This window comes from Astyanax mexicanus, chromosome 21, assembly GCF_023375975.1.
Source record: "Astyanax mexicanus isolate ESR-SI-001 chromosome 21, AstMex3_surface, whole genome shotgun sequence".
NCBI classification, from domain to species: domain Eukaryota; kingdom Metazoa; phylum Chordata; class Actinopteri; order Characiformes; family Acestrorhamphidae; genus Astyanax; species Astyanax mexicanus.
The window spans coordinates 37,897,747-38,028,403 of record NC_064428.1 but is presented as its reverse complement, the minus strand read 5'-3'; the positions used below and the strand labels follow the sequence as shown (position 1 = coordinate 38,028,403).

General features: G+C 39.3%; 4 protein-coding genes, 1 long non-coding RNA gene and 1 pseudogene across 5 annotated transcripts in view; 1 reads left to right on the top strand and 5 right to left on the bottom strand.

Moving 5' to 3' along the window:
• LOC125785686 (adhesion G protein-coupled receptor E3-like) overlaps positions 1-4,135 on the bottom strand; it is a 6,260-nt gene extending 2,125 nt beyond the window's left edge. Inside the window, exons 1-6 of the mRNA XM_049469738.1 lie at positions 3,954-4,135; positions 2,660-2,773; positions 2,191-2,375; positions 1,843-2,007; positions 564-770; positions 236-468 (exon numbers count right to left, since the gene is read on the bottom strand). Coding sequence (XP_049325695.1) covers positions 236-468; positions 564-770; positions 1,843-2,007; positions 2,191-2,375; positions 2,660-2,773; positions 3,954-4,119 — 1,070 coding nt within the window. The 5' untranslated portion in view covers positions 4,120-4,135. The remainder of the gene's footprint in view (positions 1-235; positions 469-563; positions 771-1,842; positions 2,008-2,190; positions 2,376-2,659; positions 2,774-3,953) is intronic.
• A 5,572-nt stretch (positions 4,136-9,707) lies between these two features.
• LOC125780440 (adhesion G protein-coupled receptor E3-like) lies at positions 9,708-35,578 on the bottom strand (annotated as a pseudogene).
• A 100-nt stretch (positions 35,579-35,678) lies between these two features.
• LOC111190898 (uncharacterized) lies at positions 35,679-41,909 on the bottom strand. Its single transcript, XM_049469514.1, has 6 exons — positions 41,547-41,909; positions 38,055-38,114; positions 36,942-37,328; positions 36,566-36,601; positions 35,880-35,917; positions 35,679-35,768 (listed from the first exon to the last, which is right to left on the bottom strand). Exons 1-6 carry the CDS (start codon positions 41,848-41,850, stop codon positions 35,679-35,681), a joined length of 915 nt encoding a protein of 304 aa, XP_049325471.1. The 5' UTR covers positions 41,851-41,909.
• A 20,244-nt stretch (positions 41,910-62,153) lies between these two features.
• Positions 62,154-69,705, bottom strand: LOC111197080 (adhesion G protein-coupled receptor E3-like). The gene is made up of 11 exons (XM_049469737.1): positions 69,537-69,705; positions 67,763-67,876; positions 67,292-67,476; positions 66,943-67,107; positions 66,567-66,569; positions 65,754-65,960; positions 65,393-65,625; positions 65,087-65,153; positions 64,910-65,001; positions 64,605-64,767; positions 62,154-62,259 (listed from the first exon to the last, which is right to left on the bottom strand). Exons 1-11 carry the CDS (start codon positions 69,700-69,702, stop codon positions 62,212-62,214), a joined length of 1,443 nt encoding a protein of 480 aa, XP_049325694.1. The 5' UTR covers positions 69,703-69,705; the 3' UTR covers positions 62,154-62,211.
• A 107-nt stretch (positions 69,706-69,812) lies between these two features.
• Positions 69,813-82,749, bottom strand: LOC107197226 (uncharacterized). Its single transcript, XM_049469513.1, has 11 exons — positions 82,381-82,749; positions 82,230-82,289; positions 79,796-80,164; positions 79,644-79,703; positions 77,035-77,403; positions 76,889-76,948; positions 76,241-76,606; positions 76,085-76,144; positions 70,567-70,602; positions 70,003-70,040; positions 69,813-69,902 (listed from the first exon to the last, which is right to left on the bottom strand). Exons 1-11 carry the CDS (start codon positions 82,625-82,627, stop codon positions 69,813-69,815), a joined length of 1,755 nt encoding a protein of 584 aa, XP_049325470.1. The 5' UTR covers positions 82,628-82,749.
• A 643-nt stretch (positions 82,750-83,392) lies between these two features.
• Positions 83,393-84,263, top strand: LOC125785691 (uncharacterized). Its single transcript, XR_007428015.1, has 3 exons — positions 83,393-83,649; positions 84,105-84,187; positions 84,228-84,263. It is a non-coding gene; the product is annotated as an uncharacterized LOC125785691 (long non-coding RNA).
• The last annotated feature ends 46,394 nt before the right edge of the window (positions 84,264-130,657 follow it).

Sequence of the window (130,657 nt, the reverse complement as noted above, 5' to 3'; positions counted from 1 at the left end):
TACAGAGGAAATAATGAACTCAAAACTAATTAATAAAAAATATTAAATACAAAAATGTAAGAGTTTGGTCTTTGGAAGATAATTTCCTGCTAAAACAAACTTGAGTTTGGTCAACTAGAATAAAACTATAAATAAAAATGTAACTTCATATGAATGTGTTTGTCAGCCTCTAGCTTTAACAGATCAGCAAATCACTAACTGATAAAACAGACACCCACTCAGGGAGGGAACTTACTGTTTAGTGCCGTATCCACCAGGAAACAGCCCAACAGACACGCCCACCACAACCAGTGGAATAACGTATCCAATTATAATCAAACATTTCCAGCCGAGCACCTCCTTCTGCTTGGATCTGATCTTGGTGAGGTTCTTCACTGAGATGAAGAGCAGCACGGCTTCAATCAACATCCACACAAAAGCAGAGAGGAAGAGGAAGTGCAGAACTCCTGCTAACACTGCACAGAGCATCTGGAAAGAGAGATAGTAACATTAAACAGTGCTGTTGAGTATTCTGATTTTCATCTAGACCTGTAGATCTCAATCAGTTTAAAATAATTGGTTACCTCTAATGGCTGGATGTAGTTTAAGTAGCTCTGAGTGAGGAGGAAGATCAGGTGAGCCAGCAGAAGACTGAAACACAGGTTTATTCTGGGAGTGTTGTTCATCCTCAGGTGTCGACGACAAATGGCAAAGGTCAACAGGGTCAAGCTGAGGAACACAAGTCCCACTGATACCAGAACAGTGTTGAGCAGATCCAGATGAAAGTCACTCTGAAAACCCTAAAGCACGGGACAATGAAGTGAACTTTCACTGAAAAAGATGTTACAACTATTTTCATTTCATTACCAACCATGGTACAATAAATGCCCAGTACCTTCTATAACCCAGTTTCTACTAATCTTTCCACTGGAAAAAAACACAGTTTGGGTAATACCCCAGAATGGATAGAAGGTAAAGTTTAGCTCATTCTGACTCAGAGCTATGGTGGAGTCTATCCCCACTGAGCATCACAATGACGAGAGGCAGTAAGATGAATTTATTGCTGGAACTGTTGAATGCAACCATGCCAAAACAACCACAGACTAGTGAGCTAACTAGCTAACAGGCTAAAACTAGCTTTTGGGATGAACACACACTCACACAAGAGGGGTGTTGGTGGGTAGTATGAGTTTGGGTAACTTAGTTACTTTTCTTAGGCATAATCAAAAAACTGTAATCTGATTACTTTTTAAAAGTAACTCTGTGGCCATGACCAACTTTAAAAGACTATAGGAAGTGTGTTAGCTTAAAGATCCTGTTTTTCAAATTAAAGATTTTTTGAGGTCAAGCCAAAGGTCATCTGCCATCTGGTCAACCACATTAATGCTGTGTGAGGACATGCATACATTTTTACCAAAAAGCAGGATATGGTTCCCCTTTTAGAAACTTGATGTGGAGACCCCAAATCCTAGCATTCTCATGGTCCACATTTTAGAATTTGTCCTTATATAAAAGAGGACAAATCAGAATAAGTACACATATAAAGCAAGAAAAAATATTTTCCCCACCAGATCCTAGTGCTGGGTTGGCCTGAGGTAAGAGCAGTGGCAAGTAGTGATGGTATGACCCATCTTAACTTAACTAAAATTTACCCTCAACCAATGACCTAACTCTAAGCTCCTTAAAATCTTTTCAAAAATCCAAACCTAATGCTTTTCCCTTTAAAATCTAATCTTAGGATGAATTTTTAACAGGAACGTCTTTCCAGAAGAGCTTTGTAGCTTTGATTTTGCTCTTCTTGTCTTTCTATTAGTTTAATCTGAGTCTTTAATTCAGTGTTTTTATTGAATTAGCTGGTCTTACTGTTTCTGCTAAAGGTTTGGTCTGCATGATGAGAGCGAAGGTAGACAGGTGAACACAGGAGCACACGGTGTGAGTACTGTTGGTCTGGACAAGATAACAACCATCTACAACCCATTCAGTGTTCTTCCAGTACACACAGGAGAGAGTACCATTAGGATCAGTTTCCTACAGAAAATAGAAGAAAGGAAATCATCTGTTTGAGAAAAAATGCAGAACAAGGTGGACACCAGTATCAGAAAATATAACCACTGGTTTAATTTTCTTTCTACTTGCATGGGGTTCATTTTACATTGTTATTAAATGTAAAAGATGATGTGTTTAATAACCAGTAATAATCAGTTGACTCACTTTAATGTGCTTCATGGTGAAGTTAACTGGTTTGGTGAGTTGTGTGTCACTGGTTTTGGGCAGTGTAGCTGACACCACAGTGGACATCATGGTGTTCACTGTGTCGTTATCAGTTGTGTTGAAGAAACTGGGCTTCAGCATGTTTTCCATGTTACTGTAACTCATGAAGGCCACAGCAGCAGATCCTGAAACACAACAACAAAAGTAATGTAATATCTACATCATCTAACAAAGAATATTAGTATTTGTCTAAAGAGGAATGTGTAAAATTCACAGGTCTGAACCCAGGAACCACTATTCAAATACGTTCTCTCAGTGTTACAATGTACAATAACTATGTATTCACTTTCTGGAATCCTTGATATAGTCCACAGAAAAATGTGACCATAAAGGGATAGAATGCTGTGAACTGGTGATTCAGATAGAAATTGAATAACTAAATCAAAGCATGAAAAGTATTAAACCATACCTTTATTATTGTTTGAAATCTGGATGAGGTCAATTTCCATCTGAGTGCTATTCACACTGAGCTGAGGAATTTCTTTCATTGAAGCTTCTGGTCCAACTGCAAAGACTTGAAGTTCTGAGAAATTTAAGACATAGATATAGATACAAAGATATAGACAGATATCTTCTGGCTTCCTTTACTTAGAAATTAAGAAGCTGCCTCAAAGGAGAACAAACAAGGAGGCTTGAGATAGCAGGTAAGGGTTAGTTATCTTATTTCTTCACTTTTCTCCCAAAACTAGATAGTAGCTATATCATCTAAATAAACAATGGAATAGAGGCCAAGTTTCATCATTAAGGACCTCAGTCTTTGGAAAATGGACGGAGCATTTATTAAGCCAAATGGCATAACGAGTTATTCAAAAAGGCCAATGGGTGTGATAATCTTCCTGTCCAGCCTGCACAAGGTTTTAGGCATAGTGGAGATGCAAATTAATTAATATTGGTGCTTGCTTTAATGTTTCAAAAGCTGTTTTTAAGAGGTGAAAAAGATAGAGGTCCTTGACAGTGATCTTAAGACCCCTATTGTCAATACAGGGTTGAAGAATTCTGCACCAGCAGGTGAAGTGGATGGCTGTATGAAGCCTTGGTTTGGGTTTCCTTAATGTACCTCTCCATGACCACCTTCTCAGGAACAGAAAGTGAGAACAGGTGACCTTAAGGAGGCAAGCTTGGTGAGGAGGCAGGATTTCAGCTTCCTGTAACACTTTATTGAGGTATGGCTGTCAGTACACAACAACTGACATGGTTCCACCGGCCTTAAACCATAAACAGAAGACCTGGCAGTGTGGGCTACATTGATAGATAGACTGGGATAACCAATCAATGTGGGCATTATGCCTCTGCAGCCAAAGGAACCCTAAATTAACCAGTAGTTTAGGAGTCTTTTTGTCTTTTTGTGTAGGTCATCTAATGACTATAGAGGATTGCGAAAGGCCAGCTCTTCTTTTAGGTCTTCGTTGAGGCCCTGTTGGTAGATCATCTTAAGAACCTTAGGATTCTAGTGTGCAGAAGTTGAAGGTGTAACCATCAATTCTCATGGCAACTGTGAACTCTGTAAAGGAGTTGTCCTAGCTCTCCAGTAAGGAAGTGTGGCTCATGCCAATCCTCGATCTTTCAGGAGAAAGATCATATAAGCTACTGAGCATGCTCAGAGGAAAACCTGGAAGAGGCTTGTTGAAATGCCAGTGAACACTATTACTAGTGGCTGAAGGACCTCGGCGCGAGCAACCCTTTACAATGTGTGCATATTTTACCTAAGCCATTGAGAGAGATGTTTAGACTGTAGCTGGTTTTTGTTGGCGTCACCAGTGTAGACACCAGTTTTTCAGTCTTGTTCAGCACTGCGTTCCCAAATGATACAAGTTTTTCAGGATTCCCTGTTTCAACTTTAAGAAGCTGCTCCTGAGCATTCAGCACCATGCCTAAATATTTTTCTACATCCTGTTTTTAAACAATCAGAGAGAAAAGAACAGATTTTAATGAGACATACAAAACTTAACAGGGGACCTTGTAATGTTTGTATAATTATTTTAATTTCTTACCGCTTGTGGAAGGACCTGAGTGGTGATGTTCTCAATCTGGTCAAACAGATCTGCTCCACACTGTGAGGTAAAGTTGGCCTAAAACAAGAATCCAGTGTGTTGTTATTAAAGCAGATCAGTGTATAAAGCTCAGAGATCAGATAGATCAGTTATTAAATGTAATGAAACTGTTCCAGACCTGGCAACCTTCAGACATTGTGATATTCGGAGGCACTTCTGTAAGAGAATTACACATCAGTAATAACAAAGTTAACCCAGCACCACTGTAAACAGGTGGAGGTGGAGTTACAGTAAATACATTATTAGGAGGTACCATTATCATCAGATATGCAGTTTCATAACAATACATTCTTATAATAATAACAGCTGTAGTAATTGTAATAGTATTAGTAGGTGTGGCAGAAATGGCAGCAGCAGGAGTAGCAGTAGTAGTATTGGTAGCAGTAGTAGGGGAAATATCAGTACTTTGTAGAAATTGGTAAAATAGTAGTATTAATCTACTGTAGTTGTAATGCTGGTAAACGTATTATCAGAAGTTATTGAATAATCTTAGTTTTGTAGCAGTAATAGTTATAGAACAAGTAGTGTGGCACTTGTAATAGTGAAGTAGAATAGTATTAGTTTTAGAAGAAATGGGAACAGAGACAGTACTACCAGCAATAATAATAATAATGGTAACTGTAGTAACATTAATAGTAGAACAATAGTAACTTTGGTATTAATTGCAATACTAAATCTATCTATTGTTATAAAGTTAAATGCACACAGTTTTTTCTGTAATTGAAAAAACATGTGACCCACACTCATTTTTGTGATTAGGAAGTAGTGAAAGATAAAAAACCTGTTGTTGCAGAGATCAGCAGCTGGGGGTTCACATCTGAGAAAAGTACACCAAAACCATTAGTTGTCATACTCCTAATTTGGATGTTGCTGGCATGAAATTAAAAGTTGTAAGTCTGATATTTTTATACTTACACTGACTATCTAATTCCATGTGTAAAGTGCTAAATAACACTGATTAACAACTAAATCAATAATCACTGATCAGCAAATGTAGTGGTTACATTAAAAAGGTAATGTGAGAACACACCCAATTAAGCAACATGATCATAGTTAATTAACACTTAAATTAAGTAATAGTGCTTTTTTATTGAGGTTCTTTGAACATATCATTACGATCTAAACTACATAATTTAAAGCTTATGAAATTAAAATACCTGCACAGTAAGCTGCAGTGCAGAAACTTGTCTTGACAAACTCATAGACATAATAGTTTCCTTTACAGGCTTTGACTCGAATTGGGAATGATCTGTAGTGACAACAGTCACTTCCTGACTTCCCACAGATCCCTCGAGTGACTATTCCATCAGATATCTGAGGATGAGAACCGCTGAGCCACAGAGAAATATTAGTTCCACATCTGGAGACATTGACGCAGCTCTCTGGCATCTGGGTGCTCGTCCCGTTATACAGCAGCCGGTACCATCCATTCCAGTTAGTGGATCTGTCACAGTTGGATCCTCCGGTCTCATTAGTGCCTCTCCATGATTGGTTCAGAGAAGTGTAGTTACTGCAGGGATCATAACTGGGAGTGTTGACAACAACTGTCACAAAAACAGATCAAAGTATTAACAAATTAATAAAAACTAAAGACTAAAGCTTTTAATCTGGAATAAAATATCAGTGACCAACAAGCGAAGTTTAGATTTTTTTAGGTTAGGAGTTGATTCCAAGTTTTAAACCCACATTTATTTGCTGATAAAAGTAAACCCTTGATGTCTAAATAAGTATTGATGGAGGTGAAAAAGGTTGTCCTTAAACAAACAAAAGGAACCTTGGTGTCTAACTTGCTTGGCTTGTTTCTGATACAGAATTCTGTACTTGTAGACCCATAATTATATGTTAGGATTGTTGGACACTTCTTTAGGACATCTTGCAGTCTTGATTGATGATTGATCAGACAGAAGAACAAACAAATAAATGGTACACACCCAAAACAAACAGTCTTTATGTAAACAGTGAAAAATCCACATGTTAAGAGATATAAAGTATGAAACAAACCTGGTGCTGTTGTGCTGTTCATTTTCATTGGGTCAGTAACTGGAGTGATGGAATTCACATCTAAATAAAGGAAATGATAAATCATTGTAAACATCATTAACCTTGACATTCATTTAAAACAATAATTAAAAGCTTTTAGAGTGAATCTGAGTACCTGAACAATAAGCTGCATAGCAAATGTTTGGTTTGATGAACTCATAAACGTAATAATTTCCTGGACACGCTTTAACTTGCATTAACACAGACCATCCACAGCAGTCAGTATTCCACGCTTTCCCACAGGCCTGACGAGTGATAATTCCATCTGATATCTGAGGGTGAGAACCATTCAGCCAAAAGGTGATATAAGTGCCACATCTGTAAAAAGTAGTGCAGATCTCTGGCATCCGGATGTTCATCCCGTAATACATCAGTCGGTACCAGCCTTTCCAGTTGAAGTTGTTGTCACAGATCGACATTTTAGATCCATTAGTGGCTCTCCAGGGCTGGTCCAGAGTGGTATAGAAGTAGCAGGGATCACCTGTAGCTAATTTTGTCGAAAATAAAAACAATTTAAGTTAAACTATTTGACATTTTTCCATAAACATATTTCCACATTGTTGTTCTTTTATAGAGTACAAGCAGAAAGTTTACTCTGATCTATACACAAACCTTTGTGTTTGCTGATGTGAATATGTGTAAGTAATACCAGGATCAGGGTTAACAAATGCTTATTTACAAAGTTAGACAAACAAGGGAAGTCAGAAACAGTCAATACCAGGAAGGCAGTAAAGACAATGGACATACATAGAGAGTGGTCGATACCAGTGGCAGATGCTGGTCTTTCAAGGAGGGGAAGCTCAATTTCGGCCTACATCTCAACATATGTAGTTTTATTTATACAAAAATTCTACTCTCCCTGAGATGTTTTACAAAAGGCATTATTTTCAAGTTTTCACTACACAACAAAAAGGTACCCATTCTTTACATTGAACAATTACATAAAAAAGAGGCTATGACATGAATAAACATAAAATGATCAGTAAAAAAAAAACATTACGCAAAATCTTTAAAGTTGGTAAAGGAAAAAATGCAGGTAAATTTAGTTCCTTTTTGGACAGTTTTAATTTCCTTGAAAAATCCCTTTATTAATTTATTTTTTTATTATTATTTTTTAATGATAACACAAACTTACTACTGGCCCCTGTTCATTTATGTCCTGAGATAATTTCATCAAGAGGAATGGCCATCAGTACATTTTATTTGTTACAGCACTTCCAATCAGCCAGCTCACTTTATCATACCAGAACAGAAATGCTCCCAGAACGCATGTTTACACTAAAAGATCGCTGATTCGCTCATTTAGCTGTCAATCAAAAAGGGACTCTGCCTCAGACAGATCATCCAATCACCATGCAGAAGCTGAGCGTCCGGGCCGGCCGAGGCCAGCCCACTGCCCCATAGACCCCCAGAGACGCTGAGCGTCCGATGGGCGGGACAAAGTCCAGCATTTATCCAATGACTCGTCTCGTTTCGCCGCGCGCTTTGCTCCGCTATTGAAGTCTGTGCACTCTTTAAAGCAGCACTGTGAAGCTGCGGGAATGAGTGAGAGGAAAGCTGTGGCGTTACCAGTGATAAGAAGCTGATTCTGAACTAAGTTCAGCGTGGTGTAGCGCATATTTAATCAGTGACATGTACACACAACAGTATATATTTAATCACTTATTTTTTTTACATTTTAGGGGAAGCTGGGCTTCCCTTGCAGTCTTAGAGCAATCGTCACTGGTCGATACTATGTATCCAACATGTGTTTAACCTGAGTCTGCATCTAGGGAGGGTTCCTGCCACGTGTAAGACAACCTGCCTCATTCCAGTTTCCAAGAAGGCACACCCAGCCTTCTTGACACCCACCCCAGCCTTCAGACATCTCACGTGATGAAGACCATGGAGCGACTGCTGCTGGACCATCTCATACCTCAGGTCTACCATGCTGAGGACCCACTGCAGTTTGCGTACCAGGAAAAGGTGTCAGGATCAGGGACTGCTCCTCTGATACAGTAATCAGCAGCACAGGAGCACCACAGGGGACTGTTCTCTCTCCAGTCCTGTTCACCCTGTACACATCAGACTGCAAATACCACTCTGAGTCATGCTACAGTTTCTCTGACGACACTGAAGTCGTAGGGTGTGTGTGTAATGGTGATGAGAGGGAGTACAGAACCCTGGTTGAGGTTTGTGGTGTGGTGCAGCATCTGCAGCTGAACATCTCCAAAACCAAGGAGATGTGCATAGACTTCAGGAGGTCCAGGCTCTCTGTTCAGCAGTCAATTTCCATCGAGGGGGTCGATGTGGAGGTGGTCAAATCCTACAGATACCTTGGTGTGCACCTGGACTATAGGCTGGACTGGTCAGTGAACATGGACTCCCTCTACAGGAAGGCACAGAGCAGACTGTACTTCCTCAGAAGGCTCGGGTCCTGCCAGAAACTCCTGCTGATGTTCTACCAGTCTGTGGGAACCAGCGTCCTCTTTTACGCTGTAGTGTGTTGGGGAGGCAGCATCAGCAAGAGGGACGCTGGACGACTGGACAGGCTGGTGAGGAAAGCTGGTTCTGTGCTGGGATTAGAGCTGGAGTCCTTAACACCACTGGCAGAGAGGAGAGCCCTCAGCAAGCTGCTGAACATCATGGACAATGTTCACCACCCTATGCACAGCACCATCACCAGGCAGAGGAGCTCATTCAGCGGCAGACTGCTGTCCCAGTCCTGCTCCACAGACAGACTCTGAAAGTCTTTTGTCCCTCAGGCCATAAGACTGTTCAACTCATCTCAGCACAGCAAACTAAAGACTGTGACACTTTTTCATTCTGGTAACTCTGGCCAACTCTGATGCCTATAACACTATTTTTATAGTTCTACCCTATTTTGCACGAGTAGTTAATTCATTATCTACTGTTGACAAATCTTTAGCACTGCTAAATTTAAATTATTATATAACTGTGTACTTTCTGTATGGCTGACATCAGTTATCCTCACTTTATGCACATCAACTGGTGTTCATTGTCTATTGTCTACACACACACTATAGACTGTACTTTTATACTTTTCATTTTGTTTTTTATTTTATTGTATTTATATGTATTGTTATATTTTATCCTTTTGTAACTTTGTGTATTATACAAACCTGATGCTGGATGTCTAGAATTTCCCTTCGGGGATCAATAAAGTATCTATCTATCTATCTATCTATCTATCTATCTATCTATCTATCTATCTATCTATCTATCTATCTATCTATCTATCTATCTATCTATCTATCTATCTATCTATCTAAACTCGCTCTCCGGGTTGGTAGATGGGAGTGTCGCCTCTGTCGGTTTGCATATTCCTTGTATCGTTGTAGAGCTGTGGAGATTTGGCAGTGAGTCTCAGCCCAGACACTCTCGCTGCGTCTCATCCAGTTGCCCACAACGGGGATGCCCGAGGAGCAAGCAGTCCATGGAGCGAGGGGTAGTTGGTATCCCAGGAAACTTTTGGAAGGTGTGCTTCCGGTAGAGCTGCTGGTTAGGGAGTTCTGGGCAGACCAGGACCTGGGATTAGTCTGTGGGATTCTTAAAACAGTACATTTGTAAAAATGTATCTAGTTCCTGGTTAACATGTTTGCATTGTCCATTGCATGTGGGGTGGAAGCCAGAGGTGAGGCTAATGTTGACTCCCAGGTGTTTCAGAAAGGCTTGCCAGATCCTGGAGGTGAACTGGGTATATGTGTAACCATTAGAAACAGGGAGATCTGTGAAAAAATCAAGAGCTATTTGGGACCAGGGATGCTCAGGGACAGGTAGGGGCACTAGTTTGCCTGCTGGTTGAGTTTAGGAGTTTTGCACTGGGTGGAAATACCACAGTAGGTAACAAAATAGTGGACATCCTTTCTCACCAAAAACGTGACCAAATGAGCTGTAAGGTACAAGACTCACCCGGATGCTCAGAGGACAATGCCGAGTGAGCCCACGTAATAAGACAATTGCGAAACTGGAGAGGTACAAACAGTTTACCCGGGGGAGTACCTCTGGGGGAGTCCGGTGAGCAGAAACCTGTCTGATCTGCTCATCGAACCCCCAGTGACTGAAGGTGGCAGGATGCACTCGGGCTTCAAGCTATTCTCCCCCTCAATGGAAAAAACTCAGGACAGAGGGCCGGCTTTAGTGTTGCGTTCACAGGATGGAACAAAATGGAAAAATCAAAGCATGGAAAAAAAAGAGAGTGACTGGAAAGTTTCAGGTAGATTTAAGGTACTCTAGATTTCTGTGATCTTTAACACAACAAACCGTTGCTTGGCACCCTCCAGACAGTGATGCCAGCAGCTGGAATGAATCCGCTTTACTTACCGCTTCCTTGTCATGGTCTCAGTTCTCGGGTCCAGTCTGAGTTAGCATGTCATGATGACGGCCTCACACTGGACCAGTTAATCTCTCTAGCCATCCGTCTAGACCAACTCCTCTTATGTAAATCTTCCTGACAATCCATCTCCTTCACACTCATCACCTCCTTCTTCTTCTACTACCATGTTTGCATCTCCTGTCTCCTCTGCTAAACCTATGTCAAATGACTATGCTAAGCTAAGTCCTGAAGAGGGCCAGCGCCAGATCCAGCTTCACCTTTGCCTATACTGCGGTGGATCCGGTCTCGTCAAGGCTACCTGTTGGCTTCGGTCACAAAAACCCAAGGCGCCAACCCAGGGACGGTCAGTGTCCCTACTAAAGGGTTGGTTTCATGTGCGCTCTCCTTAGAAGTTGTTAACTTCTGTCAACCAGTATCTTTCCATGTTACAGCTCTGATCGACTTCAGGGGGACGAATTGAAAACATGGCGGAACCCGAGCTCCTTTTAAAACTTGTGCTGCTGATCCTCGCCGGACCACTGTTGATTAATTTCCATTCATTTAGCTGCTTCTGCTGCTCTTAGCTGTGAATGGAGATGAGGTTTGTAAACAACTTTGCCCCGCAGACGTTTCAACGCCCAGCCCTTTGACCGCTCACATCACAGGTTCGCTGGTTCCAGAACAGCAAGATTTTGGGGCCAGAACAGAACCGGCTTTTCTGGCCCAGAACCTGTGATTTTGCGGTGGAAACGCTAAGAAACGTTTGGGAACCTGGCACCAGCACCGGCACCATGTCAGTGAAAAAACGCTAGCTGTGGCCCAGTCAAGAGCATTACCAGATAAGCAAAAAACTATGAAAGCTATTTTAGCTTGATCGGTGCTAGGAGGGGAATTGCTAAAGAAAACTGTAGTAAGAAACCAGCGCATTTATCAGGGTGACCATCAAAAGTTGCTGAATTGCAGATGGGAAATGAAGAAGAGGAAACAACAGGGTTAGAAGTAACAGGAGCAGCAGAAGCTAGACTAGCTGTAGCAGGGTTAGCTATAGAAGCAATGGGAGTAATACTAGTAGTAGTGGAAGCAGGAGGACAAGGATAACACGGAGGAGCATAGGTACTGTAAACTAGCACAGATCTGGCTAAGTTGAACACCCTGGGTGTTCCATTGGTGAGTTAGCTCCCTTAGTTTACTCACGTTACTCTGGTTGAGGCCTACCAGCATTTGCTGGTGCTATCCGAGTATCTGGTCGTGATTACACAAACAAAGATAATGGAAATAACTAGAGAGTGGTCAATAAACAAGCAGGATTCGATAGACAGGAAGAACGCTTTGTACAGAGCTAGAAAACTAGGTAATACGCATTTGAGAGTTGCACTGAAAGAGTATGTATACTAGGCAGACCAGGTGGAAATGATTTGCAATCACTCAGTAGCTGGGTGATGTAGAACGCTTGAGAGTCACGTGATCCTTAGAGTCACTGTAGTTCTGAGCCTGAGGCTGCTGGGAAACTCTTTAGGCAGAGAGGCTTCAGAAGCGTGACAATATGTCATTTATTTTCAGTAGTAAATGATAAAATGATCAGGTTGTATCATCAGATATTAAGGAAACATGTTGATTGAAAGCACTGGCAGCTCTTGTAAGCACGGCTTCAGCAGTACGTTCCTATTTTAAGTTTTCACTCCGTCCCGGGTATCTGTGGTAGTTTTGTTCTCTGTCTCCGCCTTCCTGGTTCCCCAACACTAACTCCACCCCCTGAGGTTACCAGTACTTACACTACAGCGAGCAATCAGTGGTACAGCAAGGAAGCTAGCTAGCAGGGCTGGTTCGGTTAAACCTCAGCTGCTACACAGCTTAAAAAGCCTCAGCATGTCTCAAAAAAGCCCAGTGACCAAAGAAAAAATATAACAAGTGAATATTGGCAGCGAGTTGAAAAGTGTAGAAGACTTTAGCTTAAACAGACTACAAGACTGATCCAGAGCTGCTACTTATCTCCTGAACAGGTAAGCTTACTGGCTAGCTAATTCAGTCAGGTAATTTATCACCACCACCAGGTTACCTTACTAGGGACTGGTGTTAAAATTAATTTAAAAAATTTAAATCAGATTTCTCCTGGACGCCCAAGTGACTGTTAATACAGTGCTATGAAACAGTATTTGCCCTATACACTCTAAGAAATATAAGTACAGATTTGTACTTAAAAGAGTACAAAGCTTGTCGCTGGGGCTGTACCTTACATTGAGGCACAAAAAAGTACCTTTCAGTGAAAGTCCTTTTTTGTACCCATGGTTTTTGTGGCAGTAAAGATTATAAAGATTATAAACATTATCATCAACTAAATATGGCTCAAAAACTTGATGATACAAAATTGTCTGGCTTTCAAATAAAAAAATGTGCAATTTAAATATATATAGTTTATTAGTACAGTGATGCAGAATACTGAATGTACCCTTTGGCTGGTTAAATGGTACAAATTTGTACTTATTGCTGTTAGAAATGACTTTGTACTTCAGAGGGAACAAATCTGACCCTGTAAAGACCAATATTGTACCTTTGAGGGTACAATTATAAAGAGTGTACCTTCGAGTACAAAAAAGTACTCATATCGTACCTCTGTTTTTTAGAGTGTACATATACCTATCAATTTTATATCAGACTAAAATAATAACCTAAGTACATATGAAAAGCAGTTTTTTAATGATAATTTATTGTTATAAAATAAATCTATTCAAACCAATCTGGCCCAGTGTGAAAAAGTGTTTGGCCCCTAAACCTAATAACTATGTTTTGCCACCCTTGGCGGCAATATCTGCAAACAACCCACATTGAAGGGTTTTTAATCATGAACGTTTTGTTTAAGATCATGACACAGCATCTCAATCAGACTTTGACTAGTCAAGTCCAAAACTTTCATTTAGTTTTTTGAATCCATTCAAAGGTGGATTATTGTCCTGCTGCAGAACCCAAATACGCCTAAGCGTTAAGGTCACTGATGATTTCGGAACATTCTCCTTTAGGATTCATCTATTACAGCAAGTTATCCAGATCCTGAAGCACCAAAGCAGCTCTAGGCCATCGCACTACCACCACCATGTTTTACCTTGAGTATGATGATCCTTTTCTGAAATTGTGTTAGTTTTATGCCGTTGTGTTTTTTGTCTTGAAACTCTTCAATGGAGACCATTTTACCCAGTCTTTCTATTGAATCATTACCACAGATCTTAACTGAGGTGAGTGAGATCCTGCAGTTCTTTAAATGTTGTTCTGGGTAATCTCTAGTGTTTCTCCATTAGTAAATAATAGCTCTCACTGTGGTTCTCTGGAGTCTCAAAGCTTTAGAAATGACTTTATAATCTTTTCCAGACTAATAGATGATCAATGACTTTGTTTTCTCATCTGTTGTTGAGATTCTTCAGATGGGAATATATTAATGTGTTGCTTTTTGAGATCTTTTATCTGATTCATGTTGTCAGACAGGATCTAGTTAAGTGATTTCTTGATTCTATAGGTCTGGCAGTAATCAGGCCTGGTTGTGGTTAGTAGTGAAATAAAAAAAAATTCAAAAGTTATTCAAAGTTAATTTCTCTTAATAAATTACATCATCACTTAAATACTTTGTAGAGGTACTCAGGTTATATTTGTCTGATATTAAAGCAACAAAAATAGTTCTAATAAAGCAAATACTTTTTCCTGTAAATTGTTTAATTCAGGTTATTATGGTGACCTAAAATGTCTAGTATTTTTATGCATCTAAACTATTGAAATGTGGACATGTCTATACCAGTTATTCATTCATTGATTTACTGCTGCGCTAAAATTAATTTTATTTTTTTTTTACAATTCAAACTTTGAAAATTAAAGTATTTCAAGGCTGTGTATAACAAACAAACTGGTTTATCCATACATCTTTGATGAAGTTTATCTTTATTTGCAAAATTATCAAACATGCAATTCTTAATTTGGACTAGAAATGATTCAAAACTTACCTGGTGCTGTTGTGCTGTTTACTTTCATTGGGTCAGTGACTGGAGTGATGGTACTTACATCTGAATAAATAATAATTAAACTTGGTAAAAAAAATAATTAACCCTAACATTAAAAAGCACTAAGTAAAGCTGAGTACCTGCACAATAAGCTGCATTGCAGAAGTTTGGATTGATGAACTCATAAACGTAGTAATTTCCTGGACACGCTTTAACTTGAATGGATACATAAAATTCACAGCAGCCACGTGTCCAACTCCCACAGGCCTGACGAGAGATAATTCCATCTGATATCTGAGGGTGAGAACCATTCAGCCAAAACGTGATAGAAGTGCTACATCTGTCATAAGTAGTGCAGCTCTCTGGCATCCGGATGTTCATCCCATAATACAGCAGTCTGTACCAGCCATTCCAGTTGAAGTTGCTGTCACAGTTACTCCATGAACCTACAGTGGTGGATCTCCAGGGCTGATCCAGAGCGGTGTAGTTGTAGCAGGGATCACCAGTAGCTGAATTTAAAGAAAATTAAATGTTAATCTATATTGCAACAATCAGACATTTTTCCATGAACATATTTCCACAGTGTAAACTGCACAAGATCATTTCTATAGCTAAGGATGCAGAGTATACACGGATGATTTGTGAAATAAAAAAATAACATGGTAGATCAAATGAGAGACAGATGACAATTAATCTGCAGTGTTGGAGAACTCTCTCAACACAAGATGATGATGCATAAATTTAAAGCCCAGCTAATGCAGTTGTGGTTCATCTGGCAAATGTAGTGTTAAAAAATATATTTTTAGATTTAAATCGATCTTCATTTAAATGATCCAATATCGATTTATATAAACCCAAGATCGATCCTTACAATTAGAACATTTTTCCATTTTATATGGATACATTTTTAACGTCTCACGTTGAATTTCGTGAGAGCCCCATTTTTTCAAGCGCCGCCCTCTGGCTGGGGTGATCAGTTAAGCTGGAGCTGGAGCACGAGTGACGGTGCCCAGGAGTCGACACTGTGGGGGAGTTTCAGTAAAAATGTAAGAAATTTTCTTCTGCATTTCCATTCACTGCTGCCTGTGTTTATCAAATTAGTACATTTTAGTACACTTCAAACTAATACACTGTTTTAAATTGTTTTCCAGTGTTTTTTTTCCAAGTGTGTAGTGATGAACTCTGAAGCTACATGAAGTTTATGAGGTGTGTAAGTCTATCACACCCCAGTACATGTGTTCAATTCCATCAGCAGCTCACCTGATTTATCAATGTTAGACACTGATTTAACAAACTAGTTGCTGGTATGATGAGAACTATAAATAATTCTAGACTTTGGAGATTAAAGTGTTTCACTGTTGTTTGTGCATTTCACAAATAAAATGCATTGTCTGTTTAAGCTTTGAAGAAGTTTCTCTATTCTGTTACATTTTCAAACTAGCAGTTATTAACTTGGACAATAAAAAAGCATGTTTAGATGTAAAATGTTGACTAATTATTTGAAACTGATTAGGGAAACTTACCTGGTGCTGTTGTGTTCATTTTCATTGGGTCAGTGATTGGAGTTATGGAATTCACATCTAAATAAAGTACATATTAAAATTATTGTAACAATAATTTACCGTAACAATTATGCAAATGCACTGAGTACATTTTTTAGAGTGAATCTGAATACCTGCACAATAAGATGCATTGCAGAAGTTTAGATTGACAAACTCATAAACATAGTAATTTCCTGGACACGCTTTAACTCGAATTGATACAGACCATCCACAGCAACCACCATTCATCCCACAGGCCTGACGAGTGACGATTCCATCTGATATCTGAGGGTGAGAACCATTCAGCCAAACTGTAATAGAAGTTCCACATCTGTAATAATTAGTGCAGTTCTCTGGCATCCGGATGTTCATCCCGTTATACAGCATTCGATACCAGGCTTTCCCATTAAAGTAGCTATCACAGGCAGACGATCCACCTGCAGTAGTGGCTCTCCAGGGCTGGTTCAGGGTGGTGTAGGAGAAGCAGGGATCATCAGTAGCTGATTTAGAAAAAAAAAAAAATTAATCAGTAGTGAAATAACTCAAACATTTTCCATCAACATATTTCCACTCTATGATCTGCTCAAGATTATTTCCTTGCCACTGTGTCACAACAATAATTAGCCTCTCTGTGGTGCTGCTTATTAGAGGCGTGGACCTGTTTTTCTCTGTAAAGCTGATTTGTGACATTTTTGTTGTAAAAAGGGGTATATAAATAAAATTGAATTGAATTGCACTGAATTAAATTGGACCTGTACTACTCAACTCTGTGTGTAACTATAGGATCTCCATTGGATTTGGCATTTTAAAGAGTCTCTAAGGCTAGGTCAGTATTTTAAGACGTTCTAACCGCTGTCCGTATTGCTGCCTCACAGTGCTGTTAGCCAATCAGAGGCGATATGTTTGCATGTTTGAATATTCATGAGCAAGAGATGAGATCCTATAGTTTTTCCCTGCCCCCCACTCGTCCACAGGACTAAAGCAGTGTTATACCGGAACACATGACATTCATTCACACTAAAGACACAACTAGACATTTTAAAATGAATAAAAAAATGATGGAATAAGACCTTTAATAATATTAGTGCAGGTTGCCCTCAAAACTGAACTCAATAACAACCTGTACAGCTTAAAGCAGAACATTGTTACTGACACGCCCCCAACAAGGAAACTCTGGACTGTACTGCATGCACTTTATGAATATGCAGATGAGGGGAGTGCTGTTCTTTCCCTGACGCCATTAGGGGGAAAAAGTGTGTGGCTTCTGTGGCGTGTATGGAGCCCGGGAGGGGCAGTGGATTAAAAAATTATTAAATCGAGTGAACAATATAGCAGTTCGTGCTCACGATTTCTGTAATTTGAGTGAACGTTTTTTATGCGCAATAAGACAAGAAGCTCGGAGGGAAAGGAGCATTTTTCTCTCTTGATCTGTTTTAGGGGTGCGGTGATGATAATCAGTTTTCTACATTTATAACCTGCTGATTATTAATGCACTAGTGTTACAGTTAGATGTACAGTGTGCAGATATTGCCGTGGTGGTGGAATCTCCACAGCGCGTGGGGGAGAGCCGACCGTGGCGTCGGTTCCCACGCCGAGAGATGCCTGCCGCGCGCGCAGTTTTTTTACCGAGCTTAATTACCAACAATATAGACAAATACACTCAACTCCAGTCATGAATAAAGGAAACAAACATTTGACTGATGCAGGATGACTGTGTGTTATTAAAACCAGATCAAAACAAATTTATGATGTAATGTGGAACTGTTTATTAATTTCTCAAAACATTCAGCCAGCCTCTAAAGAAATGCATCCCTTCTTAAATCTGGTTACATCATTATTACTATAAATACATCATTATTATAAAAATAAACACATAATTCAGAAAATAAAGCTTTAACAAGTTTATAATTATTATATTTTTTGTTTAAAGCTTGTGGCATGTTTCTGGGCAGGACACTGTGATTTGACCATATGCAGATATTTAGGATATTTTATCAGATATAGAAACAGAATAATTTTAGGAAACATATTGGAATAAATTATCAAATTGATCTAAATTATTATATGAAATGCCTATTAACTAAAGCTATTAGCTATTAACTAAATGCCTATTAACTTAGCTATTTTGATTTTATAGTGTTACATATTTAAAGCAGCTTTAATATGAACCATATAGACAACTGTCACACATTGCATTAATTTTGTATTATCTTTATTAACTTTTGCATGGTACATTTATACTTCTTTATGTTATATAAGTGTTGGAAATAAAAAAATTATAAACAGTTCCACATTACATCATAACTTTGTTTTGATCTGGTTTTAATAACACACAGTCATCCTGAATCAATAAATTGTTTGTTTCCTTTATTCATGACTTGAATTGAGTGTATTTGTCTATATAGTTGGTAAATAAGCTCGGTGAAGAACTGCGTGCGGCAGGTGTCTCGCGGCGGGGGAATCGACGCTACGTCGGCTCTACCCCACGCGCTGTGGAGATTCCACCACCACGGCAAAATCTGCACACGGTCTAACTGTAACACTAGTGCATTAATTATCAGCAGGTTATAAATGTAGATAACTGATTATCTTCACCGCACCCCTAAAACAGATCAAGAGAGAAAAATGCTTCTTTCCCTCCGAGCCTCTTGTCTTATTGCGCATAAAAAACGTTCACTCAAATTACAGAAATCGTGAGCACGAATGAAAGAAATCATGAGCACGAATTGCAAATCGTTCACTCAAATTAAAGAAAACGTGAGCACAAACTGCTATATTGTTCGCTCGATTTAATTATTTTTTATGCACGGACCCTCCCGGGCTCCGTGGGCGTGCTACACTCCAGGAGATTTTATCTGATCTGCAGACATCAGGGAGACGTTATTGCCCCTAATTGATATGCGGTTGACTTCTGGGAGACTTGGCACATCTGGTGTTAGCAGGTGTCTTTTAAACAGGTAACGAGCTCAAACAGGTGTGTTTAATACAGGTAATGAGTGCAGAATAGGAGGAATAGCTTCTTAAAGGAAAACAAACAGGTCTATTAGAGATAAGGTAGTAAATATATATATATATATATATATATATATATATATATATATATATATATATATATATATATATATATACAATGTGATTTTCTGGATTCTTTGTAGTTGAGAAACGTTACAAAATCAAAAGTATATCAAATACTAATTTTCGCCACTTTAAATGTAAATGAAAGACTCATTGTTATAATGGCAATCTATTTACATTAATATAAATAAACTACTCTTCCACATTCTCTGTGCAATTACACATTCTCACCAGAGAGGGCTCTTGCTTTAAACAGTACTTACCTGCAGTGCTGCTGTTCATTACTGCAGTTAGTATGACCACAGGGACCCCTGGTAGAAAAATAAAAAGTTACCGAATATTGAAAAAAACAGCTAAGGGTAAATTGTTTTAACAAGAGATTACTTTAAACATCATTACCAAGTTACATTCAACCTCAGTAGAAATGAAAGTAGAAATAAAAAACATGACAACAACCCTGAAAAAAGTGTTTCCCCTTCATGATTTTTTTTTGTCTCTTGAACGTTTCAGATCATCAAACTAATTTTATTATTAGTCAAAGACAATGCAAGTAAAACAGAAAAAAAGGTTTTGTATTAAGTGAGAAATAAATTGAAAACTGCATGGCCCTGTGTGAAAAAGTATTTACCCCTTAAATATAATAACTGGTTATTCCACACTTAGCAGCAAAAACTGCAATTAAGCGTTTGCGGTAACTTTCTCAGCGCTGTGGAGGAATTTTGTTCCACTCTTCTTTACAGAATGTGTTATTATACCACATTAAAGGGTTTTCCAACATGAACCTCCTTTTGAAGGTCATTTCACAGCATCTCAATAGGATTTAGGTTAAGATTTTGACTAGTCCACTTTAAAGTCTTCAGTTGCTGGGGTGTTTTGGGTCATTGTCCTGCTGCAGAACCCAAGTTCGTTTTAGCTTGAGGTCATGAACATATTCTCCTTCAGAATTTTTTGTTAGACAGGGAACTTCATGTTTCCATTTATCACAAGTCTTTCACGTCCTTAAATGTTTTACTGTAGGTGTTGTTACATTTATACTAGATGTAAAGGGATTTTTTTCCCCAGAAAGTTAAACTTTTGTTTCACCAGTCCATAAAATATTTTCCCAAAACTGTTTGTGCATAATAGTGAATCACTGTGGTTCTCTGGAGTCCCAAAACTTTAGAAATGTCTTTATAACCTTTTCCAGACTGATAGATCTTCATTACTTTATTTCTCTTTTGTTCCTGTATTTCTTTGGATTCTTTGGAGTATCTTTAGGTCTACTTCTCTTTGTCAGGCAGGTCGTATTTAAGTGATTTCCTGATTGAGAACAGGTGTGGCAGTAATCAGGTCTGGGTGTGGATAGAGAAATTGAACTCAGTTGTGATAAACCACTGTTATGTTTTATCTGGGTTTAAATGTTTTTTTCAGACAGGGTCATGTAGATTTAGATTTTTTTCTTTATTTAAAAACTTTGCTTCTGTTGTTTTTCAGATATAAGATCTAAATATATATTTATGTGGAAAAATAAGATACCAGAAAAACAATATTTTTATTTGGAATTTGGGAGACACATCGTCCGTAGTTTATAGAGCTATATATATATATATATATATATATATATATATATATATATATATATATATATATATATATATATATATATATATATATATATTGGATATATAGGAATTGCACAAAACAAACAGTAGGTGGCATTACAACACCGGAATGAACCAACAGAAACATCTTCTGGTGTAGGCCTCAATAATATAAATAATAACAGCAGGAAATACATGCATTAAAGCATATATAAATTATAATTTATGCAAAATACCTTCCTAGTACAGTTTGTAGTAGCACTGCATGAAGGCTGTGCACTTGATTAAAAATAGATATTTCAGCAATAGTCAGCATTTCCTACAAAATGCAAAAATTTGTTTTTGTTTTCCTTTTTTCTCAAAGTGTGATAGAAATGAAAAACTTGAACATTGGATAATGAAAACCCATTTTATACTATAAAAACTAAGAGAGAAAATGATGAGTTTCTTTGATTTTACCAAATTAAAAACCTCTGGAATATAATCAAGAGGAAGATGGAGGATCACAAACCATCAAACCACCAAACTGAACTGCTTGAATTTTTGCACCAGGAGTAAAGCAGCATAAAGTTATCCAAAAGCAGTGTGTAAGACTGGTGGAGGAGAACATGATGCCAAGATGCATGAAAACTGTGATTAAAAACCAACCAGGGTTATTCCACCAAATATTGATTTCTGAACTCTGAAAACTTTCTAAAACTTATGTTAATTTTTCCAGAGATATTTTTATACTTTACTAGACAAGTTTATTAATTTAGGGTCAATCAACCACACAATCTGTATTTCTTCCCCTTTCTTCTTTTTTCCCCTTTTTGCATCTTGTAATGAAAGTAAATTGATAATAACAGCAGACTGATGGAGAACACAAAGCCTGTCTGTGAGTGGTCAGTCACCGCTCACACTATATGTATCTGCAAGCTGATTGGCTCTTTAAGTTGAAGGGCGGGACTTTATTCTTGTTATGAGAGAACTCTCATCCATATTTGCCAGAAAAAGATCCAGTACAGAGAAACTGTCAAAAAACTTTGGGTTTTTACCAGTGTAGGATCTACTTTAGTTCAGGTTTGATGGTTTGGCTGGTTTACCAGTTTAAAAAAAAAACTGACCATCTAGTCAACCAGAATATCCAGAATAAATTAATCAGCATAACCAGTCTGACCAGCCTACAGCATGCAGATTTTGCACTTTCAATCTTAGAATAAAACATGTGAAATCTTTCTTTTTCATACAACACGAGAAATATAAAGTAAAAATTCAAATTCAATTTCATTTCATACAAATCCATCATTTAAAAAAGGGTCAGTTTTTCATTTTCCTTCAAATATTGAAAATGCATAATCAAAGACAGAATCTTTTTTTTTTCATTTTTTGCTTTCTGATATGAACGGAAATTGAGTGTTTGTTACAAACACACACTGTCGCAGTCAAAACATGCAAGATCGGAAAAAAATAAAACCTAAATAAACAGAAAGCCCATATCATCTTTACCACACAAACACAAATGGGAAAATATTAATAATGGATGTTGAAGTCAAGTTAGGTTTAGAAAATAAATCTGAAACTTTAATTAGACTAAATTTTACTGACCAAAGACACTCTGACCAGTAGGTCCTTATTAGTCCTAGAAAACGTTTAATCTAAAGCTCGAGAGTCCATTCAGATAAGATAATATAATTAGATATATACTAAATACACTCATCCTGTTAAAATGATGGACTTAGAGTAAGTTAAAGCCAAAGAAAAAAACATTTTTACATCATGTTATACTTTTTAACAAGAATTTAAACTTTTATTTGTAGGTTTACTTGTTGATCTTGTAATTAAATAAAAGGTGAAAAATACTCACATGTAAAAAGAACAGTGATAATTCTTCTCATTTTGAGTAATTATCCGTGTTAGACTCCGCATCCGTGGGCAGTGTATAAGAATTAAGCCCTGCTATTCCTAACACTGAAATGACATGACAATGAAGGTCAATAATTTACATTTTGCAGTGCAATCAAATATTCCGGTTTTGCCAGTGTGTTCCAACAGCCTGGTTTTGTTTAGATAAAGCCCTGAGATAAAGCCATCAGAAAACAAAGAACACTTTCTTTCTACGAAGCATATTCCATTTTTCTCTGGTTTTCCTCAAAGGTCGATACAAATAACAGTCGCTATAATAGAAGTCATCACCCGTTAGAGTATAAACCCAATCTTATTGAACAAACCTCCCGATGATAACAGTATATCCTTCAAACATTAAAAACTCAAAATGCACTGTTTTAAATGGTCATACACAGCAGAGTTTTATAACATTTTATAGGTTGTAAGGAACTGAAAATGATCATTTGTTAATTTTGCAGCATTTGAAGGATTTCACGTTCACTGAAATCATTTACATTTACATTTACATTTATGGTATTTAGCAGACGCCCTTATCCAGAGCGACTTACAACAGTGCTTCAAAGTTACTTAAGATATCCAAAGCTAGTTTGTAGACTAGGATCAAGAGATACATAGAGCTTAATCATGTTAAGAACCCTAGGAACCTTTTTTTATTTATTTTTTATTTATTATTATTAGTTTAGGAACTCTTTGAAAAGATGTGTCTTCAGTCGACGTTTGAAGACCGTGAGTGACTCTGCTGTTCTGACATCCAGTGGAAGTTCATTCCACCACCTTGGTGCAGCACAGAGAAGAGTCTGGATGTCTGTTTTCTGTGTGTTTTGAGTGATGGAGGTTCGAGCCGAGCCGTACTGGAAGCTCTAAGAGCTCTTGGTGCAGATCTGGCTTTGACCATCGCCATCAGGTATGAAGGTGCTGCTGGTCCGTTTTTTGCCTTGTAGCTTCAAATTTCAATCAAAACATCCTAACAGGCCGAGTTACATGTTAACATAGGAACCCTTCTTTTATATCACCTTCTTTGATACAGTTCTTGCATCTATTGAACTTGTGAGGTTCTGCTTGAACTTCTTTGCATGATGTCAGAACAGCCCCTCCCACCCTCATAGATCTGCAGCTTGAGGAAATTCCAAAGGTTCTCTATAGGGTTCAGGAAGTCAGGGGAGATGGAGCCACACCATGAGTTTCTCTTCTTTTATGCCCATAGCAGCCAGTTTGTACCATGGAAGAATTTGTGGTCAGTCAGAAACTCTATATACTTTACTGTAATTTTCACACCTTCAGGGACCCTAAAGGGGCTACTGGCTCTATGTCCATGATTCTGGCACAAAAAATGACTCCGCCCCTCCCTGCTGATGTCGCAGCCTTGTTGGGACTTGGAGGCCATCCACCAACCATTCACTACTCCATCCATCTGGACCATCCAGGGTTGCAGGACATTTATCAGTAAACAGGACTGTTTGGAAAACCGTTTCTGCTTGGGAGATCTGGTTAGAGGTGGATGAATAGTAGCTTTATGCACCACAGCAAGTCTTAAGGACTCCAAAGCCACAGATCTCTTCACAGTACGATGATCACGCTTCAGTTTTCATGAAATATATAATATTTTCATACCTTATCCAAGGCATTGCACTATGTGATGCTTTTCAGCAGCATTTTGCTTGAAATTTTTGGCCTGCTTAATAATGTGGGACGTCCTTCTAAAGTAGTTTTCCTTTAATTGGGCTCACCTGGCAAACTGATTATTACAGGTGTCTGAGATTGATTTCAGTGGTTCAAAGAGTGGATCCAACACTAAAACTGACTGTCAATAAATGCAACCAAATCCTTACAACAATGTTCTTAAAACAAATATAATATCTTCACTGGACAGGAGAGACATTTACATACATTTTTTGCATGTTCAAATGTTATTTTGTTTTGGTTTATAATTTGCAAACATACTGCTACTGTACTGCTACTAAGAGAGAGAGATAGACATGAATAAAGAGAGAGTGAGATATAGTTCATATATATACATATATGATATTTTTGTATCAGAGAATGACGCACTGTGGAGCACTGTGTGGTTCTGCTTGGCATGACTTATCTCTAATATGTGATCATAACCAGACATAACAAAAACAGCATCCATATTCACATATTCACACAATTTCTTACTTGTTTAGATGCTACATTTTCCCGTCTGGATTTGTTTATGCAAAACTCCTGCTAGTCTGTTTACTAGAAACACATGGATGAATGTTCCGGGTTTGTTCCATATTAACACTGTCATGGAAACAGAACTCTTACTGTGGATTTTTTAATATAATGTTTACTTTGTGTTAAAATAACATATATTGCAATGATTAATGGAAAAAAACAAGCTTCAATTAACTAAGTTTGTTAAACCGAAATTTTTCTCAAATGGTATATCCTTATAAATATGTTTTTAACCTCATTTCAATATACATTTCTGATTAAACATTTTAAATGGTCTGTTTCATATATTAATTTGAAATGGAAAATTTTTTTCAAAAAGGTGTAAACGCAGCCCTAAATCAGAAAAAAGTACAGAATTGATACTGCCCATTTTAAAAAACAGTATTTCTTACATTTATTTTGGACAATTAGAACCCAATATATTTCATGCTTGCTCTGTTAAAATTAATTCAATTTATTAATATGCATCATTTCCTGCATTTCAGCCCTGCTACACATTCCAATCGAAGTTGGGACAGTAAAGCATTTACAAATGAATTAGTAAAGTTTCCATTCATTCTTACAACAATTACAAGATATCACTATTTAAAATTTGGTTAAATCAGATCATGACAAATAGAGATAGAAAATATAGAATTTCTGTGACCCCTATCTTCCCACTGTGGCACCAAGGGCTGAGTTTGAGAAACTATGTTCTGAATTACTAGTGATTTGAATATATATACAGATATGTATATATATTTTCTGAATGATTGGCTACAATATTTTAGGTGAGAGCATATTTTACCCGGGCAGAGAGCAATAGAAGTGATAAGATTGGTTTAAAAAGTCTGTATATGTTATATTTTCCTGAGCCCTTGAATTGAGATTGAAATGGAGAGATTTCAGTATTTAATCCATTGATTTATTTGGTGATTGTGCCGATGCTGATTGTGAGGACTGCAAAAAATTATCAGAATGTATCCATCCATTTTCAATACTATCATCAAAAAATACTAGCAACTATATATACTGGATTTTTCATCTAAAATACACTTTCTGATGGCTGTGAAAACAAGCAGTTGGAAGGGATTGTAAAACAGATTGGCCATGCATTACATAAAGAACTTTATTATTGCACAGTAGGTTACTACATCTTGTCGTACCTAACCTTGGGATAAAATTATATTGTTTAAGCAGCATAACATTTTGAAGCAAAAAGGCAAATATGTCAGACAATGTATTTATTTCCATTTTTTTATCACCCCCACCAAAACAAACATAAAATAAATGTTACATGAATAACTAGTAGTAATATGAATAGATGCATTATAATCTTAGGTCTCAACATACTTTACAATCTGAAATACAAGGTAAATAAAAGTATAAAAAAATGATCCATCACCCCTATTAGTGATACAAGGAACACTAAAAGCTACTTTTATCACCAATCCAACATTTATGGAGCAGGTTGGACTCAGCTTCAGCTTCATCCTATGAGTGTAGAGCTACAGGATCTACAGGCCCAGCTGTAACAACATCTGTGGGTAAATGTTCTGCAGGATCCATACAGAACCTGTAGAACCTCCTCCATACCCAACCATCTCAATCTCATCTTATATCCAGGATAGTTTTGCCCTCATAAATATATCCTGAAACTCTAATATTTACATACTTTTATATACAGATGTTTTCTCTAATTTGTTTAGTGGAAACTTAAAATTCTAACATTTTTTCCTATTGTGCATTCTAATCCAACAAGTAAAACCCTGTTTTAGCTGTTATGTAAAGATGACAATCCTACTTTCACTTTTGGATTTATTTTTGGCTTAACTAGAAGAGAAGAACCTGTTAATAAAACAATAGTACTGCTGTCTGACCTTGAAGAGAGATCAGAGAGAACAACATGTAAATCATAGTCAAATAGAACATAACATCCTGAAAACATCCTGACCTTACTTATTGTCCCCTTTACATTAGCATGCTATCAAATCCTCACAGCAATGCCTTTTCCAAATGTTAATAATAAGCTACTATTTTTTTTACTATTTTTTTTAGCAGTTTAAAAAATCTTCCTGCTTTAGTTTAGCTATTGATTATGTTGAGTTTCTTCAGCATCTTCTGGTTGCCTGTTGTCGCTCATCACTTGGAGACACAGCAGGATGCCCACTTTCTGTATTGCTCTCTGACCTGAAAGTTTATATAAACATTTGTTAATTTTAGAACAAATGGACAGCACTTAAACATATCCAACATTACCTGAAACCTCATTACCATTGATTATTAATATGTGAATATCTACATCTTTCCATCTGGTGTGTGATCCTAACATGGTATTTGATCACGGTATATAAATGTAAACTGGCCTACTTGGTTCTTCTAACTTCTTCTTCTATCTTCTAACATACCAAACTATCTAGTGATCTTGACATTAACTTCAACCAAATCTCCAAAATGATGCTTCAGAATGTAGTACAATACAGTTACTCAAACATATATATATAATGCTACAATTTTTCTATCACCTTTGACCTTTGCCTGTGCCATTGAGTTGGGCACTCCCCCCCAGTAGGGCACTTTTATATCCCTGGTCCTGAAAAATATAGTAAGTAAGCCCTTACTTACTATATTATCCCAAAACAGGAAATCTGTTATATTTGTAGAGAAACAAATGGGTATCTGTGGACTGGAATAGTCTATAAAGTCATCAAGAAAATAGAAAAATATATCCCTTTTCTTTGACCATCATCTTAAAGATGCTTCAATGGGCTTCAGTGTTTCTACAGTTGTAAGGGCTGCTGAGCTTATCAGAATCTATATAATCATTTTCAATACTATTTTTTTTTATTCTGGCAACTATCAATACTATACTTTTATAATCTAAAATACACTTTATGTTGGCTGCAAAATTAAGCAGTTGGCGCAGTCAGCAGGATTGTAAAACAGATTGGCCATTCATTACATAATTAACATTACTATTAGTGCACAGTAGGCTACCACATCTTATACTACCTAACACTGGGGTCATATTATATTGTTTAAGCAAAGGTCAAAATGCATTTTAAAAGCAAATATGTAAGAAAATTTATTCATTTATAGTAAGTTATAATTTTGAAGTTTTTTTCAACTGCATACTTAAATTTGCCAGTTTGGTCACTATGAGTATATAATCATGCCTTTTGGACTAATGAATGCGCCGGTTATCTTTCAAAAACTGTTTTACAAGACATACTAACAATACGTTAGATCTAGAAATAGTCTCTTGTAAATGTCCATTGTCAAATAATTTACACACTGGCGTAGCAGATTTTGGTCTGAATAGACAATAAGGCTTAATTTTTCAGTCATTTTCACATAAAATATTTATTATCTTCAGATTCCTAGAATATTAAGTTTAATAACCTCACTAGGTAGTAAGAAAACCATCCTTGCCACAATCCACTCCTGTTCTTTTCCACGAGTGCATACTAACATGTTTTTTTAGCAAGGAGATAAATAGATTTTGTAGATTCTGTATTTGAACCTGCCTGCAGTGGGTCAAATTGGTTATTATGAGTATATCGTAATGCCTTTCGGGCTAATTAATGCACCGGTTATCCTTTAAAAACTCTTGACAAGATTGTTAGTCTTAATTTACCTGGATTACATACTGATATATAGTTAAATCCATAATTATCCTGTTGTCATTATATTATCCAGGGTACTAGTTTTGTAGTCTGTATTTGAATCTACCTGCAGGTTCAGATGGGTCAAATTGGTCATACCAATACCGTAATACCTTTTGGGCTAAATAATGTGCCAGCTATTTTTCTAAAACTCTTCAACAAGATTGTTTCAATTAATTTACTTGAATTACATACCGATATTTAGTTAGATCCATATATAGCATGTTGTCCCAGTCCAATGTCAAAGAATAGACACTTGCAAGACAGGGGAAGTTTAATTTTAGTTTAATCCTATGTCTGAGCAGCCAAACAGCTGGATTCTAGACAAGGCCATTAGCCTAATTTATCCAGTCATTTCAACATAAAGATGTTTTCTTGTCACAATCCACTACCATTCTTTTCCCTGAATGCATATTTATGGTCCTAAGGAGCATTCATGCATTCCAACAGCCCATATTCATAATTCACTTCACTATGGGGGGTTGTTCTGTAATGGCCTGGTTCAAAGGGAGAACTGGAACTATGTGGTAATGGAGGGGACTATAAATTAGTATAGGCCAATTTAGGATGCTGTACAGTGTATAGGATTCTAGATTTATAGTGAAAAATGTTTGGTGTAAATGAAACAGTAGTTGACTGTTGTGTATACACTATATATTGGGCAATATTAATGACACTAATACAGTGGTATGGCTGACCTCTTGGTTGAGGACGCAGTAGACCAGGAAGATGAAGGTGCCCTGCTGGGAGTTAAGGAAGAGGAAGACCATCTCCAACACCGGACTGCGATCTGTAAAGAAGCCCAGAATCCAGGGGCAGCCGAGGATGGCACTCTGAACCAGGATTTTAAAGACAAGAATCCTGGATAGAGAAAGAAATGAAGAGAAACAGAAATTTACTATAAGTATACTAAATCATATTTGTTAGTACAGTTTTTTAATAAAGTATGGGAACTCTACATCTAAGGATGTTTCAGATGTATTATACACCAAAAAGTGAAGTGTGTGTGTGTGCTGTGTTTTACTTTGTTTGTTTGATATGAGAATGATCGCTGTTCAGTCCTGCCAGGGCAGATCTCAGAGTGAGAATAATCCCAATAAAGATGATCACATTAACCTGTAAATGTGGTGAAAGGTTAGGTAAAAAATATAGGAAATTGACATTGCTGTAGAAAACATCAGTCTCATTTTATGTTTTATTTTTCCTATTAATTGTATATTTCCATTTTATACACATTCAGAAAAAAATCAAATAAAATATAAGTGTATATGTAAATTTTCTAAATCCAAAGCCATTTCTGAACAATATTTCTATTCTAGGATTTCTTTGATTTTCTGATTTTTATTTTAGAATTGCTTCAATCAAATAAATAAAATACTATATCAGAACTTACTGCAAGAATCACACACACAGGGCCCACAAAACTCCATATGAAGTCTCTTTCCATCTTAATCCAGCATCTGAACAAAGGAAATAATGAACACAAAACTAATTGATAAAAATATTAAATACAACAATATAAGAGTTTGGTCTTTGGAAGATAATTTCCTGCTAAAACAGACTAAAACACCCACTCAAAGAACTTACTGTTTACTGCCGTAACCACCAGGAAACAGCCCAACAGACACGCCCACCACAACCAGTGGAATAACGTATCCAATTATAATCAAACATTTCCAGCCGAGTACCTCCTTCTGCTTAGATCTGATCTTGGTGAGGTTCTTAACTGAGATGAAGAGCAGCACGGCTTCAATCAACATCCACACAAAAGCAGAGAGGAAGAAGAAGTGAAGAACTCCTGCTAACACTGCACATATCATCTGAAAAGAGAGATAGAAACATACAAACAGTGCTGTTGGGTATTCTGATTTTCATCAAAACCTGTAGATCTCAATCAGTTTAAAATAACTGGTTACCTCTAAAGGTTGGATGTAGTTTATGTAGTTCTGAGTGAGGAGGAAGATCAGGTGGGCCAGCAGAAGACTGATACACAGGTTTATTCTGGGAGTGTTGTTCATCCTCAGGTGTCGACGACAAATGGCAAAGGTCAACAGAGTCAAGCTGAGGAACACCAGCCCCACTGATACCAGTACAGTGCTGAGCAGATCCAGATGAGGGTCACTCTGGAAACCCTAAAGCACAGTGACAATGAAGTGAAGTATCACTAAAAAAGATGCTACAGCTATTTTCATTTCATGACCAAGCAGGGTACAATAACTGCCCAGTACCTTTCTTTAACCCAGTTTCTGCTCATCTTTCCACTGGAAAAAACTAAGTTTGGGTATTACCCCAGAATGGATGGAAGGTAAAGTTTAGCTCGTTCTGACTCACAGAGCTATGGTGGAATCTATCTCCACTGAGCATCACAACCACGAAGGCAGTAAGATGAATTTATTGCTGGAACTGTTGAACACAACCATGCCAAAATAACCACAGACTAATCAGCTGACTAGCTAACAGGCTAAAACAAGCTTTTGGGATGAACACACACACTCACATGAAAGGGGTGTTGGTGGGGAGTGTGTGTTTGGGTAACTAACTGGTCACCCACATTATTGCTCTGTGAGGACATGCATACATTTTTACCAAAAAGCAGGATATGGTTCCCCTTTTAGAAACTTGATGTGGAGACCCTGAATCCTAGCATTCTCATGGATCCTTTTAGGCCACACTTTAGAATATGTCCTTATATAAAAGAGGAAAAATCTGAATAAGTACACATTTAAAGCAAGAAAAAATATTTTCCCAGACACATCCTAGTAGTGTGTAGTGTATGACCCAAATTAACTTAACTAAAATTTACCCTCAACCAATGACCTAACTCTAAGCTCCTTAAAATCTTTTAAAAAACTTAAACCTAACGCTAATCCCTTTAAAATCTAATATTAAGATGAATTCTAACAGGAAAGTCTTTCCAGAAGAGCTTTGTAGCTTTGACTTTGCTCTTCTTGTCTTTCCATTAGTTTAATCTAAATCTTTGATTCAGTGTTTTTAATGTTTTGGCTGGTCTTACTGTTTCTGCTGAGGGTTTGGTCTGCATGATGAGAGCGAAGGTAGACAGGTGAACACAGGAGCACACGGTGTGACTACTGTTGGTCTGGACAAGATAACACCCATCTACAACCCATTCAGTTTTCTTCCAGTACACACAGGAGAGAGTACCATTAGGATCAGTTTCCTACAGAAAGTAGAAGAAAGGAAATCATCTGTTTATAATTTAATGTAAAAGATGATGTAATAACCAGTAATAATGAGTTGACTCACTTCAATGTGCTTCATGGTGAAGTTAACTGGTTTGGTGAGTCGTGTGTCGTTGGTTTTGGGCAGCGTAGCCGACACCACAGTGGACATCATGGTTTTCACTGTGTCGTTATCAGTTGTGTTGAAAAACTGGGCTTAAGCATGTTGTCCATGTTACTGTAACTCATGAAGGCCACAGCAGCAGATCCTGAAACACAACAACAAAAATAACTAAATAACTACATCATCTAACAAAGAACATTAGTATGTGTCTAAAGAAGTATGGGGTCTTCACTTTCTGGAATCCTTGATAGAATGCTGTGAACTGAAGATGCAGAAAGAAATTAAAATAGCTAAATCAAAGCATGAAAAGTATTTAACCATACCTTTATTATTCTCTGAAATCTGGATGAGGTCAATTTCCATCTGAGTGCTGTTCACACTGAGCTGAGGAATTTCTTTCATTGAAGCTTTTGGTCCAACTGCAAAGACCTGAAGTTCTGAGAGATTTAAACCATAAGAACCAAACAAATCAGAGGCCGTATTATAATGCTTCCAGTATATTGTTGCTGTCACACCAAAACTCTATCTCAACTTTCAGTTTTTATACAGTATATTGTGAATTTGCCATTTGATTGTATTTTTTAATGTTTTACTTAGAAATTAAGAAGTTGCCTTAAAGGAGAACAAAGAAGGAGGCTTGAGATAGAAAGTAAGGGTTAGTTATCTTATTTCTTGACTCTTCTCCTAAACCTAGATAGAAGCTATTTCATCTAAATCAGGGGTGTCAAACTAATTTTGGCCGAGGGCCACATTGGCATATTGGCTGTCCTCTGAGGGCCAGATGTAACTTATAAATGTAATAAAATGTAACCAAATGTAATATAAAATGAATGTAATTACTCCTTAATGTTAAATAACTCTCAATATATTATTTATTCAATCAAACATTACAGTTGCATGGAAAAAAATGTTTGCTTGTTGCTCTATTAACATAAATCCTTTTAATTTGTCATGTTATGAAATCCAAAAACTCCATCAATCAAGAACCAAACTATTCAAGTGAATAGAAATGACATCAAATACAAGTTATATTAACTTTGATCAAAACGTTTGATACTGAAAAGAATATAAAATAGAAAATCAAGAAATATAAAATCAAAAATTGTGAGCTGTTAAGAACATGTGACAGATTTAGCATTTCCTCAGATTTAGCAGTTCCTCATCCAACCACTAGTCGGAGCTGCAGCAGCAGCACAAGCCCGCAGTCTTTACTGAGTCAGAGCTACAGCCCAGCCACGGGCTACAGGGCTCAGCTCAGCCAGTCTGGAGCGTTTTTACAGTTTTTAAAGTTCTTCTGTATAGGAAATAAAGGTTTTAACCCGACTAACCGGATAATACAGCTCTCTACAGTTCCCAACCAGCTAACAGCAGCAGTTTAGAGCAGCCGTCCCGGAGTCACTGCTCGGATTACATTATAAACAGGTCAGTTAGCGCTGCTAACCTCATGATGTTTATAACTGTGGAGTTTAGTGGACACACCACGGCTGCAAGGTTAGACTGTTGAAGGCTATTGGAGGTTATTGAAAGGGTTATTGGGGCAGAAATCAGTACAGGCTGGTTAGATAAGTGATTCACGTCCTCGTCCTTTGCTGCGGTGAAACTGTGACTAGCGCTGTCACAGTTATGTTTATTAACGTCATTAAAACAGATTTTGTCAGGTATTGTCTTCTTAATATTTACACATAACTTATATCTCTCCTAAAAAGCGTTTATTTTGGTCAGTAACACTCTTCGTAACACAAAAGGCATACCGGTCTTTCGCCTTGAAGCACAGCCATCCGTCTGCATCAACTTCTCTTTTTCTGGACATTATGGGATAAACATTTGTATGTCTCAATTCCACCCGCGAAGTTACGCCTTCCCTCCGGCAGGGTTTCCACATCAATGACTACACTGCCGTGTAGTGGCAGTAAGCCGTAACTTCGCGGGTAACACAATCGACAAGCATTGTGGGAAATGTAGTTTTTGGTCAAAGCACGCTTCTGACCTATTTATTATAGACACTAAGATCTTACAAGCTCTCGCGGGCCACATAAAAGGACGTGGCGGGCCACATTTGGCCCGCGGGCCTTGTGTTTGACACATGTGATCTAAATAAACAAAGGAATAGAGGACAAGTGCCTCATTAAGGACCTCAGTCTTTGGAAAACAGACGGAGCATTTATTAAGCCAAATGGCATGACGAGATATTCGAAAAGGCCAATGGGTGTGATGAATGCCGTCTTCCATTCATCTTCCTGTCTAACCTGCACAAGGTTATAAGCACCGTGAAGATGCAAATTAATGAATATTGAGGCTTGCTTTAATGTTTCAATAGATGTTTTTAAGAGGTGAAGAAGAGAGAGGTCCTTGACAGTGATCTTAAGACCTCTATTGTCAATACAGGGTTGTAGGCCCCCCATCCTTCTTTCCCATTAAGAAGAATTCTGCTCTAGCAGGTAAAGTGGATGGCTTTATGAAGCCTTGGGCTAGGGTTTCCTTAATGTACTTCTCCATGACCATCTTCTCAGGACCAGAAAGTGAGAACAGGTGACCTTGAGGAGGCAAAGTACCTGGGAGGAGGTCCGTAGCACAATCCAAGCTCGGTGAGGAGGCTTGACTTCGGCTTTCTTTTTGCTAAAGGTGTCTGGAACACTTTACTGAGGTCTGGCTGTCAGTCCACAACAACTGACATGGTTCCACCGCCCTTAAACCATAAACAGAAGACCTGGCAGTATGGGCCATAATGATGGATAGACTGGTATAACCAATCAATGTGGGAATTATGCCTCTGCAGCCAAAGGAACCATAAAATAACCAGTAGGTCAGGAGCCTTTTTGTGAGGAAGAAAGACAGCTGGTCAGTATGCAGGACAGTCTGAATGAGGTCCATTTTTTGTCTCTCAATTGCCCTTGACCTTAAAAGGGATTGCCCCAGTTTTCTGTGGCCCCAGATTCAATAAAAGCCATACCAAGGAAACGGGAAGATAGACCCCTGTAGCACAGGGGCTTTGTAGAGGGCCTATCCTGGTGCCCTTTACCTGGGGTAAGCCTAGACTATTCCCAGCCTCAAAACATACACCATGACCAATCTGTATTGGTTTAAGGGCCTCTATGGCTCTATGGCTCTATGAACTCATTCTTTTACTGGCCCTGCATTGTTCTTGCATCTTGCAACCAAGCTTGCATACGTCATCTAATGAGTCCGGAGGATTGCGAATGGCCAGCTCTTCTTTTAGGTCTTTGTTGAGGCCCTGTTGGTAGATCATCCTAAGAGCCTTAGGATTTCACCCACTCTCTTCCACCAGTGTGCAGAAGTTGGTGTAATCATCAATGCTCATGGCAGCTGTAAACTCTGTATAGGAGGTGTCCTAGCTCTCCAGTAAGGCAGTGGCTCATGCCAATGCTCAATATTTCAGGAGAAATATCATATAAGCTACTGAGCATGCTCAGAGTAAAACCTGGAAGAGACTTGCTGAAATTCCAGTGAACACTATAACTAGTGATTGAAGGACCACGGTGCGAGCGCCTCTTACAATGTGTGCATATTTTACCTAAGCCATTGAGAGAGATGCTAAGATTGTAGTTGGTTTCGGTTGGCTTCACCAGTGTAGACACCAGTTTTTCAGTCTTGTTCAGCACTGCATTCCCATACGATACAAGTTTTTCAGGATTCGCTGTTTCAACTTTAAAAAGCTGCTCCTGAGTGTTCAGCACCATGCCTAAATATTTTTCTACATCCTGTTTTTAAACAATCAGAGAGAAAATAACAGATTTAAATGAGGCATACAAAACTTAACAAATGACTTGTTTTTATAATGTTTTTATAAATAGTTTAATTTCTTACCGCTTGTGGAAGGACCTGAGCGGTGATGTTCTCAATCTGGTTAAACAGATCTGCTCCACACTGTGAGGTAAAGTTGGCCTAAAACAAGAATCCAGTATGTTTATATTATATAAGTACATCAGTTAGATCTTAGTTAAAGCTCAGCGATCAGATAGATCAGTCATTAAATGTAATGAAACTGTTCCAGACCTGGCAACCTTCAGACATTGTGATATTCGGGGGCACTTCTGTAAGAGAATTACACATCAGTAATAACAAAGTTAACCCAGCACCACTATAAACAGAGGTGGAGTTACAGTAAATACATTATTAGGAGGTACCATTATCATCAAATATGCAGTTTCATAACAATACATTCTTATAATAATAAAAGCTGTAGTAATAGTAATAGTATTAGTAGACATGTCAGAAATGGCAGCAGCAGGAGTAGCAGTATTAGTACTGGTAGCAGTAGTTGAGGAAATATCAGTAGTTGGTAGAAATTGGTAGAATAGTAGTAGATGTAGTAGTAATCTACTGTAGTTGTAATGCTGGTAAAAGTATTATTAGAAGTTATTGAATAGTCTTCGTTTTTGTAGCAGTAATAGTTATAGTACAAGTAGTGTGGTACTTGTAATATTGAAGTAGAATAGTATTAGTTTTAGAAGAAATGGGAACAGAGACAGCACTACCAGCAATAATAATAATAATAATAATAATAATAATAATGGTAACTGTAGTAACAGTAGTAGTAGAACAATAGTAACTTTAGTATTAATTGCAATAGTAAATCTATCTATTGTAATAAGGTAAATGCACACTGTTTTTTCTGTAATTAAAAACATGTGACCCACACTCATTGTTGTGATTAGGAAATAGTAAAAGATAAAAAAAACCTGTTGTTGCAGAGATCGGCAGCTGGGGGTTCACATCTGAGAAAAGTGCAACAAAACCATTAGTTAAAGTAGTTGTCATACGCCTAATTTGTATGTCACTGGTCTGAAAGTCTCATATTGTAAGTCTCATATTTAATCTTACCCTGATTATCTAATTCCACATTTAAAGTGCTAAATAACACTGATTAACAACTAAATCAATAATCACTGATCAGAAAATGCAGTTGTTACATTAAAAATAAGACAGGTTAATGTCAGAACATACCCAATTAAGCAACATGATCATAGTTAATTAACACTTAATTTATGTTATTGTGTTTGTTTATTGAGGTTCTTTAAAAATATCATTAAAATATAAACTATATAATTCAAATACCTGCACAGTAAGCTGCAGTGCAGAAACTTGTTTTGACAAACTCGTAGACGTAATAGTTTTCTTTACAGGCTTTGACTTGAATTGGGAATGATCTGTAGTAACAGCAGTCACTTCCTGAATTCCCACAGATCCCACGAGTGACTATTCCATCAGATATCTGAGGATGAGAACCGCTGAGCCACAGAGGAACATTAGTTCCACATCTGGAGACATTGATGCAGCTCTCTGGCATCTGGGTGCTCATCCCCTTATACAGCAGCCGGTACCATCCATTCCAGTTAGTGGAGCCATCACAGTTGGATCCTCCAGTCTCATTAGTGCCTCTCCATGATTGGTCCAGAGAAATGTAGTTACTGCAGGGATCATAACTGGGAGTGTTGACAACAACTGTCACAAAAACAGATCAAAATATTAACAAATTAATAAAAACGAAAGCTTTTAATCTGGAATAAAATATCAGTGACCGAAAACCAAAGTTTAGATTTTTTTTTAGGTTTTAGGTTTAGGAGTTGATTCCAAGTTTTAAACCTACATTTGTTTGCTGCTAAAAGTAAACGCTTCAAGTCTAAATAGGTATTGATGGAGGTAAAAGAGGCCATCATTAAACAAACAACTGTTTTGGTTTATTTCTGGTTGTCAATTCTGTACGTGTAGACCCATAATTATATTTTAGGATTTTTGTGGACTTCTTTAAGACATCTTGCAATCTTAATTGATAATTGATCAGACAGTAGAACTTTCTTTTTTTTAAAACAGATGTTTAATATGTTTTTAAGGGTCAAACAAATAAATGGTACACACCCAAAACAAACAGACAAAACACTAATAAATGAGTATGTAGGTAATCACAAGCATATTCGTAATATATCAGCTTAGAAGAACCACTTTTTTCACTTTCTCTGGTAATCTCAATGACTTGATTTGCTTTTATACATTCATTCAGTAGAACTGTACATCTAATCATTAGTATTATTATTATTGATTTTTCACAGGTAATTTAAACATAAATAAACATAAATACAGTAAAATGGGTACTATTATTAAACCAGCAGATCTTTATTTAGACAGTATAATATGCACACATTTAGATATAAAATGTTGAGTGAAACTTACCTGGTGCTGTTGTGCTGTTCATTTTCATTGGGTCAGTGACTGGAGTGATGGAATTCACATCTAAATAAAGGAAATATTGTGGCGTGGAAGAGGAAGGAGGACCCGTGAGACTCATTTCAATAGCTCAACAGCTCTTTATTAACTGGCTTGCCACTCACTTACAGCCTTTAACAAGGCTAGGAGAGCGAAACCAAACCACACACAGACACACAGCACAGCCAGGGCACCAAAACCACTACTCATCTACTCTATGGTGAGTGCCCTGACTGGCGCTCATCTGCATGGCCCCTCCCCATAACCTAGGAAACAGGGGAGGGACCAACTACGTAGCCTGGAACACACAGCACACATAACACAACAGAACACGTGGGGCCACACACACACAGAACAGAAACAGGCCTAATGCAGCCACACACACACGCCCCAGAGCCGCCACATAGCCCCCCTCCCAAGGGTCAGCCGTCCCGGGGACCCCACAAACCCAAAAAGAACAAATAAACTTTTTTTTTTTTTTTAACAATTAGTCGCACACAAAGTCATTAAGGCGGGCGGCCTGCGTGCCCGCGGCCGCCGTGAGGGGCCGGGCACAGTGCCACCCGCCAGCAGCTCCGCAGAGCCAGAGTTCGGGTCAGGCTCGGGGGCAGGTTCGGCAGGTTCCGCACCGCCGCCCACCGTGTCCAACAGTTTTGGACGGTAAGGGGCCAACCGATTGCGGTGCACTATCATGGTGCGTCTTCCCCGGGGGATCCTATAGACCACATCCCCCACCCTTCCAACGACAGCACACGGCCCCACCCATGCAGATTGCAGTTTCGGGCACAGTCCCTTCTTCCGCTGCGGGTTGAACAGCCAGACCTCCGCCCCCACGGATAAAGGCTCCCCAAAGCAGCGCATGTCATACGCCCGGTTCATCGGGCTGCCATACACCCGCTCCATCGGGCTGCCAGATTGGTAAGGATGAAGCGGCGCACGGGGCAATCTCGTCGGACCCTTCTTAGCAGCACATGTGTTGCAGCAATGAACAAAGAGCTCAACATCAGCCCGACAGCCGTGCCAGTAGAAACGCTGCCGCAGGCGTCTCAGGGTTTTGGTGATGCCAAAGTGCCCCGCTCCAGGTGACCCATGGACTCCCCGTAGAACCGAGTCCCTAAGCGCACGCGGTACGACAACCTGACTTATTCGCTGCCCAGTTGCCGGGTCCTCCCACCTCCCCCCACGACGGCGTGACATTCGCACCGAGCGCGTGTACGGCCCACGATAAGTCTCAATCCGCCCGCTGCGCATCGCGGAGCCGTTCTACGGACACTTGGGCCGCCCCGACACTGCCAGCCACATCCGCTGAGACAGCAGCGCAATGAGCAGTCTCAGCGGATTTCTCCTCCGCACGAGCACAATGCTTACAGTCAACAGCCACACACGGCCGGCGAGACAAAGCGTCCGCATTACCATGGCTACGGCCCGGTCGGTGCACAACCTCAAAGCTAAACTCTTGGAGTCTAGATATCCAGCGCGCTAGCTGGCCCTCGGGCTCGCGGAAACGCATGAGCCACTGCAGCGAAGCGTGGTCGGTGCGCAGCAGAAATGGGACCCCATACACGTACGGTCGGAAATGTTTAAGGCTTTTGACCACCGCGAGTAGCTCCCGGCGCGTTACGCTCCGCCTTGTCCAGGAGGCGGCTATAGTACGCTATTACGCGCTCTGAGCCATCCTGAACTTGTGACAGGACCGCTCCGAGGCCACGGTCGCTCGCATCAGTATCCACAATGAAACCCTCCAACATCTTCGGATACGCTAAAATCGGAGCATTGCATAGACGGCTTTTTAGCTCTTCGAACGCTCGCTCCGCCTCGTCAGACAAGCAGAATTTCACACTCGGTCTAGTTAGATTATGAAGCGGCGCCGCCACATCCGCGAACCCCCTGATAAACCGCCTGTAATATGATGCGAGCCCCACGAAACTACGAACCATTTTCGCGTTACGTGGGACAGGCCAGTCACGGACAGCCTCCGTCTTTTTAGGGTCGGTTCCCACGCCAGCACCGCTCACTACATGGCCCAGAAAATTCACGCGCTGCCTCAGCAGGTTACACTTCGCCGGGTTGAGCTTTAGGTTAGCCGCCTGAATCGCGCCGAGCACCACCTCGAGGTGAGAGAGCACGGAGTCGAAGTCGGGCCCGTGCGCCATGACGTCATCCAGGTAAACAACGCAGCATGAACGCGGGATCCCGCATAACACGCGCTCCATTCCGGCCGGCCACACTGCGCTCGCTTGTGGCCATGCCCCCTGCAATGCCAGCACTCCAGCTGCGCGTCAGGCCGGCTCCGCCTCCATCTCGGTGTATCATGGGCTCCGGGCGACGCCCCCCACGGTTCCGGATGGCTGGACCGGATGAGTTCGGACTGCTCAGCCACCTCCACCTCCAGGGTCTGCGGGTCGGCTAGTCTCACATGTTTGCGCAGCTCGCCTGGCTCGAGGGCGCGCAGGAAATTATCCAGCGCGAGTCTTCTCTGAGCCGCTCGCGGAAATGCCGGATACGCTTGGCGGGTTAGCAGAGCCATCTCAGATGCCAGCACGCCCAGAGTCTCTCCCCGCTGCCGGCGCCTGTCCGCCACTAGCATTTTGGCGGCCGCCTCTAAAGGTTGGCGGCTGAAGCGGGTTCTCAGCGCCCGCGTCAAGTCAGACAGCACGCAGCGGCACTCCGTGGGGAGCTCGATCAGTACCCTCAGTGCGTCTCCCTGCAGAGCCAGACAAGAGGTTGGCCGCCGTCTCAGCGTCCGTCCAGCCAGCACGGCCCGCCACGATCTCCAGCTGAGCTTCGAAGGCCGTCCAGTCAGCGCTGCCGTCATAGTATGTCAGGCGGGGATGAGCCATTAAGCTCGCCGTCCCCGTCCCCACGCCATCCGCTCCGCGAGCTGGCGCCGCCATCCTCGTGTCCACTCCGCTGGTGAGCCTTGCCCCTCATCCCTTGGTCCGCCGTCATCCTCTTCAGCCGTTCGATTTCCCCTGCCAGCAGCTCCATATCTTCCAGCAGGGCCGCTTCTGACACCAAATGTGGCGTGGAAGAGGAAGGAGGACCCGTGAGACTCATTTCAATAGCTCAACAGCTCTTTATTAACTGGCTTGCCACTCACTTACAGCCTTTAACAAGGCTAGGAGAGCGAAACCAAACCACACACAGACACACAGCACAGCCAGGGCACCAAAACTACTACTCATCTACTCTATGGTGAGTGCCCTGACTGGCGCTCATCTGCATGGCCCCTCCCCATAACCTAGGAAACGGGGGAGGGACCAACTATGTAGCCTGGAACACACAGCACACATACACAACAGAACACATGGGGCCACACACACACAGAACAGAAACAGGCCTAATGCAGCCACACACACACGCCCCAGAGCCGCCACAATATTAAATCAATGCAAAATCATTAACCTTAATATTCATTTTAAAACACAAATTAAAACATTTTGGAGTGAATCTGAGTACCTGTGCAATAAGCTGCATAGCAGATGTTTGGACTGAAGAACTCATAAACGTAGTAATTTGCTGGACACGCTTTAACTTGTATTAACACAGAATATTCACAGCAGCCACCATGAATCCAGCTCCCACAGGCCTGACGAGTGATAATTCCATCTGATATCTGAGGGTGAGCACCATTCAGCCAAAAGGTGACAGAAGTGCCACATCTATAATAACTAGTGCAGCTCTCTGGCATCCGGATATTCATTCCATTATACAGCAGTCGGTACCAGACGTTTCTGTTGAAGTTGTCATCACAATTCCACATTTGAGATCCATTAGTGGCTCTCCAGGGCTGGTCCAGAGCAGTGTAGGAGAAGCAGGGATCACCAGTAACTGATTTTGAAGAAAATAAAATGTTAATCAGTAGTGAAATAACTCAACATTTTCCCATAAACATATACATGAACATAAACAGAGGCAGTTTTCTGATTTTCTGTACTAAACAAGTTTTGGGAAATCAAGTTGCAGGATCATTTTCTTGGTTGCTAGAAAAAAATCTGCTAATAACAATATGGTGTTGCATAAGCCCTGTGTATAATTTTGTTTTTGGAAGTTAAACCAAACTGTATCTCTATTTAAAGAAGAGCCTGCAGTATTCTACCAAAGAGTTATATATAAATGATACTCTTACAATTATCCACAAGCCTTATTCAGTCAGTCAGAGTATGAATTCTAGGTGTACTGCCCCATGGTACTCTATAGGCTCAAAGTGCAGAGTGAACTTGTAAATAGAAAAAGTAAGAAGAGGCTGTAAGATAGAAAAGCATCTGAAGCTCCTGAAATTCTAGCAGGCCACTATTCCCACACCTCACCTATCGTATTTACACCTTGAGAAGACCATAAAAAGTTACAAAAAGGTTTCCCACAATCAAAAACCTAAAGTTATGCCATAAAGGGGTTTGTATATAGGGCTGGTTTGAAACCTTCATAAATTTCCCATTTTAGGGTCTAGTCTATGAGGTTTAACCAAGCCCAATTCAATAGATCTTTTCTAACAAATATTTTCTGTGAAATTAAAATCAGTAGTATTCTTGAATTAGGGAGAGACAAAACTTTCTAAATTATGGTATGGGTGTCCGAGCCAGGCCGAGCACCAAGGAGGTTTAAAAAGGGGCTTTTCCCTTTCAAGAGTGTCCTGCCCCATTTAATATACCTAATAATTCACAATTTACCAATAAATAATTTAACTTTTTGTCTGAAGCAGTTTGTAGTGTTTTGCACAGTTTGACTATTACAGTTAAAGCAGTGTTGGTATCTGTCAGTCAAATTCACGATTCATGCTGTTAAAGATGTTATTCATTGGTCAAACTTTCTAAAAGAGAACTTACAAAGCTCTTCTCTATGCAAAACAATGTGTTATCCTAAGACACAGTGCAGTTTGTTTTGAACAGCATTTATCCAGCGAATTTAGCAAAGAATGGTCAGAAAACAAAAAGAAAATGTCAACTTGATTGTTAGGGTCAGGTGTTGTTAGTCGTGTCTATATGGTAATTCTGGAGTAACACTGAAGTGCACAAAGGTTTGCCACAGAGACTAAAATAAATAAATAAATAAATAAAATGAATAAATGTTCACCTCACCATCATTAGACAAAACAAACAAAAAAAACTTGCTGTGTATCGTGTATGGTTTCTTTCTGATGGTAGATTCTGTATTTCAATTCTGTTGTGGAGCTATCAGTAGACCTGTGATATTATTTTAGAATTGTGGAGACTTTTATGGGTCATCTTGCGGTCTGATCTTGGACGTAATTGCTTGGACATCCTGGTCTAGCCATGTTGGCAGTTGTTTTAAATAGAACGTCTGATTTTTAATAGTTCTGACGTTTTTTTAACCCCTCCGATATATCTTCATCTACCCCTTTCATTCTGAATTCCTAATAGTATACACTCAACACAAACAGTAAATCAAACATCAGACAAAACACTAGTAAATACTGTGTACATATTTTCAAACATATTCCTAATATATAACTTAAAAGGAACCATTATTTCCACTTTCTCTGGTAATCTCAATGAGTTGATTCGTTTTTATAGATTGAGTACTCTGCACCTGATCACACTATTAAGATAATTTTACAGATGCAAGCAAACATACTGTATTTACAATAAAAAAAGACTGTTATCTAGTCACAATATGTAAAAGCCTCCCATTGGATAATTGCTGCATAAGTGATCAGGTTTCAGCTGGCAACTAGCTATTTTACCCTAACTGATGCAGTGAGTAGCTTCTCATTAAGATCATCAACAGCATCTCAATCAGACTTTGACTAGGCCACTCCAAAACCTTCTTTTCGTCTTGCTTCATTTAGCACCCCTAAAAATTGTCTTTATTTACACAATAAAATATTCACATTTTAATATAAAATATTGAGTAATTATTTGAAATGTATAAGTGAAACTTACCTGGTGCTGTTGTGCTGTTCACCTTTCCTGGGTTAGTGACTGGAGGGATGGAATTTACATCTAAAATAAGGACAAATTAAACTTAATGAAACAAATAATTAACCCTAACATTAATTTAAAAGCATGAAGTAAAGCTTTTAAAGTGAATCTGAGTACCTGCACAATAAGCTCCATAGCAGACGTTTGTATTGACGAACTCATAAACGTAGTAATTTTCTGGACACGCTTTAAGTCAAATTGATACAGACCATGTACAGCAGTTACTTATCCAACTCCCACAGGCCTGACGAGTGATAATTCCATCTGATATCTGAGGGTGAGGACCATTCAGCCAAAATGTGGCAGAAGTTCCACATCTGTTATAATTAATGCAGCTTTCTGCCATCCGGATGTTCATCCCGTTATACAGCAGTCTGTACCAGATGTTCCCACTGAAGTTGTCACAGTTCCACATTTGAGATCCATTAGTGGCTCTCCAGGGCTGGTCCAGAGTGGTGTAGGAGAAGCAGGGATCACCAGTAGAGGTCTGCACTCCCGCGGGAGTCCCGCGGGACCCGCGGGACCCGTCAGAATATGTTGCGGCGCGGGACAAAACTGAATTGTTATTGGCGGGAGCGGTAATTTAATCAATACAGGCCATGCGGGAGCGGGACCACATTAACATGTGGTCCCGCTCCCGCAAATTGATAAATAGTTAAGAAAATTATAATAATCACGCTATGATTCCCATGCAAGCAACAAAAAAACACAAGAAAAATCTCTCGGAGGATGGACACACACACACACATTTTCAGCATCTCCAGCAGGCGTGTGCAGAGGAGGGGGGGGGGGGAGGGGGGTGTGTAATTTAAAGGACGACATTTACTATACTGGTGCAAAATAATAATAATAATAATAATAATAATAATAATAACAATAATAATAATAACAATAACAAAAACATTGTTATTATTATTATTGTTATTATTATTATTATTATTATTAATAATAATAATACAAATATTAATTAAACTAATTGAATTTAATTTTTTATATTTTTACATTTATTATTTTATATAATATAGATCCACTTCTAATCCACTTCTAGGATTCTTGATGCACCTGATGGCATGTGTTTGGACTGCGAACTGAATTGCTGTTTTAATAAATACATATGTAAATTTGAAGCACTAAATGTAATTAATTCAATTCATATTAGGACTGCGGGACGGGAGCGGCGGGAATGTGTATGTGGCGGGCGGCAGCGGGATTAAAAGAAGTGATTTTTTTGCGGGAGCGGGCGGGAGCGGGACAAAAAGACGCGGGAGCGGGCGGGAGCGGGTTTAAAAAAACAGTCCCGCGCAGACCTCTAATCACCAGTAACTAATTTCGAAGACAATAAAATTAATCAGTCTTGAAAAGTTTTTTTTTTTTTCTTAGCAGATTTTGAAAACCATGTATAATTTTCATATATTTATATTAGTCTTGTCAGTCGCTTAAATCGTTGCATTATTTACATCAATATTTTGTGAACAATCATGTTCACCGTATTTTTTGGATGGAGAGGAAAATTTAGTGTAGTGTGTTAATTATAATATCTCTGGGAAGTATTGATTAAATGGAAATTTTTAAGCAACAATAGTAGAGTAATTCCATTTACAACATGGAAAGGTGTGTTTACCTCACTACGTAACACCCTAATCACCAGGCTCTAATAAAAAAATACAGTGTCAGTAATTAACGTGTTAAAGTTTTTAGGATTAATCACATGTGATAACGTATTAACATTGACATCCATAGTTGTTTTGTGTTTCTGCTTTATTTAAACATATTGTTGCTTGATATAGGTTTTATAAACAGAGTGGTCGGGTAGGTTTGTTAGATATAACTCTTCTCTACATTTTGACAGCATTTTATAATTGAACAACAACAAAAACCTAAACAATATACTTAAAAACACAGAATTTCAATCAATCTACTTACATTAACCTGCAATTAAACTACTCTTCCAGATTATCTGTGCAATTACACATTCTCACCAAAGAGGGCTCTAAATCCCCAAATCCTTACAGACTGTTGCTTTAAACAGTACTTACCTGCAGTGCTGCTCTTTATTACTGCACTTAGTATGACCACATGGACCCCTGGTGGAAAGATAAAACACTGAATATTTATAAATCCAGATGAGGGTAAATATTTACACACTGTCTACACACAGAAACACTGAAATAACTTAATTAATTAATAACTTAGTTCAAATAATATAATATTTTACAAATATTTTAACAATAGATTTCTTTACACACCATTACCAAGTTAAATTCAACCCCAGTAAAGAATATGTGGAGAGTTTGGAAATGAAAAAAAAATGACTACGACAACCTTGAAAAAAGGTTTTCACTTTACTTTCAGTGCAGCTGAAACTCCCTCAAGAAGTTCAGTGAGGATCTCTGAATGATCCAATGTTGATCTAAATGACTGATGATGATAAATAGAATCCACCTGTGTGTAATCAAGTCTCCTGCTCTGTGATAGTCTTAGAGTTCTGTTTAAAGTGCAGAGAGTATCATGGAGACCAAGGAAAAACACACCAGGCAGCTCAGAGATACTGTTGTGGAGAAGTTGAAAGCCGGATTTAAATACAAAAAGATTTCCCAAGCTTTAAACATCTCAAGGAGCACTGTGTGCAAGAGATCATATTGAAGCGGAAGGACTATCAGACCACTGCAGATCTACCAAAACCCGGCCGTCCCTCTAAACTTTCAGCTCAAACGAGGAGAGGACTGATCAGAGATGCAGCCAAGAGGCCCATGATCACTCTGGATGAACTGCAGAGACTGGATAAACTACAGCTGAGGTGGAAGAATCTGTTGGCAGGACAACAATCAGTCATACACTGCATAAATCTGGCCTTTATGGAAGAGTGGAAAGAAGAAAACCACTGTGCTGTATGTAAAGCAAGCGTGTGGAAGAAAGTGCTGTAGACAGATGAAACCAATATCAAATATAAAGTGCTTTGTGTGGCTGAAAATAACACTGCTAAACACCCTTAACACACCATCCCCCATGGCGGTGGCAGCATCAGGGTTTGGGCCTGCTTTGCTTCAGCAGGGACAGATTTGGGAAGATGGTTAAAATTGATGGGAAGATGGATGGAGATAAATACAGGATCATTCTGGAAAAAAAACTGTTGGAGTCTGTAAAAGACCTGAAACTGGGACGGAGATTTACTGTATCTTCCAACAAGACAATGACCCAAAACATAAAGCTAAATCTACAATTGAATAAAAAAATAAACAGGTGTTAGAATGGCCGAAGTCCAGACCTGAATCTAATGGAGAATCTGTGGAAAGAGCTGAAAACTGCTGTTCATCACAAACCAACGCTCTCCATCCATGTTTTATAAAGAAGAATGGGCTAAAATTTCGGTCTCTCGATTTGCAAAACTGATAGAGACAAAACCCAAGTGACTTGCAGCTGTAATCACAGCAAAAGGTGGTGCTGCAAACTTTTAACACAAGGGGCCCGAATAATATTGCCCCACTTTTCAGTTTTTTATTTAAAAATAAAATGTTTGAAACATCCAATAAATTTTGTTCCACTTCATGATTGTGTCCCACTTGTTGTTGATTCGTCACAAAAAAACAATTTCATATCTTTATGTTTGAAGCCTGAAATGTGGCAAAAGGTTGAAAAGTTCAAGGGGGCTGAATACTTTTGCAAGGCACTGGACATTTATTTCCAAGAAATTGTTAAGGGTGCCAATAATTGTGGAACAGGCCGTTTCATAAAAATGAATTATTTCTTAGGATTTGTACACATTTTAACTGGGGTGCCAATAATTATGGAGGGTGCCGTATGTCTTGTGCATCATTAAGATGTTTTCTGGGAATTTTTGCCTGGACTCTTTCCTGAACACCTGAAGGCCTGCAGTTCTTTGGATGTTGTTGTGGGGTCTTTTGTGACCTCTTGGATGAGTCGTCGCTGTGCTCTTGGGGTAATTTTGGTCGGCCGGTCACTCCTGGGAAGGTTCACCACTGTTCCACATTTTCACCATTTGTGGATAATGGCTCTCACTGTGGTTCACTGGAGTCAAAAAACCTGATCTCTTTTTTCTCATTTGTTCCTGATTTAACATGATGCATGATAAAAACTGTGATTAAAAACCAGGGTTATTCCACCAAATATTGATTTCTGAACTCTTAAAACTTTATGAATATGAACTTGTTTTCTTTGCATTATTTGAGGTCTGAAAGCTCTGCATCTGTGTGTGAATTTAAAATTAAAATTGGTGGCACAGTACAAACAGAAGGTGGCACTAAAACACTGTATTTAAACAACAGGATGTCTTCTGGTGTAGGCCTCAATAATATAAATAAAAACACCAGGAAATACATGCATTAAAACGTATATAAATTATGACATCTATCAATTATGACGCATATCAATTATGATAATCAAGAGGAAGATGGATGATCACAAGCCATCAAACCACCAAACTGAACTCCTTGATTTTTTGCACCAGGAGTAAAGCAGCATAAAGTTATCCAAAAGCAGTGTGTAAGACTGGTGGAGGAGAACATGATGCCAAGATTCATGAAAAAAACTGTGATTAAAAAAACAGAGTTAGTCCACCAAATATTGATTTCTGAACTCTTTCTAAAAAAAATTCTAAAATTTCTGTTATTTTTTCCAGAGCTGTATATATTTTTATACTTTACTATACAAGTTTATACATTTAGCTTCAATCAACCACACAATCTGTATTTCAGGAATCTTACACGATTTTGTGATTTTCTTTTTTTTCATTTTTGCATCTTGTAATGAAAGTAAATGGATAATAACAGCAGACTGATGGAGAACACAAAGCCTCTCTGTGAGTGGTCAGTCACCGCTCACAGTATATCCATCTGCAAGCTGATTGGCTCTTTAAGTTGAAGGGTGGGACTTTATTGGTAAACACTTTTTTACTTGTTAAGAGAGAACTCTCATTCATATTTGCCAGAAAAAGATCCAGTACAGAGAAAAATAAGAAAAATCTAAAAAGTCTTTGGGTTTTTACCAGTGTGTCCAATGAAAAACACTTATCTTCAAAACAGCAACTTTACAGGAGAGAGAAAAAACCTTGTAAACCTAAATGGAAGTCAATGTAAAAAGAGTTTATTTCAGGTCATTTTGAAGAGTTTCTATTGGTCCGTTCTTCAAGAAATTTTGGCACAGTGTAAGGGACAGTTTGTCTGTTCACATTATTTAGTAAACTAAAAAACAACAAAAATGGAGATAAGTGTTTTTCATAGGACAGTGGCGAGTGTAGGATCTACTTTAGTTAAGGTTTGATGTTTTTTGCTGGTTTACCGGTTTAAAAACCTGACCATCTAGTCAACCAAAATAACCAGAATAAATTAATCAGACTAACCAGCATAACCAGTCTGACCAGCCTACAGCATACAGATTTTGCACTTTCAAAGTTTGAATATAAAAAAAAATTATACTTCATACAAGATTAAAAATATATCCAAATACGCTGCAGTGGAATATATTTATATATTTATTATGTTTAAAATTCCGAGTAAAAAAGTGAAAGTATTATTCTTTTATGTTTTCTGCTTGAAGTTACCTTAAAATTGGGTTCAAACTTCACCATTAACAAAAATGAAAATGGGACTGTATACCTCTTTTTTATTTTTCACAGTTTTATGTCTTCTACAAATCCATCATTTAAAAAATTAAATGTAAAAACATTTTTTTTTTTGCTTTCTGATATGAACAAAAATATATTAGTCATTACATAAACACACTGCCACAGTCAAAAGAAGCAAAATAATATAATAAAAAAAAAATAAAAATAATAAATAAACAGAAAGTTGGAAATTACTAATAATATAATAATAATACCTTCTTTACCACACGGAATGCACAGGAAAAATATTAATAATGAAGTTTGAAGTCAAGTTTGTTCACAAATTGGTCAGAAAAAATGAAAATTGAACTGATAAACATAAATTACACAAAAATACACCGACCAAAAACAACTTAAACACCAACATTAGATTCTAATAAATTGTAGAAAAAGCTTTATCTAAAAAAGTAACTTTTTGATGTTGTAATTAAATAAAATGTGAAAAATACTCACATGTAAACAGATCAGTGATAATTCTTCTCATTTTGAGTAATTATCCGTGTTAAACTCCGTGTCCACGGGCAGTGGATCAGAATTAAACACTGGAAGTGCTATAACATGAAGGTCAATAATTTACATTTTTCAGTTTAAACAAATATTCCGGTTTTACCAGTGTGTTCCAACAGGCTGGAAGATTATGCCCTGAGATAAATGCAACAAGGAACAAAGAACATTTTATTTCCTCTGTATCATATTATATCCTACATATCTCTTTTTCCAATAATAAAAATTATATAATGATATAAAAGAAAAAGCACTTGTTCTAAATAAATGCATAAATTCCAAATTAATAGGACTAGAAACAAAGGAGTTAATAAGACACTACAAAGCAGAAAACGTTATATATTAGTGATTTTAGATGTTTTGTTTTACAAATATTTTGAATATATAAAATATATCCAAATTCAATGGAACTGTAGAGTCAAGAATGAGGACCTCCTGTCCTCAGCCAGAACACTGAAGATGGGGCACTACCAGTGGCGTGCACAGACATTTTGGGGGGCAAGTGCTCAGGGGGAAAAGGGGCTCTTTTTGCGCACGTGGAACACTTCATTATAAAAAATGTTGAATGAAATTTGACTTTTATTTGTAACATTCTCTAAACGTGAGTTTTCAATGGAAAAATGTCACACCACCAACTGATAAAATACTTATACAATATAGGGCAAACGGTAGGATTTTACTTGATGTGTATGTTACCTGGCTGGTGGGACACAGGGGAGAAGAAGCCTATCTGTTTCCGTGCGTACTGTGCTGAAGACTCACTGAACTGAACTGAACTGCTGCTGCTGCATCTAGTGTGCCTTGCGCGCAGTGTTGGGAAGGTTACTTTTAAAATGTAATCCCTTACAGATTACTGATTACATCACTCAAAATGTAATTTGTAACGTAATCAGTTACATTAATTCAATTGAGTAACGTAATCTGATTACTTTGGATTACTTACAATATTGTCATTTTTTTGAGCCTGAATGAATGTAGCAACCACATATTGCATATTATCCTTTTATTTTTCTTTCCAGTTAACAAATAGATAAACAAATAAAACAGCCTTTTCCATCACTCTATAAAAATACTTATGAAACCATTTCATCAAACAATTTTATGAAACACTTCAATAAATTGATGATAAAACCATTAAAAACCACTAAAAACCAAACAATGCAACAACAACTGTAAGCTATCTATTTGCAGGTTTGCCACTTTCTGCAGGGGGATTTTTCGCCAGGATTATCTAGGGGTGTAAATCACAAGATTCATTACGATACGATACGATACAATTATTTTAGTCAGCGATACGATAATGCACGATACCTCAAATTATGTCACGATACAATACGATACGATACGATTAAGTTAATACGATTTAATGCGATTACAATCTGTTCCTTTCCTAAGAACTCACAAATGCAAACAAAATATAATTTGAATGTTTCATTATTAAATGTCAAATGCAGTGTAATCATAAACAGTCAACAATAATTCACTTCAACACTTTAATTTCCATTATTTAGGTTCCATTTGAGAACATCAAAATGTAAAAAAAAAAAACTCTACGTTTCCTGATTCAGTAGGGTCTTGACAAACAAATTACAAAATGTATCATTTATAGCACAAAGCATTGAAGAGTTGCACTGCATTATATTATGTGTCCACCAGGCGTCTCCAAAGTGTTCCAGAGCGCCCCTGATCTAATACAAAAATACACAAGTAAATCTGTCTCTATACAACAAGAGTTTTTAATATTTTTGTTTGTTTGTTTGTTTGTTTGTCTATTTCAGAGTAATATTAATATTTGTTTGTTGAAATGACACACAAAATCACACGTATGCGTGCTGTGGGCGCACTTATGTTTAGCAGAGGGATTTTGGTGACAGCGGTTAGGCATGCCCCACCCCCAGCCATTAGGAGACCAATCAGGGCAAATTACGTACCAGTGTGGACAATTGGTTGAAATAGGTGTCAATCACTTTTGTGACCCTGGAGAAAGGCTATGACCGGATTTGATTGGATTGATCCAACGCTCACGTTATTGGTTCAAAAGACGATCACTCAAGAAAAATAGTGGTTTGTGGACCAATAAAAAACACAGAATCTAGAAGAGGACATCCTTAGCTTTGTATTCACGTACAACTTTACATTGTGTGGTCGCTAGGATCCTGAGAATATTACGTTGCGGTTGCGCTGAAACTAAACGCATGTTTGTGAGGAGAAGTGAACAGGAGAATAAAGGACTTTATGGATATTTTATCTGCGGGTCAGTGCTGTACTGTGGATGCTGTGATAGTAAGTGAATTTTCTATAATATAATCTGATGTTATTTTATACACTAATAATACTTATAAGGCTATTTTGTTGGGGAGGCGTGTTCCTCATGTAAATGATGTGAAAAAACAGTCTGTTTTAGTTGGAGATTTCTGGCGACTGGTTTAATGTATATGGTTGTAAATTTGCATGCAGGTAGTTAAAGTAGTATTAATGAATATGAGTTGGTTAGTTGGTCGGTGTGTTTAGAATATCTAACTCTAATTTAAATAGTCAGAAGGGCCCGCCGACGGGCCCGCTAGAGGGCGCTTCTGCAGCAAAAACATTCTGAGCAGGAGGTTGTGAATCATAGAATATTCTGATGTCATGATTTATGTGAATGTTATTTGCATTTTGTCAGTGTTGGATCGGAAGACCAAAAAAAAGGAAAGTACCGCAATGTAATCCTTTTATTTTAGCAGAGTAACGGAAATCTGATTACCACTTACTGAAGCAGTAACGGATTACAGTTACTCATAATTTGTAATCTGATTTCGTTACGTTACATGTAATCCATTACTTCCCAACACTGCTTGCGCGCGACCGAGCAGGGTCACTTAAAAAAAAAAAGTTTCAAAAGGGCACTTTGGTTGATAAATGGCAGAGTTGATGTCTATGTCTGCACGCCTCTGGGCACTACACTGCGTTCCAAATTATTATGCAAAGGATATTTTCCCCTGATTTTCCTCAAAGGTCGATACAAATAACAGTCAGTATAATAAAAGTCATCACCCGTTAGAGTATAAACCCAATCTTACTAAACAAACCTCCCGATGATAACAGTATATTCTTCAAAAATAAAAAACTCAAAATGCATGTTTCAAATGATCATGCACAGCAGAGTTTTAAAACATTTTATAGGTTGTAAAGAACTGAAACTGGTCATATGTTGATTTTCCTAACAAGCCGAGTTACATGTTAACATAGGAACCCTTCATTTATATCACCTTCGTAATTCTTGTATCTATTGAACTTGTGAGTTTTTGGAGAGTTTCTGCTTGAATTTCTTTGCATGATGTCAGAACAGCCCCTCCCATCCTCATGGATCTGCAGCTTGATACTTCAAAGGTTCTCTATAGGGTTCAGGAGGTGGAAGAATTTGTGGTCAGTCAGAAACTCTATATACTTTACTGAGTAATTTTCACACCTTCAGGGACCCTAAAGGGGCTGCCAGCTCTATCTCCATGAATCCGGCACAACACATGACTCCGCCCCTCTCTGGATCCCCTGCGGCCGTTTCTGCTTGTGAGCTCTGGTTAAGGGTGGGTGAATAGTAGCTTTATGCACCACAGCGAGCCTTAAGGACTCCAGAGGAAACAGCAGCTTCAAATACCTGTTTGCTGGTTTGTTACGGCATTTTAGCAGCTGCTCTCTTAATCCGATGGACTTGCCTGGAAGAAACCTTCCTCATTTTATTGCCTTTATCTGCAGGAACCCGTCTGTGCTCTGAATCAGCCATAAATCTCTTCACAGTATGATGATTACAATGAAGATTTCATGAAATATCTAATGTTTTCATACCTTATCCAAGGCATTGCACTATGTGATGCTTTTCAGCAGCATTTTGCTTGAAACCTGTGGCCTGCTTAATAATGTGGAATGTGCTTCTTAAGTAGTTTTCCTTTAATTGGGCTCACCTGGCAAATAAATTTTTACAGGTGTCTGAGATTGATTTCAGTGGTCCAAAGAGCCCTGAGACACAATACCATCCATGAGTTTAATTGAGAAACAAAAAAAAATAATCTTTGACACTTAAATCTGCATCTGTAAAGTTGCATAATAATTTGGAATGCGGTGTAGATGGGTCTTCCAGCATCAAATCAAATCAAATTTATTTGTATAGCGCTTTTTACAACAGGTGTTGGCACAAAGCAGCTTTACAGAAACATGATTACAGGACAAAGAATCAGGCAAAACATTACACATAGAAAATACAGAATACAGAACCCCCAGTGAAAAACTCCCTCAGAGCTGCAGGAGGAGGAAGAAACCTTGAGAGGACCAAGACTCACATTTAAGGGGGGGGGGGGGCATCCTACCACTGGTCAAACGGCTTTTAAATTAAAATTTAAAAAGTCTTTTATACATCCACAAAGGTTTTATATATACAGGAGTGTAATAGCGCGCCATTAATGGCTTGGATGTAATCTGTAGTGGAGAGTGAGATGGATGATGAGCAGCTAATCTGTGGTGGGTGGTGGATGGAGAAGAGCTGACTTCAGAAACTCCATCAGTCTGGCCGAACAGGAGACGCGAGAGCCTGAGGGTCCAACATCAGTATCGGGTCAGACAGGTGGGCAGTCAGTAACTCGGAGGAAGGCAGAGAGATGGAATTAGTTTTGACTGGATTTATGTAAAACAGAGAATATAAAACATTATCAGAGTGTGGCTAATGACTCCGGCAGAACTGAATAAAACAGCCTAACTAAAGGCAGAGAGCCAGAAGGTAACATAGACATGGAAGCTCCCTGAAACACCAGAATCCACCCACTCCACCGTCCACAAACCTGAGTGACCGTGGGAGAACAACAGCACCAGCATCTCAGTTTACCACAATTTCCTCTGTCCATGAACCCCTGAATCTGCAGCCTTATCTAAAGGAAAAAAACATTAATTACCAAAAGCCAACCTAAACTAAACAAGTAAGTTTTCAGTCTAGACTTAAAGATTGAGACTGTGTCTGAGTCCCGAACATATTCGGGGAAATTATTCCAGAGTTGAGGTGCTTTATAAGAGAAAGCTCTTCCTCCTGCAGAGCTCCTCTGAATTTTAGGAACTACTAATAAACCAGCACCCTGAGATCTAAGTTTTCGTGGTGGTTCATAACAGGAGATGAGGTCTTGTAAATACTCCGGAGCGAGCCCGTGTAGGGCTTTATACGTTAACAGGAGAATTTTATAGTCTATGCGGAATTTAACTGGAAACCAGTGCAGTGCTGATAGGACTGGACTAATATGGTCAAATTTTCTAGTTTTAGTAAGGACCCTGGCTGCAGCATTTTGAACTAGCTGAAGTTTATTTAAGTTACTGCAGGAACATCCAGACAGTAGCGCATTACAATAATCTAGCCTTGAGGTAATGAAGGCATGGACTCATTTTTCAGAGGTTTAATTACAGCTGTTTTAAAGGCTTGGGGTACATGGCCCAGGGTGAGCGATGAGTTTACTATCATTAAGAGAGGTTTAATTATATCTGGCAGTACCTGTTTTAGTAATTTTGTGGGGACTGCATCAAGTGTGCAGGTTGTGCTGTTTGAAGAGGAGATAATTTTCTCTAGTTCTAGCTGTGGAAGTGGGTTAAAGACTTCCAACCTAACTTCAGTAACAGGGTTTTGTTCTAGATCAGCCAGACCAGATGACAGAGAGGATGTAATATTTATCTGTTTAATTTTATTCTGAATGTTTTTAATTTTACTATTGAAGAAGTCCATAAAATCGTTGCTGGTGTGAATGGCTGGGATCTGAGGTTCAGTACCTGCCTGGTTTTTAGTCAGTTTGGAAATAACACTAAAGAGAACTCTAGGATTATTTTTATTTATCTCGATCTGTGAGGCCAGATATGCTGAGCGGGCTTTATTTAGTTCTTTTCTATATTTAACAAGACTGTCTTTCCACGCAGAGTGAAACACTTCCAGTTTAGTTGATCGATATTTACGCACTAAATTTGGTACTAACTGCTTTAAGGTACGAGTTTGATCATTGTACCACGGTGCGAGCTTTTTCTGTCTCTCTATTTTGTGTTTAAGGGGTGCTACAACATCTAAGGTAGAGCGAAAGGTATTTTCTAACCCTTCGGTTAGTTTGTCTAGTTCTACTGGGTCTATAGGAGAATATATTAGAGTTGATAAGTCGGGAAGCTTATCTGTAAATTGTTGGGCTGTAAAAGGCGTAATTGAACGTTTCATGGAGTAGCTAGGGGATGTACATATATTATGACTGAGATGTAATTTAAATGAAATAAGGTAATGATCTGAAATTGCGGAGGTTTGAGAACGAATATTCGGGTTATCTATGCTCACACCCAGGGTCAAAACTAAATCCAGAGTATGATTACAGTAATGAGTAGGTCCTGTTATATTTTGAATAATACCAACTGAGTCTAAAATCGATGTGAATGCCTTTTTTAATGGATCATCCAATTTTTCGAATCGAATGTTGAAGTCTCCAACTATAATCACTTTATCATTACTTACTGCTAAGTCTGTGACAAAATCACTAAATTCTTTTAAAAATTCTAAATAGGGCCCTGGTGGTCTGTAGATGTTAATTAAGGAAAATGCATTCTTTTTTTGTAACTGGATTAATTATACTGGTGTAAAGAAGCTCAAAAGAAGTAAAATTATCATAGTGTTTCTGATTGCTAACTAAGGTACTTCGGAAAAGTATGCAGACCCCACCTCCTCTACCGGACAATCTCGGATTGTGTATATAATTATAGCCTGCAGGGGTGGCTTCATTTAATGCTACATATTCATTTGGCCTAATCCAGGTTTCTGTCAGACACAGAACATCGAATTTCTGATCAGTTATCATTTCATTCACTAGAACTGCTTTTGAATTTAGAGATCTAATATTAAGTAAACCAATCTTTAGGTTTGAAGTGTTGTTACTACAGTCTGGATATGATTGTTTAATATAAGTTAAGTTATTTAGATTGACTGTTTTAGTTTTTTGATGTTTTTGTTTGACTCGGGGGACAGACACAGTCTGAATACATTGGTATCTATGTAACGTCTCTTTGCAGCTTGCAGACGGTTGGTTAAGCCTCTCTGTCTGCGGCCTGGTCCCGGCTCTGGATTGTCAGCAGCTTCTAACACTACTCTGCCGACTAGCTAAAAGACTATGAGCTATGCTGCATGAAAGTAAGGCAGCACCCTCCCGCGTGGGGTGGACACCATCCCTACCTAAAAGACCAGGCTTGCCCTCAAACTGTAGCCAGTTATCTATAAAGCCCACATGATTTTCTGCACACCACTTGGACATCCAGCGGTTCAGCGAAGAAAGCCTGCTGTAAGCTTCATCACCACGCCTCATTGGGATGGGGCCAGAGCAGATTACCTCCTTGGACAGCGTCTGGGCCTGTTTAATCACCTCTTTAACATTAGCCTTAGTTACTTCAGACTGCCGCAGACGAATATCATTGGCCCCTACATGAATTACTACCCTCGAATATCTCCTATTCCCTAACAGCCAAAGGTTGCCACTAATGTCCGGTGCTCTGGCTCCCGGTAAACAAGTAACTGTTGCCGCTGGTGCCCCTAAAGGAGTAGCTAATTTCACGTGTCGGACGATAGAGTCTCCTATCACCAGAGTACCTTTAACAGGCTCCTCAGTTGGTGCTTCACTGAGCGGGGCAAACCTGTTTGACACGTGAACTGGGGGAGCGTGGTGTTCAGATGGGCTGGCTGTGGCCTTTGCAGTAGCATTAGCCTTAGCCTTTCGACTATGCCGCCGAGACGTTACCCATTCGCCCCGCTGTGAGGGCTCTAAGGCTCTAAGGCCGGAGTCGAGGGGGTACTAACTCTCCCTGAGACACCCGGGGCTGCTAACAGTGAATCCTGCTGTCTATCCCTTATTAAACCCCGGACGTGCAGCTCTAACTTATTCACCTTATCCACCAAGGTGCTAACTATCTCACACTTAGTACAAATACCACTATTTGCATGACAGTGACTCAAAATGTAAAAAGTAAGTGGCTTAAGAGGTAGCATATTGAGATCCATAAGTGGCTTTATGTGTTGTTCAGAGACCATCAATACATATTGATGATGAAGATCACCACAATGTTCTAAAACCAAATATAATATCTTCACTGGACAGGAGAGACATTTACATACGTTTTTTGCATACTCAAATTTTATTTTGTTTTGGTTTATATTTTGCAAACATACTGCTTGCTACTGTACTGCTACTAAGAGAGAGATAGACATGAATAAAGAGGGAGTGAGATATAGTTCATATATATATACATATATGATATTTTTGTATCAGAGAATGACGCACTGTGGAGCTCTGTGTGGTTCTGCTTGGCATGACTTATCTCTAATATATGATCATAACCAGACCTAACAAAAAACAGCATCCATATTCACATATTCACACAATTTCTTACTTGTTTAGATGCTACACTTTCCCGTCTGGATTTGTTTATGCAAAACTACTGCTAGTCTGTTTACTAGAAACACATGGATGAATGTTCTGGGTTTCTTCTGTATTAACACTGTCATGGAAACAGAACTCTTACTGTGGATTTTTTAATATAATGTTTACTTTGTGTTAAAATGACATACATTGCAATGATTAATGGAAAAAACAAGCTTCAATTAACTAAGTTAGTTAAATTTAGAATCCTGATTGAATATTTGTTTCTTCTTGACAGAAATGGCAGAGTTTTTATTAATTTTTCTCAAATGGTATAACCGTATAAATATACTTTTTCTAAAGTCTAACCTCATTTTAATATACATTTCTGATTAAACATTTTAAAATGGTTTGTTTCATATTTTGATTTGAAATGGAAACATTTTTTCAAAGGTGTAAATGCAGCCCCAAATCAGAAAAAGTACAGAATTGATAATGCACATTTTAAAAACAATATTTCTTACATTTATTTTGGACAATTAGAACCCAATATATTTCATGCTTGCTCTGTTAAAATTAATTCAATTTATTAATATGCATCATTTCCTGCATTTCAGCCCTGCTACACATTCCAATCAAAGTTGGGACAGTAAAGCATTTACAAATTAATTAGTAGAATTAGTAAAATTTCCGTTCATTCTTACAACAATTACAAGATATCACTATTTAAAATTTGGTTAAATCAGATAATGAAAAATATAGATAGAAAATATAACATTTCTGTGACCCCCTATCAGCCCACTGTGGCACCAAGGGCTCCACAGCCCTGAGTTTGAGAAACATAGACCACTGAATTCGTGTCGTCATTTTGTAGTCAGCGCCATGTTGTTTATGCCCATATTTGGGGCTCGTTGGGGTTCCGTGTCTAAGCGGTTCAAGTCAATACAGGATTTGAATGAGCTTTTCAAAAACTGGCCTCTGTCACATTCTGTGGTAAATAAATCTGTTCAGAACCCTGTACGATTTATTCTGTGTACATTTACCTCTTAAATATCACTGGATAATCTGAATTTAGAGATCGTTTAAGGGGAGTAATTAGAAAAATGCCAACTTTAAGCTAATGCTTAATTGACATCACAGCACAGCGTCTGGAAATGACCCCGGACTGGATTCTGCACAACACCAGCAAACTCCTGTCAGACCGCGTTTTGGAATATTATGCTTCACAGAGGATCATTAAAGCATTTAAACAGGTGAAAACTCTTTCAGTAATGTTGAGCAGTGTGGTGTTGAGCAGTGTGATGTTGAGCAGCGTGATGTTGAGCAGTGTGATGTTGAGCAGTGTGATGTTGAGCAGCGTGATGTTGAGCAGCGTGATGTTGAGCAGTGTGATGTTGAGCAGTGTAGTGTTGAGCAGTGTGATGTTGAGCAGTGTAGTGTTGAGCAGTGTGATGTTGAGCAGTGTGATGTTAAGCAGTGTGATGTTGAGCAGTGTGATGTTGAGCAGTGTGGTGTTGAGCAGCGTGATGTTGAGCAGCGTGATGTTGAGCAGTGTGATGTTGAGCAGTGTGATGTTGAGCAGTGTAGTCTGTGTTAGAGCTTTAAAAGGCAGATAATAAGAGAAAGTTCAGCAGCGCTTCCCTGCAGGATTAGTATTTAATTACGGCCATTAGTTTATACTAATTACAACACCTGACCCAAATAATCAACAAGTAACTAATCAACTAATCAACTAACTACCTGCCCTCATTGAGGCGACAACAAACCAGAAACACCAATTTATTTCACTGCATAATAAAGAGGGTAAATGTTAAAACGTGTTACAGCTGGTTCTGGAGTATCACTGTCAGCTCTCTCAGCTCTCCTCAGTAAGCGCAGTAAGTTCATTAGTTGGATCAGCTGTGTGTAAAATGCTCCTAACTTAAAGCCGGAGTTCTCTGGTGTTGCGCCGAAAACAGTCCCCTGCTAATCTCTGCAGTGGCGCCGGGAGGTCAGTTCACTCCACTGTAGCATTAGCTTAAGGTTAGCATTTTTCTCATTACGACTCTTAAACGATCTCGTAATTCAGAGGATCCAGTGATGTTCAGGAGTAAAATGTACACAGAATAAAACATACAGAGATCTGAACAGATTTATTTACCACAGAATGTGACAGAGGCGGGTTTTTGAAAAGCCCATTAATTTTTCTCATAGGGAAAAAATGCTTAGACATGGAAGCCGTACGAGGACTACAGAATGACGCATGACTTCAGTGGTCTATTGTTCTGAGTTCTGAGGGATTTGATATGTATATTGGCTACAATATTTCAGGTAAAGCATATTTTACCTTTCCAGTATGAGGGCAATAGAATTGATAAGACTGTTTTAAAGAGTCTGTATAGGTAGTATTTCCCTCAGCAGGCCTTGACTTGTATTGAGTTTGAAATGGCCAGTTTTCAGTATTTAATCCATTGATTTCTTTGGTGATGATGCTGATTGTAAGGACTGCTGAGATTATCAGAAACTATCTACCAATTTTCTGTCTTTAATACTGTCATACTGACAGTATTAAATACTGACAACTGTCAATACTGGCCTTTATAATCTAAATTATACTTTCTGGGGGCTGTGAAATTAAGCAGTTGGCGTAGTCGGCAGGATTGTAAAACAGATTTGCCATACATTACATAATTAATTAGGTTACTACGTCTTATCGTACCCAATTTCTGGGTCATATTATATTGTTTAAGCAATGGACATAAAACATGTTCAAGGCAAATATTTATTTATGAGAATAAAAAGATTTATTTCTATTTTTTAACACCCCACAAAACATAAAAGGAACATTAATACCCAGTGCTAATTGTAATAGATACATGATAATCCTAGGTCTCAACATACTTTACAATCTGAAATACAAAGTAAATAAAAGTAAAAAAAAAAAGATCTGTCACCTCTAGTAGTGATATAAGGAACCCTAACATCTACAGATTAATCACCAATCCAGCATAGATTATATGAGCAGCTGGAACTCAGCTTCAGATTAACCTAGGAGTGTAGAGCAGGATCTACAGGTCCAGCTGTAGCAATATCTGTGGGTAAATGAGCTGCAGGATCCATACAGAATCTGTAGAACCTCCTCTATACCCAACCATCTCAATCTCATCTTATGTCCAGGAGAGAGGTCATTTTGTATAGTTTTCCCTAATAAACATATCCTTTAATTCTTATATTTACATACTTTTATATACAGACGTTTTTTTTTATTTTTTTCATAAACGTCTGTCTTTAACAAATTCTAACATTTTTTGTTTCCTATAGTGCATTCTAATCCAATAATTAAAACCCTGGTTTTGATCCGACTTTCATGTTTGGATTTATTTTTGGCTTAACTAGAGGAGAAGAACCTATTAATGAAACAATTTTACTGCTGTCTGATCTTGAAGAGAGGTCAATAGTGGAGAAGAACTTGTAAATCATAGTCAAATAGAGCATGACATCCTGATGACATCCTGACCTTATTTATACTATCTTTTATGTTAGCATGCTATCAAATCCTCACAGCTATGCCTTTTCCAAATTTTAATAATAAGCTTCTATTTTTTTTTTTTACTATTTTTAGAAGTTCTTCCTGCTTTAGTTTAGTTATCGATTATGTTGAGTTTCTTCAGGATGTTCTGGTTGCCTGTTGTCGCTCATCACTTGGAGACACAGCAGGATGCCCACTTTCTGTATTGCTCTCTGACCTGAAAGTTCATATAAACATTTGTTATTTATAGAACAAATGGACAGCACCTAAACATATCCAGCATTACCTGAAACCTCATTACTATTGCTCATTAATATGTAAATATCTACATATTTACATCTGGTGTGTGATCCTAACATGGTATTTATAATTATAATATACCAAACTATCTAGTGCTTTTGAAATTGAATTCAACCAAATCTTCACAATGATGCTTCAGAATGTAGTATAATAAATTTACTCCAAAAGAAAATTAGTCTATCACCATTGACCTTTAATTGTGCCATTGAGTTGTTGCCTGACACTTTCCCCCAATGGGGCACTTCTATATCTTTGATCCTGAAAAAGTTTGTAAGCAAGCCCTTACTTAGTATTATACTATCCCAAAACAAGAAATTATTTATATTTGTAGAGAAAATGGGTATCTGTAGACCTGCATAGTCTGAAAATCTTAGTCAAGGACATATATCCCTTTTCTTTGACCATCACCTTTGAAATTCTTCAACAGGCTCAATTGTTTCTAAAGGTGTGAAGACTGCTGTGATTATCAGAATCATTTTTTTTAAATAGTGGCAACTATCAACACAATACTTTTATCATCTACAATATATTTTCTTTTGGCTGCAAAATTAAGCAGTTGGCATAGTCGACAGGATTGTAAAACAGATTGCCCATGCATTACATAATGAACATTACAATTATTGCACAGTAGATTACCACATCTTATCCTGTCTAACACTGGGGTCATATTATATTGTTTATACAAAGGTCAAAATGTATTTTAAAGGCAAATATGTCAGAAAATGAATGTATTTCTAGTTAGTTACAACTTTGTGCCTATTTAAATTGGCCAGTTTGGTCACTATGAGTATATAGTAATGCCTTTTGGACTAATGAATGCACCGTTTATTTTTCAAAAACTTTTGGTCTGGATAGAACACAAGGACCCCTCCTACATCCAAGGTGTCAAACAGCTGGATTTTAAGCAGGGCCATTTGGCCTGATTTTTCAGTCATTTTGACATAAAAACATTTATTACCTCCAGATTCCAAGAATATTAAGTCTCATACCCTCACCAGGCAGTAAGAAAAAACATCCTTACCACAATCCACTCCTATTCTTTTCCAAGAATGCATACTAAAAATTTTAGGAAGGAGAAAAAATTAGTGGCCAATACAGTATTGCCAAATGAATTAGATCTAGTTGAGGGCTGAATGATTTCACTGCAGTTCTGAGTCGGATAAGGCTTTTTAGTGTGATCAGATGGGGAGTCTTTAAACTTCCAGAGACAATTCCTTTATTTGGGGGGGGGGGGGGGTAGGGGCATGTAGGGGACTAGTTTTGTAGTTTCTGTTTTTGAATCTGCCTGAAGGTGGGTGAAATTGGTCATTATGAGTATATCGTAATGCCTTTTGGGATAATTAATGCGCCGGTTATCTTTCAAAAACTCTTGACAAGATTGTTACAGTTAATTTACCTGGATTACACACTGATATATAGTTAGATCCATGAATATCCTGTTGTCATTATATTATCCAGGGTACTAGTTTTGTAGTGTCTGTATTTGAATCTGCCTGCAGGTTCAGGTGGGTCAAATTGGTCATTATGAGTATATTGTAATGCCTTTTGGGCTAATAAATGTGCCAGTTATCTTTCTAAAACTCTTCAGCAAGATTGTTACAGTTAATTTACCTGGATTACATACTAATATTTAGTTAGATCCATAAATAGCATGTTGTCATTATGTTTTCTAGGGTTCTAGTTTTGTAGTGTCTGCATCTGAATCCGCCTGCAGGTTCAGATGGGTCAAATTGGACATTATGAGTATTTGTAATGCCTTTTGGGCTAAATAATGTGCCAGATATCTTTCTAAAACTCTTCAGCAATATTGTTACAGTCAATTGTCCCTGTTCAATGTCAAAGAATAGACACTGGCAAGACAGGAAAAGTTTAATTTTGTTTAATCCTATGTCTGAGCAGCCAAACAGCTGGGATCTAGACAAGGCCTGTAGCCTTATTCATCCAGTCATTTCAACATAAAGATGTTTTCTTGTTATCCAGATTTTTGCCCTAATCCACTACTATTCTTTTCCCTAAATGCATATTTATGGTCCTTAGGAAGGGGGGGTGTACTGTAATGGTCTGGTTCAAAGGGAGAACTGGTACTATGTGGTAATGTAGGGGGCTATAATGTATTATAGGGCACTTTAGGATGCTGTACGGTGTATAGGATTCTAGATTTATAGTGAAAAATATTTGGTGTAAATGAAACAGTAGTTGACTATTGTGTATACACTATATATTGGGCAATATAAATGACACTAATACAGTGGTATGGCTGACCTCTTGGTTGAGGACACAGTAGACCAGGAAGATGAAGGTTCCCTGCTGGGAGTTGAGGAAGAGGAAGACCATTTCCAACACCGGATTGCCCTCAGTGAAGAAACCCAGAATCCAGGGGCAGCCGAGGATGGCACTCTGTACCAGGATTTTAAAAACTAGCTTTCTAGAAAGAGAGATAAAGAGTAACAAAATATTAGTATAAGTATACAAAATTATATATATATATATGTTTTAGAAAATGTAAAGGATGTTTTAGGTGTGTTTTATATAGCAAAATCTTGAAGTGTCTGTGTGCCATGTATTACTTGGTTTGTTTGATGTGGGAATTATCATTGTTCAGTTTTGCCAGGACAGATCTCAGATTAAAAGTAATGATGACAAAGATGATCACATTAACCTGCAAATATGTTAAAATTGTATTGTATTTATTAAACATTAAAAAATATGAAACGTATCAAATAAAATACTATATCAGAACTTACTGCAAGTATTAAAGACACAGGGCCCACAAAACTCCATATGAAGTCTCTGTCCATCTTAATCCAGCATCTGTACAGAGGAAACAGTGAACTCAAAACTAATGACAAGAAAACTCCTTTCTAAGAAATAAAATGACCAGCTCAAACTGGCCAAGCTTAATAAGCTGGTTTACTGTCTTAACTTTAGATTAGTGACCTATCTGGTCAATTACAATTAAAAGGGAAAATATTAAAACTATGCACAAATTAAATGTCTTTGTCAGCCTTTGTCAACATCTGATAATACCAAAACCCACCCAGTGAACTTACTCTTTACTGCCGTAACCACCAGGAAACAGCCCAACAGACACGCCCACCACAACCAGTGGAATAACGTATCCAATTATAATCAAACATTTCCAGCCGAGCACCTCCTTCTGCTTGGATCTGATCTTGGTGAGGTTCTTCACTGAGATGAAGAGCAGCACGGCTTCAATCAACATCCACACAAAAGCAGAGAGGAAGAGGAAGTGCAGAACTCCTGCTAACACTGCACAGAGCATCTGGAAAGAGAGATGGACAAATAGATAGAAAGAGATAGAAAAAATAAGAAAGATGTAAACAGTGCTGTTGGATATTCTGATCTGTATCCAGACCTATAGATATTAATCAGTTTAAAATAACAGGTTACCTCTAAAGGCTGGATGTAGGTTATTAAGTTCTGAGTGAGGAGGAAGATCAGGTGAGCCAACAGAAGACTGATACACAGGTTTATTCTGGGAGTGTTGTTCATCCTCAGGTGTCGACGACAAACAGTGAAGGTCAACAGAGTCAAGCTGAGGAACACCAGCCCCACTGATACCAGTACAGTGCCGAGCATCTCCATAAAAGGGTAAATCTGAAAACCATAAAGCACAGTGACAATGAAGTGAAGTTTCACTGAAAAAGATGCTTTCTTTAACACAGCTTCTGCTCATCTTTCCACTGGAAAAGAACCAAATTTTCTGTATTACCTCAGAACAGGTGAAAAGGAAAGTTTAGCTCATTCTGACTCACAGAGCTATGGTGGAAACTATCTCCCCAGAGTATCACGACCACAGTAATCAGGATAAAGGAAGTAAGTCCTTGCTTTTTTGCTGGAATTGCTGGATGCAACTACACCAAAAAAGGAAAGGCTAGCAAGCTAACAGGCTAAAACTAGCATTCGGGATAAATACACACACTTACGCCGAGAGGATGGGTGAGTTTAAAGTATATCTGTGGCCATGCCCAAGCTAAAAGACCATATGAAGTGTGATAGCTTAAATATTCTAAAGATTCTGTTTTTCAAATTAAAGACTTTTTTAAGGTCAAGCCAGATGTCATCTGCCATGCATACATTTTTACCAAAAAGCAGGATATGGTTCCCCTTTTAGAAACTTGATGTGAAAACCCCAAATCCTAGCATTCTCACGCATCCTTTTCAGGCCACACTTTAGCCCTTTAGGTCCACACTTTAGAATACGTCCTTATATGAAAGAAGACAAATAAGAATAAGGACTTATATAAAGCAAGAAAGAATCATTTTCCTGATACAACCTAGTCTTGGTTGGGTCCGAGGTCAGACAAGTGGCAAGTAGAGACGGTATGACCCAACATATCTTAACAAATATTTACCCTCAACAGATGACCTAACTGTAACCTCCTTAAAATCTTTTCTCAACCCTAACCTTTAAACAGATCTTTACCCAAACTTAATGCTAATCCTTTTAAAATCTAATCTTAAGATAAATTCTAACAGGAAAGTCTTTCCAGAAGAGCTTTGACTTGCTCTTCTTGTCTTTCCATTAGTTTAATCTGAGTATTTAATTCAGTGTTTTTAAAGTTTTGGCTGGTCTTACTGTTTCTGCTAAAGGTTTGGTCTGCATGATGAGAGCGAAGGTAGACAGGTGAACACAGGAGCACACGGTGTGAGTACTGTTGGTCTGGACAAGAGAACAACCATCTACAACCCATTCAGTGTTCTTCCAGTACACACAGGAGAGAGTACCATTAGGATCAGTTTCCTACAGAAAATAGAAGAAAGGAAATCATCTGTTCGAGAAAAAATGCAGAACAAGGTGGATGCCAGTATCAGAAAATATAACCACTGGTTTAATTTTCTTTCTACTTGCATGGTGTTAATTTTACACTGTAAGTAAATGTGTAAAAGATGATGTGTTTAATAACCAGTAAAATCAGATGACTCACTTCAATGTGCTTCATGGTGAAGTTGACTGGTTTGGTGAGTCGTGTGTCGCTGGTTTTGGGCAGCGTAGCCGACACCACAGTGGATATCATGGTTTTCACTGTGTCGTTATCAGTTGTGTTGAAGAAACTGGGCTTCAGCATGTTGTCCATGTTACTGTAACTCATGAAGGCCACAGCAGCAGATCCTGAAACACAGCAACAAAATTAACTAAATATCTACATCATCTAACATAGAATATTAGTTTTAGTCTAAAGAGGAATGTGTAAAGTGTGTAGGTTTGAACCCAGGAACCACTATTCAAATATGTTCTATCAGTGTTACAATGTACAATAACTATGTATTCACTTTCTGGAATCCTTGATATCATCCACGGAAAAAATTTGACCATAAAGGGATAGAATGCTGTGAACTTAAGATGCAGAAAGAAATTAAAATGGCGAAATCAAAGCATGAAAAGTATTTAACCATACCTTTATTATTCAGTGAAATCTGGATGAGGTCAATATCCATCTGGGTGCTGTTCACACTGAGCTGAGGAATTTCTTTCATTGAAGCTTCTGGTCCAACTGCAAAGACCTGAAGTTCTGAGAGATTTAAACCATAACAACCAAACAAATCAGAAGCTGTATTATAATGCTTCCAGTATATTGTTGCTGTCACACCAAATCTCAATGTTCAGTTTTATACAGTATATTGTGAATCTGCCATTTGATTGTATTTCATAATGTATATGATTAAAACTTTTTGTGTAACGGGGCAATAATCCTAGTCTAGGTAGATATAGACAGATATCTTCTGACAGACTTTGCTTCTTTTACTTAGAAATTAAGAAGCTGCCTTAAAGGAGAACAAATAAGGAGGCTTGGGATAGAGGCTTGAGAAAGTAAGGGTTAGTTATCTTATTTGTTTACTTTTTTCCTAAACTATATAGGAGCTATTTCATCTAAATAAACAAAGGAATAGAGGCTAAGTTGCCTCATTAAGGACCTCAGTCTTCGGAAAACGGACGGAGCATTTATTAAGCCAAATGGCCTGTTGAGTTATTCGAAAAGGCCAATGGGTGACAGTGATCTTAAGACCTCTATTGTCAATACAGGGTTAAAGAATTCTGCTCCAGCAGGTGGAGTGGGTAGCTGTATGAAGCCTTGGGTCAGGGTCTCCTTAATGTACCTCTCCATGACCACCTTCTCAGGACCAGAAAATGAGATCAGGTGACCTTGAGGAGGCAAAGTAGCTGGGAGGAGGTCATTAGCACAATCGAGGCTCGGTGAGGAGGCAGGACTTTGGCTTTCTTTTTGCTAAAGGTGTCTGGAACACTTTACTGAGGTATGGCTGTCAGTCCTCAACAACTGACATGATTCCACCAGCTTTAAACTGTAAACAGAAGACCTGGCAGTGTGGGCTACATTGATAGATAGACTGGGATAACCAAACAATGTGGGCATTATGCCTCTGCAGCCAAAGGAACCCTAAATTAACCATTAGGTCAGAAGCCTTTTTGTGAGGAAGAAAGACAGCTGGACAGTATGCATTTTTTTTACTGTCTCTCAATTGCCCTTGACCTCAAAGGGGATTGCCCCAGTGCGTTGGTCACATACATCCATAAAGTTTCCTGTGGCCCCAGAGTCAATAAAAGCCATACCAAGGATCTGGGAAGATAGACCCCTGTAGCACTGGGGATTTGTAGAGGGCCTACCCTGGTGCCCCTTTACCTGGGGTAAGCCTAAACTTTTCCCAGCCTCAAAACATACACCACGGCCAATCTGCATTGGTTCAGGGGCCTCTATGGCTGCTGAGGAACAATGCCATTTTGGGAGGCAGTGAAATTAGCTCCCCAACTCATTCTTTTAATGGCCCTGCATTGTTCTTGCATCTTGCAACCAAGCTTGTATAGGTCATCTAATGAGTCCGGAGGATTGCGAATGGCCAGCTTTTTTTTAGGTCTTTATTGAGGCCCTGTTGGTAGATCATCCTAAGAACCTTAGAATCCCAGTGTGCAGAAGTTAATGTTGTAATCATCAATTCTCATGGCAGCTGTGAACTCTGTAAAGGAGGTGTCCTAGCTCTCCAGTAAGGCAGTGTGGCTCATTCCAATCCTCGATCTTTCAGGAGAAAGATCATATAAGCTACTGGGCATGCTCAGAGGAAAACCTGGAAGAGGCTTGCTGAGATGCCAGTGAACACTATAACTAGTGGCTGAAGGACCTCGGCGCGAGCACCCCTTACAATGTGTGCATATTTTACCTAAGCCTTTGAGAGAGATGCTAAGACTGTAGTTGGTTTCAGTTGGCTTCACCAGTGTAGACACCAGTTTTTCAGTCTTGTTCAGCACTGCGTTCCCATACGATACAAGTTTTTCAGGATTCGCTGTTTCAACTTTAAGAAGCTGCTCCTTAGTGTTCAGCACCATGCCTAAAAAATTTTCTACCATCTGTTTTTAAACAATCAGAGAGAAAAGAACAGATTTTAATGAGGCATACAAAACTTAACAGGAGACTTTTTAACGTTTGTATAATTAGTTTAATTTCTTACCGCTTGTGGAAGGACCTGAGCAGTGATGTTCTCAATCTGGTTAAACAGATCTGCTCCACACTGTGAGGTAAAGTTGGCCTAAAACAAGAATCCAGTGTGTTGTTATTAAAGTAGATCAGTGTATAAAACTCAGAGATCAGATAGATCAGTTATTAAATGTAATGAAACTGTTCCAGACCTGGCAACCTTCAGACATTGTGATATTCGGAGGCACTTCTGTAAGAGAATTACACGTCAGTAATAGCAAAGTTAACCCAGCACCACTGTAAACAGAGATGGAGTTACAGTAATTATCAGGAGATATGATCAACTGTATCATATCGAATCAGTTCTACCTTTATCAATAATCACACTTTCCAACCAATATATTATCGTACTGTTTCACTTTTTTCTGTTTTAAATTAATTATAATAATATAAAAGCTTTGGCAGAAGTAATGGCAGCAGGAATAGTAGTATTAGTAGCAGTAGTAGAGGAAATATCATTAGTTGGTAGTCAGTGGTAGAATAGTAGTAGATGTAGCAGTAATCTTTTGTAGCTGTAGTTCTGGTAAAAGTAGTAGAATAAAAGTAGTTATAAAATAGTCTAAGTCTTTTGTACCAGTAAGAGTTTAGTATGAGTAGTATTAGAGTGGTAGTTGTAGAATAATAGTAACTTTAGTATCAATTGCAAATTAAATGCATAGACTGTCTTTTCTGTAATTAAAAATGTGACCTAAGAAATAGTAATAGATAAAAAAAACCTGTTGTTGTAGAGATTGGCTGGATGGTGCTCACATCTGGGGGAAAAACATTACAAAAAACATCAGCTAAAGTAGTTGCAATGCTCCTGATACTCCTGGTCTGAAATCAAATGTTGATATTTCAAATCAAATCTGATATTTAATCTTACACTAATTATCTAATTCCAAGTGTAAAATACTAAATAACACTGATTACCAATAGAAACAGTCCTTTTGGAGCTCTTTAAACTTATCATTAAAATATAAACACTCTTCAACACTCTTCTTTCTGAAGGCCAATCTTTGAGGACACTGTAGACATTGAAATCATAAGTGCATAAGGGTCAAATGAAATTTGTGAAGTTACTGTAAAGAACACTAAATACAAACACATAAAAATCCTTATAAAAACTACTGGTACACACCCAACACAAATATGGTATTTAGATATTTATAAACATATTCATGATATGCCAGCTTAGAAGCACCACTGTTTTCACGTTCTCTGGTAATCTCTATGACTTGATATGGTTTTATACATTAAATAAAACTGTACAGATAATCACTTTTATTATTATTAATATTATGAGAGTTCAAGCCCCGAAGGTGCGTAGAACCCTATTGTTTTGTTAAGATTTTTCTTCTTATTATTATTATTATTCTTTTTCCTCTGAAAAAGCAGTTGTGCAGCCTAAACCGTAAGTCGTAGAGAAATGAGACTTGGTAGGTAGATGTAGGATCAATGCATCTCGGTGGACAACAAAAATGGCACCGATTGGTCAAGTGGTGGCGCTATAAACAAGGAAATTCATTTTTCACAATTTTCTCAATAACTCAACAACCATAAGACCTACATTCAAAATTCTTTTTTTTGATTGATTCCTTGGGTCAATACCTACAACTTTGCAATTTGGACCATGCACTTCCGTCTATATAGATTTTTTGCTAATTTGCATAATATGCAAAACATACTTTTGCGAACTAGTCCTAGGAATTTTGATCAATCCTGGCATGTTTGGTATCAAAACACTCGTGAGAGCATGGCCTTCAATATTCATTAAGAAAAAGTTGAAATTTGTAAACAATATGGCCACCATATGCAAATTAGTCCTTCCGGATATATGCCCCATTCACTTCAATTTTTAAATTTGGAACATTGTTTCTCAGCAACCGTGCAACCTAGCAAGCTGAAACTTTGCATGCAGAATCTGTCATACAGCCTCTAAAGGATGTTCAAAGGGCAACTTAATCAATCAACATGGCTGAACACCATCAGCCAATCAGCATTCAGCAGACATTTTGGCAGGCTGAATGTTGCCCAATCTGGATGACACTTGGCAGTTATGTTCAGGTGGAGACGCTGTAGTGACCTGCAAATTGCTGAAACAATCCGACCACTGGGGGGCGCTGTTCCAAAAAATCTAATACATGTCAATCATACTGTACTATTTTGACATCTAAATGTTTGTGTCATATTTAGTACAGTGGCTCTGACAAATTTGTCAATACAACTATGTTTAAAAAGTGCTTTGTTTATTCAGAACTGCTAATTGTTTGAAAATAGCAATATTGATACTAGTCTCTGGATATTTGGCCTATCACCGCCATTTTGGACTTGTTGCACACTGTAGAGTCTCTAGGTTAAGATTCAATGAAAACATTTGTGAAAATTTCACATACAATAGTGTCCAGGCATCAAGCAATCTGAGCGTCCTTGAAATTTTCAACCTAAATTGCTGTAACTCTGCAGTATTTGCTCTAATCTCACAATGTTAAACACTTCTGTACAATATCACTCCGATGAAGCGCCATTTAATACAGAACTAGATTAAGAATAACTTGACATTACATGTCATATCAGAACATTCACTCCTTTGTGCCTCTTCTCAACATTAATAACAGGTGAAAGACTTTTGATCATTTCTAAATGTGACAGAATGTCTCCAATTGTGTTACACCTTCTTACACATCACCATCCTATGCTCTAGTTGGCACCATTGTGCTAGTTGGTGCTTGATGAAGCGCCATTTAATTCAGAACTAGATTTAGAATAACTTTGTAATTACATGTCATGTCAGACAATGAACTCATTTGTGTTAATGTAAACTTGTTTGTTCAAACATTTCAGCTTGTTTTGCAAAGGTCAAAAGGTCAATCTGAATACCACTTTGTGAACATTCTGGTTGAAGCCACCTGATCAATACCAATAACATGTAGACACCTTTTGACTAGTTCTAACTCACTTAATGAATATCCTACAAAGTTCACTAGATTTACATGTGAATTTAAGCACTGATCAGGTTGAAAGGCCTCTGCTCAACATTAATAACAGGTGAAAAACTTGATAATTTCTAAATGTGACCGGGCATCTCCAATCATATTAGACCTTCTTACACATCACCATTCAATGCTCTAGTAGGCACCATTGTGCAAGTTGGTGCTTGAACCCGATGATTGCCGCTTGCGGCTATATTAGCAATTATTTTCGCTTCCATTACTTTTCATTATTCTTTTTCTCCTGAAAAAGCATATCTGCAGCCTAGACCGTAAGGCCTACAGACATGAAACTTGGTAGGTAGCTGTAGGATCAGTGCATCTCGGAGGACAACAAAAATGGCACCGATTGGTCAAGTGGTGGCGCTATAAACAAGGAAATTCTTTTTTCACATTTTGCTCAATAACTCCAGAACCATAAGACCTAAAGTCAAAATTCTTTTTTTACTGGATTCCTTGGGTCAATACCTACAACTTTTCAATTTGGACCATGCACTTCCGCCCCGATAGATTTTTTGCTAATTTGCATAATATGCAATACATACTTTTGCGAACTAGTCCTAGGAATTTTGATCAATCCTGGCATGTTTGGTATCAAAATACTCATGAGAGCATGGCCTTCAATATTCATAAAATGTTGAAATTTCTAAAGGATATGGCCGCCATATGCAAATTAGTCCTTCCGGATATATGCCCCATTCACTTCAATTGTTAAATTTGGAACATTGTTTCTCAGCAACCGTGCAACCTAGCAAGCTTAAACTTTGCATGCAGAATCTATCATACAGCCTCTAAAGGATTTTCAAAGTGCAACTTAATCAATCAACATGGCTGAACACCATCAGCCAATCAGCATTCAGCAGACATTTTGGCATGCTGAATGTTGCCCAATCTGGATGACACTTGGCAGTTATGTTCAGGTGAAGACACTGTAGTGACCTGCAATGTGCTGAAACAATCCGGCCACTGGGGGCGCTGTTCCAAAATAACTAGGATATGTCAATCATACTGTACTATTTTGACATCTAAATGTTTGTGCCATATTTAGTACAGTGGCTCTGACAAATTTGTCAATACAACTATGTTTAAAAAGTGCTTTGTTCATTCATGATTGCTAATTGTTTAAAAATAGCTATATTGAAACTAGTCTCTGAATATTTGGCCTATCACCTCCATTTCAGTCTTGTTGCACACTGTAGAGTCTCTAGGTAAATATTCATTAAAAACATTTGTGAAAATTTCACATACAATAGTGTCCAGGCATCAAGCAATCTGTGCATCCTTGGAATTTCTAACCTAAATTGCTGTAACTCTGCAGTATTTGCTGTAATCTCACAATGTTAAAGACCTCTGTACAATATCACTCTGATGAAGCGCCATTTAATTCAGAACTAGATTTAGAATAACTTTGAATTACATGTCATATCAGAACATTCACTCCTTTGTGCCTCTGCTCAACATTAATAACAGGTGAAAGACTTTTGATAATTTCTAAATGTGACCGAGTGTCTCCAATTATGTTAGACCTTCTTACACATCATCATCCTATGCTCTAGTAGGCACCATTGTGCCAGTTGGTGCTCGATGAAGTGCCATTTAATTCAGAACTAGATTTAGAATAACTTTGTGATTACACGTCATGTCAGTCAATGCACTTCTTGGTGTTAATTTAAACTTGTTTGGTCAAACATTTCAGCTTGTTTTGCAAAGGTTAGAAAGTCAATCTGAACACCACTTTGGGAACATTCTGGTTGAAGCCACCTGATCAATACCCATAACATATCCTACAAACTTCAATAGATTTGCATGTGAATTTAAGCACTGATCATGCTTAACATTAATAACAGGTGAAAAACTTTTGATAATCTCTAAATGTGACAGGGCATCTCCAATCAGATTAGCCCTTCTTACACATCACCATCCTATGCACTAGTAGGCACCATTGTGCCAGTTGGCGCTTGAACCCGCAGATTGCCGCTTGCGGCTATATTTATTATTATTATTATTATTCAATTGTTGAATGGTCATTTTGCACTTGATGCTCCACAACCTCCGGCCTGAGGGGGGTGGGACAGGAAGTGAGTGTGCTGGGTGGGTGGGATCCTTCCTGATGCAGGTGGCCCTTTTCCTGCATCTGGAGGTGTAGATGTCTGTGATGACTCCTACAATCCTCTGTGCAGCTTCACCACCCTCTGCAGAGCTTTTCTGTCTGCAGCAGAGCAGCTTCCATGCCACACATTGATGCTGGAGCACACAACGCTCTCCACCACACATCTGTAGAAGGAGGTGAGGACTGCGCTCCCGAGTCCAGCTCGTCTCAGCCTCCTGAGGAAGTAGAGCCGCTGATGTGCCTTCCTGACCAGAGTGGAAGTGTTGTTGCTCCAGGTGAGGTTGCTGCTCAGGTGCACACCCAAGTACCTGTAGGTGTGAATCTGTTGCTGGGGGGGGCTCTCCTGAGTTCATCTGAGTCACCGGACCTGAAGGCAGCATCCCTGACTTTCATCAGAGAACACCTCGGCGTGCAGCCAGGGTGCTATGTAAACAGCAATCACGAACACCGCAGAAAACTCACGAGGCAGATAGTGAGGGCGACACTTCACAGTCAGTTGTTCTGTCGCCTCGGAGCAGTGGCTGTTTACCAACATGCAGTTTGTGCACCAACCTTTGTTTATGTAGAAGCACAAGCAACCCCCCCCCCGGGCTTTCCCGGATAGCTGTCTGCGGTCCAGCATGGTCTGGTTCAGCCAGGTTTCCGTGAGACAAATCATAGCGCAGTTCCTCATCTCCTAAGAAACACTCATCCTCAGCCGGTCCTCAGCAGGTCCAGTTTGTTATCCAGAGAGCGGACGTTAGACAGGAAAAGTGACAGAATCGGGGGTCGGTTAGCATTAGCTTTTAGCATGGCTAGCATGCCGGCAGGCTTTCTCCCCTTCTGTCTCCTCCTGCCCTTTGTCTGCAGCACTCCATTCCCCCACACTGTTTTAGTTGCTGTTTTACTGGCCGAACTTTACTTAATCCTAAAGAGTTCAGTTCTGCTATAACTCAAATGCATGGGACGTGTGAATTTGGGTTCAGGACCAACGTAAAAATAGCTGAAAGTGGTGTTTACTCGGAAGATGAGAAGCCACTGCACTACTGCGGTCCAGCATCTTGTTAGTCTTATTGTTATAGTTACTTATTATTGTTGATTTCTCATATATGCAGGTAAATATGAATATAGAAAAAGATTGAAAGGTTTAGATATAAAATGTTGAGTGAAACTTACCTGGTGCTGTTGTACTGCTCATTTTCACTGAGTCAATAACTGGAGTGATGGAATCCATATCTGAATAAAGGACATATCAAAATGAATGTAAAAATATTTAGCCCTTAATATTAATTAAAAAGCACTAATTAAGGCTCTTAGAGTGAATCTGAGTACCTGCACAATAAGCTGCATTGCAGAAGTTTAGACTGACAAACTCATAAACGTAGTAATTTTCTGGACACGCTTTAACTCGAATTGCCACAGACCACCCACAGCAACCACCATTCATGCCACAGGCCTGACGAGTGACGATTCCATCTGATATCTGAGGGTGAGGACCATTCAGCCAAAAGGTGTCAGAAGTGCCACATCTGTAATAATTAGTGCAGATCTCTGGCATCCGGATGTTCATCCCATTATACAGCAGTCGATACCAGGCTTTCCCATTAAAGGAGTTATCACAGACATACGATCCACCTACAGTAGTGGCTCTCCAGGGCTGGTCAAGAGTGGTGTAGTTGTAGCAGGGTTCACTAGTAGCTGATTTTTAAGAAAATAAAATTGAAACAAAGACATTTTTATTTTTTTTACTTTATAGATTAAAAGGAAGGTTTACTCCCTCTTTATACACCTATTTAACTTCTACAAACAAAGGCAATTTTAAGACTTCCTGTACTAAACAACTTATGTATTTTAAGTAAACAACAGTCTCATAAAATATGAAATCATCAGCTTATCAGCTAACCAACTAACCAAACAACAGCTTAGCCACGCCCCCCTACAGTCAGACTTTGCTTTTTTCCACTTATTACTGATAATTACCTGGTGCTGTTGTGCTGTCCACTTTTAGTGGGTCAGTGACTGGAGTGATGGAATTTACATCTGAATAAAGAACAATGTAGAAAATAAATAACCCTAACATCTATTTTAAAACACTAATTAAAAGCTTTTAGAGTGAATCTGGGTACCTGCACAATAAGCTGCAATGCAGACGTTTGGTTTGACAAACTCATAAACGTAGTAATTTCCTTTACATGCTTTAAGTCGAATTGATACAGACCATGTACAGCAGTTATTGATCCAACTCCCACAGGCCTGACGAGTGATAATTCCATCTGATATCTGAGGGTGAGAACCATTCAGCCAAAATGTGGCAAACGTTCCACATCTGTTATAATTAATGCAGCTTTCTGGCATCCGGATGTTCATCCCGTTATACAGCAGGCGGTACCAGCCGTTCCAGTTGAAGTTGTCGTCACAGATCGACATTTGAGATCCATTAGTGGCTCTCCAGGGCTGGTCCAGAGTGGTGTAGGAGAAGCAGGGATCACTAGTAGCTGATTTTAGAGACAATAAAAGGTTAATCAATACTGTAACAATTGGACATTTTTCCATAAACATATTTCCACACTGTGATCTGCACATGGTCATTTCTTCTAAACCTAATTCTTCTTTCTTTTTATTGATTCCACTGCATTGAACATAAAAAATATGAATATCAATTTATTTTTATCTATCATTGTGTTTTTAAATTACCGACTGTAAACAACATTTCGATTTTTTTCATCATGGCCTCTGCAATTAATAAAGGGCCTCAGACCACCAGCCCTCTTCCCCACAAAGAAGAAGCTTGCATTGGCCGGAGAGGTAGACAGATTATTTTCTCAGGGGGCATCTGTGAAAAATATTTCACACTTCTAAAACTTTTGCATCCGGACTGCAATTGAAAAAACAGGAGGATCAGTGAGTTTTAAGGCTTTTTCTCGGTCACATGACATCATGTTCAGTAGCTCCTCCATTTCCACTCGCTGTTGTGTTTAAGTGGATATTCATGGAAACGCACTCCCAATGTATAATTACGGTGTGCGGCAGTGGACAAATAGCTATTATATTAAACGTGAGGAGACAAAACTCAGAGATGTGCATCTGGACGGGACTAAATTTACCAGAGGAGTTCAAAGAAAAACAGTAGATAATAAATCTAATAATAAAAAAATTACCCCAGAACCCCCTGAGAAACGAATCCCATCTGGATAGGGCTTTGGATGTATTCTCCCATCGTCCAGTGTTTGGGGCCTGAGAGGGAGAACAAGTACTAATACCAGGGAGACTAGTACCAGCCATATCGCAGAGACCCTGAAGGGGCAGTATTTGGGCCTGCCATTTACTTAACACTTTCTGGAGGTCCTGGTATTCTTTGGGTACCCAAGAGAGGTCAGGATCTCTGGTATTGGGGTCCAAGCCTTTAGCAGCTCTGGGGGGCTAAAGGCAGAATTGAAAAGCTGACGCCATGTCAACACTGAGCAGGTCAACCAGTTGACATGGGGTTGTGCCAATGGTTCCCGACTCACAGCTTGAGGGGGCATGTTTGGTGAGATGCCACCCCTGGCTCCAGTGACCGCCCATTGATGGCTGCTACAGGCAGAGGCTCCTGTAGGGGAACCAGCGGTAAGGCAAACTTCCTGTCCATGGCAGGAAGGCAAACCTCAGAAGCCCATGACAAATGTGTGGCAATGAGGAACACCCCCTGGGTTGAACCTGATCGGTTCCCGGGGTTCCCTTAACTGCATGGGTTGTACCCCATGGTCTGGTGAATCCTCTGCCATCAGAGGGGTCAAGCAACTGAGGGCTGACCCTGAGGCTCCCAAAAGGATGACGCCCAAAGTCTGCATTTGGCATCTTTCTCTAAGGCGGCTGTCCAGTTTCTGGGTCAGCTGAATGAGCTCATCTTTGAGTTCCTCATTCAGAACGTGATGTATTTTAGCTGAGAGTGTGAGGAACCCAATGGCATACTCAAACACTGATCTCCAAGCCTGACGCAGGTTTAGGAGGCAGGTCCGTGATTCCTCTCCTCGGGCTGAAAGGTCAAAAGTCTGCAAGAGGGCGGCCACTAACAGCAGCAGTGGCGCAAACCAGGTTGGTGTTCCCATTCCAGGGTAGCCCACACTAACGCCCTTCCGGAGAGGAAGGAGGTGATGTATGCCATCTTGGCATGCTCTGACTAACAGCAGGATGGCTGCAGCTCGGAACAAGCAAGCACTGTAGGAAAAACCTCCAACAGCTTCCTCAAAGCAGGTAAACCCAATATAAGGGGGCCAGTGAAAGGGTGGAAAAACAAAAACGGGTCTGAATAGAAAATGAAAAGCGTAAACAAAAGCTTGCAAGGAAAGCGTGGCTAAGCCTTATAACAAAGGGAGATGATGGCAGCCCTGAAAATAATGTGAACAGGAAAGTGAAAGGGACATGTTATATCAAGGTGTGTCTACTAATTAGCGTCACAGGTGTCTACAATCTTGTAAGCAGTCATTGGGATCATATATTTAGGGCTACAGGTAGTCACTATGCAGTTTGGTGACATGGTGTGTACCACACTCAACATACAGGAAGAAAAAGAAAAGAGTTGTTTTAGGATATCAGAAGGAAAATTAAAGACAAGCATGTTAAAGTTAAAGGTTATAAACACACCTCCAAGCATGTTCCTGTGATAACAGGTTTACATTTTCACGTACAGATTGGTCACCACAGATTTTGATATAAAATATTGAATAATTCTTTTAAACGTATCAGTGAAACTTACCTGGTGCTGTTGTGCTGTTCACTTTCATTGGGTTATTGCCTGGAGTGATTGAATTCACATCTAAAATAAAGACATATTAAACTTAAAGAAAAAGAAACAAATTTTTACAATCATTTAAAAATAAGTAAAGCTTTTAGAGTTAATCTGAGTACCTGCACAATAACCTGCAAAGCAGACGTTTGGACTGACAAACTTATAAACATAGTAATTTTGTGGGCACGCTTTAACTTGTATTGACACAGAATATTGACAGCAGCCACTTGTCCAACTCCCACAGGCCTGACGAGTGATAATTCCATCTGATATCTGAGGGTGAGGACCATTCAGCCAAAAGGTGACCTCAGTTCCACAACTGTAATAAGTCATGCAGCTCTCTGGCATCCGGATGTTCATCCCGTGATACAGCAGTCTGTACCAGATGTTCCCATTGAAGTAGTTATCACAGACCCCCAATCTAGTAGCATTAGTGGATCTCCAGGGCTGATCAAGAGCAGTGTAGTTGTAGCAGGGATCATCAGTAACTGTTTGAAGAAAATAAAATGTTAATTAGTAACATTTAGTGAATAAGTGAAATAACTTAATTAACATACAGTGGTATGAAAGTTTAGGCATCACAGATAAAAAAAATCAGAATTTCATGTTTTTTTCTGTATAAATCATTGTTTGTTTAGATCAGTAATTTCAGTTAAATATATCATATAATAGAAGAACATAGTGATATTTGAAAAGTGAAATGAAGTTTATAAAGTTTACAGAAATTCTGCAAATATTATTTATACAAAATTAGGCAGGTGCATAAATTTGGGCACCCCCAGAAAAATGTCATCCATATTTAATACATCCTCCTTTGCAGAAATAACAGCCTATAAACGCTTCTTACAGCTTCCAATAAAAGTCTGGTTTCTGGTTGAAGGTATTTTGGATCATTCTTCTTTACTAATCATCTGTAGTTCAGGCAGGTTTGATGGTTTCTGATCATAACCAGCTCGCTTTAAAGGGCCAACCCCCTGATTTCAGCTCCACCTCTGTCTCAGTTTGGAAAAATGCTTAAAATGGGAGTGGTACTTTGGGAGAGGCAGCGCAGTGATGCTGCTGGACATCCTACTCCAACTGGCACTGGCATAATGCAACGCTGCCGGGCTTCTATGCTAGCTATACCGCCAGTAAGCTACGCCGGCGGGCTTCTATGCTAGCTACACCGCCGGTAAGATATGGCGCTGGGCTTCTATGCTAGCTATGCCGCCGGTAAGCTATGCTGGGCTTCTACGCCAGCTACGCTGCTGGGCTTTAATGCTAGCTACATCACCAGTAAGCTATGCCACCAGGTTTCTAAGCTAGCTACGCTGCCAGTAAGCTTCTACGCTAGCTTCTACGCTAGCTATGCTGACGGGCTTCTACACTAGCTATGCCGCCGGTAAGCTATGCCACCGGGCTTCTACGCTAACTACGCTGCCGGTAAGCTACGCTGCCAGGCTTCTACGCTAGCTATGCCACCGGTAAGCTACGCCACTGGGCTTCAAAGCTAGCTATGCCACAGGGTTTCTACGCTAGCTTTGCAGCCGGTAAGCTACACCATCGTGTTTCTACGCTAGCTTTGCCGCCGGTAAGCTATGCCACCGGACTTCTACGCTAGCTATGCCGTCAGTAAGCTACGCCACCGGGCTTCAACGCTAGCTATGCCGCCTGTAAGCTACGCCACCGGGTTTCAACGCTAGCTTCGCCGCCGGTAGGCTACGCCACCGGGCTTCAACGCTAGCTACGCCGCCCTTAAGCTATGCCAGCGTGCTTCTATGCTAGCTATGCCGCCGGTAAGCTATGCTGCTGGGCTTCAACGCTAGATACGCTACCGGGCTTCTACGCTAGCTACGCCGCCAATAAGCTACACTGCCGGGCTTCTACGCTAGCGCCGCCGCCGATAAGCTACACCGCCAGGCTTCTACGCTAGTGACGCCGCCGATAAGCTACACCAACGGGCTTCTACGCTAGCGACGCCGCTGGGCTTCTATGCTAGCTACACTGGCAGTATCCTACATAGCCAGGCTTCAACACTAGCTACGACGCCGGTAAGCTGTGCTGCCGGGCTTCTATGCTAGCTACACCGCCAGTAAGCTATGCTGCCAGGCTTCTACGCTAGGTATGCCACCGATAAGCTATGCCACCGTGCTTCTACGCTAGCTACGCCACCGGGTTTTAATGCTGCTGGGCTTCTATGCCGCCGGGCTTCTATGGTGCCGGGCTTCTACGCTAATGACTGGGTTGGGCAATTGGCTGTGCACTGGGCTTCTACGCTACTTATGCTGCTGGTAAGCTACGCCGCCGGGCTTCTATGCTAGCTACTCCGCCGGGTTTTTATGCCGCTGGGCTTCTACGCTAATGACTGGGTTGGGTAATTGGCTGTGCGCTCAACTTCTACACTATCTACACTGCCGGTAAGCTACGCACCTGGGCTTCTACGCTAGCTATGCCGCAGGTAAGTTACACCACCGGGCTTCAATGCAAGCTATGCCACCGGTAAGCTATGCCGCTGGGCTTCTTTTATTTTATTTGAAATTATTCATGTTATTTAAACTAATTAGTGAAACTTACCTGGTGCTGTTGTGCTGTTTACTTTCATTGGGTCAATAACTGGAGTGATGGTACTTACATCTGAATAAAGAACATAGTAAACTTAGTGAAAAAAATATTAACCCAAACATTCAAAAGCACAGAGGAAAGATTTTAGAGTAAATCTGAGTACCTGCACAATAAGCTGCATAGCAGATGTTTGGATCAATGAACTCATAAACATAGTAATTTCCTGGACACGCTTTAACTCGAATTGACACAGAATATGGACAGCAACCACCAGAATTCCACTCACTCCCACAGGCCTGACGAGAGATAATTCCATCTGATATCTGAGGGTGAGAACCATTCAGCCAAAACGTGATAGAAGTGCCACATCTGCCATTATTAGTGCAGCTCTCTGGCATCCGGATGTTCATCCCATAATACAGCAGGCGGTACCAGCCATTCCAGTTTAAGTTGCTGTCACAGAGAATCCATGAACCTAGAGTGGTGGATCTCCAGGGCTGATCCAGAGCGGTGTAGTTGTAGCAGGGATCACCAGCAGCTGAATTTAAAGAAAGTAATGTTAATCTATATTGTAACAATCAGATATTTTTCCATTAACATATTTCCACAGTGTAAACTGCACAAGATCATTTGTATATGATCTTGTGATGCAAAAGTGATGAACTCTGAAGCTACATGAAGTTTGGAGGTATGTAGTGATGAACTCTGAAGCTACATGAAGTTTGGAGGTGTGTAGTGATGAACTCTGAAGCTACATGAAGTTTGGAGGTGTGTAGTGATGAACTCTGCTGAAGCTACATGAAGTTTGGAGGTGTGTAGTGATGATGAACTCTGAAGCTACATGAAGTTTGGAGGTGTGTAGTGATGAACTCTGAAGCTACATGAAGTTTGGAGGTGTGTAGTGATGAACTCTGAAGCTACATGAAGTTTGGAGGTGTGTAGTGATGAACTCTGCTGAAGCTACATGAAGTTTGGAGGTGTGTAGTGATGATGAACTCTGAAGCTACATGAAGTTTGGAGGTATGTAGTGATGAACTCTGAAGCTACATGAAGTTTGGAGGTGTGTAGTGATGAACTCTGAAGCTACATGAAGTTTGGAGGTGTGTAGTGATGAACTCTGAAGCTACATGAAGTTTGGAGGTGTGTAGTGATGAACTCTGCTGAAGCTACATGAAGTTTGGAGGTGTGTAGTGATGATGAACTCTGAAGCTACATGAAGTTTGGAGGTGTGTAGTGATGAACTCTGAAGCTACATGAAGTTTGGAGGTGTGTAGTGATGAACTCTGAAGCTACATGAAGTTTGGAGGTGTGTAGTGATGAACTCTGCTGAAGCTACATGAAGTTTGGAGGTGTGTAGTGATGATGAACTCTGAAGCTACATGAAGTTTGGAGGTATGTAGTGATGAACTCCGAAGCTACATGAAGTTTGGAGGTGTGTAGTGATGAACTCTGAAGCTACATGAAGTTTGGAGGTGTGTAGTGATGAACTCTGAAGCTACATGAAGTTTGGAGGTGTGTAGTGATGATGAACTCTGAAGCTACATGAAGTTCAGAGGTGTGTAGTGATGAACTCTGAAGCTACATGAAGTTTGGAGGTGTGTATTGATCATCTAATGTGAAGCTACATGACGTTTGGAGGTGTGTAGTGATGAACTCTGAAAATACATGACGTTTGGAGGTGTGTAGTGATGAACTCTGAAGCTACATGAAGTTTCGAGGTGTGTATTGATGATCTAATCTGAAGCTACATGAAGTTCGGAGGTGTGTAGTGATGATGAACTCTGAAGCTACATGAAGTTTGGATGTGTGTAGTGCTGGTGTAATCTGAAGCTACATGAAGTTTGGAGATGTGTAGTGATGAACTCTGAAGCTACATGATGTTTAGAGGTGTGTAGTGATGATCTAATCTGAAGCTACATGAAGTTTGGAGGTGTGTAGTGATGAACTCTGAAGCTACATGAAGTTTGGAGGTGTGTAGTGATGAACTCTGAAGCTACATAAAGTTTGGAGGTGTGTAGTGATGATGAACTCTGAAGCTACATGAAGTTTGGAGGTGTGTAGTGATGAACTCTGAAGCTACATGAAGTTTGGAGGTGTGTAGTGATGATCTAATCTGAAGCTACATGAAGGTTGGAGGTGTGTAGTGGGGATGAACTCTGAAGCTACATGAAGTTTGGAGGTGTGTAGTGATGAACTCTGAAGCTACATGAAGTTTGGAGGTGTGTAGTGATGAACTCCGAAGCTACATTAAGTTTGGAGGTGTGTAGTGATGAACCCTGAAGCTACATGAAGTTTGGAGGTGTATAGAGATGAACCCTGAAGCTACATGAAGTTTGGAGGTGTGTAGTGATGAACCCTGAAGCTACATGAAGTTTGGAGGTGTGTAGTGATGAACCCTGAAGCTACATGAAGTTTGGAGGTGTGTAGTGATGAACTTGGAAGCTACATGAAGTTTGGAGGTGTGTAGTGATGAACCCTGAAGCTACATGATGTTTGGAGGTGTGTAGTGATGATCTCTGATGCTACATGAAGTTTGGAGGTGTGTAGTGATGAACTCTTGAAGCGACATGACGTTTGGAGGTGTGTAGTGATGAACTCTGAAGCTACATGAAGTTTGGAGGTGTGTAGTGATGAACTCTGAAGCTACATGAAGTTTGGAGGTGTGTAGTGATGAACCCTGAAGCTACATGATGTTTGGAGGTGTGTAGTGATGATCTCTGATGCTACATGAAGTTTGGAGGTGTGTAGTGATGAACTCTTGAAGCGACATGATGTTTGGAGGTGTGTAGTGATGAACTCTGAAGCTACATGAAGTTTGGAGGTGTGTAGTGATGAACTCTGAAGCTACATGAAGTTTGGAGGTGTGTAGTGATGAACTCTGAAGCTACATGAAGTTTGGAGGTGTGTAGTGATGCTACATGAAGCTACATGATGTTTGTAGGTGTGTAGTGATGAACCCTGAAGCTACATGAAGTTTGGAGGTGTGTAGTGATGATCTCTGAAGCTATGATGATTTTCCTCCCTCCACTCCTCCACCGGATTAAAGCAGTGTTATACCGGATCACTGGAGCATTTTTTTTCACGAAAAGCAGCTCATATGACATTCATTTCTACTAGAGACACTACTAGACATTTTAAAATAAGAAAAAAAAATGATGGAATAAGACCTCCCTGCAGACATCAGGGAGACATTATTGATATGCGGTAAACTCCCGCGACTTCCGGGAGACTTGGGGCGACTGGTGTGGACAGGTCTATTTTAAACAGGTGTGTTTAATACAGGTAATGAGTGCAGAATAGGAGGAATAGCTTCTTAAAGAAAAACAAACAGGTCTGTTAGAGCTAAATTAGTAAAAAAATATATATATACAATGTGATTTTCTGGATTCTTCCACATTCTCTATGCTCTAAATCCCAAAATCCCCAAAACTTACAGTCTGTTGCTTTAAACAGTACTTACCTGCAGTGCTGCTGTTCATTACTGCAGTTAGTATGATCACAGGGACCCCTGATGAAACAATAAAAGGTTACTGAATATTTATAAATCCAGCTCCAAGGGTAAATTGGAATACATGGAGAATTCGGAAATGAAAAACATGACTACAACAACCCTGAAAAAAGTGTTTCCCCTTCATTATTTTTTTGCATGTTTGTCTCTTGAAGGTTGCAAATCATCAGACGAATTTAAATATTAGTCAAAGACAATACAAGTAAAAAAAATTGTTATTAAGTGAGAAAACTACATGGCCCTGTGTGAAAAAGTATTTGGCCCTTAAATATAATAACTGGTTATTCCACCCTTAGCAGGAAAAACTGCAATTAAGCTTAACTTACAATGAGTCTTTCTCAGCACTGTGGAGGAATTTCGTTCCACTTTTCTTTACAGAATTGTTGTAATTCCACCACATTGGAGGGTTTTCTTTTGAAGATCATGCCACAGCACCTTAAAAGGATTTAGGTCAATATTTTGACTAGAACACTCTAAAGTCTTCAGTTGCTGGTGTGTTTTGGATCATTGTCCTGCTGCAGAACCCAAGTTCATTTCAGCTTGAGGTCACCAACAGATGGTGGGACATTCTCCTTCAGGATCTTTTGGTAGACAGCAGAATTCATTTTTACTGTAGGTATAATGTTCTTTTTCTGGAATGCAGTGTTTCTTTTACACCAGATATAACGGGACACAAACTTTTGTTTCTTCAGTTCACAAAATGTTTTCCCAAAAGTCTTGGGGATCATAAAGATGGTTTCTGGTAAAATTGAGCAATAATTTTCTTTTCGCTTAGCAGTTGTTTTTGTTCTGGCACTTGACTTGGAGATACTTGGAGTCATGAACACTGACCTTAACTGAGGCATGTGAGGCCTGCAGTTCTTTGAATGTTGTTGTGGTGTCGTTGCTGCCCTCCTGGGGTAATTTTGGGCGGTCGGCCACTCCTGGGAAGGTTCACCACTCTTCCACTTTTTCACTGTTTTTGGACAATGGCTCTCACTGTGGTTCGCTGGATTCTCAAAGCTTTGGAAATGCGTTAATACCCCATTCCAGACTGATAGATCTCAACTATCCTCTTTCTCATTTGTTGCTGAATTTCTTTGGATCTCGGCATGATGTGGAGCTTTTGAATATCTTTTCTTCTACTTCTCTTCATCAGACAGTTTCTATTTGAGTATATTTTTTTATTGAGAACAGGTGTGGCAGAAATCAGGTGTGGGTGTGGATAGAAAAAATGTAACTCTTTTACACAGGGCCAAATAGATTTGGATATATAAGAAATATGATCTAATTAAAAAAAATATATATATATATATAAAATATACTATATATAATATAGCACAAGCCATCAAACCAAGCTAAACTTGATTTCTGTACTCTTAAAACTAATTTGTTTTCTTTGTATTATTTGAGGTCTGAAAGCTCTGCATCTGTTTTATTCTTTCAGTCATTTCTCATTTTCTGTAAATAAATGCTCTAAATGACTAAAATATTTTTATTTGTAATTTGGGAGAAATGTTGTCTGTAGTTTATAGAATAAAACAACAATGTTCATTTTACTCAAACATAAACCTATAAATAGCAAAATCAGAGAAACTGATTCAGAAACTGTTTTTTTTTATGAATTTAAAATATCCCACCACTACTGCTTGTGCAAGTTTTGCATTAAACAAACAGTAGGTGGCACAACAACACCATATTTATCCAACAGGAATGTCTTCTGGTGTACACAGGAGGAACAGGAAATACATGCATTAAAACTTATATAAATTATGATCTACTCTAAAGATCCTAATATTAACGTTTGCAGTAGCACTGTATGAAGGCTGTGCACTTGTTTTAAAAATAGGAAATTCAGCATTAGTCAGTATTTCCTACAAAAAGCTAAAATGGAAAAAATCGATTTTATTCGTTTTTGTAATTCAGGGTGTGATAGTTAGAAATTAAAAACTTAATCATTGGGAAACATAATAAAACTCATTTTATACTATAAAAACTACAGCTCTGGAAAAACAGGCACTTACAATTTGATTTTACTAGATTGAAAACATAATCAAGAGGAAGATGGATGATCACCAAACCAATCAAGCCATCAAACCAAACTGAACTACTTAAATGTCTGCACCAGGAGTAAAGCAGCATATAGTTATCCAAAAGCAGTGTGTAAGACTGGTGGAGGAGAACATGATGCCAAGATGCATGAAAAAACTGTGATTAAAAACCAACCAGGGTTATTCCACCAAATATTGATTTCTGAACTCATATATTTTTTTTCCAGAGCTGTATATATTCTTATACTTTACTAAACAAGTTTATAAATTAAGCTTTAATCACACAATCTGTATTTCAGGAATCTGACACGATTTTGTGATTTATTTTTGTAATGGATAATAACAGCAGAGTGATGGAGAACACAAAGCCTGTCTCACAGTATATCCATCTGCAAGCTGATTGGCTCTTTAAGTTGAAGGGTGGGACTTTATTCGTAAACACCTTTTTAATTGTTGTGAGAAACCTCTCATTCATATTTTCCAGAAAAAGATCCAGTACAGAGAAAAAAAATCCAAAAAATCTTTTTGTTTTTACCAGTGTGTCCAATGAAAAACACGTATCTCCAAAACAGCAACTTCACAGAAGAGATAAAAAACCATATAAACTTTTAATGGAAGTCAATGTAAAAAGAGTTTATTTCAGGTCATTTTGAAGAGTTTCTATTGGGCCGTTCATCAAGACATTTAAACACAGTGTGAGGGACAGTTTGTCTGTACAAAAGTGGAGTATATTTATATATTTATTATGTTTAAAATGACTTCAGAAGTACAGTGTTAAAGTGACCCTGCTAACTAATATCTCTTATAACATTAATATCAAAGAGTAAAAAGTGAAAGTATTATTCTTTTATTTGTTTTCTGCTTGAAATTGGATTCAAACTTCAACTTTTACAAAAATGAACTGTTTACCACTTTTTGATTCTTCACAGTTCCATGTCTTCTACAAATCCATCATTTCTCACAAATTTCTCCCTTTTTTTGCTTTTTTTGATATGAACAAAATATATTGATAAATATAAATTAAAAAATAAAAATAAGAACATAAATAAACTGAAAGTTGGAATTTACTAATGATATACTAATAATATCTTCTTTACCACACCAAAATTGTTCTTAAATGGTCAGAAAAAATGAAAATTGAACTGATAAACTTAAATTACACTATATTACACTGACCAAAAACAACCTGAACACCCAACATTAGAGCCTAATGAGTCCTAGAATAAGCTTCATCTAAAGCTTGAGAGTGCATTCAGATAATTATTTATATAATTGCATTCATATAATTAGATATATACTAAATATATTCATCCGAGATTCCTAGAATTACTCACTTATACTAAATTATAGCAAAATAACTTTTTGTTGTAATTAAATAAAAGGTGAAAAATACTCACATGTAAACAGATCAGTGATAATTCTTCTCATTTTGAGTGATCATCTGTGTTAAACTCCGTGTCCGCGAGCAGTGGATCAGAATTAAACACTGGAATTCCCAACACTGAAGTGCTATAGCATGAGGGTCAATCATTTACATTTTTCAGTTCAAACAAATATTGGGGTTTTTCCAGCGTGTTCCTCCAGGCTGATTTCGTTTAGATCATGCCCTGAGATAAAACCATCAGAAATCAAAAACAGTTTATTTTTCTGTGTAGCATATTCCATCCTGCATATCTCTTTTTTACAAGTATAGAAAATATACATGTAAAATAAAAAAATATATTGATATAACATTTCAAATATATAAAACTACACTGAGTTACTTTATCCGGGTGATGCTATTCATTCACACTCATCCATGCTGCTATAAAAAAGTGCCTATAGTTTCCAATAAGAGTCTGGTTGAAGTTTCTGGTTGACGGTATTTTGGTTCATTCTTCTTTACTAATCATCTCCAGTTCAGTCAGGTTTGATGATTTTTGTTGGGGACTGAAATGATCATTCCAGGTTGTTGTTAGGAATCTTGAATGTTTTAATCAGATGATGGGTTGTATAGATAATGAGCAGCAGGGCTGAAATGCAGGAATGGATGTAAAGTATATTATTAAATGAAATTAATTTAAACAGTTAAATCCATAGACTGTATATAGCTGGACAGGTTGGGCGCCCCCTGCTGTTCGGTTGCAGAAAGCTGTGTAACCCCACCCATTACCATAGGTTTCAATGGCAAAACAAACAACTTTCAATCACGTTTTTTTCCAATATACTGTTATTCTACCTCCATTATTTAAATGCAGCAGCTAGTGTAACCTCTGCTTATATTGTTACATTTTTATATCCCCACAGAATTCGTTTTTAAAAACGTTATTCAGCTCTATTCAAAAAGGTGTGGTTATTGTAAAAGGGCTGCTTATGGGCGGGACCAAATAACAGACCGCCGTCTCCGCTCCGCAGGGGCGGGGTTATTTAAATGAGTGGGCAGTCTCTCCACAGTCTTTCTCCCTCCTCTGGTCTCTACTGCGCGCTACAGACTCCGGTTTCAGGATCCCCAACATGGAGGAAGATTTTGGCTTCATTTTCATTGAATGATTGGAAACGGCGACGCGGCGTCCATCTTTTTAAAAGTCTCTGGTTAAATCAAATAAATAAATAAATAAAAAAAAAAAAAAAAAAAAAAAAATCAAATAAATGTAAAAAAAAAAGTAAAAAAAAAATTGCACTTTTTTTTTGCTTTCCATTGTCCACACTGTCCCACATTGATCTTAAGAATACACCATCCATCCATTTTCATCCTGTTATCTCTACGTTTTGGCCTTTCGTCCACACAAAAAACAGCGTTTTCGGTCACAGAAAACGGAGCTTTTCGAAAACACCTTACAAGGTGGAGATTTATGAAAACTACGCTCCAGCGGAACCGTGTGGACGGGGGAAAACTGAGCTTTTTGAAAACTCTGTCACACAGCTAGTCTGCGCATGTCTGCTTTTTGTTTAGCATTAGCTTAGCGATCGGGAGGGGACTCTGTTCGGTGCAACAACAGTGAACTACGGCCGTTTACAGTCTATATTAACACCCAGCTGATCCAAGTAAGGAACTAACTGCCCTCTCTGACCCAACAGCTTGGAATTACCCAAAACCAGCTTTAAACTCTGAAACACGTTTTACCAGTGTAGCTGAGACCAGTGATAGTGGCGTGTGTAACTGTTCTACACACACCTCTATCAGTATGAGCTTTAATTATACTGATCCAACACCACCCTGGATACACTGACAGACCAGCTACACCAGCAAACTCAAAATACATAATTTACTGTTACTGGAGCTCTTCATCCAGCCTGTTTCCTCCCCAGCCCCTCTGGATTTTACAGCGGGTCAGTAATGTGGGTTATAATGCAGGAGTTTGTTTATTTTATTAAGATTCTGATTAAGTTTATTATGCAGTGAAATAAATTAGAGACGTTTGGTGTTTGTGGCTCGTTGTTTTAATACATTAAGCCACGTTAAGATTCGTCCTTATAACAGGCTTCAGTGGAAAGGAAACCCACATTAAGCATTTTTACGTCAAGTGTTTTAGACTCTGTGGTTCTTCAGTTAGCTGGATTAGCTCTGTGGTTCTTCGGTTAGCTGGGTTAGCTCTGTGGTTCTTCGGTTAGCTGGGTTAGCTCTGTGGTTCTTCAGTTAGCTGGATTAGCTCTGTGGTTCTTCAGTTAGCTGGATTAGCTCTGTGGTTCTTCGGTTAGCTGGGTTAGCTCTGTGGTTCTTCAGTTAGCTGGGTTATCTCTGTGGTTCTTCAGTTAGCTGGGTTATCTCTGTGGTTCTTCAGTTAGCTGGATTAGCTCTGTGGTTCTTCAGTTAGCTGGATTAGCTCTGTGGTTCTTCAGTTAGCTGGATTAGCTCTGTGGTTCTTCAGTTAGATGGGTTAGCTCTGTGGTTTTGGAGTAACACTGTAATGCTAGTTTTCCAGGTGCATCACTCAGCTCACCGTAGCCAGGGCAGGTAATTAGTTGATTAGTTGGATCAGGTGTGCTGTATGTAATCAGTATAAACCAGTGAGCGTAATTTACCTGACCGTAAAGCCTGAAACAGGGGCAGCACCTGGATTGGTTCTGTTCTCTCTGCAATGTGTGGATTAATAACATGTTCACACCTTCATTTTATGTAACTCTCACATCACCGAACACAGCAGAGGAAACGTTACTGAAATGTGCTGCATGCAGTTTTTTTTCCGTGAACGGAGATTCTGGTGCAGGCCTGGACCAACAAACACCTGGTGGGACATTTTAAAAATGAAGTAGCTGTTACGGACGAGTGGCGAGAAAACGTCCAAACATCTAGAGAACCCCTGTTCATTTCAGCGTTTTTGAGTGGTATGGCGCTTCCATGTGGATGAAGATATTTTTAAAAACACAGGCGAAAATCTATCTGTCTAAACTGTCTATCAATCTCCCGCCCCATTTTTCCTGCATTTGTGAACAAGACCCCAAGATACTTAAACTCCTCCACTTGAGGCAGGACCTCCTCCCCAACCCCGAACCGGAGAGGGCATTCCACACTTTCCTGGCTCAGGACCATGGCCACAGACTTGGCCGCGAACTGCTCCAGCGAGAGATGTAGATCACGAGCTGATGAAGCCAATAGGACCACAGCATCCGCAAAAAGCAGAGATGCTATCCCTAATGCCACCAAAATGGATCTCCTCAACACCTCGGCTGCGCCAGGGCAACCTTGGTACCCCATATTCCCAGAGTACCCCCACAAGATTCCCAGAGGGACACGGTCGAACGCCTTCTCCAAGTCCACAAAACACATGTAGACTGATTGGGCGAACTCCCATGACCCCTCCAAGACCCTTCTGAGGGTGTAGAGCTGATCCAGTGTTCCACGGCCAGGACGAAAACCACACTGCTCTTCCTGAATCCGAGGTTTGACCTTACCAGGGAGTCTTAAAGCCCCACTAGGTAGGATTTCCTTGATTTTTTATATCTTTTTAAAGTAGTAAAATTACAGCTTGAAACTCACTGCAGCGCTGCATTGAGGTGTAATAGGAGGAATAGCGGTGCTCTGTAACCAGACTCTGTAAGTTTTCCGAGGTGGCCTCGACCAACGCTCACAAGAACTGCGACCTGCTTTCCGACCTTTAGTTCTAACAGTTCTACAAGGACTACTGGTTCATTCTTTACTAAATAATATACAGACACTCTGGATGAAGCTGGAAAGAGAATGAATATGTCTGTGAAATCCAGAAAACGAGAAAGAGAAACTAATCCGCCTGAAACATTTATTACACTCTACAACTGTAGGGGGAGCCCACGAGCACAAAATCTCAATCCTACCTAGTGGAGCTTTAAGAGTGCGATTCCCCTGTAGTTGAAACAAACTCTCTGGTCCCCCTTTTTGAATAGGGGGATCCACCACCCCGGTCTGCCAACTCAGTGGAACTGCCCCCGATGACCACGCAATACCCAGCAAGAATACACTAATGAACCTTAATGAATAATGAGCTGAAAATATGCAAAATTCTGTTCTTATACAGAATTATGTCTGATATTAACGTTGACTCCTGTCAGTGAATGCAATAAAATCCTCACAGCAATGTTCCAAAATGAAGTAGAATAGCTTAACTAGACAGCACAGCATTTACATTTTTAAAAGTTATTTTTTTATTTTGTTTTATCATTTGCAATATGTTTAAAAACATAGTAGTACTATTACTACTGATACTACAAAGAGAGAGAGAGAGAGCGTGAGAGGGAGAGAGAGAGCGTGGGAAAGAGAGAGAGAGAAAGAGAGAGAGAGAGAGCGAGGGAGAGAGAGAAAGAGAGAGAAGGAAACACAAAATATAAATTCAGAATTTTGCATGCTATCTTTGCATCAGTGTATAATGCACTGTAGAGCTCTGTGGTTTTGGAATTACCCATCTGTAACATCATATCATAACCTGAGATAAAGAATAAACAGCGTCCTTATTCATATACTTTCATAGTTATTCAGATGTTATCTGGATTTCTTCCATAATAACACTGTCATCTCTTAATACTTTCCCACGATGAATGAAAAAAAAAACAAGCTCCAACTGACAAAACATATTTATATATAATTATATTTTACAGAGCCAGCATTCACTGCATGTACAGTTGCATCTTGGCCAAAGAATTTTGTTTGTCATCAATAAGCTTCTGTCTTTTCTAGGCAGAAATGCAGTTGTTATTTTTGTCTCATAAATATCTAATTGAATAACATATTATTCCAAACTGTAATATCATTTTAATGTAAATTTAAACCAAACATTTCAAGAGGGCTAATCTTATATTTTTATTTGAAATAGGAACGTTGATTGTTTCTTACATTTATTTTACAGACAATTTCAACGCAATGTATTTTATGTTTTATCTGCTAAACATTATTTAATTTATTAATATAAATATATATATTTTTTTTCCATTTCAAGTTGGGACAGTTAAGTTATAAATGTAAAATACATTGCTTTGTAAGGTTGCCATTCATTCTCACAACAATTACAAGGCATGACATTTTTTATTATTTGTTTTAATTTAATATAATGATAAATATTTTTATCAATTTATCAAATTGTTTTGTGGACCCATAGCTCTTTTTCTTTTTCTTTTTTTTACCTGTGCAGTATGTTGGCAACAGAAGCGATGAGACCGGTTTGACGAGTCTGTATATGTAGTATTTCCTTCATCAGGCCTTCACTTAGATTGAGTTTGAAATGTACGGTTTTCTTTTAGAGACTTCAGTATATAATCAATTGATTTCTTTGGTAATTGTACTGATACTGATTGTGAGCACTAATCACCTAAACATTGTTAATTTTAGCTTTTAAAAATACTGAAAAACAGCACTAGAATATCTTTTATCGTCTATAATGACTCTATGTACTTTCTGATGGGTGTAAAATGAAGCAGTTGGCGTAGTCGGCAGGATCGTAAAACAGATTGTTCATGCATTACATAATAAATTTTTCTATTCTATTCTACCTAATGACAGGGTCCTTTAAAATTGTTTAAGTAATGTTTATGAAACATTTTGAGTCATAGTCATAGTCCTGGACTGTGCTCCGCCAGTGCTCTCAAACCATTAATCTACCTCAATCTACCATTCAGCTCTGAGATTCATTACTGGTGACCATGGGGGTGGTACTGGGGGAAAAGTGGACCTGACTACCCAGGGCCCGAGTAGGGAGAGGGGCCCATAAAAATCCTGATTTATTTATTTATTTATTTTTATATTTTTATTATTGAATTGGGCCCTCCAATTAACTATTTATTAATTAATCTATCAAATATATTGATAACATCAACTGAGAGAATGAACTTTAGGCCCCCTCCTGGAGGCGCAAAATGGTTTAGTCCGCCTGATAGCGACTGGCTACGTTGGTATGTTATTTTGCGCTGCATATATCAACATGTAAATAGCCTACCAATATCACTGTAGGCTCAAGTACATAGTAGTAATATATTAAGCAATAAAGCAGTTTATTATTTTTGTCTGGTAAAAAGCCTTAGCATTGCAGTGCAGTGCTGTGCTTAAAAACTATTGTCAACGCTCCATAAATTCACAATGTTACCAAAGCCAATGAATAATCATGTGAAATAACTGTGAACACAAAAATAATTGTGATCATGATTTTTGCCATACAATATAGTAGCTTAAAACTTTATAAATGCTTGTTTATTTTAGATAAATACCACTTTTTTTCTTTTTACTATTTATTATACCAAGTTTTCAATCTCTTTGATGTTAGAAGTGCTTGGCCACAACATAAATGAGGCTCACCCTCAATGTTTTTCCCAATTGATTGATTGAAACATGTTGGAAAATGTATTTATTCTATTTTTTAACACCCAATCATATACATCATAAAAGTTACATACATAACCAGTGAAATTGCAACAGATGCATGATAATCTTAGGTCGCAACATATACAGTATATATATATATATATATATATATATATATATATACTATATATATATATATATATTGTGAGCAACCTAGCTAGGAGGACCCAGTTGAAGCAGGAGTCAGAGGCAGGTTCAACAAAAAGCTCCCCGTAGGGCGTTTATTAATAAAAGGGGAAAAAGAAAAACTGTGAAAAGGTAAAGTCCCTGGTTCAGATGACCGAGGCTGTAGGAACCACCAGGCTAGAGGTTAGTCAATCCAGTGACTGGAGTTTTAGGGCGGGGATCCCTTTGTGCAACGGGTCCAGATTCAGCCTTCTAAGTCAAGGAGAGACAGGAAAAAGTGTTAGTGTGGAGCTGGGGACAAGCCAAACCATACTCAACTCCACCTCAGTAATACTGAGGCTTTTAAAGGGCAGGTCCACTCTCAGGCAGCGTCCTGATTAGTGGCTGCCAGCCGCGCCTCGTCTGCTCCTCCAGCACGCAGGTGATCAGTGCGCTGTCCTTGGTGCTGAAGGAGCGGGAGCTTTGTTGATCCTGGCCATGTGCTTTTGGGCGCTGTCCGGTGCTGCAGGAGCTGGAGCTCCGGATCTGTCTCTGGGAGACAGCGAACCTCCTCCTTGCGGGACCTTCACGCCACAGTACCCCCCCCTTAGCTGACACCACAGGGACAGATCTTCCGGGCATCTTCGGGAGAGAGCATCCGCATCCTCGTTGTCCTTGCCTGGTCGGTGCCGGACCTGGAACGAGAATTCCTGGAGGGCTAGGAACCACCTGGTCACACGAGCATTGGTGTCTTTATATTTGGAGACCCACCTCAATGGCGCATGGTCAGTCACCAGGGTGAACTGCCTACCAATTAGGAAGTAGCGTAGTTCTTCCACCGCCCATTTAATGGCCAGGGCTTCTCGCTCCAGGGCGGCGTAGCGTGTTTCGGCGGGGATGAGCTTCCGACTCAGGTAGAGGATGGGATGCTCTTCTCCGTCGAACTCCTGCACGAGGACTGCTCCCAGCCCTGTCTCAGAGGCATCTGTGTGGAGGACAAAAGGCTGGTTAAAGTCAGGGTTCCTCAACACAGGTTGGGAAGAAAGCCTACCCTTCAGGTCGGTGAATGCAGTTTGTGCTTCGGGGGTCCAGTTCACTTTCTCCGGGGCGGCCTTTTTGATCAAGTCCGTGAGTGGAGCGGCTATGGAGGCGAAGTGAGGGACGAACCGCCTGTAGTATCCAGCGAGTCCCAGGAAGGCGCGGACGTCCGTTTTCGTGCGGGCAGTGGGCCAGTTCTTCACCGCCTCAACTTTTTTTTCCTGTGGCTTTAGGAGACCTCTGCCGATCTTGTACCCCAAGTACTGCGCCTCGGACTGTCCGAGACGGCATTTTCGGGGGTTGGCAGTGAGACCGGCTTGCTGGATGGCTGTCAGTACGCGGTCCAGGTGGAGTAGGTGCTCGGCCCACGTCTCTGAGTGGACGACGACGTCATCCATATAGGCTGCGGCGAAGCTGTGATGGGGCCGGAGGATGATGTCCATCAACCTCTGGAAGGTGGCCGGTGCACCATGCAGCCCGAACGGCAGGACCGAGTAGTGCCATAGACCTGAGGGAGTGACGAACGCCGTCTTCTCTCGGTCCTCTGGAGCCAGTGGTACCTGCCAGTATCCCTTTGTTAGGTCGAGGGTGGAGATATACCGGCTCTTTCCCAGACGGTCGATGAGTTCGTCCACTCGGGGCATGGGATATGCGTCGAACCGGGATACCTCATTCAGCCTGCGGAAGTCGTTACAGAAGCGCCACGAGCCGTCCGGTTTGGGCACCAGGACTATTGGACTGGACCATGGGCTCGATGACGCTTCTATCACCCCCAGCTTATGCATTTTCTCTACCTCCTCCTCCACAGCTTTCCTGCGGGCCTCGGGAAGACGGTAGGGTCGCTGTCTCACAACGACTCCTGGAGGGGTAGAGATCCGGTGATGCAGCACTTGGGATCGGCCAGGTAGTTCCGAGAAGAGGCGGTGATGCCTGTCGATGCACTCCCGCAGTTCCTGTTGCTGGGAAGGAGACAGGTCTTCGCCCAACGGCACCTCCATGCTGGCTCGACACTCAGGAACCTGGGTGAACAAAGACACAGGCGGTGGTGGTTCAATCCATTTCTTTAACAAGTTGATATGGTATACCTGTGTCTTTTTCCGCTTGTCTGGTTGGTCCACGCTGTAATTCACTGGGCTGATCTTCTCCCGGATAGTGAATGGACCCTGCCAGCGAGCCAGGAACTTGCAGGTGGTGGTAGGTATTAAGACCATGACTCTCTCTCCTGGCTGGAATTCTCTCAAAACAGCAGGGCGGTTGTAGGTGCGTTGTTGGGCCTGCTGCACCTGCTGCATATGTTCACGCACCAGAGGAAGCACAGAGTTGATCTTCTCCTGCATGGACTGTATGTGCTCAATCACCGACCTGAAAGGTGAAGGCTGACTCTCCCATGCTTCCTTCATGACGTCGAGCAGTCCTCGGGGTTTCCTGCCGTAGAGAAGCTCGAAGGGGCTAAAGCCGGTCGATGCTTGGGGCACCTCTCTGACAGCGAAGAGTGTGTGGGGGATGAGCTGGTCCCAATCCCGGGGTTCTTTCTCGACCACCCGTTTCAGCATCTTTTTGAGCGTCTGGTTAAATCGCTCAACCAGTCCGTCTGTTTGGGGATGCCAGATCGAGGTGGTGAGGTGCCGCACCTGAAGGAGACGACAAAGATCACTCATAAGCTTGGATACAAAGGGCGTACCTTGGTCCGTGAGGATCTCTTTTGGGATCCCCACTCTGCTCATCAGCAGCACCAGCTCTTTAGCGATTGCCTTCGAGGTTGCCTTCCGGAGCGGCACCGCATCTGGGAAGCGAGTGGCATAGTCGACCAGGACAAGGATGTACTCATGTCCCCGCCCTGACTTCGGCAGGGGGCCCACGATGTCCATCCCGAGCCTCTCAAACGGGGTGTCGATGATGGGGAGGGGTACTAGAGGAGCCGGGGCCGGCTTGTAGGGGCTGGTAAGCTGACACGTGGAACAGCGCCGGCAGTGGTTTTTGACCTCAGCCCGGATGCCTGGCCAGTAAAACCGTTGCTGAATCCGGGCCAAGGTGTTCTCCATTGCTAGGTGACCCCCCAGCGGATGGTGATGTGCTAGGTGCATCACCTTGTCCACGTGTCGGGTCGGCACCAGGAGTTGCTCCACGGTCTCCCCATTGATTTTCACCACCCTGTAGGCACGCTGATCCCTGACCATAAAATATGGTGGAGCTGGTGCCGTGGGTCCCACGGCCCTCCCATCAATCTCGGCGATGGCCTCCCAGATGTTTTTGAGCCTGGGGTCCTCCTTCTGCTCGCGGCTAAAGCACCCCTCTCGGAGGACCTGCTGATGGAGAGAGAACAGAGGATTAGATAGTGGGTCTCTCTCACCTTCGGAGGCGCTTTCCTCGGAGGGGCTCCGGCCGCTCGCAGCCAGGGCAGGTCGGAGGGATGGCCCCCTTCTTCTCCCACTTCTGTGACCGGGCCGAAACTGTGAGGCTCTGTTCAGCTCTTCCTCAAACTGCGGGTAATCCCTGCCGATGAGGAGGGAGACGGGAAGATCGGGGACGAGGCCAATGGTGATGGGCCACTGCTGCTGGGGGCGGCCTAGGGACACCTTTGCGGTCCGTACGGTCTTTTGATCCCCATGGACACAGCTGACCTTTATGGTGGTGTAGTCTGCACGTACCCAGGGAATGGCCTCGGGACGGGCCAAGGTGACTGTACTCCCGGAATCCAGGACGGCTTGCACTCGGCGGCCATTGAGCTGGAGAGTGCAGCGAGGGATGGGTCGGGCCAGACCAGTGTGGAGTCCACAGCCTGCTAACCAGGCTTTTGCGGCTGGGGTTGGGCGATGTGGACTTTCTGGGGCTGTGTTCATGGGCTCGTCAATCAGCCCCAGCGGGGGCTCTTTGGGCCTAAAACCAGGTCTAGGACCTCTAGTGGGGTTTAGAGGGACACCGGAAAAAAGGGGCCTATCCTTCTGGGTAGGGAAAGGACCAGGGCTTCTTTTCTCTACGGGTCTTGCCATGGATAAGATGGTCTGCGCCGACTCGGTGGCCTCAACCATCCCTCTCATGGTCGGAGCTCCTTGCAGGCCCACTGCTGTTTGTAACTCTGAAGGCAGTGTATGGAGGAAGTGGTGAGCTACCACTCTCTCTACTACACCCTCAGAGCTAGTCTGGTCTGGCTGCAGCCATCTTTTGGCTAGGCGGAGGAGCTGGGTCATTTGGGGCCTGGGGGGAGCATTGGGCTTAAAAGTCCATTTATAAAATGATATGGCTGATGCTGCCGGCCCTAGACCTACACGGGCCAGAATCTCCTCCTTTAAAAGCTCGTAATCTTGAGCTTGGATAGGGGGCAGGGAGAAGTAGGCCAACTGGGCCTCGCCGGTAAGAAAGGGGGCCAGGATGTTGGTCCACTCCTCCTTGTTCCATAACTCTCTCTCTGCAATCCCCTCAAATGTGTACAGGTAGGCCTCCACATCGTCTCCCGGAGCCAGCTTGGTCAGGAGTTGGTGAACACTGCGACGGGGATCAGGGAGCGAAGCCAGCTGTCCTGCACGACGGGAGGAGAGCAGATCCTCCGTCAGCTCCCGGAGCCCTCGCGCCAACTCCCGGGTGACCTCCTGCTGTTGGAGGCTGGTCTCCAAGAGATGCTGGAGTACCTGGTCCATCTCTGAGAGAGTGAGAGAGAGAAAAAAAATAGAGAGGGAGAAAGACGTCTTCCTCGTTGGGGGCTCTGTTCGGGAGGCTATAGAGGAGCTTCCGACAGAGAACCGGGAGGTTAAGGCCAAGACTCCAAAAATATTTGTCAAAATTTTTTTTTTTTTTTTTTTTTAATTATAATTTATATATATTTACACCTGCCTCTCCTTCAAAAGGGTCCAGTTTCCCGCATTCTCCACCAGTGTGAGCAACCTAGCTAGGAGGACCCAGTTGAAGCAGGAGTCAGAGGCAGGTTCAACAAAAAGCTCCCCGTAGGGCGTTTATTAATAAAAGGGGAAAAAGAAAAACTGTGAAAAGGTAAAGTCCCTGGTTCAGATGACCGAGGCTGTAGGAACCACCAGGCTAGAGGTTAGTCAATCCAGTGACTGGAGTTTTAGGGCGGGGATCCCTTTGTGCAACGGGTCCAGATTCAGCCTTCTAAGTCAAGGAGAGACAGGAAAAAGTGTTAGTGTGGAGCTGGGGACAAGCCAAACCATACTCAACTCCGCCTCAGTAATACTGAGGCTTTTAAAGGGCAGCTCCACTCTCAGGCAGCGTCCTGATTAGTGGCTGCCAGCCGCGCCTCGTCTGCTCCTCCAGCACGCAGGTGATCAGTGCGCTGTCCTTGGTGCTGAAGGAGCGGGAGCTTTGTTGATCCTGGCCATGTGCTTTCGGGCGCTGTCCGGTGCTGCAGGAGCTGGAGCTCCGGATCTGTCTCTGGGAGACAGCGAACCTCCTCCTTGCGGGACCTTCACGCCACAATATATAGTTGAGGACGATATTATTAGCCCCCTTACAAAATAGTCCTTGTTTTCTAAGGATTTTCCAAGTGATATTAACCAGAGCAAAATAAACTAAACACAGCTTTTTTAGACATCGTAGTTTTATTTTGGATGCTTACACTATATTGTATTCCACTCAGAAATGAAGATATTACACAAAACACAACTATCAGGGTCAAAATTATTAGCCCCCCACATCCTAATAGTTAATTGTGTATCCTTTTTGCTGGATTACTTCCTGCAGACGTTTGTTGTAGTTTACAACAAGTCTCTCACACTTCATTTGAGGAATCCGGGCCCATTCTTCTTTGGCAAATCTCTCAAGTTCCTCTAGATTCGATGGTTGTCTTGCATGGACATTTTTCTTTAGGTCACCCCACAGATTTTCTATTGGATTTAAGTCAGGGCTTTGTGCAGGCCATTCAATGACATTCACTTTGGTCATCTGGAGATAGTTCTTCACCAGGAGGGATGTGTGTTTAGGATCATTGTCATGTTGGAAAATGAAGTGACGTCTCAGACCCAGTTTCACAGCTGACTGCTTAAGGTTCTCTTTCAAAATAGTCACATATTTTTCTTTATTCATGATTCCATCCACCTTGACAAGATTTCCAGTTCCAGAAGCACTGAAGCATCCCCATAGCATAATACTCCCACCACCATGCTTCACTGTGGGGATGGTGTTCTTTGGGTTGAATGCCTGTCCTTTTTTTCTCCAAACATAAGCAGTGTCCCTGTGGCCAAAGAGCTCTAGTTTAGTCTCATCAGACCATAAGACACGCTTCCAGTATGAATAATTTTTCTCCAGGTTGTCCCGAGCATACTTAAGTCTTGCTTGAAGGTGCCTCTTCCTCAAAAGTGGAGTTTTTCTTGGTCTGCACGCTCGCAGGTCATTCCTGTGCAGAGCTCTAGTGATGGTCTTCTTAGAGACTATGATTCCCGATGTGGCCAAGTCATTTGCCAGTGCCTTGGAAGTTAATCTGGGGTCTCTAGACACATTTCTCACTAGTATTCTTTCCAGTCTCTCTGAAATCTTTCTCTTTCTACCTCTGCCAGGCTTGTTCTGCACTGTGTTGCTGTCTTTGAATCTCTGAATGATGCCTCTCACTCCAGTTCTTGACACTTGGAAACGCTTGGATATCTTTGTATATCCCTCTCCTGCTTTGTGTGCATCAATAATTCTTTTTCTCAGGTCCAAACTGATTTCCTTTGTTTTTGGCATGTTGCTTCCTCAACTGCCAGCTCCATAATGAGGCTTTATACCATGTTTTAACTTAAATGAGTTAATTAACTTAACTTAATTGAGTTCAGTCATCTGTTTCACCTGATCACCTTTATGCACATCACCTGAGAAGGTAAAGCACATCACTGCACAAAAGTGGCTTGTGTGATGACTTAATAAATGTTAATTTCTTAAAGGGGGCTAATAATAATGTCCCTGGTCATTTTAGCTTATTCTTACATAATAATATTTTGGTGCACAAATATAAATATTTTGGTCCTTCTAATGAAACATTGTATGTTCAGAAATGCTCTGTTAGAACTGCCTTGCTCTGCTAAAAATGATCTTGCCAGAATCTTGAGGAGACTTAAAATTTCATAGGGGGGCTAATAATATCGTCCTCAACTGGTATATATATATATATATATATATATATATATATATATATATATATATATATATATATATATATATAAACAGTGTAGTGCAGGGGCATAGAGCAGGATCTACAGGTCCAGCTGCAGCAACATCTGTGGGTTAATGTGCTGCAGGATCCAAACAGAACCTGTAGAACCTCCTCTATACCCAACAGTCTCAATCTCATATCATCTTATATCCAGAATAGAGATACAGATCTGAAAATGAAAGGATCAATACCTGCAAGGCAGAATAAAGCTAGCTGTTATTTTTATAATTAACACTTTAATATAATATTAATGGCAGTTCAGGGGAAGTGTGGAAGTCAGGATGAGCTCTGGAAGACTAGGAAAACTCATAAAAACAACATTACTATCATTTCTCTGACTTTGGCGACTTAAATAACAAAATATACTTAATACTATTAGGGGTCTACTTTGGTTTACAGCAACAAAACACACATATATATTTACACACACATGGCATTTCCACAACAACATGACTTAAAACCGGTAAATTAGCAATTGTATGCTAATCAGCTATCATGTAAACGTGTGATTGCACTGTATTTTCCTCCAGTTCCAAACTTTCGTACAGCGGATTCTCCAGAGTATCTTCATCTGACTGTTCAGTAAAAGAAGTTGGGATGTTTGGCTGTTTGAGAAAAAAAGCAGATAATAGATGTTTTAATGATATATACAAGCTACTGGAGCTATATATATACTGAGCTAAATACAGTACGGTATTGGAGGTATATAAAGAGATACATACAGTAAATTATCATGACTATTAATGACTTATAAACAATAGGGTATTGCAATATTGACAGATATATTGACTTATGTACAGTAGGGTATTTAAGGAATATACTGAGCTATATGTCCTAGTGTATTTGAGCTATATTCAGAGCGATATAGACAGTAGGGTGTTCTATATCTGGATTTATATACAGTTTGGTATGTGTAGTTATATACTGAGCTGTATACAATAGGGGAGTCAAATATAGTAGGGTACTGGAGCTATATACTGAGCTAAATACAGCATGATATTGTAAGTATATAATAACCAATATACAGTAAATTATTGTAGCTAAATACTGACCTATACACAGTAGGTATTGGAGTTATATACAATAGTTATGTGTTGAGCTATATACATGAGCCATATAAAAAATGGGTATTTGAGCTATATGCAAAGATATATATAGGAGGGTATATATATATATATATATATATATATATATATATATATATATATATATATATATAGTCAGAGCTATATACTAAGCTAAATACAGTATGATATTGGATTTATACATGGAGCTATATACAGTAAATTATTGTAGCTAAATATTGACCTATAAACAGTAGGCTATTACAGCTATATTGACTTATGTACAGCAGGATATTAAAGCCATATAGTGAGCTATATACACAGTAGAGTGTTCTATATCTGGATTTATATACAGTTTGGTATGTGTAGTTATATACTGAGCTGTATACAATAGGGTATTGCAGCTATATACTGAGTCAAATATAGAAGGGTACTGGAGCTATATACTGAACTAAATACAGTATGATATTGTAGGTATGTAATAACCAAGTTATATACAGTAGGGGATTTGAAGTTATGTACTGAGCTATATGCATGAGTGTAATTATTAAGCTATATATTAAGCGATATAAAAATGGGGCATTTGAGCTATATGCAAAGATATATACATAGTAGGGTACTGGAGCTATCTACTGAGCTAAATACAGTACAATATTGGAGGTATATAATGAGCAACATACTGTAAATTAATATAGCAAAATACTGACATATACACAGTAGGGTGTTGGAGTTTTATTTACAGTAGGGGATTTGAAGTTATGTATTGAGCTATATGCATGACTATAATTATTAAACTATTTATTGAGCCATATAAAAATGACTTATACACAGTGGGTTGTTATAGTTATATACAATAGGAGATTTGGAGTTGTTTACTGAGCTATATACAATAGGGTATTGCAGCTGAATTTGAGTTATGTACAGTAGGATATTAAAGCTAAAGGATATTAAAGGTACAGTATATAATGAGCTATATACAGTAAATTATTGTAGATAAATACTGACCTATATACTGAGCTATATATAATACAATATTGCAGCTATATTGAGCTATGTACAGTAGGACGTTAATGCTATATACTGAGCTGTATACAGTAGTTGTAATTGAGCTATATATTGAGCCATATATAGGCAACATATGGCATATATTGCTCATATAAGGCATATGGGCAGTTTGAGTTATGTACAGAGCTATATACATAGTAGGGTATTAGAGCTATATATAATGAGATGTATACACAGCCAGGAAATGAACAGAAAAATAAAACACTTACGCTCTTTTTTGGCTTCTTTACTTCTGAACAGATGGAACTGGATAAAACAGGACCTAAAGAGAATTTTTATAAAAATGTATAAAATCACATGTAATATTTGTATGCAGATGCAACAATATCAGTTGTGATATAACTGACAGAAAAGAGTGTAACTGTTTGTAATTGTAATTAAAAAAATACACATCAAAAATATTGTTGCAAAAATAGCTGCACCCAGAATGAAGTGTGGGATTGTGATGCTGTCCAGAAGAAAGATAAAAGTTACATATAAAGGAACAATAGATGATTATAAACTTATAATAACTTTAGCGAATTGCTATTTTAACGGTGCAGCTACGTGGACATGTCCAACGCTTCTCAGCAGAGGAAACTGAGCTGCTGGTTCACGCTGTGAACGGAAACAGCAATGTTGTGGGTGTATGTGTGGTGCGCCTGTGTTGCCAAGATAGCAATGAACGTCTGACTGTTGACATCTGTCTAAGTTTTATTCTGTCAGTAAAACACTTAATTTCCAGATCACTACACCCATCAGTGTAGATATACAGGGGTTGGACAATAAAACTGAAACACCTCTCATCATTTTAGTGTGGGATATTTTAGGTTTCATGGCTAAATTGGAGCAGCCTGGTGTTCAATCTTCATTAATTGCACATTGCACCAGTAAGAGCAGAGTGTGAAGGTTCAATTATCAGGGTAAGAGCACAGTTCTGCTCAAAATATTGCAATGCACACAACATTATGGGAGACATACCAGAGTTCAAAAGAGGACAAATTGTTGGTGCACGTCTTGCTGGAGCATCTGTGACCAAGACAGCAAGTCTTTGTGATGTATCAAGAGCCACGGTATCCAGGGTAATGTCAGCATACCACCAAGAAGGACCAACCACATCCAACAGGATTAACTGTGGATGCTGTAAGAGGAAGCTGTCTGAAAGGGATGTTCGGGTGCTAACCCGGATTGTATCCAAAAAACATAAAACCACGGCTGATCAAATCACGGCAGAATTCAATGTGCACCTCAACTCTCCTGTTTCCACCAGAACTGTCCGTCACCACAATCAATTATTGTGCTCTAAAACCAGGTGTTTCAGTTTCAATGTCCAACCCCTGTATATTTAGAAGCACTGTTGCTATTTAAACCCTGCAGAAAGAAGGCATGAAAATAGGATTTCTGGTGGTGGTTGTTGGGAACTTACTCTGTGATTTGATGGTTGTCCTCCTGCACTTGCAATATAGAGTAATGAGGCTCAATCCCAATATGATCACAATGGAAACCAGCCCAGCAACAGTGTAGAGTAGGGTAGTTGGACTTCCACCTGGTGAAACCGATAAAAGAATATAGCTGTACTTAAAAAAATATTACTTTTTAAAACTGATAAAATCACTGTCCTTATAAATGTGATTAATGTAACTGAGGTACTTTCTAATAATCAGCAAAGTTTCTTTAATTGGCCAATACACAACACTGTACAAAATCTAAAGAGGGAGCTTACTACCTTAGGTTATGCTATCAGGAAATATCAGGTTCAAGAATCATGTAAATTACCCATTATTGTCTTATATAGTACCAGTCAAATGTCTGGACACACTCCTTCTCATTCAATGTGTTTTTATTTTCTTTTATGATTTTTTACATTGTAAACTTAATATTGAACACTATATTATTTTTAATAATAAACCAGAATCTGTTTTCTACTTTAGATACTTCTTTATAAGTATAAAAGGTACCATCACCTTCCCATGAAGTTTTGGTTTCATCTTCTTCAGAATCTGCCAGTTAACAGCTGATCTTTTTCTACCCATTTTCTACCCGTTTACCATTTTTTTTCACTTGATTTTATGGTTTCTTTGTCCAATTTCAGGTCCTTTTCTGAACTCAAACTGCTTAAATATCTATAATAACTGGTCAAATTGTGTTCTAACACTTTTGACCAGCTGTTGTACCAGTCTGAATGTATGTTATGTTGATGTCTGGAACAGCATGTCTTAAAGGAGTTCCTGGAGGTGCTGAACAATAGTTACATCACCATCTCAGTTGATCAGGTTTAGGTCAGGAGATTGTGGAAGACAAACCCTTTTTTACTGTTTACTCCTTTTTTTGTTTTATTAATTCTATTTGTGTCCCTTGATCGTTTTATGTATATAATATTAATCTACAATGTAGGAAATAAATTAAATAAAGAAATAATATTAAGAGAAAAACACTGAATGAGACGACATGTCCAAATTTTAGACTGGTACTGTATCTAGATACATATTTTTGGTCATGCCTTCACATAACAAAGATACTTTAAAGAATATAGAAAAACGATTGAGCTGAACAACGTGGTAAAAATGATGAGTTTCTTTGATTTTACCAAATTAAAAACCTCTGGAATATAATCAAGAGGAAGATGGATGATCACAAGCCATCAAACCACCAAACTGATCTGCTTGAATTTTTGCACCAGGAGTAAAGCAGCATAAAGTTATCCAAAAGCAGTGTGTAAGACTGGTGGAGGAGAACATGATGCCAAGATGCATGAAAAAAAACTGTGATTAAAAACCAGGTTTATTCCACCAAATTTTGATTTCTGAACTCTTAAAACTTTATGAATATGAACTTGTTTTCTTTGCATTATTTGAGGTCTGAAAGCTCTGCATCTTTTTTTTTGTTGTTATTTCAGTCATTTCTCATTTTCTGCAAATAAATGCTCTAAATTACTAAAATATTTTTATTTGGAATTTGGGAGAAATGTTGTCTGTAGTTTATAGAATAAAACAACAATGTTCATTTTACTCAAAAATAAACCTATAAATAGCAAAATCAGAGATGATTATGTCAGGAATGGGATACCTGTTGTTTGGATGCTGGTTATTGTTTTAGAGATGGAGGGAGAGATGGATGGTGGTGTAGAATTAGAGATGGTGGATGTTGAGGAGGAGGTGGAGGGTTCTTCAGATCTGGAAGTTCTCACTGGAGCTGTGGTTGGAGAAGCTTTTGATGGGTTTGTGCGGCGAGAAGAAGAAGGAGCATTAATTTAAGAGATAGAAAAGATAGAAAAGTATTATAATATAACATGTAATTAATCATTGTGCATGTGTTAATAATCCACAATTCTTACCATCTGTAACTGTGAGAATCACTTTTGTATATGTGTCCATTACAGCTCTGTCCACTCCACACCAGTAAGTTCCAGCATCTGATTTCTGGAGGTCAGTGATGGTCACAGTAAAGACTCCATTCTTTTTATCCTCCAGTCTGTATCTCCCAGAAGATGAGTTATCAGATTTAATTAATATGTCTTTATTATCTGTACAGGGATACCTGCAGAAATACTTTGTCTTGGTGGAAGCAAACATGTGAGAACATGGGATCCCCACAGATCCTCCAACATGTCCTGATACTTTAATCTCTAATGCTACAACAGACAGTTCTGTAAAAAAACAAACAAACAAAAAAAACAGACTTTTACAGGTGCATTTTATATTGGTCTAAGATCTTTATTAAGGTCTATGGCTTTGGATACGGTGGATCAATACCTACTTCTTGATAAGCTTTATTCTATTGATCTATGTAGAAATGCTCTTCTATGGTTTAATAGATAGATAGATAGATAGATAGATAGATAGATAGATAGATAGATAGATAGATAGATAGATAGATAGATAGATAGATAGATACTTTATTAAATTTAGTAAATTTAGTAAGTTCTTTATTAATTCTTACCTTCATAATAGACATAACTGTGTGGTTAGTCAATCTGATTATTTAATGATTTAAAAAGGGGTTCCACAAGGCTCCACCTTGTTATTGTAAGGCCTGTACTAATTCTCATAATTAATTATGCGTGTGGTTAATTTTGGGAGTGTCACTTGCTCGTCATTCCTTTTAAGAACCAGGTGAGCTCTGACTTTGGCGCGTTCGTATCTTAACAGCGTGACTCTTTTTCTCGTCTCAGCAGAGGAAACTGAGTTGATGGTTGATGCTGTGAAGATACACCAGAAGCTTAAACCAAATTTTCCCATAAATAGCTAAAATATGTGTTTCTGAAGTAATGAATTGTACCGGTCCATTTATTCCCCTTTAATAAACGCTTTTACTGTGGTAATTTCTACCTCAGCTGCCCTCTCAGGTTAAGCCGAGCTAGAGGCGAGGATGATGTGTCTATTTACTTTGGTGCAAGGACACTCACAATATGCAAATCAATGAATGAATCAATGAACCAATCAATCAATAATATTGCCCCCTTGTACCAGCCAACCATCTCACTGCTATCAGAGGAAACACACTGCTCAGCCCAATCAGCTCTCCCTCCTGCCCCGCCCCCAAACCCAAACATCACCCAGTGCCCCTCCCTAAGTTTTTCCCTTTTTTTTTTTGCATTTTTCAAAATCAGGGGGTTTAGTTACACTTTAAGCAGAACATGAACTCGAGGCAGTTTCATGAAGTGATGTTACTAAAAAAACTTTTTTTTTTTCATTTTAATAGAGAATATTCAAAGATCAAAGTTTAAAATATGATAAAAAACAACTAAATAAATTGTAATTATATAATCTAGATTTTAGTGCCTATAACCTGCTGATGAAGCATGTGCCACCAGGGGTCATCTTTCAGCCTCTTTTCTATCGTTTCTATTTGCCCATTTAAAAGGAAATTATGATACAGTGTAAAAAAATATATATATATATTTATTTTAATTAAAATTAAAATGTGAAAAACTGCTAAAACTGCTAAAAGGATTTTTTTTCTTGTTGATTTTTATTTTTTTTGTCTTTTAAATGATGCTTTTTTCTTAATTTTGTGTCGGTATGTTGGTTCATTTAAATATAATTTAATGTGATGTACTGTATATATTGCATGTTGATGCAACAAATAAAATTTTGAGTTGAGTTTTGGGGGCTGAGCAGGAGAGGGAGATTGAGTTTTGTACATATTTGTGTAATGTAGGTTTTGTGTGTAAATGTTTCTGTTTTGTAATACAATTATTTGAGTTTATTATAAGACCCAATTTACAAAGACGGGCTAAAATTCTAATTAAATACAGATATAATATGACAATAATACAATGATCAAATGTCATCATGTGTGGCGAGTCAGTGTGGTGAATGATGTTATCAGTGTTGACTTCCTGTTTACACATAGAATGGTTCACATGAGTGTGCATGAATATATTCACTATACAAAATCCACCATTTATTAAAGTCATGAATAACTTATTCATATTTCCTTAAGAAAGTATATTTTTAAAAATGTTTTAGAGGCAAATCCATCAATTATTTTATCATATGGAAATTCACAGATAAACTCATAATGAATTATTATTACAGTTATCACTATTACCATAGCAACCACCTAGTATACCATATCAATTATAACCATTTTTGACTTAACAACAATTTTAATATCTTTTAAACTGCATGAAAAGCTACAGTAGAGGTTAACACTCTGCCAGGCAAATACTATTTATTGCATTAAACCATAGCAACCACTTGGGTTATGATAGATAAAAGCAATCATTTACAGCAGCATTGCTATGCTACCACCTAGCAACACCATAGCAGCTTCATAAGAGCACTATAGCAACTACCTGGGTTATCATTGGCAATGCCTTCCAACCACTGAGCAACATCATAACAACCATTTTTTTAACTCCTTAGCAACCATAAAGCAGCAGCATCATAGCAACCAACTGGAGTGCCATGACAGTTACCTAACAACACAACAGGACAATAGCAACTGTGTGGTATGGAAAAACTTCATCACAGCAACCACTTGGGAGATCATAGATCACAGCAATTACTGCTTAGCAATAGCCTAACAACAACTACTTAGCAACCACTAAGCAACTTCATGGTAGCCCCATAACATACAATGGAGATTGCAATTCCTTTGCAACCACCTAGCAAAGACCTAGCAACCACTTGGCAACATCTTAGCATCCACTAAGCAAGCTGCCTTGCATTCTCTTAGCCACACCCATGTGTCCACTGAGTAACTCCATAGCAAAGATGCATCAACACCATGGCAACCACCTGGGTTCCATAACAACTATTCAGCAACACAATAGTAATCTCCGACTACCTACAATAACTCCTGGAGTCCAAATACCAACAGCCTAGCAACTGTTCTGTATAGATAATTATTATTATTGTATTATGCTGGCACCCTTAGCAACCACCTAGCAAAGGCCTAGCAACCACTTGGCAACACCCTAGCAACCAATAACCAGCTGCCTTGCATCTTCCCAGCAACACCCTTGTATCCACTAAGCAACTCTGTAGCAAAGACACACCAGCACCATAGCAACCACCTGGGTTCCATAACAACCATCCAGAAACACAGTAGTAATTTCCAACAACCTACAGTAACCCCTACAGACCAAATACCAACAGCTTAGCAACCAATAAGCAGCTGCCTTGAATCCTCTTAGCAACACCTTTGTATGCACTAAGCAACTCCATAGCAACGATGCATCAGAATCATGGTAGCCATTTGTGTTCCATAACAACCATCCAGCAACACAATAGTGATCTCCAACTACCCAACCTACAGTAATCCCTCCAGACCAAATAGCATTAGCCTAGCAACTGTTTAATATTGAAAAACACTTGTATTAGGCTGGCACACCTTAGCAACCAATAACCAGCTGCCTTTAATCCTCGTAGCAACACCATTGTATTTACTAAGCAATTCCATAGCAAAGAGGCATAGCAACTATTTATGTTCCATAGCAACCATCCAGCAACACAATTGTCATCTTCAACAACCTACAGTAACTCCTACAGACCAAATACCAACACCCTAGCAACCACTAAGCAGCTGCCTTACATACTCTTAGCAACCACTATGTCAACCACTATAGCAGCCCAGCTGGGTTACCATTGCCACTGCATTCCAACCACTGAGCAACACCATAGCAACCACTGTTTAACTCCTTAACACAATAGAGCAGTTTTAACATGTGGTAGTGGGGACCACGTAATTGCGTAAATTTCATAGATAAAGGAAATCACCACTTAGCAATAGCCTAGCAACCATTTAGCAACACACTAATCAACTGCATAGTAACCCTAATAACATAACCTCTACAAACAGCTGGGTAACCCTTGCAATTGCAAATCCTAGAGACCAAATACCAACAACCAACAACTGTTTGGTGAAGGAAACCACTTGTTTTAACCTGGCACACCTTAGCAACCACCTAGCAACCACTTGGCAATACCCTAGCAACCACTAAGCAGCTGCCCTGCATCCTCTTAGCAACACTCTGTTATCCACTAAACAACACCACAGCAAAGGCACATCAGCGCCATGGCAACTACCAGGGTTTTATAACAACCAGCAACACAATAGTAATCTCCAACAACTGTTTGTTAGGGAGAGCCACTTGTATGAAGCTGGCACACCTTAGCAACCACCTAGCAACCACTTGGCAACACACTAGCAACCACTAAGCAGCTACAGTACTTTCAAACACTCCAGCAAGTGTTTTGTGCAGTATTTACTCAGCACTGGGTTGCCAAATAATCCACTATCCCTGTAAAAAGGTAGTATTTTCAAAGTATATTCAGAGTGATGTTCACAAGCATCACTAAAAGCCAGAAATCTACAGATTACAACACTTAAAATAACTGTTAAAATGTAGGCCTCCAGTTAAACAATGCCCAACTGCCAGGCCATTCTTACGACCAGCAATGTGGAGGGTCACCATCAACAGCACCACCGATAAACCACATCTCAATACAGAGTAAATAAGTCATTATGATGTCACCATTCTAAATTTAAAGTCTTAAATCAAGATTAGAGGCCACTAAGAGGTCAAATATACATATTTTTAAGTGGTTTTGACTCTTTTACTGCTAAGCGTCAGGATGTCTCCAGGTCTGAACTCACCAGAGAGAAGAATCCAGCCCACCACAATGAAGAACAGCATTCTGACCTCAGTGAAGATAGTTTAGAAGAACTAAATTACAGACTTATAGAGTAATAACTAATTTTACACTATCGAGACGTCTGTGTCTCTGCTGGTTTATTTAGAATGACTTCCTAATGAGGAAATGATGACAAGGCTTAGCCTCACTTTAGTGGTTTAGGCCAGGAAGTCTCTCTCTCTCTCTCTCTCTCTCTCTCTCTCTTTCTCTTTCTCTCTCTAACAATTGTACCCAAAAGTGCGCCCTATAAACTCATGGCCTCCTTTCATATGCTCACTTCTTTGGAAGTGTGAAGACATGATGAGTTTCTATATACCTACTATATACCAAATTTAAACTTTTTATTATAAATAAATTTAAATGTTTAGTGTATATTAACTACTTAGTAAAAATGTGCAAGTAAAATCAAAACTATATAAAGTAGTGCGCACACCATACCTATAGCTTTAGTTTGAGTAAAGCAGGTAGTTTCATACTGTTTTTTATGTGGACACTTTTGAGTCTTTATTTACTGATATTATTTGGTTTTAGAAACATCATATAAATATGTTTGAAGCACTAAAGGTAAATAATATTGGTTGGGGAAGGAGTTTTTATCTCAATGGGTTTCTTGTAGATTCAGCTTTACTGCACTGGGATGTCTACCTATTTTTAGAAAGAGTAAGCTCCGCCCTTTCTAACCATATATGGATTATGTTTATGTGTGAAGGGATTCCTGAGTAATTAAGCTGAGAACACAAGGTGGGATTTTGGACGGAAAAAACATCCGTAGAATTCTAAGGGTTAAACTCTTCCACTCAATAGTTCTGTGGTTCTAGGTATGGTTACATAACAATATCCAAAGCAATCAATATACCTTAAGAGGCTTTTAAACAGTGGCGTGCAAATTTCTACTTGTATTTGAACTGAAGATCTTGTGACTATTGATGAGGAGCCGCAGTTAAACCGTAGGGCCGGGCTAGAGCCATGAACTTCCTGGCTTCCTGCAGGTCCTTAAAAAGTCTTAAAATATCAAAATAATTAAAGCAATTAAAATCTGGGTAATTAAGCTAGATAACATACTAACATTAGCTGCGGTCCAATCTGAAGGGAGCTGCCTAGGTAGTCATTGCCTTCAAAGGCAGCTCCCTCGTTCGGCAGCATTTTCACCCATAAGGGATCTTATAAGGCAGCGCGTTCGGGACACGCTCTGGAGTCAGCATACGTCATCACGTCTAGCGCGCTGTGCCCGTGAGCTGTTTATAAATAACTAAAGTTAATGATCACTTACCTCGGGATAAATCAGTGGCAAAATGCAGCGGCAGCTATTTCTCTTTTACTCATCCAAATATTACATATATTTAAATATTCATGATTTACTTTAATTCTACACTTTTCCTCACTTAATTCTCAGAGTATGGTCAGTTTTATTTATGTATTTAATTTATTTTTGATTAGATGCTTCATAGAAATGCATGAGTAATGAAACCATAATATAATAAATATTTTGTATGAGCCATCAGAGCTAAATTATCAAACTAAGCTACGTTTCACACAATAGTACATTCATACACAGTCAGCTAATTTATCTTTACCTTTTAGTTGCATAAAACACATGATTCATAAACTTTTTATTTATTTATTTACCCATACCCACTAGTTGAGATGTGATACTACAATAAGCATAGTGACTATAAAACACAGCAAGCAAAAATAATAAAGTTAAGAGAGAAAACTTTATTACATTCAAAGAAAAAAATATATATTCATAAAGGGAGCTAACGCTGCCTCCAGCCGGTCTGACCAGCGTTCACCTTCCCCGGCCCACGTTCATCCCTGTGGAAAAAATAAATCTGAATTAGTAACAGTGGTTTATGGAGAACACGCTCATAATTCCACTATTTACACAATTAATCACTCAGTTACAGGTAAATCTAGTTATTCCCTCTAACAATTAAACTGTTTACGCATTAAATCACTAAATTACTTGTTATTCTACACGTTTACACTATTTACACAGTAAATCACTTAGTTATACGTAACAGTGACTTAAAACAGTTAAAACTTTTTACACTGGACGGCCAGGGTATCTTTGTTTCCTAGCGGGGGTTTCCTCAGCGCTGCAGCCGCGTTTGGTACTCTGTAAGTCGGCTAGATGCGTGTTAGCTTACCCGGTAAATTAGCGCGATAAGCTAACGGTAGCTTCCGCCGGTCAGGTCTTACATTAAATGAAGTACAGGCGAAAACAACGATGGAAAACAACTTAAAACAGTCTAAAATATGCTAGTTTGATAAACCCACGCAGCGGTGAGTGGAAATACAGGAGGGAATTACTTACATTTGTTCAGAAACTCCCTCGCAGTGCCGGCTCCGTCCGCCATGTTTTTAAATCTGAGCGCTGGAACTCTGAGCTGGTGAAATGCATCATGGGATTGCCTTCGCCGTGAAGGATACATCTCACGCTGCTTCAGAATCGGGGTAAAATAAGGCAGCTGCCCAGGTAGGCAGCACATGCCACCTTCCGAATGGGACAGTCCTTTTCTCGGGAGCGCACCTATGCTGCCTGCAAATGCTGCCTAGTTGGGCAGCTCCCTTCAGATTGGACCGCAGCTTATATCTAACTTAAAATAGCTAGCTAATGTTACCAGGGATAGAACTAAAGTTAGCAGAAAGCTAGCTAACATTAGCAGCAAGTTAGCTAGCATACTAACGTTAGCAGGAAACTTACTGACTTTAGCAGCAAGCTAGCTAACATATTAACTTTAGCTACCTTAAAAGAGCTAGCTAATGTTACCAGGGATAGAACTAAAGTTAGCAGAAAGCTAGCTAACATTAGTGGAAAATTAGCTAACATACTAACGTCAGCAGAAAGTTAGCTTATGTTACCAGGGATAGAACTAAAGAAATTCTGACTACATTTTTGGATCTAAAATTATATTTATTAAGATCTTAAGAGATAAAAGATCTTAAAAAGCATTACATTTGACTTTTATATAAATAGAACATATAAATAACATTTTAAAAGTGGAGCGACTGTTTAACTGCCTGCTTATAACATGACTCTTAAGTCTCATAAGGTCAAATCCCATCGAAATCACAACCTCTGGTCTTCCCTATTACATATGAAAGGGGGAGGAGCCATAGTTTAAACCTTATTAAATGTTATTTTTATACCTTATACAATATAAAATCTATATACTGTAAGTTCAGCTGCAGCTTATTGACTAGTCCACAAATATATATATATAGTTAATCAAACTTCATATTTATATAAATCATATTTATTTAAGTAGATTTTTAACAGTGTGTAACAGTATAAACCACAGCAGCACTTCAGTCTAGCTCTGTTAGATACTGACAGACTGATGCATTTTTGTGGTTTATGCTTGGTTTCCTCTTGACCTACATTTTAGCTTGAACCCTGACTGGGTCAGCTGACTGCATGGATACAGTTGACATTAACACACTTTTAGGTATATATGTATGTATATATATATATATATATATATATATGTATATATAAGGTATTAAATAAAACAGTTCTTTGCAAAAGTATTCGGCAAGCTTGAATGTTTCAACTTTTTGTCACATTTCAGGCTTCAAACATAAAGGGCAATATTATTCGGCCCCCTTGTGTTAAAAGTTTGCAGCACCACCTTTTGCTGTGATTACAGCTGCAATTCTCTTGGGTTTTTGTCTCTATCAGTTTTGCAAATCGAGAGACTGAAATTTTAGCCCATTCTTCTTTATAAATCATGGATGGAGAGCGTTGGTTTGTGACGAACAGCAGTTTTCAGCTCTTTCCACAGATTCTCCATTAGATTCAGGTCTGGACTTTGACTTTGCCATTCTAACACCTGTTTATTTTTTTATTCAATTGTAGATTTAGCTTTATGTTTTGGGTCATTGTCTTGTTGGAAGATACAGTAAATCTCCGTCCCAGTTTCAGGTCTTTTACAGACTCCAACAGTTTTTTTTTCCAGAATGATCCTGTATTTGGCTCCATCCATCTTCCCATCAATTTTAACCATCTTCCCAAATCTGTCCCTGCTGATGACAAGCAGGCCCAAACCCTGATGCTGCCGACACCATGTTTCACAGTGGGGATCAGGGTGTGTTCAGGATGATGAGAAGTGTTACTTTTCAGCCACACAAAGCACGACTGATTGCTGTCCTCTGGACAGAGTCTCCCACCTCAGCTGTAGATCTCTACAGTTCATCCAGAGTGATCATGGGCCTCTTGGCTGCATCTCTGATCAGTCTTCTCCTCGTTTGAGCTGAAAGTTTAGGTAGATTAGCAGTTAGCAGATCATGCACACACTGTCACTCTTACCCCACTTACCCCAGTAAATGGAAAGCATTTGCACTAAAAAACCCTACTACCTCACTGGACTCTATTGCACACTGCGTAATAGAGGTAATTACTACCTCACTGGTCTCAACATTTTTTGCACACTGTCTTAATATTTATTTTTCTTTGTCTGTATGGTGCTGTATTGTCTGTCTGCACTTTTGTACTGTTGCACTATTGTTCTGTATACACTGTGTTTATGTGCACCATGGTCCTTGGAGGAACGTTGTTTCGTTTCACTGTGTACTCTGTATATAGCTGAAATGACAATAAAAAACACTTTGACTTTGACTTTTGACTTGACTTGATCTGATACTCCTTCCATTTCAATATGATCTCTTGCCCAGTTGTTTAAAGCTTGGGGAATCTTTTTATATCCAAATCCGGCTTTAAACGTCTCTCAGACCTGCCTGGTGTGTTTTTCCTTCGTCTTCATGATACTCTCTGAGCTTTAAACGGAACTCTGAGACTCTGATCACAGAGCAGGTGCGTTTATACAGAGAAATGTGGCAAAAGGTTAAAAAGTTCAAGGGGGCCGAATACTTTCACAAGGCACTATATGTGTTCTACTTGCTTAATTTATAATAATCCATATATATACTATTTACTTGTCTTTTTAAATAACTGGTAAAAGCAGCCTAGAAGTTTTCCATACACATTTCCAAATACATAATACTGGATTGAACACACTGTAATTTGCATACGTACTTTCTTGCATGATATGATTCATTATTCCCATAGTAGATAGATCACTGTGATCTCTTGCATGAGCACTTTAGTCTTGACAATAACGAGCAAATGTTCTTCACACCTCTTTTGTTGTCAGTTAAGACTTTCACACTTTTTGCTGAAGAAGCGAGAGAGGGGACTAGGAAGGAAGCTAGGTGTTTGCTATAGAATGAGTGGTTGCTATGGTGTTTCTACTGTAGGTTTTCAAAGGTGTTTATGTGGCTTCCCAGGGGGTTGCTAAGGCATTGCTGTGGTCCTCGGCTGGCAGAAGATCTCAGGGTTGGTGAAAGTTGGGTGTCAAGAGATGTTATCAGTGGAGTAAATGACAGTAGAGAAGATATCTGAGCAGGCTTCACCTTCTACTTCTTCACCGTTTTCTTCTTCTTTCTTTCAGGGAGAAGGTAACAGAAGACAGATCATGAGGCTGTTGAGGAAAAAAAATAGGAATTCCAGTGATTGTTTGAGCAACATCTAGTTCAGGGGTTCACAAACTTATGCAACGTGCGAAAAAGTTAAGCTACAACAAAACGTTTGGTGGTCCACACAAAACGAATCAACCAAACAAAATGCTAAAAGTATGTTTTTTCATTAAAAAGACTGTGCTACTCTACCCTGACCTACTGTACTCTCTCTCTCTCAGACTCCGGCTGCTGATGCAGAAGCAGCATGATCTACTGTACTCTCTCTCTCTCTGTCTCCCTCTCTCTCTCTCTCTCTCTCTCTCTCTCTCAGACTCCGGCTGCTGATGCAGAAGCAGCATGATCTACTGTACTCTCTCTCTCTCTGTCTCCCTCTCTCTCTCTCTCTCTCTCTCTCAGACTCCGGCTGCTGATGGAGAAACAGCATGATCTACTCTACTGTACTCTCTCTCTCTCTCTCTCTCTCTCTCAGACTCCAGCTGCTGATGGAGAAGCAGCATGACCTACTGTACTCTCTCTCTCTCTCTCTCTCTCTCTCTCTCTCAGACTCCGGCTGCTGATGGAGAAGCAGCATGATCTACTGTACTCTCTCTCTCTCTCTCTCTCTCTTTCTCTCTCTCAGACTCCGGCTGCTGAAGAAGAAACAGCATGACCTACTGTACTCTCTCTCTCTCTCTCTCTCTCTCTCTCTCTCTCTCTCTCTCTCAGACTCCGGCTGCTGAAGGAGAAACAGCATGATCTACTGTACTGAAAGAGTAGAAACATAATTTCTTAGATTTTTACTTCTGAACTTTATACTTCAGAAAAAAGATAATACTTTTCAATAATCTTTAAGTGATGTTTCATTTTATTGAATGTCTTATTTAATTTAGTTTTGAATCAATAACATCATCAAAAATATAGCTTATCTGTGCTAAATTGGGTTTTTAAGGATTTTTTAAGAGTTATATTTAAGAAAAAACTGGACTTGACTCTTGTAGTCTTGCCTACAACACTATTGCTTACATCTAAAATTTAAAAACAGTACCAATAAGATCCAATGGGGGCTCTGGACTATGGGTTAAAAATTGAATTGAAATCTGATTTTCTACATTACAGTGCATTAGGCATCAATTTGATATTGATATTTAATGAGATAATCTATCAACATTGCTCTTTTATATTTGCACTTACCTTGGGGTCCATTGATGCTCCTATTACACAAAACAGAGCAGCCAAGCCAAATACAGTCAAACTGACCAGCCCAACAACTGCACACACTGGAATCCCTGTAAGATAAGATAAAAAAATAAGATAAAAATACAAAAATAGGTCAAACATGGAAATAAACAATACATAGGCAAGATAAAAGCTTTGTATAGATGGACAGAACTAGATCTAATACTCAGCAACAGGGGGAGTGAAGTAGATCAATAGATAGACAGACAGACAGACAGATACCTCATTTATCCTGAAGGAAATTTAGGCATCCAGCAGCAACAACACAATACAATAATAAACATATTCAACATAAATTAAACACAGAAGAATAGAAAATATATAAGGGTATAAAAACTTTCTATACAAGGTAAAAAAAAATCAGTAAATGGAGTAGAGCAGAAGTGCATGGGTATATATAATAAGGGGAACAGGTGAAATCAATACTCAGGTGATCGTGGTTTTAGAGTTGTCATGTGATTAGTCATGTGAGGGAGAGAATGAGTGATATCTGTGCGGTGCATTCTGGGAAGCTAGTAGTCCGAAGCTAGGAGAGTAGCACCATTTTCACCAGGTGTAACACTTAATATCATTTCCTTTTTTTTGGCTGAAATTATTTGATTTTGATTTTATTTAATTCAGTTTTTAATCTATTTTGCACAAAAACAACTCAAAACATTTTTTTTAAAACATTCTTACAATTTTTTGGGGCCCTATTTTAGAGGTCTACAAGCAAACTGTGCACCTTGCAGCTTGATTTAGGGCGTGTCACTGTGTCTTTGCTATCGTAACGACGGGAAAAGTACACCTTGCTTGAGGTTTAAAACGTGCAAAAGGCATGTACCAATTCTCCTAATTAATCATGAGTGTCTTTTGGGCGCAATGTGAAATAAACCGATAACCTGCATAGCTAAGATAGGAATGAGCTTTGCCAACATTGAAATATGTAAGAAATTTACCTGAACACACCTCATTTCCAGACCACCACACCAATCAGTTTAGATATATTCACAAGCATCGTTGATATGTAAATGCAAATGAAAGGTAAAGGCAAATGATATGATCCCTCGTGTTTATCATAGGATTATTCACACATATTCATATATTCATATATTCATATTCACACAAGTCAAATTATGTGGTACGTATATAATTATAATATAAATATAACGCATACATATAATAATTTTATACCACAGCTTTTTTTTTCCTTGTAATACAGTGCATACCTATTGCTGAAATGTACTAACCAGTCTATTCTGATAGCATTCTTTGCATTTCTATTGCTATAATTTTATTTACAGTTCTAATATAGGCAGTTCTGGCTATCCTGCAAAACTAGCTATAGGGCTTACCTGGGTTTTCTTGTTTTATTATTTCACATAAAGATATAATGTCTAAAAATAAAGATAGATAAAGATACCTGTGGTTCTTGGAGCAATACCAGCTGATGGACTGATGGAGGGAGAGATGGATGGTGGTGTAGAATTAGAGATGGTGGATGTTGAGGAGGCTTTTGGTGGGTTTGTGCGGCGAGGAGGAGGAGCTTTAATGTGAGAGATAGAAAAAATATACAGAAAAAAATGTATCTTTAAGAAATTATTAATATTTCTAATCAATAATATAATACGTAATTAATCATTGTTTATGAGTTAATAACCCGTAATTCTTACCATCTGTAACTGTGAGAATCACTTTTCTATATGTGTCCTTTACAACTCTCTCCACTCCACACCAGTAAGTTCCAGTATCTGATTTCTGGAGGTCAGTGATGGTCACAGTAAAGACTCCATTCTTTTTATCCTCCAGTCTGTATCTCCCAGAAGATGAGTTATCAGATTTAATTAATATGTCCTTATCTGTACAGGGATTCCTGCAGAAATACTTTGTCTTGGTGGAAGCAAACGACTGAGAACATGGGATCCCCACAGATCCTCCAACATGTCCTAACACTTTCTGATGCTTCAACAGACACTTCTGTAAAATATAAATAAATAAAACATTATGTTTCAATAATCTAATAATCAGAGGTCATTATTACTTAAGTTTAAAACTCTCAGAGCTTCTTAAGAGTTCTCAACACAAGAGTGAAGATCAGAAGAAGCGAGTGTTGGGGGCGGAGCTTTAGCTGAGGTTAGTGATGCTACCATTGGTGGCAACTTCCTGTTTACAATATAAAGTACCATTCAAAATTTGGACACCCCTTCTCATTCAGTGTTCTTCTTTCTTTATTTAATGTATTTTCTACATAGATTAATATTAAAGACATGAAAACGATTGCGGGACACATATAGAATTACAAAGTAAACTGTAAAAAAGGTATTCCTCCACATTAATCTCCTGATCTAAACCTGATGAACTGAGAAGGTGATTTGAGGTGATTTAATTGGGATGAGCTGGAGCTTCACAGCGTGAAGGAAAAGCAGCAGCTATTGTTCAGCACCTCCAGGAACTCCTTCCTTCAAGATGCTGAGAAAACTATTCCAGGTGACTCTAAATCATGAAGACACTGAGATTAAAATACCAAGAGTCTGCAGATCTGAACTCAAAGATAAATGTGCTACTTAGAAAAATCTGAAGTATAATTCTAACATATTCTGATTTATTATTAAAAATTATTGTGCATGTGTTCCTGAATAGCTTTAATATAGTCTTCAATATTAACCCTTTCAGACCTGACTTGTAAAAAATGTATATAAACTGTTTTTGTCTGTAATAATGTATATTTTATTTTTTTTATTACTATTATTTTTTTTTTTTTTTTTTTTTTTTTACACATTATTAAGCTGTAAAAAAGTAGGTGTTTTCTCTGCCACATTATCTGGAATGTTACCATGCTTTACTTAAGTAAGCTCATTTTTGTTTTTTCCAATGCAGTGGGCGGGGCTAATCTTCTGTTTGATTGGCTAAAAAATGTCTGATTGGATCCTAATGGACAGTAGGGCTTAATCTGAGTACATAAGAAATTACAAAACACAACGTGTCCATTTCAATGGATGCAGGGTCTGAAAGGGCTAAATTTGCAATGTAAAAAATCAAAAAAGAAAAAAAAAAACACACTGAATGAGAAGAGGGGTATCCAGCACTATAGCAACCACCTGGGTGATCATTGCAGCTGCCTTTCAACCACCTAGCAACCCCATAGCAACCACCTGGACTACCATAACAACTATCTAGCAACTGTTAGCACTTTTCCACTGAAGTGGAACCGGCATGATTCTGGTTCACAAACCTAATTTTGAACCGGTTCGCTGCGTTTCCACCAACTAGAGTAGGTTCCAGAACAGGAACCGTGACCGCTTCTATTTACCACAGTGGATGGTTTTTAGCAACTCCATAGCAACCACTGAGCAACTGCCTTGTACCCATATAGCAAATGCCTTGTACCCCATAGCATAGCAAACACACAGCAGCAACATAGCAACAACAGAGGTTACCATAACAACCATCTAGCAATACAATAGCAATGCAATGTCCAACAACCTGCAGTAACTCCTGGAAACCAAATAGCAACAGTAGTGGGAAACACTCGAGTTGACACACCTTGGTTTGGGTCTATAAGTGGAGGAATTCAATTCAATCCATGTGATCAGCTTCATACAGTTTCAAAAACCATGTTAAACAATGTTAAATTTAACCAAAAACTACAAAATGAAGATTAGGATCCGCTATGAGGTGAAATATACGTATCTTTACGTGGTTTTGAGACAGAGGCGTCTCTTTTACTGCTAGGCTTTATTCTGAGGGTCAGAGTTTGTTCAGGCCTGAACTCACCAGAGAGAAGAATCCAGCCAATCACAATGAAGAACAGCATTCTGACCTCAGTGAAGATCCTCCGTCAGTAGCGCTAGTTTATATTTAAATTAGTTAAAATAGAAATAAATTACAGAAATATCACTATCTAACTCCGTCGATTCGTCTGTGCCTCTTCTGGTTTATTCAGAACGACGTACTGATGATGATGAGACTTAAAATAACTTTAGTGGTTTAGACCAGGAAGTCTTACCACCCCTCCCTCCCTCTCTCTCTCTATATATATATATATATATATCACTCAATCTCTCACTCATTCACTCACTCACTCACTCACTCCCTTAATCTCTAACTCATTCACTCTTTCATTTATTCAGTCTCAAAATCTCATTCAATCTCTTTTGACCTCTAGTAGTGAACTTGCATGTGTTGCACTCTTGAACAAACTTGACTCTGTGGACTTTTTCTTCGTTTTTCTTGCAACTTTATTTGCCCTTGTATTGTGTTAGAGCTGTTTTTACACGAAGCCATTAGCACCACTCTTTCCAGCTCATTCTACTCAGGCTCTCTCTCCCTCTAGCTTCTCCACTCTCTTACACAGAGCCCCTCCTCTCCTAAGCACCTCCTCAGTAACCTAGAGCTCCACCCACAGCAATATTAACAATAATAAAAGAAAGAAATAGATAATATTCAAAGCACATAAATGATTTTTAAAATAAGAGTAAAGTAAAATAAAATTCTCTCTAACAAACTAAATATGTCTCAGTGGGGTATAGAAAAAATTTATACACTGGTATTTACTAAGTCGCAACACCCTCCCCCACTAAAAAAAATGTGGTCAAACATTTTCTTATCATCTTTTGGTGTAAATAGCTAGCAACATTTTCGACAACAGAACACTTAACAAATAACAAGAATGTGTTCCCACAAGCATTGCACATTATGTAATGGCTAGATTATAGTACTTTCTTTCTTTTTGTCTCATATAACAACAGTACAAAACTAAATGTCCATAGTCCATTAGTACTGGTGGGTTGATGGTCCAATGAAGTATTGGTGGGCCCCCCAATCTTCACTTAGGGACAAGGAAAATTCCATATTCACCCAAAGATATGTTTTGACATATATTATCAAGCTATGCATTCCAAACTCACATAAGTACACACAAAGGCTCACGTACTCCCGCTTATGTACTACACTATAGAACAGCTCAGAAGATAATCTCTCACTCATTCAATTGTCTCTACATTCTGTGTTATATCATTAACTAGAACACTATTATAAATTTATACTGTCTCCAAAATTACTAGCATATCTATCCATCACAAAAAAGGATACATTAATGATGAGATTGTGGAGAGTTTCTTGACTTGCTTCTAATGGCTCCTTAACACCGGTTTTCAGATCTTCATCTGCCGAAAGGTTGGTTGGCCTAGCTGATCATAGGTGTAGACAAGCCGTGGACATCTTGCTCTCTTAGGCCTGTCCTCCCATGTTTCTACATCCTGTTCTTCACTCTCCAGTTCAAACATGGGACTTCTGGATCTTTCATCCATTCCATGAGTCTCCTCCACTTGTTCTTCTCCTACGTGATCCTCAAGCTCAACTGTCCTCTCAGGCACCTCCTTGATTGTTTCCCCTTGTGGACAGAACTCCTCTGCCTCCACATTAAGGGGTGGATCCGCATGTCTCACTCTTGTCCACAGCTGATATTCCTCATCACTGGAACTGTCCGAGTCTGTCTGGTAAGTATCATGTTTGGTTTTTCGATTTCTTCTCACTGTCTCATTTGGTTGATTTTTGTTATTTTTCCCTTTCAGGTTCAATTCACGAGATTCAGGCTCTTCAACCAAGTAAGGGCATGGTAGAAGAAGGTTTCGATGTAAAATCCGTTTCCTCCCTACTCCTTGCAGTGGTTCAACAACATATACAGGACTATCTGGCCCCTTTCTTCCTCTGATCACGTAGATCATATCCTCCCAGTGGTTACGCAGTTTTCCTGTACCTCCTCTGGGTGTGAGGTTTCTGACCAAAACATGGTCACCTGGTTCCAGAACAGTACTCCATATACGTTGGTTGTAGTTTTTCTGCCCCCTTCTTGCACTTTTTTTCATATTATGCCTTGCAATAGAATATGCTTCCTGCATAACCTCTCTCCACTTTTCAGCATAATCAGTGGGTGATTGATTCTTTTCTCCTTCTTTCTTTGGAAAAAGAAGATCAATTGGCAGGGTTGGTTCACGGCCAAAAAGGAGAAAATATGGTGAAAATCCTGTTGCCACGTGCACAGTTGAATTGTAAGCATGGACTACCTTGTTCAGGTGCTCCTTCCTTCTTGATTTCTGTGATTCTTCAAGTGTACGCAGCATACTCAGAAGAGTTCTATTAAAGCGCTCTGCTGGATTAGCTTGAGGGTGGTACGGGGAAGTGCGTGAATGGCGGATACCACAGTAATCTTGTAGTTTGCAAAAGAGTGTGTTTTTGAACTCTTTCCCTTGGTCGTGGTGTATCTTGGATGGGAAACCAAAACGCATAATAAAGTCATCAAAAAGCTTCCTGGCTGCAGTCTTGCCAGATTTGTCTTTTGTTGCATATGCTTGTGCAAACTTTGTAAAATGATCTACAGCCACAAGTATATACTCTTCTCCTCCCTTACACTTGTCCACATGCAGATAGTCAATGGAAATCATCTCGAATGGCGCTGAAGTTTCAATGCTCTGTATAGGTGTTCTTGTTACTCTATTTGGTTTCTTCCTTTTTATGCAACAACATTCTTGAGTGACATAATGTTCCATTTCCTGCTTCATTTTAGGCCAGAAGAAACGTTCTCTTGCCAGAGCCACCATTCGATCTGCCCCTAGGTGTCCCATTTCCTCATGGAGATGTTTGTAAACAATGGGCTTCAGAGACTCAGGAACAACTAATTGCTTTCTTGTTGCAGTCTCTCTCCAGAGAATTCCATCCTTGTTTATCTGCAGGTGTGACCATTCCCTGAGAAACATCCTGACAGCTTCAGACTCTGCCAACTTGTCTTTATATCTCATGTGATGGAATGATCTTTTCAATACCAAGACTCGACTTATTGCTGCATCTGCATTCTGGGCAGCTCTGATGTCTTCCAATGCAAAAGGTTGAACGGGGTGTAGGGAATGGTGCTCCTCCAATAATGCGTCGACATTGCAAGTTACTGATGTAATCCAGTTAACTTCTCCTATTTTGTCTCCTTCCAGAGCAGTGCCAATACATGCAATGGCTTCCTGTGGACATTCTTCTGTACACTCCTGCAGGATCTCCTCAATAGGTTTTGGTCTTCGTGACAAGAAATCTGCATCTCGATTCACAGTTCCCGGTCTATACTTGACAGTGAACCTATAATCTGCTAACTCTGCCACCCAGCGGTGTCCAGCTGCGTTGAGTTTTGCTGATTTTGTGACATACACCAGAGGGTTGTTGTCACTGTACACGGTGAAGTGCGGGGCGTGAAAAAGATAATCCCGAAAACGCTCTGTTTTGGCCCATTTCAGTGCCAAGAATTCCAATTTACCAGAATGTAACTTGTAATTCTTTTCTGCTGTGGTTAATGTCCTGGAGCCATAACCTATGACTCTGAGAACACCCTCTTGACGTTGGTACAATACTGCACCTAGGCCATCTTCAGAGGCATCCACATGAAGCACGAAGGGTTTCTCTAGATCTGGGTATGCCATTATTGGTGGGTTAGTCAACTGGTCTATAATTTTGTGCAGTATCTTTGTATGAGTCACTGTCCACTGTACTGGATGACTGGGTGGTAACTGAGCACTTTTACGATTAATCCGCTTTTTCTTTTGTGTTTGCTTTATTTCAGATTTGGGCTTGGCTAACAGTTCATAGAGAGGTTTGGCTATCCTGGAGAAGTCTGCTATGTACGATCGGTAGTAGCTGAGGAAACCCATTAGCTTCCTTACTTCTCGCACAGTGGCAGGTGTCTCATGCTTCAGTGCTTGAACCGCTTCTATTTCTTTTGGGTTCATTTTATACCCCTCTTCAGAAATTATACGGCCCACATAACAGACCTCACGCTTGAAGAAATCACATTTCTTTGGCCTGAGTTTTATACCACACTCTCTCTGTCGTGCCAGCACCTGCTTTACATCCTGGATGTGTTGTTCAAACGTAGGACTAAACACCAAGACATCATCCAAGTATGGGACACAAACTTCATCACGGAGATCACCAAGACATCCCTCCATGTAGCGCTGAAAAGCTGCTGGTGCGTTGCTTAATCCGAATGGGATTCTCACCCATTCATGGAGCCCCCACGGTGTTATGAATGCTGTGCATGGTCTGCTTTCCTCGCTCACAAAGCCTTGGTGATAAGCTTTCCCTTGGTCCAGTACTGTGAACCAAGAGTTACCTCCCAGGTTTTCCAGGATTTCCTGTATTCTTGGGATTGGATGACGATCCGGAAGTGTCTTTCCATTCAGCAGCCGATAGTCTACGCATAGGCGAAGGCTGCCGTCTTTCTTTCTGACGCAGACTACTGGTGAAGAATACGAAGAGCAAGACTTCTGGATCCAGCCTGGATGAAGAAGATCTTGTATATGTGCCTTTACTTCCTGGTATAGGTGCCTAGGAATTGCATTGTATGTTTTCTGCACAGGTATGTTGTCTTTTAAGTGGATATCCATCTTTAGATCTTTAATGCATCCTGTGTCCCAATCATCTTTGGCAAAAACATCACATTCTTGTCGTAGCATCTGATGTACCTGCTGTTGCTGTTCATCGGACAAATGGCTCAGGTCCACACATGGGTCCCAGGACTCACTTTGTATTTCTGTAATCGGATGTTGTGTTAGCAGGGTATCATTTTTTTCCAATTCTGACTCTTGGCTCTCCATTGGTTTTGCCTGCAATGGATAGACAGACTCAACACTGTGCAACCAACCAAGAGTAGTACGACCCCGAAGTATGATGTCACTACCAGTGGTGTTCTCTACAGTCACTTCTATTTTACCATGTTCCTGTCGAGGAAGCTGAACCACCTGTTCTCTGATGACAAGCCCTATTGGCCATGGGGTTTCATGGTTTGGTTCTAGCACAGCCTGTGATGTACTCAGCACCCTTTTATCTAGTGATCCACAGTGTACAGCTGCCACCTGGTTCTTAGGGATGGTCACCTGTTGTCTGCCCACCCTAGCTATATGAGGTTGGTTTTGAGGCTTTTGTTTCTTCAAAACAGACAAAACAGCTCTTGCCGTTCTACGTCCTACCTCTAGGGCAGAGCATAATTTCTGGCTTGATAGCCTGAATGACTGCTTCAACAACTTCGCCATCGTCATATCCTTTTTTCAGTGCTCTTTGTATCTGTCTTTCCAAACTACTGTAGGATAACTTGTCCTTTTGATTCGGTTCCCCAATTTGTCCAATTATTTTTAAATCTCTTCTAATGCAGTGGATGTGCAAGTGTTACATTCTGACTCATTACAGAGTTTTCAGCTATGGCAGTGACTATGGGGAGATTTTTTGGTTGTTCATTTGAATCACTTGGTGCACTTCCATTTTCATCCACAGGGTGGTGCTCTTGGACTAGTTGTTGAGCATGAGAGCCACCATTTCTCTCCATTTTTTCTTTTATTTCATTTATTTTGTCATTTAGCTCCAGTAATAAAGCCATCCCTTCATCCTCTCGTGAAGTTACATCTTCCCCCTCTAAACAATGGAGAATATGCCTCCGGACTTTACGAGGTGAGTCTTTATCTCTCTCTTCCACAGTTATCTCAAGTGCTGCACATAGCTCCACTAACACAGTCAAGGTAAGTAACTTCTCTTCTATCTCCCCAACGATATTTTCCCACTCAGTCGACATCTGTTGCATCTTTGGTATGATAGGGAACTCTTACCTCCAGAGTTGTGTTCAGAGTTCTGTTGTTGTAGCAGTGTGTGTTTGGCTAGCAGCTAGCTCCCTCCTGGTGCTAAATTCCTCCTTCACTTGTCTTGCTTCGTGGTTCACAAGCTCAGACCGGGCGGAAACACCAAATTTATGTTGCACTTTTGAACAAACTTGACTCTGTGGACCTTTTCTTTGTTTTTCTTGCAACTTTATTTGCCCTTGTATTGTGTTAGAGCTGTTTTTACACGAAGCCATTAGCACCACTCTTTCCAGCTCATTCTACTCAGGCTCTCTCTCCCTCTAGCTTCTCCACTCTCTTACAAAGAGCCCCTCCTCTCCTAAGCACCTCCCCAGTAACCTAGAGCTCCACCCACAGCAATATTAACAATAATAAAAGAAAGAAATAGATAATATTCAAAGCACATAAATGATTTTTAAAATAAAAGTAAAGTAAAATAAAATTCTCTCTAACAAACTAAATATGTCTCAGTGGGGTATAGAAAAAATAAATTTATACACTGGTATTTACTAAGTCGCAACACATGCACCACTGGCAGATTCTCTTTCTCTCATTTAACATCAAAACAAATACTTTAAAAATTTAAGTGATTTTTCAAGTGTTTGTGTAACTGGAAATACAAAACCAGAAATAAATCAGAGGAAAACATTCAACAAGTTTATTTTCTTTACTGTACTGAAAATAATAATTGAAATACATAGTCAGCAAAAAACTGTTGACCAGTTTTGTCTTGCTAGTTGACCAAAATCCCAGCTGGCTTCAGGTTTAAGGTCAGTTTTTGTCATAAACAGCTTTTCAACAACTTTGACCATTAGAGACCAGCTTTGACTGAAATCTGGAAAAAAGCTGATCCTGAGCTGGATTTCCCAGCAGGATTACAAAACTCAGCACCAATTACTTGACAATATTAAAATTATACAAATGCTTGCGCGACTCCAATTTCAGTGAAGTCTGAACATTGTGTAAAACATAAATAAAAACAGAATACGATGATTTGCAAATATTTTAACCTATTTTTAATTGAATACTATACAAAGACAATATATTTGGTCTTGATCTTGGTTTTCCCGGTTTCGGTCTTAACACGCACTCAGCACTAGTGGTCTTGATTACAACACTACTAGACAGTGTTATAAAGCTCAATCAAACATTTATATTTATAATCATACATTAATATGTATTAGTTTATAGAAAATAAAGCTTGTATAAAACCATTTTAACAATATCATTGAAACAATTTAATGGGTGATG

Excerpts from the sequence above, each read along its gene's own strand:
- LOC107197226 (XM_049469513.1), bottom strand. The coding sequence starts at position 82,627 with ATGAACATCCGGATGCCAGAGAGCTGCACTAATAATGGCAGATGTGGC. Across the intron at positions 77,404-79,643 it reads GAACAGCACAACAGCACCAG|CTACTAGTGATCCCTGCTTC; the intron begins GTAAGTTTCACT and ends CTCTAAAATCAG. Across the intron at positions 76,145-76,240 it reads CAATGCAGCTTATTGTGCAG|ATATGGATTCCATCACTCCA; the intron begins GTACTCAGATTC and ends TCCTTTATTCAG.
- LOC111197080 (XM_049469737.1), bottom strand. The coding sequence starts at position 69,702 with ATGGTGCTGAACACTAAGGAGCAGCTTCTTAAAGTTGAAACAGCGAAT. Across the intron at positions 67,108-67,291 it reads TCACCATGAAGCACATTGAA|GAAACTGATCCTAATGGTAC; the intron begins GTGAGTCATCTG and ends TATTTTCTGTAG. Across the intron at positions 62,260-64,604 it reads ACTGTGTCCTCAACCAAGAG|GTCAGAGAGCAATACAGAAA; the intron begins GTCAGCCATACC and ends ATGAACTTTCAG.
- LOC111190898 (XM_049469514.1), bottom strand. The coding sequence starts at position 41,850 with ATGTGGAATTGTGATGACAACTTCAACAGAAACGTCTGGTACCGACTG. Across the intron at positions 35,918-36,565 it reads GCCGATCTCTGCAACAACAG|AAGTGCCCCCGAATATCACA; the intron begins GTTTTTTTTATC and ends ATTCTCTTACAG. Across the intron at positions 35,769-35,879 it reads CAATGTCTGAAGGTTGCCAG|GCCAACTTTACCTCACAGTG; the intron begins GTCTGGAACAGT and ends TTCTTGTTTTAG.